At 53.4% G+C, this 137,655-nt stretch overlaps 6 protein-coding genes and 1 long non-coding RNA gene across 11 annotated transcripts in view; 3 read left to right on the forward strand and 4 right to left on the reverse strand.

The window, feature by feature from the left end:
- Positions 1 to 884: 884 nt before the first annotated feature.
- On the reverse strand, positions 885 to 34,360 carry LOC149862436 (myosin-6). Of its 3 annotated transcripts, none has more exons than XM_090051652.1 (40): positions 34,338 to 34,360; positions 34,139 to 34,159; positions 33,427 to 33,629; positions 32,802 to 32,945; positions 30,071 to 30,227; positions 27,611 to 27,638; positions 27,385 to 27,493; positions 26,776 to 26,868; positions 26,522 to 26,585; positions 25,936 to 26,034; positions 25,568 to 25,671; positions 24,863 to 25,001; positions 24,519 to 24,637; positions 22,983 to 23,132; positions 22,591 to 22,761; positions 20,912 to 21,221; positions 20,526 to 20,599; positions 20,233 to 20,320; positions 19,589 to 19,706; positions 19,366 to 19,489; positions 18,616 to 18,752; positions 18,078 to 18,333; positions 17,387 to 17,629; positions 16,948 to 17,124; positions 16,297 to 16,442; positions 15,058 to 15,148; positions 13,024 to 13,413; positions 10,019 to 10,145; positions 9,828 to 9,946; positions 9,404 to 9,600; positions 7,528 to 7,711; positions 7,276 to 7,441; positions 6,969 to 7,093; positions 5,419 to 5,727; positions 5,111 to 5,314; positions 3,921 to 4,046; positions 3,446 to 3,721; positions 2,427 to 2,522; positions 1,409 to 1,543; positions 885 to 1,026 (listed from the first exon to the last, which is right to left on the reverse strand). In XM_090051652.1, exons 3-40 carry the CDS (start codon positions 33,625 to 33,627, stop codon positions 1,009 to 1,011), a joined length of 5,814 nt encoding a protein of 1,937 aa, XP_089907778.1. In that variant the 5' UTR covers positions 33,628 to 33,629; positions 34,139 to 34,159; positions 34,338 to 34,360; the 3' UTR covers positions 885 to 1,008. The 3 variants fall into 3 exon arrangements, with proteins under 3 accessions (XP_089907778.1, XP_089907776.1, XP_089907777.1); XM_090051650.1 differs by having other exon boundaries at positions 885 to 1,029; XM_090051651.1 differs by lacking the exon at positions 34,139 to 34,159 and having other exon boundaries at positions 885 to 1,029.
- Positions 34,361 to 45,084: 10,724 nt separating this feature from the next.
- LOC149862437 (myosin-7) lies at positions 45,085 to 73,745 on the reverse strand. Its single transcript, XM_090050588.1, has 40 exons — positions 73,665 to 73,745; positions 72,450 to 72,516; positions 72,095 to 72,302; positions 71,351 to 71,494; positions 70,215 to 70,371; positions 69,849 to 69,876; positions 69,389 to 69,500; positions 68,881 to 68,973; positions 68,634 to 68,697; positions 68,411 to 68,509; positions 67,740 to 67,843; positions 67,478 to 67,616; positions 67,255 to 67,373; positions 66,587 to 66,736; positions 66,197 to 66,367; positions 65,053 to 65,362; positions 64,317 to 64,390; positions 62,674 to 62,761; positions 61,193 to 61,310; positions 60,970 to 61,093; positions 60,608 to 60,744; positions 60,209 to 60,464; positions 58,502 to 58,744; positions 57,758 to 57,934; positions 57,343 to 57,488; positions 56,914 to 57,004; positions 56,064 to 56,453; positions 55,089 to 55,215; positions 54,668 to 54,786; positions 54,302 to 54,498; positions 53,201 to 53,384; positions 52,953 to 53,118; positions 52,499 to 52,623; positions 51,394 to 51,702; positions 48,520 to 48,723; positions 47,859 to 47,984; positions 47,392 to 47,667; positions 46,508 to 46,603; positions 45,303 to 45,437; positions 45,085 to 45,210 (listed from the first exon to the last, which is right to left on the reverse strand). The coding sequence occupies exons 3-40, from the start codon at positions 72,293 to 72,295 to the stop codon at positions 45,190 to 45,192; spliced, it is 5,820 nt and encodes a 1,939-aa protein (XP_089906714.1). The 5' UTR covers positions 72,296 to 72,302; positions 72,450 to 72,516; positions 73,665 to 73,745; the 3' UTR covers positions 45,085 to 45,189.
- A 4,423-nt stretch (positions 73,746 to 78,168) lies between these two features.
- NGDN (neuroguidin) lies at positions 78,169 to 97,073 on the forward strand. Of its 3 annotated transcripts, none has more exons than XM_090056030.1 (11): positions 78,169 to 78,270; positions 78,361 to 78,420; positions 78,613 to 78,684; positions 79,320 to 79,406; positions 80,236 to 80,320; positions 80,414 to 80,466; positions 80,901 to 81,009; positions 82,071 to 82,239; positions 82,537 to 82,693; positions 82,951 to 83,011; positions 94,824 to 97,073. In XM_090056030.1, exons 1-11 carry the CDS (start codon positions 78,241 to 78,243, stop codon positions 94,877 to 94,879), a joined length of 939 nt encoding a protein of 312 aa, XP_089912156.1. In that variant the 5' UTR covers positions 78,169 to 78,240; the 3' UTR covers positions 94,880 to 97,073. The 3 variants fall into 3 exon arrangements, with proteins under 3 accessions (XP_089912156.1, XP_089912154.1, XP_089912155.1); XM_090056028.1 differs by having other exon boundaries at positions 78,172 to 78,270; positions 79,269 to 79,406; XM_090056029.1 differs by lacking the exon at positions 94,824 to 97,073 and adding an exon at positions 83,254 to 89,974 and having other exon boundaries at positions 78,173 to 78,270; positions 79,269 to 79,406.
- A 2,877-nt stretch (positions 97,074 to 99,950) lies between these two features.
- ZFHX2 (zinc finger homeobox 2) lies at positions 99,951 to 118,383 on the reverse strand. The gene is given in 11 exon segments (XM_090056027.1): positions 99,951 to 102,128; positions 102,546 to 103,353; positions 103,355 to 105,582; positions 105,899 to 106,004; positions 106,137 to 106,337; positions 106,677 to 106,729; positions 106,923 to 106,988; positions 107,355 to 107,562; positions 108,384 to 108,877; positions 111,200 to 113,445; positions 118,170 to 118,383. Coding segments are annotated over 10 exon segments (7,281 nt in total). The 5' UTR covers positions 113,391 to 113,445; positions 118,170 to 118,383; the 3' UTR covers positions 99,951 to 101,202.
- Positions 118,384 to 120,157: 1,774 nt separating this feature from the next.
- THTPA (thiamine triphosphatase) lies at positions 120,158 to 121,509 on the forward strand. The gene is made up of 3 exons (XM_090052912.1): positions 120,158 to 120,249; positions 120,559 to 121,185; positions 121,267 to 121,509. Exons 1-3 carry the CDS (start codon positions 120,240 to 120,242, stop codon positions 121,398 to 121,400), a joined length of 771 nt encoding a protein of 256 aa, XP_089909038.1. The 5' UTR covers positions 120,158 to 120,239; the 3' UTR covers positions 121,401 to 121,509.
- A 7,964-nt stretch (positions 121,510 to 129,473) lies between these two features.
- Positions 129,474 to 132,197, forward strand: LOC149862441 (uncharacterized). Its single transcript, XR_016442925.1, has 2 exons — positions 129,474 to 129,975; positions 132,057 to 132,197. It is a non-coding gene; the product is annotated as an uncharacterized LOC149862441 (long non-coding RNA).
- Positions 132,176 to 137,655, reverse strand: part of JPH4 (junctophilin 4) — a 9,688-nt gene continuing 4,208 nt past the window's right edge. Inside the window, exons 3-6 of the mRNA XM_090051350.1 lie at positions 137,257 to 137,655; positions 135,557 to 135,675; positions 134,628 to 135,154; positions 132,176 to 133,794 (exon numbers count right to left, since the gene is read on the reverse strand). The exon at positions 137,257 to 137,655 is cut by the window's right edge and continues 397 nt beyond it. Of these exons, the coding sequence (XP_089907476.1) occupies positions 133,714 to 133,794; positions 134,628 to 135,154; positions 135,557 to 135,675; positions 137,257 to 137,655 (1,126 nt within the window). The 3' untranslated portion in view covers positions 132,176 to 133,713. The remainder of the gene's footprint in view (positions 133,795 to 134,627; positions 135,155 to 135,556; positions 135,676 to 137,256) is intronic.

Consider the following 137,655-nt stretch of genomic DNA (forward strand, 5'->3'; position numbering starts at 1 on the left):
CAATGATGTTGGGGTTCATGTTGATCATGCCATCTTTGTAGCCCTGATTGGTTCCCTTGTTCCAGGGAGGAGCCTGGACCAATCAGCGTCTCTGTGTTGATGCCCAGAACCCCCAAGTATGTGTATGGTTCCCCCCACCTTTGCAAAGGACCCCATCATTCATTTCCCTGTGCAGTCAAATGATCCCAATATGCTGTATATAGGCTCCGCATAGTTATTGATAGAGGCTACTGTGTAGAGCTGGGAGCAGCCTGTAGCTTCTGGATGCCTGGGTTCTCCAACAGAGATAGCAAGATGCTAGGATACTGGGGAAGGGGAGGAGAGACCTCACAGCCTGGGTTCCCCAGTTTTCCAGTAGGGTGGATGGATGACATGCTGGTTAAGGGAGGGATTCCATCATTACCAGATGGAGTACTCAGTAGGGGGGATTCATAGATTTATAGGTTCATAGAAATTGAGTCAGAAGGGAACTTGTAGATCATCAAGTCTGACCCCTTGCCCTGGGCAGGAGAGTAAGAACAGGCTCAAATGACCACAGCCAGGTAGATGTCAAGCCTCCTCTTAAAGACCCCCAGGGTAGGAGCCAGCACCACTTCCCTTGGAAGTTGGTTCCAGATCCTAGCCGCCCTGACTGTGAAGTAGTGCCTTCAGATGTCTAGTCTAAACCTACTCTCTGACAACTTGTGGCCACTATTCCTTGTTACCCCAGGGAGTGCTAGGGGGAGCATGGTCTCTCCCAAACCTTGCTGGTCCCCTCTAGTGAGTTTATAGATGGGATGTGTATGATACACTGGATGAAGGAGGGACCTTGCCACTGCCTGGACACCTGGGTTCCCCTAGTGAGGGGACCCTAGAGTAAGAAACACAGTGCCAGGGGAGGATCTGCTGTTCGGCTTTATTCGCAATGCTCTATCCATCCTACATCGCTAAGCCCCAGCCTGGTGGCCCCAGCTCTGAACAGGGCTCCCACGGTGGGGGTTGTGGCCACGATCCTGACAACTGGGCCCCTCATTCCTCATCATGGAGCTTCTGGAAAAAAACAGTGGGGGAGGGCAGGGGGGAGCAGAGAGATGGAGCAATATGCCATGGGGAAGGGAGGAAGGAAGGAAAGAAGGTGGAGGGGTAGAGAAAGAAGGGAGAGAGAGAGAATTGGTGTAACAGGGAAAATGGATAGAATGGAGTGATGGAAGTGAAAAAAAGAAGAAAAGATTGTTAGAAAAAGAAATGAAGATGGAGAGTGAAAGGAAGAAGGGAAGATGGAGGGATAGAAAGGAAGAAAGAAGGCTATCAAGAGAGAACAGAGAAGTGTGGCCCCTGGAAGAGGAGACCTGAGCTCTCCCAAGTGGGATCTCCCATGGTGGGGGCGCGCCCCTGGGTTGGGTGTAAAGTGCCCTTCCTCCACTCTTACCTTGGCCCCAATGTCACGGCTCTTGGCCCGGAGCTTGTTGACCTGGGACTCGGCGATGTCGGCCCGCTCTTCAGCCTCATCCAGCTCATGTTGAACCTTCCTGAACTTGGCCAGGTTGGTGTTGGCTTGTTCCTCCTGCAGGCGGTGCCGGGGAGCAGGGAGAAGATTGGGGCGTTATCCCGTGGGACTCCCTGCCACTGGATTGCAGGCAGTTAAGGGGCAGGGGGGCAGTAGTTCCCTCCCAAATGCTTCGTTACTACCTGTTCAATCCATCCACTCACTCAACCGTCCATCAGAATCACAGAAAATGAGGGTCAGAAAGGATCTCAGGAGGTCACATCTAGTCCAGTCTCCTACTCAAAGCAGGACCAACCCCAACTACATCATCCCAGCTAGGGCTCTGTTGAGCCAGGTCTTAAAAGTCTCCAAGGATGGAGTTTCTGGGTAACCTGTGCCAGTGCTTTACTACCCTCTTCATGAGAAAGTTTTTCTTATCTAACTGCAACTTCTCTTGCTGCAGCTTGAGCCCATTGCTCCTTGTTCTGTCATCTGCCACCACTGATGACAGTCCAACTCCATCCTTTTGGAACCACTTGATAGCACTTGATACACTTGATAGCAGCTGCCAGCTAGACACTGAGCCATTGATTACTACCCTTTAAGCCCAGTGATCTAGCCAGTTTTCTATCCACCATACACTCCATTCATCCAAACTTGCTTCATCTGTCTGTCCATCTGTCTATCCATTCACTCATCTATCCATTTACCCAACCATTCATCTTTCTATGCCCTTACCCCTTGCACCTTCCTGTGCCTTACAAGTGGGGGTCTGTCCCCCTTACATAAAGTCCATACAACTGTAAGACTCAAATGAAACATTGCGTTAACCTGAGGAGCATATTGCTACTGGACATGCTGTGAACCCCAGCAGGGCTGGATGGGGAGGGGGCCAGGCCTAGTAGAGTGAATTCAAGAGGTGGGAAAGAGGGACGCTGGGCCCAGGGTGGGGGGTACTCACCGCCTCCTCAGCCTGTCGCTTGTAAGCTTTGACCTTGAGCTGGAGCTTGTCCACCAAGTCCTGGAGCCTCATCAGGTTCTTCTTGTCTTCCTCTGTCTGAAGTGGGGTGGGGGAATATAGAGAGAGGTGGGAAGTGAGGATAAGGCTTTGCCATCACCCCTGGGGTAAGGCTTTGCTTCTAGACTGAAGGGTTCTTGATCTAGCTCAGGAAGGTTTCTGGGAAGCTCAGTCTGATTGTGATTTTGGGCTGGGGGAAAGGCTGGTTCTAGATCTGACTGAAAGGGGACCAGGGAAGCTGGCCACATTTTGGAGGCTCTGAAGGTCTAGAACATGCCTTCAGACTAATTTTCTTCTTTCTCCTCCTGAAAGAGGACTCCAGAAAAAGGAAAAATCATCAGGAGAAGCTACTGATTCATGTCCAGAAGCAGGACTGGGCTCTAGAGTTGGGTTTGAGAACCAAAACCCCAGACTGAGGTCATTCTCCAGCCCACTGGAGTAGGGTTAGGGGGGTGCTTGGGGAACACAGCAGGCATATGATTGGCCATTCAGATCTAGAACCAAGGTCAAGAGTTTGGCTTTAAAGGAAGACAAAAGAACATAGACCCAACACCTTTCTAGACCATATCTCTCAACTGGACAAAGGAAGATGGTCTTAGAGCAAGAGATAAGCGCTCTGGGCTGGTACCAGTGGTATGCTAAGAACAATAGGTGTGTCCTACTTTCCAGCATGTTTTCAAGTGAGTGCCATGTTCTAGAGCCAGAGCTACTGTTTTAGGCAGGATGGGAATGTTTCACCAATGCCAGCAGCCTGAGCATGAAGGCAGAGAACAAATCTGCTCCAGGGAACAATGCTTGGATTCTGTGGGCCCTTCCAGTGAAATCACTTCTTCAAAACACAGTGGAATGAGCTGGAACCAACCACCAATATTCTCTATGATCCATGTCTAATGTGGATCTAGAAAATTGGCTGGATCTATAGATTAGGAATGGGACCCAGAGCCATATCTGGGGCTGGGCACCTGGTAGGTGAGCTCCTTAATGCGCCGCTCCGACTTGCGTAGGCCCTTGACGCTCTCCACATTGCGCTTCTGCTCAGCCTCCAGCTCATTCTCCAGCTCCCGCACCCGAGCCTCCAGCTTCTGGAGCTGCTTCTTGCCACCCTTGAGGGCCAGCTGCTCAGCCTCGTCCAGCCGCAGCTGTAGGTCCTTGATGGTCTGCTCCATGTTCTTCTTCATCCGCTCCAAGTGGGCACTTGTGTCCTGCTCCTTTTTCAGCTCCTCTGCCATCATGGCTGCCTGCCCACAGGGGTGAAAGAGAGTCAGGCTTGCCCCATTTTCTGACCCACCCCATCCTCCTTAGCCTGGGGCCAGGTCCAGGATGATGGCCCCCACTACACAGAAAAGGTCTCAGGCCTGTTCCCCATCCACTGAGCCAGCTGCAGAATCAAGGCTGTTGTCTTCTGGGGTGGAAATGCCCCTTCCCTCTGCCACTCACATCAGTGATGGCTTTCTTGGCCTTCTCCTCAGCATTCCGGCACTCCTGGATGGCATCCTCCACCTCCGTCTGCAGCTGGGCCAAGTCCACCTCCATCTTTTTCTTCTGATTGATCAGGCTGGTGTTCTGGAGGAGCAAGACACATGTTAGGTTGGCCACAAAAGCAAAAGCCATATGTTCACCCATTCCTTCCCTATTCTAGACCTCCAGTGTTAACGAACATCCAGAATAAGGATCTGGACACTTGCAGCAAGCCAGGTTGTAGATCACTGAGCACAGTTGTGAACTAGGATCTTGACCTCAGCTACTCCTCCAGTATTGCAGTGGGTTAGGTTCTAGATAGCTCTGTGGCCCAGTTCAGAGCCAGAAGCCTTATTCTGGACTCTAGGTTATTATAGAGGTCAATGCATGTCCAAAGGCTGGGTTACAGATCTTGTCATGTCCCTACACTTAATAATGAACCCTCTTCTAGATCTACAAGCATCTAATTGCAGGTCCACTCTTCTGGTTCCAGACTCTAGAAGGGCACCGAAAATATTGGTGAATGAAGTTCTAGATTCTCTCAGAAGCTCATATCTGGAGAGCTGCCTGGTTCAAGACCAACTTGCTAGGCTGCAAACATAAAGAGATGAAAACTCTGCAAAATACTGTCTAGGTGAGTTTTCAACTGAGAATGTGCTCAAACAGAGGTGGACACTGATATTGATGGGATATTTTCTACACCAGAACAAGGGATTGATTTTCTGGACTGTTGTGATGACACAAGGAGGGAAATGTTGCAGTTCTAGATTGCTGCATATGCATAAACAAATCCTGTCACATTGCCCTAGATGTTTCAGATCATGAACTGACATAGCTCTAGGGATTAGAACTCTGGACTGATGACCAAACTAGTACCCGTATTCTAGGTCACCCTTTTAGATGATTGTTCTGGAGAAGAGAGCAAGAAGGCTTACATTCTAGGCCATCACTCAAAAGATCAGCTCAGGAGGTCCATAGTTCAGCACCCAGCACCATGAGGAAGATCTTGTCTGGGTGACCCAAAAACGTGGGTGATTCTGGATTCCCCCAGCTCGTTTCTAGACCCTCTCACCCTGACAAGGCTTGTTCCAGGTTGGAGATGGATCCCCTTGGGTTGGAGACTGGGGATTGTTGCCCTGTTGCCCTGGGAGGTCCCCTGTGGGTCTTACCTGGGAGTGCAGGAGCTGGACCCTTTCACTAGCCTCAATGAGCTCCTGCTCAGCCAGTTTGCGAGCCCGCTCCGTCTGCTCAACCACAGCCCGCAGCTCCTCCAGCTCTGACTGCATCAGGTTATTGCGCCGCTCCACGATGGCAATGTTCTCCTTCAGGTCCTCATTGGCTCGCATCACATCATCCAGCTGCAGCTGGGTGTCCTGGGTGAGGACCCAGCATGCACTGAGCCAGCCAGTTCTACCACCGCCTACCAGGGGCAGGACCCAGGCTCCCCACCACCCTGAGCCAGCCAGGGTACCATTACCTTGAGGTAGCCCTGAAGCACCTTGACTTGCTTCTGTGCTTCAGTGGCTATGCGGTTGGCATGGCTGAGCTGGATCTCCATCTCATTGAGGTCACCCTCCATCTTCTTCTTCAGCCGTAGTGCCTCATTGCGGCTCCGTGTCTCAGCATCCAGTGAGGCCTGGAGTGAGTCCACCACCCGCAGGTGGTTGCGCTTGGCCTGCTCCATCTCCTCATCTTTCTCGGCCAGCTTGCGCTCAAAGTCTGCCTTGAACTGGCTGAACTCCAGCTGAGCCCGCAGGATCTTCCCCTCCTCATGCTCCAGGGAGGCCTGGTGGGAGAAAGAGAGATGGTAGAGAGAAGGAGAAATAAAGGGGAAGGTAGAGAGAAAGAAGGCATATAGAGAGGTTGTGTAGTGAGATGGGTGGGTGGATGGATTATATATAGATGATATGCATGGAGACAGGTAGGTAGGTAGACAGAGGGATGGAGACGGATGAGTGGAGAGTTGAGGTAAATGGACAGACAGATAGACAGATGGATAAATGGGTGGAGGGGTGGGGATGGAGCGATAGAGGAGTGGAGATAGATGGATGGATGGAGATAGAAGGGTGGATTTATGTAGACAGACGGACAAAGTGAAGGTGTGCAAACAATGGTGACATGTACAGGATGCACACGCACCCCTTGAGCATGGAGGTGCACCCCCTACGAAAAGACACTGCCAACACTGTTGGCGGCACTGGTGAGTGGTCGCCGCTTGCCACTCCTGCTATTGACACTGCCAGCGGTGTCTGCAGTTGATCAGTGATTGCCACTGGCCACCACCGATGCTGCTGGCAGCTTCTGCGGGTGGTCACCACCCCTCCCCCCGCCAACAGCATCTGTGGGAGCTCTCTGCTTACCACCTCCATGCTCCTGCTGTTGCCATGCACCCCCAGCCATCATGGGCACGTATTGTTCATGTGTGCAAAGCAAGTAAAAGTGACAGATACAAACAAATGAGATGCAAAAAGGGAGCAAAAGAATGAGACGAGATGAAGAAAAAATGGAGAGCCCCAAAGAACAACTGAAACCAGAAGCAAAGGGAAGAATACATGAATCAAGGAGAAGAAGCATAGAAATGGGACCCCCAGGAAAAAAAGGATGGGTAAGAAAAAAGTGGGGAGGAACAGAATGACGTAAAGAGGATGAAAACTGGAAGTAGGAATGAAGGAGGGAATGAAGCAAAGTGGGCATGAATGGATATAAGTAATGAGGGGGAGAGAAGGAAGGAAGAAATAAAAAGAATAGAGAAAGTTGGAGATTAGGAGGAACTTCATGACTATGCAGGTGGTCAAGGACTGGAGCAGGCACCTAGAGAAGCTGTAGTATCTCCCCTGGAAATGTTCAAGAGCAAGTTGGACAGACACATTACAGCAGTGCCTTGGTTGGCCACATAAAGTCCCTTCCAGCTCCCTTTTCTTATGATCTTATGACCCTTTGGATCAATGGAGCATATGATGATATGGGTCCTATGATCTGTCTGATCTTGGAATACCAACAGTCAGGTCAGGGGGTTGGATTTCTCACCTCAGCTTCCTCCAAAGCCGCCTGTAGCTCCAGCTTTTCGGCTTCCAGCTGTTTCCGTGCCTTTTCCAGCTCCTGCCGGCTCTTTCCACCCTCACCAAGCTGCTCTGTCAGGTCTGAGATTTCCTCTGTAGGGAAAGTGGGGGGGGAGGGGGTGGGGGGGAGGTTGACATGGTGCCAAGTGGGCCTTGGAGGCCCTGGTCAAGGGCCCTGTTACAAAGAGTAGGGCTATAAGCTCAATAGAGGGGAGCTGGGGAGAGGTGAGTTCCATGAAGGGCTTGCTCAGAGCATGAGATGTATTTATCCTCACCCTGGAGGTTCTTGTTCTCCCTCTTGAAGGTCTCCAGGTGCTCCAGAGACTCCTCATAGGCATTCTTGAGCTTGAAGAGCTCGGTGCTGAGTGACCGGGCTTCCTTCTGTGAGGCCTCTAGCTCCGTCTGTGACTCCTCAAACTTCTGTTTCCACTCAGCCAGGATCTGGGGGTGAGCAGGACATGGTCAGGCCCCCCCAGTGGTCACTCAGTCCTTGCCTGCTTCCCCATCCTCCTTCCACCCTTCCCCACCTTGTCGAAGTTGCGCTGCTTCTTGTCCAGGGCAGCAGCAGCAGCATTCGAGCGTTCCACATCCACCATCAGGTCCTCAATCTCATTCTGCAGGCGGTGCTTGGTCTTCTCCAGTGAAGAGCACTTGGCATTGACGGCTTCTACCGCTTCCTCTGCCTCCTGCAGCCGCTGTGCCAGCTTCTTCCTGCAACCAGGGGGCATGACAGGCAATGCCGGTCACCCCGAGGAGCCAATTGGCCCCCTTCCCCAGCTGGGGGAAACTTCCTTAAGCTTAGAAATGGGAAGGGTGGGGTTCCCAGTAGAAGACCATTGGCTTTAGCACAATTCATGAGCCTCTCAGGTTTTCTAGACCGTACTAGATCAGAGGGCCTCCAGTTCTTCACCTAATGAAACCCAGGATGGTTGACTGCTAGGTAGCCATGGCTTTTATTTGTTCTAGAGTGTTGTAGGACACTCATCATATCAGGGCATCGGGGAATTACTTGATGGTTCTAGAGCTAGCCATTCTAGAACAAGTGGATTTTGATGTGAGAAAGCTGCAAGCTTGTCTTGTGTCCCCTTTCCCTCTGTCTCCGGGCTTCCAAGGATAATCTAGACAGATCTAGAATTGATTTAGACATCTGGGGCCTCCCCTGGGCACTGAGTACCATCAAAGGTACTCAACTGAGACCATGAGGTTTAGGTCATGCCCCAACACAGCTTTTGTAGTAGCCCCCAGCTCCAGAAAATGGCAAGTTCTAGATCAAGCTTTTGATGGTCCCTCTTAGCACAAATTGATCAGAGAGGCAGCTGGTGTCACACCCACTCCTCCTCTTTGATGTTCTTGGTGAGTCTAGGCCTGGTTTCTAGACTTCTCACCAGGCTTTGTGGTATTGCTCTGGAACAGAAGACTCGGTTCCATGGCCAGATGGAGGAAGCCACGCTGCTTCTTCAGCATCTTCTGGTGTGCTGGGGGAGAGGTGGTGGTTCTAAATAGCTAAGGTTCCATCAGTTCTAGATCACTAGGGTCCAGAAAGCTCTCAGATATCTGCTGTTGGGGCTCCAAGCTTCCTGCCTGCCTTGAAAACTGGTGGGGGAAGTCATGATTCTCCAGAAAGTTTTAGACTGGTCCAGACACTAGTTCTCAGAAGAGATGAGAAGCATTTACAGTTTCAGATCTCGTTAACCTAGTATCCCCTCCTGAATGTTGCTCCAGAACACCTATGAAATTCCTGGGTGATCCTGGCTGTTCTAGATTGGTATACAATACTTCTATAAAGCAATCTCTATATGGCACCCTCTGTTCCTAGAACATAGGGCCAGGCAACTTCCATGGCAGCTTTCTGGAGCAGGGAGGGATCCAGAGTTGCCCCTTGGGTGCTCTAGGTTTCTCTAGATCCTTCTAGAACACCTGCCTTTCTGTCCAGTCCACCTACCTCGGCAAAGATCCCGAACATGGAGAGCAGAAGGGGCATCTCTCTTCCAACCAAGAAGCTTTTCGCTCGTCTTATACACTGCGAGTGACAATATAACCCAAGCCAAAAGCTTCCCCGTTGGAGGAAGCAGCTGAGAACCCTGGCATCTTGGACAAAGCAGGTATGACCATCAGGGGAATGGGTGGAAGGACTGGAGAAAGGAAAGGATGGGAAACAAGAACATGGAGTCTACTGAGAACCCTGGCATCCAGGGCTGTGGGAGTAGCAGGGAGGAGATAGAGGCAGCTGAGAACCCGGGGTAGAGTTGATGGACCTGACAGGGGAAGGGGTGGAAGGCAAGGGGTATGGGGAGAGGAGGTCCTTGGAATCTAGAGTGGAGTTGAAGGGCCAGTTAGAGGAAGGGAGTTGGGGACAACTCCAGTATCCAGGTCTGTGGGCAGTGGAGGGTGGGTGGCACTCACTTGGCCTCCTCCAGCTCCTCAGTGCGTTGGATGGCATCAGTCTCATACTTGGTCCGCCACTGGGCCACCTCAGAGTTGGCCTTGGAAAGTGAACGCTGCAGCTCAGCTTTGGCCTCCATCTCCTCCTCGTACTGCTCCCGCAGCAGGTCGCAGTCATGCCGAGCCGACTGCAGGGCATGCGCCAGTGCGTTCTTGGCCTGGTAGGATGAGGGGAGGGGAGAGAGCACAGATGGTGCCCCACATTCCTGACCCACAGCCTCTTGTCCCTTCCCAAGCCATGCTGGTGCCCCTCACTCCTGACTCATATCTCCCTGCTCCCTCAGCCTTGCCTATGCCCCTTACTCTTGACCCACAGCCCTTGACTCCCCACAGCCCTGCTGATGCTGCTCACTTCCATCATGCAGCCTATGTGTTCTCAGGGTACCTTGACGTCTTCCTCCATCTGCCTCTTCACATCCTCCATCTGCTGGGTGTAGGACTGCTTGCCTCGGGTCAACTGGGAGATCAATGCCTCCTTCTCCTCTAGCTGGCGGGAGAGCTCCGCTGCGGGGAAAGTGGAGGACAGGGTTAGAGTGATGAATAGGGTCAAAGATCAGGGTGGAGGCAGGGCCCTACCATTCTCTGTCTGTAGCTTGGCCTTCTGGGTGCTGGTGTCATTCAGCACCCGCTGTGTCTCTTCCAGCTTGGACCGGTACTCAGCTGCCTGGTCCTCCAGTGTTCGGGACAGCTTCTCTGTTCCCACCTGGGAGTGGAGAGGTAGAGAGAGATAGGGCACTTGTACATGTTATCAGGTTTCTCTAGCTAAAGATATAGAGAAGGGGAGAAGACATGGGCAAGGGCCAGAAAGAGAGAACTAAAGAGCACTGGGGTCAAAAGGAGGAGTGCTATCAACTCCCCACCCTGGATGAATCCAAGACTGAATGAAAGAGGAAGCAAACAATAAGTAAAGGGAAGAATGAATGTGGGCGCATAAGTGTAGTGATCACCAGGTTCAACAAACGCAAGCCTACATGATGAGAACTACTAATGATGGATTTAATTGTGGAGTAGCTGGCAACCTCTTCAGACACTTTGTCTGTCTCTGACTAATGAACATCTGCTTCACTGGGGGACTGTCTCCCAGTTACTGACTTCCTCAGGCTGCTTAGTTAGGAAGCATATTTAGAGTCCAACTTCTACCACTACAATAGGTATAAAGAAGTTGAACAAAAACTGAAGGCAGGGTAAAGAGAATGAAAGAAACAGGAAATACAGGCTAGGAAGAGGTGAGAGAGGAAAGGGTGGCATGCAGAAAGGATGAAAGGAAGGAAAGAAGAAAAACCCAAGTGAGAAAGAAAAAGGGAGGAAAGATGCCTGAGAGAACACATGAATGGAATAAAACAAGAAAGCAGAGAAAGAATGAAGGGGAAAGAGAACCTTGAAAAAAGGAAGAAACACCCAAGCCAAACCAATGGAAGATGGAAAAAGCAAAAGTGTGAGAATAGAAAAAAGCTCCTCCCACACCTGGCCCCACCCATTTTGGTTCTGGCTCCACCCCTGGATTGTGATCAACTCCCTTTTTTTGCACCTAACTGCTCCTTCCCTTCTGACCTTGACCTTGGTTGCTCTGGCCCATCACACTCGCCTTGTCTCTTTTCATTTAGCTTTGGCCCCTCCCCTTGCAGGCTTGGCTCCACCCACTACCCCAGGCCCTTCCCTTTCAACCTTCTCTCAGTGCATTGTGGCTTTGAGCAGGTGACCCATACCAGAAGCCAGTGGCCTCTTTTCTTTGACATCACCCATGCTTATGCCATCCCACCCCCATGGTCCTGCTCCTAAGCTGTGGCAATGCCTCCTTGTCTACCTAAGACTGGAAACTATTGGTCCCTCTCCCTTGGCCATGCCCCATTAATGACTTATCCTATTCCATCCCTTGTTCCACCCACCAGCCTTGGCCATGCTCTTCCATCCACAGCTCATCTTCCTCTTCCAGTCCGGGCTTCTTCCATGAGCTCTCACCTCTGAGCCCTGCTCCAACTCATCATGCTCCACCTCCCAGACTTTCATAGTTTCATAGTTTCTAGGGTTGGAAGGGACCTGAGCAGATCATCTAGTCCGACCCCCTGCCATGGCAGGAAAGAATACTGGGGTCAAATGACCCCAGCAAGATGTTCATCTAACCTCCTCTTAAACACCCCCAGGGTAGGAGCCTGCACCACTTCTCTTGGAAGCTGGTTCCAGACCCTAGCCGCTCTGACCGTGAAGTAGCGCCTCCTGATATCTAACCTAAACCTACCCTCTGCCAGCTTGTGACCGTTACTCCTGGTCACTCCTGGCAGTGCTCGGGGAAACAGTGACTGCTCCAATGCCTGCTGATCCCCCCTGACTAGTTTATAACAGGCCACAAGATCCCCCCTCAGCCTTCTCTTTTGGAGGCTGAACAGGTTCAGGTCCCGCAGCCTGTCCTCATAGGGCCTGCCCTGCTGTCCCCTGATCATACGAGTGGCCCTCCTCTGGACCCTCTCCATGCTGTCGACATCCCTCTTGAAGTGTGGTGCCCAGAACTGGATGTGATACTCCAGCTGCGGCCTGCCAGTGCCGGATAGAGGGGGAGGATCACCTCCGTGGACCTGCTCGAGATGCATCTGTAGCTGCGTGCCAAGGTGCGGTTGGCCTTCCTGACTGCATCCCCACACTGCCGGCCCATGTTCATCTTGGAGTCAATGATGACCCCCAGATCTCTTTCCGCCTCCATGCTGACAAGAGAGGAGTTCCCTAACCTGTAGGTATGGTGCCGGTTGTTCCTCCTGAGGTGCATCACCTTGCACTTGTCTGTGTTGAAGCCCATCCTATTCTCGTCCGCCCACCCTTGTAACCTGTCTAGGTCTGATTGTAGCCTGTTGCATCCTTCCAATGTGCCCACGTCCCCCCACATCTTAGTGTCATCAGCAAATTTGAACAGGGTGCTTTTTACCCCCTCATCCAAATCGCTGATGAAGATGTTGAACAGCGCGGGCCCGAGGACCGAGCCCTGGGGGACCCCACTGCCCACGTCCTTCCAGGTTGAGAAGGACCCATCCACTACCACCCTCTGGGTGCGGCCCACCAGCCAGCTGGCGACCCTTTTGACTGTGTGGGTGTCTACACCACAGCCCCCCAGTTCCTTAATGAGAATGAGGTGAGAGACAGTGTCAAAAGCCTTCCGGAAGTCCAGGAAGACTATATCCACTGCTACCCCTGCATCTAATGATTTGGTGATCTGATCGTAAAAGGCCACCAGGTTGGTCTGACAGGACCTGCCACTGATGAACCCATGTTGGTTGCCCCTAAGCATGCAGTCCCCTGCTGGCCCCTCCTGGATGTGTGCCAGCATAATTTTCTCGAACAGCTTGCCTAGGATCAAGGTGAGACTAACCGGCCTATAGTTTCCCGGGTCCTCCTTCCTGCCTTTTTTGAAGATGGGGACCACGTTGGCCCTCTTCCAGTCCTCCGGTACCTCACCAGAGCACCATGAGTGCTCATAAAGTTGTGCCAGGGGACTTGCAATGACCTCGGCCAGTTCCTTTAAAACTCTAGGGTGGAGATCATCCGGGCTGGCTGACTTAGCCCTGGCCACCTCACTCTGGCCTTGAGGAGCTTACCTTGGCCTTGAGGAGCTGCTCCATGTTGGAGCTGACATCGTCCAGCTCCAGCTTGAGCTCGCTCTTCTCCTTCTCCAGCTTCTGCTTGACGCGCTGCAGGTTGTCGATTTGCTCACTCAGCTCGGCCACTGAGTCAGCGTGCTTCTTGCGCAGTGTGGCGGCCGTGGCCTCGTGATGCAGTGTCGCCTCCTCCAGGTCTCGCCGCATCTTCTGGAACTCCACCTCCCTTTTCTTGTTCAGCTCAATCTGCACTGAGGTGGCCCCACCTGCCTCCTCCAGCCGCTCACTGATCTCCTCCAGTTCCCGTGACAGCTCTGAGCGTAACTTCTCCACCTTGGCCCGGGCTGTGCGCTCTGCCTCTAGCTCCTCCTCCAGCTCCTCAATGCGTGCCTGCAGTCCAGAGAGAGTGACCTACAACATCAAACCTTCCAAATCAAGTTCCAGAGGGATCCGTGGTACAGATTGGGAAGGAGGAATTCAGCTCCAGCAGCCAAAGGGTATTTGGGGGGTATTGTGCTATCTGGAGAAATCCAAGGGGGTCTTACCCCAGGTCTTGAACACACATCATTTTGGAACAGAGTGGAAAAACGATCTTGGTTCTAGAAAGACATGAGGTTCAGCCCTGAAGCAATGAAGGAGACAATGTCCCTCATGTACTTCAAGGATATCCATTACTAACAAATTCACATGGCTTTAAGAAAGGAAGAGCAGAATACAGAGAGAAGGAAGAGAGAGACTGATCAGTTATTGGGTTCTAGAAGGTGAGGGCAGACAAGAGAAAAGAACTTCCCATGGGGCAAAACTTTTCCCTTTCTGGAGAACTAATATTTCTAGACCAAGTGTTGGAATACATACTGTAGACAAGGATACTAGGCAGGATAAATTGAGCCAGGTCCAGGGTGTTTTGGAGCACGAGAAGCTGAGAATTTAGTATGGGAAAGAGACAAGAGAGAGGTGTATACCACATTTACCATATTTCTTCACACGCCACAGATCTGTACTTTGTTTTGAGAAGGCAGCATGAAATAAAAAAGGTTTTTCCCACAGCCATGGCTGAGTACCAGCTGCATGAATCAGGACATGATTGTTTTCTCTCTCCTTAGTCTGCAGCTTACAGGAGCTGCCAAACTGGAGAACTGGACTCCATCACTCCTTCCTGGGCCTGGAAAGGCAGCAGAGGCCTTGGTAGGCACTGCCAAGGCATTTCCACACCTCCATTCAGGTGTAGAAATCTGCTTCCCAGCTTAAAAAATTCAATCCAGTTTTGAAGGAATAATTTTGGGGAAATGGTGCATTTGCTATATGAATAAATACGGTAACCTTGTTATTAAAAAAAGGCAGGATGGAGGGATATGGACTTTTTCTATTGAGAAACAGAGGGCATGGGAGGAAAATCGGGGAAAGAGATGTCCCCTAGAGGTAGCATTCTGGGATCCTTGTGCTGTACCTAATCTAACATGGCATAAACCCCACCTCCTCTGTGCGGGCGGAGCTATCCGCTGGATCTAGAGTGGAAGAGGGGAGGCAAAATGCTAGGAGCAAGACAAAGAATATTGTTCTAAATCAGTGGTGCTCAACCTTTTGGCCCCACGGGCTGAATGAGTGGTATGGGGCTTGTCTGCAAGCCACATATAGCCCTGGAGCCTGGCACTGCCCCTCATGCCCTCTAAATACCAGCATTGGACTCTCGGGTCTGGATCTGTGTCCTTTGTGCTGGGATTGGGTCCTAGTGGCACCATCCCCTCCTGTCCCCTGTGTGCTAGGACTGGGCTCTGGGAAGCTGGCACTGGCCCCTCCCATCCCCCTTGTGCTGGAATTGGGCCCTGGGACCCAGCACCACACGCATTTCTGGCCTTGACATTGGAATTGATTGCTGGATCCAATACGTTTTCCTGCTGTCAAATTTCTGTCATCGTGTGGGCTGGGTGACAGAGCTTCATGGGCTGGTTCTGGTCCATGGGCCAGAGATTGAGCACCCCTATTCTAGACCATCGCATGGGCACATGGCTGATATTTCTTCTTTGTTTCTCTCACCTGATGTTCCTTCAGCTTCTTCTGGAGCTGCAGGGCCAGTGCTTGCTCATCTTCAATCTTGCTGTTCAGCTGGTTGATGTCAAACTCCTTCCTGCAAAGAGACAGGGTGTGATGAATCCCCTCGGTCACTGATCCCCAGCATGGGAAAAACACCCCTGTTAGAAGAGTGAGGTGGTGGAATAGACAGCCTAGGGGAGTTGTGTACTCTCCATCACTGGAGGCATTCAGGAAAAATTGGACAGCCACTGATTGAGGATAAACTAGATTTAGCAATGCCTGTGTCATACTATGGGTATTTCCTAGGCTTCTGGGCTTTGCTGGTTGCGCCCCTCCCCCTTTTTCTGCTACGTGTGTCAGAGTGTTTTTAAGTCTTTCTCCAAGGTACTGGGCCTTGGCTGCAGCCAAGGCTGAGAATTGTGCCTGGGTTGTGCCAATGAAGGCTGAGAGGGGACTTGGTAGCGGCTTATTGCTACATCAGGGGAGTATATCAAGAACTCAGTGAACAGCTGTTCACCAGGGCACCCCTGGGGAAGACCATAGGCAATGGATATGAACTCCTGGAAGGCCGCTTTAGGCTCAGTTCCAGGAAAAACTTCTTTCCAGTCAGGGTGTCCAAACTCTGGAATAAACTCCCTCCAGTGTTGGTGCAGTCATCTACCCCGGAAATTTTCAAAAGAAAACTGGACAGTCACCTTGCCTGGGATCACTTGACCCCAGTTGTCTTTTTCTATTGCGTTCAGGGGGACTAGACCCGATGATTTACAAGGTCCCTTCCAGCCCCTAACAATCTCTGAATTTATGAATGCTCCTGCTAGACCTGGAGGTTCCTGGCCAGAGGTCTTACCCCTCCAGTCAGGGTCAGACTGATGTCACATGTGAGGTCAGGATGGAATTTTTGCCCCCGGTTAAATTGGTACAGGCTTGGGGTTTTTTGCCTTTCTCTGTAAAGGGGAGGTATGGCCCTCTACCTGGAATCTCTTGAGTGTATATTAACAACCTTCCATAGAAGCAGGATGTTGGCAGCTATGGTCCTCCTGCTTTACTTGTGGTAGCCTTGGGTGTGTTGTCTTGTTTTGTGTCAGAGTTGATGGTAGTTTTATGAAGAGGTTAGATTATGGATTTGAATGGGATTGTTTGGATAGGGATGGGACTGGATGGCCTCTGGAGGTCCCTTCCAGGCCCACTTCTCTATGATTCTATGACCGGTGTGTGGGTAGGGAGGAAAAAGGCCAGCCCTACTTTTTGAGTTTCTCCTCCAACTGCTGCTTGTCATTCTCCAGGTCCATGATGTTCTCCTGGGAAAGCTTCAAATCCCCTTCCAATTTCCTCTTGGCCCGTTCCAGGTCCATCCGCATCTTCTTCTCTTGCTCCAGGGAACCTTCCAGCTGTGGTTGCCAGAGAGAAAGTCCTTAGGCCTGTGGTGCCCAACCTTTCTGGGCTTCAGGCCAGATAAGTGGTGTGGGGTTAGCCTGTGGGCCAGATCTAATGTGTGGGATTAGTTCTTGGGCCTGAGACAGTACCACACTGGGCTCAGGCCCTGCCCCACACTGCCCCAGCTCCATGTGCCAGCCCGATCTGGTGGATGGGACCATGTCATCTGGCCATGGGGCTTGGACGTCAGGTTATCTGGCCTTAGGGCATTAATTGCCACTGCTCTCCTGCCACCAAATTTCCAGACCTGTGGGAAGCTGGATGACATGGCTCCATGGTTCAGATCAGGCCCAAGTGTTGGAGGTTGAGCATTGCTGCCTCAGGCTATTCAGTGAATACAGGAATTCATGGATGTGTTCAAGTAGAAATCCCTGCCCACCACCACTACCTGCAGCATGGCATCTTTCGCATCCTGTTCCCTGCAACATGGCACCCAGGAGAGATCCAGAAGATACTTACATCATCCACCTGTTGCTCCAGCTTCACTTTGGCCTTGCTCAAGGTGCTGACTTTGTCTTCCTCCACTTGCAGGTCATCCAGAGCTTGCTGGTGGGCCTCCTGCAGGGCCTTCTTCTCTTTAGTCAGCTTGGCAATGGTCTCATCCAACCCAGCCATCTCCTCTGTGAGGTTCTTGACCTGAAATCGAAGACATGGGTTCATGGCAATGAAGAGACTTGTGAGTTTCAGGGGAGGTAAAGCTCTTCTTGTCTTCAAATCAGCTGGTTTGCACCCAGCCAATTGGCCTGGAGCTCAGCACCACCCACCCTAATGAGATTTGAACCAATTACAATCAACTCAATCTAATGAACCTCAAGGCTGTTTATCCAAACCCACCCAACCCAAACGAATGCACCCTGAAAGGACTCAGCTGCAGTCAAGTTCCCTTCCTCATCCGCACCTTGTTCTCCGTTGCATGCTTCTCCTTCTCCACCTTGGCCAGGGACAGCTCCAGGTCATCAATATCCTTCTTGAGCTCTGAGCACTCATCTTCCAGCTTCCTCTTCTTGGCTGTCAGCTCAGCATTCATCTCCTCCTCATCCTCTAGCCGCTCTGTCAGCTCCTTTGCCTTGGCCTCCAGCTGGATCTTGTTCTTGATCAGCTGGTCACAGCGCTCCTCAGCATCATTCAGGTTGTCCTGCTCCTGTGGGCAGAAGTGGGGGAAGGAAAGAAAAGTAAGTGGTATAGGTGAAGGGTGTCAGCCCTTTTGCTCTGGTGGTTGGTGGCTCCTTTAGGAGTCCTGTGGGGAGTCCTGATACTCGCATCTATCTGTGGGTGGCAGAATTGATGGTTGGCTTGAGGACTGTAGGACTCAGAAAGTGGTTGTGGAGGAATGATATCAGTTGCAGACTGAGGGTGGGTCTCAGTGGGCATTTGTAGACCTGTGTCATGGAGGCCTGGAATCACACCTCTGGCTGGGGAGAAGATTTTCTATCATTGATGGCTTGGGGAGGTGCAGCTATGGTCTCTCACCTAAGTTCAAGGGGATTTTGGGTGGGAGGTTCTCTACCAGTCTCAGTGAATAGGAGTTAGGATGGGGCTAGGCCATGGGGCTCAAAGAGTTCTTGGGGCCAGGCCTTCCCACCACTTACTGCCTGGACTTGCAGCTGGAGGTCATTCTTCTCCTGGAGCAGAGAGACCATCTTCTCCTCCAGCTCCTTTCGCCGCTGCTCCGACTTCTCCAGTGCCTCCTTCAGGCGCCCAAATTCCTCCTTCATAGTCTGCATCTCCTTTTCTGTCTCTGCACTCTTCAGCAGTGGCTTGATTTTGAAGTACAGCTTCATCCAGGGCCAGTTCTTCACCCCCATGAAGGCCCGGATGTTCCACTGAATCACCAGCAGGGCATCCCTGCATTTGGGACAGAAATGACCCAGGGGATCAGATAGGCCAATGGGTCCAGCATCCCCCCCAGCTATAAGCTTGGAGGGCAGAGGGAGTGTCTTCTGAGACCCAACCAACTCAATCCACCCAATCTGAAGCCCTGATTTCAGTGCTCTGTGAGGGTCCCAGCTGGTGTGAGCATGGACAAGTTCAATGCCACCCACCACTACTCTCCCTACAGGCTCCTCATACAGGCCTCTCACTTCCAGTCCCTATTCTTGGGGAGGCGGAGGTGGGGCCTCTTCTCACCGGCGTTCCAGGATCTTCTTGAACTCAATGCGCATGAGCTGGCCCCGGGCCTGGGCCTGCAGCCGAGTAATAATCCGGGCCAAGCGCTCGTCCCGCATCTCCTCCAGGTGCCCCAGCAGCCCAGCCTTGAAGAATACCTGGGGGGAGACAGACAGACAAACACAAATACTGAAGCATGTGGGCCATATGGGGATAGACTGATGGATGGACAGATGGATGAAAGGATGAGGCCCACGGGAATGGATTGATGGACTGGTAGCTAACTAGCCAGCTAGAGAGATGAATGGATAGAGCATCTAGGTATGGATAGATTGACGGACAGATGGATGGATGGACAAAGAGATGCAGGATATGAGGATGGATGGATAGATGGATGGATGCATGCATGCAACATGGGAATGGATGGATAAGGGCATAGAGATAGTTCCCTTTACATTTGCTTTTTTCCCCTCCCTCCCTCCCTCCCTCCCCCCCACTTATTCCTATATTTTTCCATCCACTCTTTCTTTCATTTTTCCCATCATATCCACACAACCCCCTTCCCCACCATCCTGCCCTCCCCCTCACAGGGCAGGAATTCAGAAGAGAGAAGTCCTCTTGCTCAGAGGGCAGTATCAACCTCTCCTTGCCACATAGATGATTTGAAACTTCCCTTAAGGAAAACAGTGAGTCTTGGAATCCAAGTGCTCCCTGCTCCCTGGGGGTGTGGGTAGAAGTGGCCCCATCCCCAGGCAAGCTCTTCTCCCTCACCTTGGTGTGCCCAAACTTGTACTGGTTGTGGTCAATATCAAGGGAACCCAGCAGCTTTTCGGCCCCTTTGCGGCTGTCAATGAATTGCCCCTCGGGGATGGCCATGGGGTTCAGGATACGGTACCTGGAGGGGGCAGGGGAAGGGCAATTTAGGGACCAGGGGCAACACAAAATCCCTGGAAGCTGTGAGCTTCCCTCCCAGTGGTGCCCCTGCCTGACCTACCTCTGCCTGAAGTCCCCATAGAGGATGCGGTTGGGGAAGCCCTTGCGGCAGATACGGATGCCCTCCAGCACACCGTTGCAGCGCAGCTGGTGCATCACCAGTGGGTTGTCCATCACCCCTGGGGGCAGGGAAAGATAGTGACTGGGGGAGGGGTTACTCAGGGGCCAGTCAAGCCCTGCCCTGAAACACTGGCCCTGCCCCTTCCCACTAAGCCCAGCCTACATACCATATCTCCCATAGCTCTACTTGGACCTAACCCTCACCCTGCCCCTAACCCTAACCCTAACCCCTTTGTCCCACTTTTCCTCTTTCTGCTATCCACCCCTGTCCCTCTAGGCACTTCTCCACACTCTGGCCACTCCCTGTCATCCTTTAGCTCCATCCAGCTTCTTTATCCCTCCCACAGCAGCTCAGTCCCACCCAATCATCTTACCCCCTTGCCTATTAGTCCTGACACTCTTCCCATAACCCCATCTGTTAGCTCTGTCCTGACCCAGGATGGATCATAACCTCACCCGCCCTCCCCTCTACCCATCCCCTAACCACTTAGCTCCTCCCATTATACCTGTGGTCCTACCCATTCTTGTAGCCCTGCCACAGTGCTCTGGCCCCACCCTGATGCCCGAAGAGCCCTGCCTTCTCACCAGGTGCCTTCCGCTCATTGGGGATAATGCAGCGCACAAAGTGGGGATGGGTTGTCTTCAGATTGGCCATCAGCTTGTTCAGGTTCTCCTGGGGAGGGGCAGAAAGTAGGAAAGGGTGGAGTTAGAGTCAGGGGGATGGGGTCAGTGCATCAAGGGGAAGATCAGATCCCAGGGGGTGGGCTCAGTGCCCAGCTAGACCCATCCTTCAACAAGGCATGCCTCTGTCCTTTCCACTTACTGCTCCCCATGGATCCCAGCTTCCTCCCTGAAGGAAGGGGTCCAATGACTCATACCCGATGCAGTGCTGAGACTGTCTGGAAAGAGGATCCTTTCTTCTTGGAGCTTTTTCCCTTCCCTCCTTCGCTGACTGTGGGAGAGAGAGCAGGATATGGAGGTAAGACAGTGATGGAGGGCACTGTAGGTGACAAAGCGCTTAGGATGGGGGGCAAGTTAGGGCTGTTCATCACTTGCTTGGGTCTCCAATCCCATTACTTCCCTACCCCTCCCACCCTCTCCATGGCCCCTATTGTCCGTTCATCCATCCGTCCATCCATCCATCCATCCATCCATCCATCCATCCATCTCTTCTATCCTCCATTTAATCCATCCATCCTGCTCCCCACCTCTCCTCCCACCCCCTTGCCCCTGCTCCCTCACCCTCCACCCCCTGTCAGCTTACCAGCATCTGCGCTGGCATAGTTGGAGAAGAGGGTAGCAAGGAGCTTGAGGGCAGATTTCTGGTACAGCCCCACCACAGTCTCATTGAGGGGGTCCTTGTTCTTCTGCAGCCAGCCAATGATGTTGTAGTCGACAGTGCCGGCATAATGGATGAGGGAGAAGTGCGCCTCTGGCTTCCCCTTGACATTGCGTGGCTTCCCAAAGTTGGCCGATTTGCCCAAGTGGTTGTCAAACAGCTTGGCCTTGAAGGTCATGTCAGTGGCCTTCGGGAACATGCACTCCTCTTCCAGGATGGACATGATGCCCATGGGCTGGGGGAGGTTGGATAGGGAGGAGAGGAATGAGAAAGGAACAATGGAGAGAGAAGAGAAAAGAGAGAAAGAGAGAAAGGGATGAATGAGAAAGGGACGGAACACAGGGAGTGAATGAGAAGAGAAGGAAAGGTGTTCCTGTAAGCATAAAAAAACTAGTCTCCACTCCTCAGAGGTTTTGTATAGCAACTGAACTGGTAGGGAGGTCACTATCTAGTTAAACCTGAGCAAGCAGCTACACATTTTGTCAAAGCACTGGCACTGTTGATAATAGTGGGGAGAAGAATGGACAGAGAGGGAAGGTGTGTGATGAGAAGGGAACATGATAAGAAAAATAAGCAGGTATGGGTATGTTTATGCATATAAGGTTTTGAGAATACTCAATGGTAAGAAATTAGTTACATAAGTAGTCTGTAAGTAGCCAGTGGTAGTCAGAGGAGTAGTAAAAATAATGAATATGCAGGAAACCAATGCACATGCAGGAAACCAAAGGTATACTCCCTACTGGATTACTGCCTTACTGAACTACTGGAATATGCCCCTGAATGTCCCAGCAAGACCGTGGACTATCTGGTCAATGGGATAGGGAACAAAATTCACTTGCAAGATAACCAGTGCATTTCTTAGTGATGCCAACTCCAGTGGCACTCCAAAGTGGCGATGCGTAGGGGGTGCACCCCCTGAGAGTGCTGGTGCACCCCCTGACAGGCCACACTCCTTGCTTAGGTGGTGGGCGGGGTGGGCAGGTGGGAGCGCTGGTGCCCCTCCTGCAAGCACCTGCCAGGGAGTGGGAGCACCGCAGCCATTTCTGGGAGTGCTGTGGTTGCTTCCCAACCAGTGCGATCGACTGTGGGGGGACCCCCCCAGTTGGTGAAATTGGCCATGAAGGGACCCCCCACCAGTCAGTGACTGGTTGTTGGGGGGGGCATGTGTCCCCCCTAACTAAGGTGGCACCAGTCACCCATGTGGGAGCCCATTTTGAGGTAAAGTGTCTTGCACTTGTGGCAGAGAAGAGAGAGTGGAGGAAGGAAAGGGAGAAGAATCCCAGCCTGCAGCCTGCTCTCCCCTGTGAAAAGACCTGCTTCTGCAGTGGATGCATCTGTGGCTCAAGGATTGGACCCTTAAATCATCTTAAGACCCATCAATGAGCTGTGATAGCAATTATCCTTGAATTGAGGGATTGCCACCACCACTGGCATTTCATAGTATAATGGTACGTGCTGTCTTTTAATTAAACCTACATGGGGCAAAGGGGAAACTCCTGTTTCCCAAGCATTCTTTCTCTCCATGAGCAACTGGTTTTCCAATTTAAGGGTTTGGGGTAACACACAGGCATGTGGGGTTGTGGCTGGCTCAGGACAGGACCTACCTTCTCAATGAGGTCAATGCAGGCCTGAAGGTCCATGCCAAAGTCAATGAACTCCCACTCAATGCCCTCCTTCTTGTATTCCTCCTGCTCCAGCACGAACATGTGGTGGTTGAAGAACTGCTGCAGCTTCTCATTGGTGAAGTTGATGCAAAGCTGCTCAAAGCTGTTGAACTGAGGAGGGGGAAGTGAGGACCAGTGTGAATATAGCATCTCTTACTGGAGGGAGTTTGGGACTGGAATAATGGAGAAATCCAATCCCAGGGCCAACACTTCTGCACCCCACGGCTCCCAGACTGTCGTCTCCTGGGGCTGGAGTAACCAGAAGTTTCTCCTCCCCTCATGGCCAGTGCTCCACAGGCCCCAGAGTGCCTCCTGTTGGCAGGCCCACTTACATCAAAGATCTCAAAGCCAGCGATGTCCAGCACGCCAATGAAGTACTGACGCGGCTGCTTGGTTTCCAGGGAGTTGTTTATCCTCATGACCATCCAGCTGAACATCTTCTCATAGACAGATTTGGCCAGGGCCCCAATAGAGTAGTACACCTGGGTGAAAGGGTGGAGGGTGGGGGAGAAAGATCTGAGTGATACACAACATGAGCTCTGAGGAAGGAGGGAGAATGAAAGAGCGAGGGAAAGAATTAAGTTAAATGAATGAATGTAAAGCCAAACAAAAGAAAGAGTGAAAGGTCAAGTCAACAGAAGCATGAAAAACCAAATGAGAATGGATGAAAGAACAAATGAGGAAAAAAAGAACAAACAAAAAATGAAATGGAAGACCAAACAAAAGAATGAATGGAAAGGTTATTGATGCCAAAATGAACATGGGCCGACAGTGTGGGGACGTGGTCAGGAAGGCCAACCATACCCTGTCATGCATCCACAGATGCATCTCAAGCAGGTCCAAGGAGGTGATCCTCCCCCTGTATGCAGCACTGGTCAGGCTGCAGCTGGAGTACTGCGTCCAGTTCTGGGTGCTGCACTTCAGGAGGGATGTGGACAACATGGAGAGGGTCCAGAGGAGGGCCACTCGCATGATCGGGGGCAGCAGGGCAGGCCCTACGAGGAGAGGCTGCGGGACCTGAACCTGTTCAGCCTCCACAAGAGAAGGCTGAGGGGGGATCTAGTGGCCTGTTACAAACTAGTCAGAGGGGACCAGCAGGCATTGGGGGGAGTCCCTGTTCCCCTGAGCACTACCAGGAGTGACTAGAAATAACGGTCACAAGCTGGCAGAGGGTAGATTCAGATTAGACATCAGGAGGCACGACTTCATTGTCAGGGTGGCTAGGATCTGGAACCAACTTCCAAGCGAAGTGGTGCTGGCTCCTACCCTGGGGGTCTTTAAGAGGAGGCTGGATGAGCACCTTGCCAGGGTCTTTTGACCCCAGTACTCTTTCCTGCCCATGGCAGGGGGTTGGACTTGATGATCTGCTGAGGTCCCTTCCGACCCTATCAACTATGGAACTATGAGAGTAGAAGAACAAGCAAATGAAATAATGAAGAGAATAAACAGAAAGAAAGAAAGAAAGACTTTTGAAAGCAAGAAAGACTGGATGAACAAAACAGTGGGTTAGACACCAAATGATGAGTCAAAGAAAGGAGGAGGGAGAGAAAAATGCAACAGGAAGGAAGGAAGGAAAAGAGTGAAAGTAGCAGTGAAAAAGATGGGAAGAGACAAAGGAAAGAGTAATGAATGGATGAAGCAATAAAAAGAAAGTGTGAAAGAAAGAAGAAAGGAAGGAAGGAGAAGGAAAGGAAAGAGCAGAAGAAGAGGGGCAAAAAGGAGAAGAAGCTGTAAGAGGAACACATGGCGAGGACAATGGAGTGGGATAAAGATGGAGATAAAAACACTGAGGAAGAAAGGAAGGAAGAAGAGCTCACAGAGGGATGGACAGACCAACAGACAGATGGCCGGCCACTTTGGTGTCTCACCTGCTGGACATTCTGTCCCTTGGTGACGTACTCGTTGCCCACTTTGACCCGGGGGTGGCACAGCCCTTTGAGCAGGTCAGCTGAGTTGAGCCCCATGAGATAGGCTGACTTGTCCGCATCTGGAGAGTGGGGAGGAGGGGCCTGGTCAGGTACCAGCTTCCTGGGAAGGTCTCCCACTCCTCTCCATGCCCCTCCCAGCTGATCCCACCCCTGGACATTCCTCTCCCCAACTCTGCATACCCTGCTCCCTCCTTTGTCTCCCCACCTTCCTCAAGCACCCACTTCCCTCTCTTGGTGCCCTCAAGCCCTTTTGCCTTCCCCAGTGGCCCCTTTGCCAGACCCACCCTCAGTGCCATCAGGCTCAGCCTGTTCTTCCCGCTGCTTCTGCTTGAATTTCATGTTGCCATAGTGCATGATGGCACCTGTCAGCTTGTAGACACCAACCTTCTCCTCAGCCAGGAAGCCCAGCACGTCGAAGGCACTCTGGGGGAGGGGCAAGAGTGGTGGAGGGTGGGTGTTGGGCAGGGCTTTTTACCCCAGGCAGCCCTGCCTCCCCCAGGGTGGGGGCTGATCCAACCCCTAGAACTCCTCAGAGATGAAGACAGTAATGTGGAGACCCCTTACACCATGCTAACTGTACCCTAGCATCTGTGTCCATCAACCCCATGCACAGCCCCTCCTATCCCTCCATTCAACTCTCCACTGATCCTCTCCTCCATCCATCTCTTGGTCCCTTTGTCCCTCTCTCCATCCCTCCCTCGCTCCAGCCATAGTGGGTTCCATACCTACCTATATCTATCCACCCACTACATTAATCATCCATCTATCTAATCATTCATCCACCCATACAAATGACCGACCGACCATCCATTCATCCACAGATTATCTTCCTCACCATCCATCTGTCCATTCATCCCTCTGTTCTGTTCATCCTGGTACTTCCTCCCCTGTCCCTTCTCTCCCTAAGAACTAGTCTGAGCAGTTCCAACTTCCCCAAGCTGGGGTGGGGGGGAGGCTGGTTCTCCCTCCCTGCCTCCCCCGCCTCTCACGTCAGTGGCCATCAGCTCATCAGCATCATCGATGGAGGCAACAGTCACTTCCCCCTGGGACACATAGTTGTAGTCATAGGGGTTGTTGGTGATCAGCATCATCTCTGCTCCAGGGGATGGGAGGGGAAGAGAGAGAAACAATGAAATGGCTATCAGCTCATCTCCCAGGCCCTCACATGGGCCCTGACCCTGCATGGTTTCAGTTGCACCTTCAAGGGACCTGAGATCATTAGAGCTGTCTGAAGCCCCCCAACTTCTTGATTATCCCTCCAACCTGAAGGGCTACAGATCCCCCTGCCCAGATGCAAACCTCCCCTGGTTTCTAGCCAGGATCCTTGCTCTTCCCTTTCCCAACTGCATTGACTCACCCAGTAGCTCTGGCTTCTTGTTGGACAGGATCTGGTAGAAGATGTGGTAATTCCTCTCAGCCTTGAGCTGGAAAATGACCCGGGATTTCTCCAGGAGGTCTGGAAAGTTAGAGAGAGAGACAGACAGACAGACAGACAGCTAAAGGGTGTGTGGGGATGGATGGATGGATGGATGAGGGTGTATATGGGGGTGGAGAGATGAATTGATAGAGATAGAGGGTGTAGGTAAGGATGGATGTATGGATGAGTACAGATAGAAGGTGTGCATGGGAATGGATGGAGAGATGATAGATTTTGTGGGGAGGGACAGATGGATGTACTGATCAATACACAGAGCATGTATCTGGTGCTGGATAGAGAGATAGACAGGTCTCTATGGAGACCTCATAGATATGGGCTGTGTATGGAGAAGACATGAAGTGCATGTGGAAACAGGCAGCTGAACAAATGGACAGACAAATCTAGGGGGATGGATGGATGGGTGGGTGGGTGGGTGGGGGCACACAGGGACAGGCAGGAAGTTGGGGTGGGGTAGGGGCATCATCAGACCAATGGAGCTGAAACTGCCACCACTTGTCACACTCACAGGTCTCAATATCTGCAGAGGCCAGCTTCCCTGTTGCCCCAAAATGGATCCGGATGAATTTGCCCTGGGGAAAGCAAGGACAGGGAGGAGCTATACAGGCAAGATGGCCCATCCCCCAGCCCAGATGCCCCCATCCCCATTCCACCCTCACCCACTCCTGGATGCATCTTCCCCCTTTACCCCACAGTGATCCCTGTGCCCCTCACAGAGCTCCTCTGCCCACCTACTGCCCCCTCCATTGATGAGACACTTACAAATCGGGACGAGTTGTCATTCCTCAAGGTCTTGGCATTACCAAAGGCCTCCAAGGCAGGGTTGGCCTGGATGATTTGATCCTCCAGTGTCCCCTGGGGTGGGGGGAGCCAGGGGATGCATTAGACCTGTCAGCAAAGAGCCCCCAGGACCTCCTTATCCCCACCTCTGGGGAGCCCCCATTGTCTGGGAGAAGATCTCAGCACTCATGGGGGTACCCATTGGAGAAGAAGCTTATGGCATAGTGGGCACTGTTGGGGGAAGCTTGCAGACTCAGGGGGTCACTGACATCACAAAATCAGGGGGCACTGCTGGGGAGAAGCTTGCAGCATGGAGGGCAGTCTGGAGGGGAGCAGATAGCAGGAGAAGGGCACTGTTGGGGAAACTCACAGCAGCTAAGCACACTGTTGAGGGAAAGCCTTGGAGTATTGGGGTATTGTCATGGGGAAGACCTCCATCACTGGGGGCACAGTTGTGGGGGAAGCTCACAGCAGCAGGAGACTGCTGGGGTGGGGGAAGCTCACAGAACCAGGACACTGTTGTAGGGGAAGCTCACAGCACTGGGGACACTGGTGCGGGGGAAGCTTGCAGCACCGATGGCTGGACCTCACTTTGTTGGCACTGGCAGCCTCTTTCTTGCGGTCACCAATGGCGGCAATGCTGGCAAAGTACTGAATGACCCGCTTCGTGTTCACCGTCTTCCCCGCTCCGGATTCTCCGCTGGGTGGGAAGAAAGTACAGACACTGGTGAACTGAGGTGTACAGAGGTAGCCCTGGAGGTATTTGGGCCTGTTGGGGGGTGGTCTCGGGTGGGGGAAGGCACGGAGGCTGACTCACGTAATGAGGATGGACTGGTTTTCTCGGTCTGGAAGAGAGTAAAGTATGATTAGGATTAGGGTTACAGTTAAGGGTATAGTTAGGGATAGAGTGATGATTCGGGGTTTAGTCATAGAATCATAGAAGTGGGGTGGGAAGGGACCTTGTAGATCTTCAAGTCCGACCCCCTGCCTGGGCAGGAGAAAAACTCGGCTCAGATGACTCCAGCCAGGTCGGCATCAAGTCTCATCTTAAAGAGCCCCAGGGTAGGAGCCAGCACCACTTCCCTTGGAAGTTGGTTCCAGGCCCTAGCCACCCTGACTGTGAAGTAGTTCTTACGGAAGTCTAATCTAAACCTACTCTCCAACAACTTGTGGCCGTTATTCCTTGTCATGCCAGGGGGCGCTAGGGGAAACAAGGTCTCTCCCAAACCCTTCTGGTCCCCCCTAGTGAGTTTATAGATGGTCACCAGGTCCCCCCTCAGCCTTCTCAAAGTAGGGTTTGGGTTATGGCTAAAGGTATAGTTAGGGTTAGAGGGATGGGTTAGGGTTATGGTTAGGGGTATAATTAGGGTTAGAGTCTTAATTCAGCATTTAATTATGGTAGGTCTAACAGAAAGCCTGGCAGCTATTACTTTAAGAGAGAAGCAGCTCAGACAGCACTGCAGGCCAAACAGCCCAGCTGCAATTAGGGTTGCTATAGTAACAAACAATGAACTCAATTAGCAGGCACCTGCAGGCAGCCCAGGGTAGACTCCTGACCTGAAGGGTGCAGGGCCCTGGGAGGGATATAAGCCCAGGGCCCCAGCTATCAATGGGTCTAGCCCTGCAAGTTGCAGGGGTAGGGACTCCTGGCTAGAAGAGCTGTCAGAGAATGCTAGCACTGCCTTGCTGCCTTGGGTCTCCACTGAGGCTCTGGGACCTCCCAGGGATATAACCCAGAGCTGGTTTTCCTGGTACCAGAGGTGAGGGAAAGTTTTCCCTTTTAAAGGGGTAGTGCACTGCTTCCCACTTCTGTTGATGGTGGTGGGCCTCAAAGGAAGTCTAGCCCAGGGGGCTTAGCGTTTGGTTACAGTTTGTACTAGCAGTTGGGGTTGGGACTATGAGGGGTAGTATTTAGAGGTCTCATTAAGGCCCTAGGGGCGTGAACACCTTGAGCCCGGCCAGGGACAGGCTTAAGGTCAAGTAAGCACTGAGCCCAGAGCAGGGCAGTGTGTGGGGCTGCAGAGCCCAGAGTAGGGCTAAGATGGGGCTGAGATGGGCGGCCCGAGAGGAGCCGAGACAGGGGCCTGGCAGACAGGGGCCTGGTGCCCAGGAGGGCAAGACTAGAGCTGGTACCTCAAGCCAGGACCAATACGGTGGGCCTGGGCTAGAAGGCCCAGCCAGAGAAAGAGGGTAGAGGCTGAGAAGACAAAAGCCCTAACAGTGTGATGGTGCAGTAACACCTGTGAGGCATGGCATGTAGTGTAGGATATGTAGGTGGACAGAGCCACATAATTAGCCCCTAAGACTTATAGCTGCCCTGGGGCTTGGACAAGCAGGGTGCCCACACAGCTCAGGAGCTGGATCTGGGCCAGCAGTGCAGGAGGGACCTGCTGCCTAGTGGAGAGAGTAAGGCTTGCTCTAGGACTCTTGAGACAGCCTCCCTTTCTATACAAGGTGCTGCGGGTAAGAAGGAGGTGAGTGGTGCATGGGCTGTGGAGCCACCCCTGGGACCTCAGTGTGTACAGTAGGGTTAGGGTTATGGTTATCGTTAAAATTATGGTAAGGAGGATAATTATGGTTAATGGCATAATTCAAGTTAAAGTTATAGTTTTTCTTGGGGTTATGACAAGAGGCACAGTTAAGATTATGAGTAAGGCCATATCTGGGGGTAGAGCTATGATCAAGGGTATGGTGATGGTTAGGGTATATTATGCTAATCAATTTCACACTATGATTAGGATTATAAGTATGGTTATGGTTAGGACTCTGATGAAAGGTATAGTTAGGGTTACGATTAAGGTGAAGATTAGGAGTATAATTAGGGTTAGGGCTATAGCTGTGGTCATACACATCATCATACTAATGATGGTTCTAATAGGGCTATGATAATTGGAGAAGTTAGCGTTAGGATTAAGACAGAGGATATACTTCAGGTGAATATTATTGTAAAAGATAGAATTAGAGTTATGGGAGGAGTTAGTGAGGGTTATCACTGAGGAAATAATTAGGGTTGAGACTATAGCTATGATTGTCATCAAAACTCATGATTATGATTAAGGTTAGGTTTTTGATCAGGGGTATAGTTAAGTTTAGATTTATAGCTAGGATAAGGGGTAGGATTAGAGTTATAGTAAAGAGCATAGTTAGGTTTAGATTTATGATTGAAGTTATAGCTCCAGTCATGGCTAGGACTACGATTAAAGATCTGCTTAGGGTTGAGGGTCTGATTATGGTGCGGCTGGGGGTTATTGTGCAGCTATGGGTCAGGGCCCCCTACCCGTCAGCATGTACTGGTAGGCATTGTCAGAGATGGAGAAGATGTGGGGCGGGGCTTCACTCCTCTTCTTGCCCCGATAGGCAGCCACCACCTCTGCATTGTAGACCGGCAGCCACTTGTAGGGGTTGATGGTCACACAGAACAGCCCCGAGTAGGTCTGGAGAGGGGGAGGGTGGGAGAAAGGAAAAGAAGGGTCATATTGCCAAAGGTCCCCAGTTCTGTGGGAGAGACTGGGAACCGCTCCTAGAGGTGGTAGGGGAATGGGTAGGGCCATGTGGTGGGATGAGAGGTGACCCCTGCCCTGGTCTAGAGGATGCCTCTATCCCTGATCTAGACTGAGAGATTTCCTCTGTCCCCCACGCACTCAGAATGGGAGAAAACCTTGGTTCTCCATCTACAACCCGTGGGGAAGGCACCTTCTGCCTTGGTCAAGAACCTGGCACCATGCTGGCTCCCTGGTCTAGAATGTCATGTACAGAGAAAAAGACCAAGGCCCCTTCTTGCCAATGAGGACAGAAGAAGCCACCAGCCAATCTAGAGCACATTTGCCTGCCCACCTCACCCACTCTAGAGCTAGATTTCATAGATGTTTAGGGTTGGAAGGGACCTTAATAGATCATCGAGTCCAACCTGCCCTGGGCAGGAAAGAGCCAGGTGCTTGTCCAGTCTCCTCTTAAAGACCTTCAAGGTAGGGGAGAGCAGTACCTCTCTTGGAAGCGCATTCCAGATTTTGGTAACTCTTACCATAAAGTTTTTCCTGATGTGTAATGTAAATCTGCTCTCTGTCAGTTTATGGCCATTGTTTCCAGTAACTCCAAGGGGTGCCCCAGTAAACAGAGCCTCTCCTATTCCTTGCCGCACCCCTCCCCCTCCCTTGATGAATTTGTAGATGGCCACAAGATCCCTGCTTAGCTTTTTCTTGTGGAGGCTGAAGAGATCCAGGTCCCTCAATCTCTCCTCATAGGACCTTACCTGCAGGCCCCTAACCATCTGAGTAGCCCTCCTCTGGACCCTCTCAAGGTTTTCCACATCCCTCTTGAAGTGCAGCACCCAATACTGAACACAGTACTTCAGCTGCAACCTTACCAATGCCACATAGAGGGGAAGTGTCACCTCCCTAGACCTGTTCGTGATGCATCTGCTAATGCATTACACAGTACAGTTAGCTTTACTGATCACTTTGTTGCACTGATGACTCTCATTCATTTTAGAGTCAGCTATGACTCCGAGATGCCTTTCTCCTGTTGTGCTGCTTAGATGGAAAGTCCCTCCTGGTCTGTGCCTAGAACAGGAGGGAATGCCTTTGTAGTCTGTCACTGGATAGATTCCCCCCCTCCCCCTCATGATCTAGAACTGGACATACTGCCCTGTCTTGAGACCTAGACTCGGAGAGAAAGTCCACTCCATCCTGTGACCTAGAACCAGGTTGAAAACTTGCCCCCTTCTGTTATTTAACAGCAGACAGAAAGTCCACCCCTCCTGTGATCTAGAACCCAAAGCCTGCCCTGTCCTGTAATGTAGAACCAGACAGACAGCCCACCCTGTCCTGTGCTCTACAACAGGGGTGTTCAACCTCAGGTTTGTGGGCCAGATCCAGCCCCTGGCACAGTGTCGTCTCACCCATGGGGCTCTCTGGGTCCATAAATTTAGTGGCTGGGGAGTGGTGGGACTGTTCCCTTACTGTGTAATCTCTGGATCAATGGGGAGCCCTGAGCCCTGCACACTGTGTGCCCAATCTCAGCATGGTGCTGAGCCCCTAGGACCCAATCCTGGTATGTAGGGGGTGGGAGGGGGAAGTGCTGGCCCCCAGGACCTAATCCCAGAGTGTGGGGGTGAGAGGGAGTGAGTGGTGCTAGGGCCCTGGGACCCAATCGTAGTGCATGGGGGATGGGTGAGTGGTGCTAGGCCAATCATGGTAAGCAGGGCAGGGCCCCCAGGGCTCAATCCAGCCTGCAGAGAGGCCCCACGCCACTCATTCAGCTGGTGGGGCCTAAAGGTTGATCACCACTGACATAGAACAGGACAGGAAGTTGTCCCTTTCTCCGATTTACACCCAGATGAAGTGCCCTTCTCCCATGCTGTAGAACAGGATGTAGCTGTGCTTCCTCCTGGAGAAAAAACCTCCTGGTCAACCTCCTCCTGGCCCTGGCCAAGTGGGCCCTATACTTGACCAGGAAGGAGGCTCTGGCCGGAAAGCTGCCCGGAAACTGCAGGGCTGCTTTCCTTTCACTTGTTCATGCATGTTTCTGGGCAGAGCACCAGTGGGTGGCATCTACCGGCTCCTTGGATACCTTTGAGGACTGGTGGGTGCGACCTGAGGGGCGCTGCTCGGTGTCCCCCTCAGGTGCACTCATTTTCAAGTTTTGACCCTTTGACCCTCACGTCACTCCTGTCCTGTTTTTTGCCTTTGTTGTCCCAAGAATTCTGTTGTATCTTTCACCCATTGGCCCCATACAGTAGGGGCTGTTAGTTAGCCAGGTGGACTTTAGGACCCATGGTACTTGAAGGATACAAATAGACAGGCAGGAAAGCAGGGAGGCCCAACATCTAATCCAGAATGAGAGCCAAAGGGCATAATCTCTACCTAGACCAGGAGGCATTGTCCCTCTGCTCCCCAGTCCAACAGTTGGAGACTCTAAAAGAAGGGAGATAATGTCCTGAGGAGACCCCAGGAGGATCAGAGAAGGGCTTCCAGGGGGATTGCACCACTGCTACCCCCTCATGCACTCACGTAGATCATCCAGGCGGCATAGCGCTCCTTGAGGTTGTAGAGGACGGCCGGCTCATGGAGGAAGGTCAGCATGGCCATGTCCTCAATCTTGTCAAACTTGGGTGGGTTTTGCTGCATGATCTGGTCCTCCTTCACTGTCACTGTCTGCCAGGGGTGGGAGGTGGGGAGAGGGTTAGCCCCTGAGCACCCTGGGTCACCCCCTTCCTAGCCAAGGGCCACCCTGTCTCCCTAAGTCCAACACCAGCTGGAAGGGGGAGGGTGGGTGGATGGATGGATTGATTGACCCCACCCCCTGGGAAAATGCCACACTCACCCCAACCCACCCCCCAGGGGCCACCCCAACCCATGCCCAAGCCAGGGCTCTGATGACCCCAACCCCTCACCACGGGTCACACCAACCTCAACCCCATGGCACCCTACCCCCATCTCAGGGTCAAACCAATCCCAAACCAGGCATCCTGTGCCCTTGCACTGACCCCTTCGCCAGGCAGTGGGGGGGGTCAAGCCACCCCCCCACTCATCTCTGACATTACTTCCTCCCTCCCCTCCTCCATACTCCTTTCTATCACCTCCCTCATTCCTTCCTCCCATCTTGACCCCCCCACTGCATCCCCGCTGAGATCACCTTGCCATTTTCAGTCTGCACAGTGACCTTGCCAGCCTCCCGGGCAGTGATCTTGGCCTTGATGAACTCTTCTTTGTCGTCAGGCACAAAGCACTCGACCCGCAGGTCAAATGGGCGGGTTTGGGCCTCCAGCCGCTCCTTGTCTGACTTGCGCAGGTAAGGGGCAGCAGCCCCAAACTCGGCCATGTGGGAGTCCGTCATGACTGTGGAGGGGGCAGGGGGGCAGGGAGCAGGGCGGTGAGGGCGCCCCCTTGCTTGAGATACCCATCCCATCCCCCTGACAATGCACCCCTGTCCCCACGGTGCCTCCCTCTTCCCCAGATGGAGCATCCCCGGCTGGGTATTTTGCCATGCTTTGCCACCCAGAGGCAGCACCTCCTGCTGGGCCCCCCACACTGTACCCCTCAGCCCAGGGAGCCCCTGCTGGGCCCCTGCTGCACACTTCAGCCCAGAGTGTCCCCACTGCCTTGGGCAGAGCTTCCCTGCTGGGCTCACCCCCCTCCCCACCCAGAGGCAGTGGGAAACCCAGACAGAGCCCTCCCATCCCTACTAGGACCCCCCTGTATCATCCCATGCTGAACCCTGACAGTGCAAAGATGGGTGGGCTGGTTCTTCCCTAGGGCAGGTGACCCTGATGGGGGTCCCCTCCTCCCCATGGACTTCTTCTGGGGAATGAAGTCCCCATGAGTCAGGAAGGGGGGTCTTGTCTCACCTGTGGGGTCTCGCGGAATTGCTGCAGAGGGGAGGAGGGGAGTCAGAGCCGGAATGAGCCCTGCATCCCTCCCCCACACCCTTTCCTTTCCTCTCCCCGGTGCTCCCAACTCCCCGCCAAGTGCCCTCTTTTTGTCCCAGCCCCCCCCCTCCCCACTTCCACACCATGCAGCTCCCCCCCACATTAATCCCACTCCCACCTGGGTGAGATGCTGCAGAGGGATGCCCTGACTCCAGGATGTGCCAGCCCCAGGCCCTCGGCCCCCCCTTTTATCCTCCCGCCCCCACCCTCCAGTGTGACGGACCCAGGCATCTGGGCCCTGCTTAGCACTGCCCATGAATGGAGTGGCCGGCCTGGGGAGCGGATTCCAGAGGGGTCTGGGGACTGATAACAGGGGTGGGCTGTCAGCGCGGGGGAGGGGGGGAAGGAAGGGATGCCAAGAGAAAGACAGATGGACTGACAGACAGGCGCTGAGAAGGACAGGGAGGGCAAAAGACAAAGGGAGATGGTTTTCCTCCATCCTCCCCTTCTCCCCCCTTCTCTATCTTCCAGCTGGTTCCCTCCTTCTGGATCTGCTGGGATCCCTGATATGGGAACCCCATTTTGCACCCACCCCCCAAAATAAAACTTCTCTGTAGTTTTCATGAGATCCCACTTCCTTCTGAAAGGTAAGAGGATACCCAGAGGGTGCAAGCTCCCAGTCCCATCTGCTTGAATCCCCATTCCCTAAGCCCCGACTGCCCTGTCATAGTGGGGAGAGAACCCAGGTGTCCAGACTTCCAATTTCCCCCTAGCCCCTACTTCCCTCCTAGAGTGTTGCGAGAACCCAGGCATCTGAGCTCCTAGTCCCCTCCCTGCTCTAACCTTTCCCATTCCCCCCTGCCCTCTCTGGGTGGAGAGAGAACCCAGGCATCCAGGCTCCGAGGATTTGTGAAAATGATCCTGGGGGTGTTATAAGAATCACCCCCTACTCAGGGCACACAGGGTCACTTTAGGACACCTCAGCCATTCAGATGGCCCCGTCTGTACAAATGGACAGACCATCTCCTCGTGCAGTCCTCCCTCCATCTGTCCTTTCTCCAAATCCCTTTTTCTATCCCCACACACCCATCTCTTTCTCTTCCTCTATCTATCCATCCTTTCGTACATATACCTCTCCCCTCTCTCTCACTCTTCCTATGCATCTGTCTATCTATTGCTTTACACTCGCCCCAGCCATCCATCTTTTCCTCCACAAACATTATTTCTCCATCCATCCATCCATCCCATTCATCTAGCCCCATTACCCCCTCCATCCCTTCCTCCCTCTATACACCCCTCTCTCTCCATCCATCCACCCACCCATCCATCCTTTCCTTCACACCCCTTTATCCATCCATCCATCCCTATAGCTCACTTCCATCCATCTTTCCTTCCCCATATACACCCTTTTCCATCCATCCATCCATCCATCCATCCATCCATCCATCTGTACTTTCCTTCACACTCCTTTATTTCCCTTTTTTCCACCCTCCCTCCATTTATCCTTTCCTATATACACCGAGTTCCTCCTTTCGCTCTCCAATGATCCAATCCATCCATTCATTCCCATAGCTCCCATGCATCCATCCATACCCCTGACCCCAACCCTTCTCTTCCTCTGTCCCTCTTTCCCCATTCACCCCTGTCCTCCATCAACTCTGCCCCTTTCCTCTCTGTCATCTGGGATCCCCTGCATTTTTCAGTTTCCCAGTGAATCCCTTGCCTAGTGACTGGTTTCCTGACCAGTTTGGAGACCAATGTATTCATCTCTCATTTTCACTCCAACATTTGCTGTTTCCCTGGTGATTTTGCCTTTTGGCCATTTTCCTGGGGGTTTCATGAGTCATTTGGCCATGTGATGTCCATTTTTTTGCTTTGTGAGTGGTTTTATTCTGGGAGTTCTTTGCTATTCAGCTTATTGTAGGTTGCATGTTGTAGGCCTCCCAGGGATTGTTCCTCCACTGGATGGTTGGTGCATTGAGTTGTAGGATCAGTTGTTGAGGCATTCAGGTGTAGGCCACCCATGGCTTGAGTTGTTGGCTGTGTAGCAATAGAAATTGTAATTTAAAGATGCTCCCTAACTAACAAGACTACCAAGGTTGGGAATTGGGAGATGATCCCTGACTTAGGGCAGTTAGTTAGAGAGAGACCAAAGGTCTGTAGAGGTTGCTCGCTGCTCCACATTTAAAGTCCATTGGTTAGTTCTTCTCATTCATTCACATAGGCTAGTTTTTATTGGACCCAATGATCACAACAGGTGAGTCCCGCTTTCCTGGTGTCTCACTGCTCTGTGACGAGTTTGGTTTTGGTATCCTGTGGTGTGGATTTGTTCATGGACTCATTCAGCTCTCAGTTGTTTGTGGTGTTATTAGAATCATGGAAAAGACAGGCAGAAAGGGACCTCCAGAGGTCACATCTAGTCCAACTCCCTGCCTAAGGCAGGACCAGCCCCATCTAAACCATCCCCTTACACTCCCTCTCTCCCTCCCTCCCTCCATCCGTCCAGTTGCTTGTTGGGCAGGTTGTTCACTGCACTGTTGTCATGAGGCTCACAGTTTGTATGTTGCCTTCTCTGCCTGTTTCCTTACTCTCTCAGCTCCCAGCAATGTCCACTTTTGTTTGCTGTAGCTCTCCAGCGGTTGTGAGTGGCCCGTGGGCTGAGTTGTCCGTTTGCTGGATCCTCCAGAGGTGGGAAGCTGTCACATGGCTGTATTGTGTTTCCAGCTGTTGGCCAGCCCCCCAGAGGTGGGTAGCGGTCATGAAGCACCCTGGTGCCATGCAGGGTTACCCAGTTGTTGGCCCCTCCATTGGTGGGTGACTCCAACATGGCTGCATTGCGTTTTCTGGCTGTTGGCTGGCCCCAGTCACGGGTAGTTGTAATGTAACAAGTTGGTGGTATACTGGGTTGTCCAGCTGTCAGCGCCCTCAGCAGTGGGTGGCATTGTCTGGCTGTTGACTTGCCCCATGGGCTGTTGCCCAGGTCAGCTGAAGCTTTGGGGTTCCTACATGGCCCAGGGGGGCTTGAACTGTGTGTCTGTCCCCTCTCTCCTAGACCCCAGGCACTGCCCCTTTCCTCTGAGATCTGTACCCCAGATATGGAGGCCCCTGATCCCCCTCCCCAGGTCCCCCTCCACCAATGACCCCAGAGGGAAGAATCATCTCAGTATAGCCCAGAGACTACCACCACCCTAGGTCATCTTGGGAGAAGGGTAGGGTGGGGGTGGGAGGGGGCTCAGGGCTGGGAGCTGACACCTCTGACCTCTTCCAACCTCAGCTGCTGCCTTTGCTTCACGCGCCAGGGCTGGGGGGGGGCAGGAGACAGGTGCAAGGGTTAGGGATGGGCCCCGGGCCCAGGATTGAGGGGAATCAGGGTCTTGTCGAGCCTGGGGATTAGCGCCTTTGCCTTTGTGTCCCTGGGCAGCTTTAGGCTAATTTCCTGACATGCTTGTTGTTATAATACCCAAGGCTGGTGTGGGGGCAGGGGTCTGCAGGTTGGGAGTGAGGGGCACCAGCAGGGCTGGGAGGGGCTGGGGGCTGTGGATCAGGAGGGAGGGGCACGAGCAGGGCCAAGGGGTGCAGGGGGCTATTGGTTGGGAGCAAGGGGGGCTGGGGGGTGGGCAGGGGGCTGTGGGTGAGGAGTGAGAGGCACTGGCGGGTGTCGTGTTCGAGGCCATGGATAATCTCCAGTTGATGCCTCAGGCTGTTGACAACTCCTGGCCCTGGCCCGGGGTGGTGGCATCCTCTGCGCTATATTGAGACAAAAGGAGCTTCTAGGAGGAAGCCGGAGGTTCCTAATCTTGTCACCCACAGACCCCCTCCTCCGGCAGTGCTGACAATGAGGGAGGGAGGGCAGGGAGGGGGGGCTGGCTCTGTTCCCTGGACATCGTGTCCACTTAGTCACAATGAAGTGCATGAACAGCAGGAGCACAGGGGCGAGGTGAGAGATTCTTGTGGGGGGGTGGATATCTAGCCAGTGCCTCTCACTCCCAGCCTGCAGCCCCCTGCCAGCTCTTCCAAGCCCTCTTCCTGGGGTTTCTGGATTGTGGGGGGAGGTGGCTGTGAGTTAAGGTGTGTAGGTACATTTGGGGTTGGGGGTGCTGACCAGGGGGATCCATCAAGTTTCACCTGCTGGACCTGGAGCCACTACTGACGTCAATCAAATACTTCCCCTGGTGAGGGAGGTGACAGCTGAGGGGGGCGGGGAGAGTGGGGGAAGGGGTCTTATAGTGGTGGAGGAGGGGTGTAGAGAGCAGGGAGGGGCTGAGGCCTTGGAGGCTGTGTGGTGAATGGGGGCCTGCCAGGATAGGGTTGGTAGGTAGATAGCTGGACAGAGAGGTAGGTAGGTAGGCATCCTTCCAGCCCTTGCTCCCACACAGTTGTCCCCCCCCACTTTGCCCAGGGGTCTTTGTGCTGATGTAAGGCCCCCAGGACACAGCCCACCGGGGCAGCTGGACCAGGACGGCCAGAAACAGGTAGGGCCTGGAGATGCCACCCCTCCCAGTGCTGAGACCTGCGCCTCGCATGGCCCCCATGCCCTGCCCACCCCTGGGAAGAGGTTGTTGGATCCCTGTGGATGGATCTGCCCTGCTTGTCATGAGGGTACCAGCAGGCCCTCCATCTTTTATACCTCCCTCCCCACTCCCATCTACCCTTTATTCCTCCATCCATCCAGACACTCATCCCTTCATCTACCCACTGACCCATTTATTCATCCCCATAGCTTCTATCCATCCGCTCACCCATTCTATTCTTTCCATCCATCTGTTCCCCCCATGCATCCATCCACCCACCCATCCATTTATCCTTCCATCCATCCCCACAGGACCCCATCCATCTATCCACCCATCCACGCCCTTGGAATGCAATCCCTGCCCTCAATCCATCCATCCTTCTCCCCAGTGCTGCTCTCTTCCTCCCCACCTTGGCCATGGCCCCATCTCCAGCCAGCCCAGCTGCTGGGTTTGTTACATAGCAGCCTCCTCAAACCCAGTGTAATCCCTCGCCTTCAGTCTCCCTGTGGCTGTCTCGATAATCTAATCTTATTGAGTCCCTGCTGTTTTGGTTAATCCCAGCTAATCCCCCACTCTGATCGCTCAGATCTCTCCTCTATTCTCACTCTCTTTCATTCTCCCCTTTTGGTCTCTTCCTGTAATCCCATTCTATCCCTCCCTTCTCACTTTACAGCCTCCGTCGTTTTATATTTGGCCTCTTTTAATCTCTGTAAGCACCTGTGTTTGCTACAGCAGCCTGCTCTCAGACATTAGTGTGGTGAAGTTCAGTGCAAATCTAGCATGATCTGTCTAATTTGTGTGCCCTAATTTGTTAGATAATCAGAATCCTTCTAATTACATTGTAGCGGCTGTATAGATTTCTGGCCTATCATGAAAAGCAGTTGACAACAATGACTTCCTACCTGTATTATTATGATATATATTAATATTTTGATGCAGACAGCATAATTTCTATACCAGAAAGCATTTTAATAAACAGCCCCTAACTGTGCTGCTATTGCAGTCCTGTACCAAAATGCAGTTGGTGATAATTACTTTCTAACCATAGTATCAGGCTAGATCTTAGTGCAATGTATTGGCATCTTCCAGCCAACCGAAATGGGTCAGGATTACTTTGTCAACTGTGTTATAATGATGTATTTTAGGCTAGCACACCTTTTCATCCCACGGTTTGGATGGGCAGTGCCAGGTCCCTATGTGGATTGGATCTGGCCAGTGGGCTTGATCTAGTGCCACAGCAAGGGCCTGATCCAGCCATGGTGGGGAGGCAGGGGTGCGTAACCCTACCACGATCTATACAAACAAGTTGGGGGGGAGAAGCCGGGGAGTATCCCAGCCCTGATCCTGGTGTATGAAGTATGGGGGGAATGGGGAGAAGCCTGGCCCAATCCAGACATTTGGTGGGAGGGGAGGCAGGAGGGGAGGGCAGGTCCAGCCCTGATCCCACTGCATGGCACTAGTCCAGGTAGGGCTGGATCCGGCCATATGGAGCTTTCACCAAACTGTCAAATTTCCCTACCTGTTGGGATCCCTGCACCCTGGATGCCACAGCTTCATGGCCCAGATTTGGTCTCTGAGCCAGGGGTTGACCCTACCCCCCCGCCAGCCTGTTGTGATCCAGTTTATATTCCACAATACATTTGAGAATCAAAAACTTGCTCAGTGAATCAGCAATATATTTTTTGCACCATCAACCATGATCTAATTTACCATATTTCTTCATCTACCATGCTCCCCAAACAAGGAACATGCCTCTTTTGGGAAGAATGAAGAAAATAAGGGATTTGTTTTTTCTTTTATCCCCAGCTGTTCACAATCAGTTCTCTTGCTTAAGATGTATACCACTATGTTTAAGCACTACATTTAGGCCAAAAGGTGTGAGTGAATAAATAAGGTGTATACCATGGGGAATTGAATACCCATCTAATAATTTCATGAGGCTGGGAGGGAATCCTGCACCCCTGCTATGTGTCAAGTGCTGTGTTGCTTTTGTTTAGGCCTCCCTCAGAGGCACTGAGTTGTGCCAATGCTTCTGCTGGGACCAAAGCCAGAGGTTCTTGGCTAGAGGGTCTTGCCCCTCTGCTCAGGGTCAAACCAATGTCATATTTGGGGTCAGGAAAGAATTTTACTTCATGTTCAGATTAGTATGGACTTGGGGGGTTTTGCCTTCATCCTTAGCAGGGGCACAGCCTCTACCTGGGGTCTCCTGAGTGTACACAAACAACCTTGGCTAACACTGGCCAACATGGTCCTCCTGCATTACCTGTGGGAGGTTTGGGTATGATGACTTGTGTCGTGTCAGTTGATGGTAGTTTTCCTAAATTATGGATGTGCATGGGATGGTTTAGATAGGCATAACCCTGTCTCTAGCAGTAGGGGTGGACTAGATGACCTCTGCAGGTCCCTTCCCTCTACACCACTCCTCCACCCCTACTTCTCTATGATTTCTATTATTATGGAGATAGTGTAGTGCAGTCTGTGGTAAATAGCTGATGAGGAACTGTCTAACTGTATTATAATGATCTAGTTTTGCCAAATCTGCTGTGGTCTGCCCAGTTTACATACCTGGATGCATTTGCTAACAAATGTCTTTCTAATCATGAAGCTGTGATCTGTTGGGGACCTGCTGAAGTTTAGTTGGTCTCATCCAAATTCTGGCTCATTCTGAGTATATGTATTATCTACTATGTGCTACCACCGTATTTCTTGATTATAATACGCACTTTTCCCTTGAAAAATCAGCCCTGTCAAATTGCGGCAGATTTATTCATAGAATCATAGCAGCCAGGAAAGCACAGCACCTCCATTCTTCTGTTCCAGAAGGGAAAAAAATCAGCTTCCCTGCTTAAGACATGTATCGCATTTTTTGAAGAGCTGATTTTGCGGGGGGGTGGGGGAAGGTACATGTATGTTGTGAGGAAATACAATAGTTCTGGAGGATGAGATGTCTATGTCTTTTATATTCTGTCCAATGCACTGTACCTAAAACTGTGCCATTTTAATTGCTTTAACTCTATCTACCATATTTTCCTTTTTCCAAGGCCTTTCATCTCATATACCATGACTAAAAAAAAATCTATCTATCATTGTCTTAACTTCATTTGCCTATATTTAAAACTATTTCAGTCCATAATACCTGTCTCTTAGTTCATCTAATTAACAATTCAACATGGTCTGATCAAATTCAATCTGTCTAATCTATTCCAATTCACCTAGTTGTTTTTTTTCATAGATTTCATAGATCTCATGGACATTAGGGCTGGAAGGGACCTCGGGAGATCATCGAGTCCAGCCCCCTGCCCAAAGGGCAGGAAGTCAGCTGGGGTCATAGGATCCCAGCAAGATAAGCATCCAATCTACTCTTGAAGGTGTTCAATGTAGGTGCTTGAACCACCTCCGCTGGCAGACTGTTCCAGACCTTGGGGGCTCGGACAGTAAAGAAATTCTTCCTTATGTCCAGCCTGAAACGGTCTTGCAGGAGTTTGTGACCGTTCGACCTCGTCATTCCTTGGGGCGCTCTGGTGAACAAACATTCCCCCAGATCCTGGTGGTCACCCCTGATAAACTTATAGGTGGCCATCAGATCACCCCTGAGCCTGCGCTTTTCCAGGCTAAAGAGTCCCGTGGCTCTCAGCCTGTCATCGTAAGATCTGTTTTCCTGACCTCTGATCATGCGCGTGATTTAACCTAAATCTAGTCTAATCTGTTGTAAAATATCTATTATATGTGTTATTATCTTCATACTTATTTAATCTACTAAATATAGTTCAGTCTTAACTATATGTTTGTTGGGTATTTTTAGCCAACTTATTTCTATGAAGTTGAATGTACCACATATTTGTTTGCTATTTTTATCTAATTCATCTACATGCATAACCTAGTGAATGAATGTGTTTTCTATTCTTATCAGATTTATTTCTTTGTACTTTAATCTACTTTATGGATTTGCTATTATCTAATTTATTTTTTTATCTATTTAGTTTAATTTATGCGTTTTGTTCCCTAGTTTACCCCATTTATATCTATGTATTTCAGTCTCATTTATCTATACATTTTTGCTTGAACTGCTTCATCTAATTTGTATTATATTATCCCATTCTAGTAAATTTTATTTATTGCCCATTTTAACCTAGTTCATTGTATATACTCATGAATAATGTAGTCTAGTTGGTGTATATATACCCACATAATGTATATTCATATACACATAAAACTCTCTCATAAATTTTAACCCAATGTGTAATCTACTTTAGTCTCCTTTGGTTACAAAAATCCCATAGGCATTGATTTAAATCAAAGTCACGCATATATTACACCAATTTTAATCTATTTCAGTCTAAGGTATGCATATCTAAATATTTTCCTATTCAGTCTTAATCAAATTTATGATCTGATTTAATCTACTTCATATATACATGTCCTGTTCACATAGATTCTAATTGCTTTTAATCTAATTTGTAATGAGTTTAATCTATTTTATATATAAATGCCCTCTTTATTGAATTTAAATCTAATTTGCAATCTATTTTAGTCTGATTCACATATAAATGTCTCATTCTGGTTGCTTTTACTTTAATTCATGATACTTTTTTATCTAATTTTATGATAATTTTTCATCTTGATTATATTACAATTTCCCATGCAAATAAATTTTAATCTAAATTATTATCTGTTGCATTTGAGAGAGAATTTGAATGTCCCATTCTACCTGTCTTTAGTATGACTTGATCACCAATTTTTATCTACAATGTCCTCAGAGATGTTTGTGTAATTGTGAACTTAATCTGCTTTTTACATAAAGGACCTACTGTAAATTGGTTGTAATCTAAGGCATAATCAAACTTCATCCATCATATAAATCAGTGGCCTAATAATTCTTAATCTACTTGACAATCAACTCTTAAATGCATGTGTATAAAAATATCCAATTACTTTTGATTCCTGTCTAATTTAGAACAATTTCCATTCTATTCTTACCTAAGTAGACATCTCCTTCTAGCTTTGCGTCTCCTTCTCACACTTTCCAGTCTAGCCTGGAATATATTTCAATCCCTTTTGTACTCAATGTCCCACTCTCTGTTAAAATCCTTTACAACCCCCTTCAAACAAATGTGTCCCCTTCTAATGGATGCTAATTGCTTTTTATCACAACTTCCATGCAGAATTTCTATTTTAAAATAACAATTCACATCGTGTATGTATTCTATATTTTTCTCCATTGGCTCATGGGAGGTCACACCTGACCATTGTATGTGAGGGTGGTTCCCACAGTGGGAGCAGGCTGGACAAACTCTCATCCAGGCGGGTTCGGGCAGGAATGATTCTGCCTTGAACAGGAGGTTGGACTAGGTACCTCCGGAGGGCCTAACAAGCCTGACTTCCCCATGATCTTGTGCTTTATAGTCCCGGGACCTGAGTTTGTGACCATGTGCTCAATAGCATCCCTTCATTTGTCCATGACACATTGCATTCCCCCACCACAGTCTAGAGCCCCAGGGAGCATCTAAGGGAGCTGTAAGCTAGGCCCTGAAGACTTGGGGTTGAGGGATAAAGTCCTAAGAGGGCCAATTATAGAATTTTCTCCCCTCCTTGGAGCTCTCAGTGAGTCTTGCTCTAGTCCCTCCCTCAGGGGCTCTATTGGCTTCTCTTTGTGGGACATGGGAGTCCTGGAAGCCCATCTCCCACCCTGAGGGACACTTAACCAGAGACTCATCACCTCTTCTCAATAGATAGAGCATCACTGTCTGACCTTCTACCCCCGTTGCTCCATATTCCCTACTTAAGCCCTTTTGGTGGCCCATCCGGGGGCATTGAGAGGTGTAAGGAGGGTGCCAGGGTCAGAGGCAATGTGGGTATACACCATGGTGATGTCATCATGGGTGACATCATAATACCCCCGTCTCTTGGGAGGATTCAACAGTAGGCACTCCCATGGCTGTCATCCCCATTTGCTCTCTAGACACACCTGTGCCTCTGGGACCTACCCCAGCTCCCGAATCACCCCACTCTACTCTTGGTGATGTCCCTACTATCGTCCTCTCCAGATGCCCTCCTCCAGCATCCACTTTGCACTATCAGAGCACTGTGAACTCCCACTGGCCTATTGCAGTCCTGCTAATGCGTTTGTCTAGTCTGAGCTCCTTAGCTTCAATCCATATCCGTTAATTCAAAATTTTGTCTCAATATGGTTGCATCTATTCATTCTGCTTCAGTATGTGGCTAGTTGGATGTCCAGTCATCCATCCTTCCTTCCCTCCTGTCCATCCATCTGTCTGTCTCCATAGCCTTCTTCCCTCCATACCCATAGCATCCATTCATCCATCCCATTCTTTCTCTGTCCCTCTGAGCAGCTCTCTCTGCTGTGTTGGGGGTTACAGTGTGGGGTGTTGGTGTATGTGACATCATAGGCACACAGACAGTGTATTGCTGATTTATTTTCTAGACTGCAGGGAATGGGATGTTTGGTGCTAATATACAGAGGGGGAGGTCGGCAGTGGCCTCTGGGGGGTGTCATGGGAGTTACTCCTCATTTAGTCCCTTCTGGAAGAAAAGAGAGAGAGAGAGTGAGAGAGAGGGGAGAAAGGAAGGGTGGGGAAAGGGAATGGGGAAGGGGTGTCCCCTCCATGGCTCACCTTGGCTCCAATGTCGCGGCTCTTGGCCCGAAGCTTGTTGACCTGGGACTCGGCAATGTCAGCCCGCTCTTCAGCCTCATCCAGCTCATGTTGAATCTTCCGGAACTTGGCCAGGTTGGTGTTGGCTTGTTCCTCCTACAGGCAGCACCAAGGAGAGAGTGGTAATGCATCTGTTATCCCGTGGGGCTCTGAGTCTTCTGTGGGGCCAGGCCATGGCAGGGTCAGCTTTGTCCCATTGCTGCCTGGCTGCTATCCAGGGGGAGGTTTCTGTCCCACAGGCTGCTCAGGGAGGGCAATCACCTATGGAACTGTCCAGTGCTGGACTTCCAGCAGATGAGGAGTCCTGAAGGGGGTAGACCCTTCCAAGAATGCTCTCTGTCTGTCCATCCATGGATGCATCTCTCCCTCCCTCCCTATTCCTATGGGTTGCATCCATCCATCTATCCTTCTGTTCATCCTCATCCATCTGTCCATCCATCCATCCAACCACCTGTCTGTCCATCCATACATGAATTCAGCTGGCCATTTTTCTGTCTTTCCACCACCCATTCAACCAAACAGTTTCTAGGCCACTTGTCCATCCATCCAACCATCTACTCACTCACCATCCACCCACTCATCCATTAGTCCATTATTCTATCCATCTGTCCATCCATCCACTCACCTGTCCTCCATCCATCCATCCATCCATCCATCCATCCATCCATCCAACTGTCCAGCAAACCAGCATTCCCCTTGGCAGCCTCTGCACTGGACTGGCTACTGCCCCAGAAAGGAGTGTCCCGGTGAACTTCCCAAATTCATCTCCCATCAAAAAACCCACAGTCCCCAGTGACTGCCCTCACCCCCTCTTGCCCTCCCAGTGGGGACTGTGGCTACCCCAGTCCAAGATACTGGGATACGTGACTCATGGCTAGCATGGGTTTTGGTTTTGCAATGCATGCTGCAAAGCAGGAGGTGCAAGGATACACCAATTGGTGCCTCTTTCCAGTATGCATTGCAAGCCCCAAACCAATCATGCTTTGTGGATAAGACCCCCAGAATTCCCAGAGAAGAAAGATCTCTTGCAAAGTATTTGTCCTTGGCCCCTGGAATATCTCAAGGCCTTCAGCTGGGTTCCGGCATGGGGGGGTTGAGGGGCTTCAGGATCTAGAACGTGTCATAGAGAAGATCTAGACTCTCATCCCTACCCCCTGGACACTCACCGCCTCCTCTGCCTGCCTCTTGTAGGCTTTAACTTTGAGCTGGAGCTTATCCACTAGGTCTTGGAGACGGATCAGGTTCTTCCTGTCCTCCTCGGTCTGGAGAGAGAGCACAGAGGTGAGATCACTGCTCTGGAACCCAACTGATTTTGACCCCCATGGATCTGGATCCATCCCTGCCCCCCTGCTCACAGCCATGAAGTTATGACTCCATGAGTGCTGTACATCTCCAAGTCGGGTGGGAACTGAGCTCCCAGCCACCCATGACCCAAAGTGATCAGGTAGGTAGATACATGGAAATGCACTGTATTCTACATCATGCCTTCTGGTCTAGAGCTGGAAGCACCTAGTTTGTGGATGCCTGCTTTGCCTGGATTAAGATGTACTCTTCAGGAGAGAACTGTCTGGGGTTGGGAATATCCCAAGTGATAATTCTGCATTGGAACAGCCACTTATTTCAGTCACATGCATTGTGTTTTATCTCACTCTACTCATGTTCTAGGTTACACATCTAACAATGCAGGGTGGGAGACTTCCAGATCATTCTAGGCCAGGCGTGCTCAACCCCGGCCTATGGGTCAGAATCAGCCTACAGCACTGATCTCCTGATGCCAAATCTCTGGAACAAGCCCCTGCAGACTAGATCCTGGTGCCCAATCACAGCATGCAGGGCCTGATCCACCCTGCAGATGGGCCCCACACCATTCACTTGGCCTGGGGACCAAAAGGTGAATCACCCCAGCTCTAGGCCATATTCCTCGTTTCCTGCATCACCCCACTAGCATCCTAGCCTGATCACCACATGTCCTGGGTCAAACCTCTTGTGTGTTATAGCTCCAGGAGGGTGGGAGCCTTGGGTCCCAGGTCAGGGTTCTAGAGCACGATACCTGGTAGGTGAGCTCCTTGATGCGCCGCTCCGACTTCCGCAGGCCCTTGACACTCTCTGCATTTCGCTTTTGCTCAGCCTCCAGCTCGCTCTCCAGCTCCCGCACCCGGGCCTCCAGCTTCTGCAGCTGCTTCTTACCGCCCTTGAGGGCCAGCTGCTCAGCTTCATCCAGCCGCAGCTGCAGGTCCTTGATGGTCTGCTCCATGTTCTTCTTCATCCGCTCCAGGTGGGCGCTCGTGTCTTGCTCCTTCTTCAGCTCCTCTGCCATCATGGCTGCCTGCTCAGGGATGATAGAGTCAGGCTTGCCTCATTCCCTGAAACAGTCTGTCCTCCTCACCCTGGACATGAAAAACCCTTGGGTCCCATTTACTGTCCCCTGAACCACATGGTGGCCCTGCCCTGGGACAGGGTGAGGGCCATTATCCGCTGGTGTGGAAAGGCTCTGTGCCCAGTCCCCTTAGCACTCACATCAGTGATGGCTTTCTTGGCCTTCTCCTCTGCGTTCCGGCACTCCTGAACAGCCTCCTCCACCTCTGTCTGCAGCTGGGCTATGTCAGTCTCCATCTTCTTCTTCTGGTTGATCAGGCTGGTGTTCTAGGTGGGGAGGGGAAAGAGCTATGGCTTGGTAACCACTGGTACTGATAGGATATTCTCTACACCAGAGCCAGGGATTGGTACTCTGGACTGTTGTGGTGACACAGGGAGGAAATCTCATTCTAGATCATTGCACAAACAATCCAGTTGCCTGTATCTAGATGCTCCAGATCTGGACCTACATAGAAGTCCCAAGGATTCGTACTCCAGTCTGATGACCAAACTGGTGCCTACATTCTAGGTTACCCTTCTAGAGTGAGAGGATGATTGCTCTGGACAGGAGACTGAGGAGGCTCATGTTCTTGGCCATCAGTCAACAGATCAAATCAGGGGTTCATCATCCACAAGACAGGACCAGGAGGAAGATCTCGACTGGGTCGCTCAAGAACATGGATGATTCTGCATTCCCTAAACTCATTTCTAAACCCCCTCAGCTCAACATCGGGGTTGGAGATGGATCCCTCTTGGGTTGGAGGTTAGAGGTTGCTGCCCTGCTGCCCTGGAGAGGGGTTGGGGGTCCCCCCGTGGGCCTTACCTGGGAGTGCAGGAGTTGGACCCTCTCACTAGCCTCTATGAGCTCCTGTTCAGCCAGCTTGCGGGCCCGCTCTGTCTGTTCGACCACAGCTCGCAGCTCCTCCAGCTCTGACTGCAGCAGGTTGTTGCGCCGTTCCACAATGGCGATGTTCTCCTTCAGGTCCTCATTGGCTCGCACCACATCATCCAGCTGCAGCTGGGTGTCCTGGAAAGGGTGGGATCCAACATTTCCTGAGACAGAAAGTCCTGCCACCCCCTACTGTAACAGGGTCCCAAAACTACTGTGTCTTCATGTTAGGACCACTGGGATTCAAACCCACAGCGGAGAAGCGAAATCTGCCATGCCACCAGGCAACTGGGCAGACACCAGTCCCAGCCCTGCCTGGTCCCTCCCATGATGGGGAGGCAGGTGGCCAGAAGGAGCCTATGGGAACCATGAGTTCCTGACTGGGGCGGGGGTGGGAGAGGGCGCTATAAACCCACTTCTGCTTCTTGTGGGCTTGTCCAGCAACAGCAGTCCTGGGCATTCTTCTGGATCTCTGCCTTGTTCCCACTGGCTCCTGCCTGATCCCAGTCTCTTCACAGTCCCTGCCTCTGCCCTGTTTGGACCTCCTGGCTCTGATCTACCATCCACCCTGAACACAATACCACCTCAACCCTTGGCCTGATGACTTGGACTGCAACAGATTCCTGGTGACCCCAGCCTGTGTACGGTGACTTGCTAAGTGACTGCCCAGAGCTTGGTCCATCCTGACACTTCAGTGGCCCAGAGGGAGACGGCGGGTAGCAGGAGCCTTGCCACTTGCCAGTGACAGTGTTTAGCAAAGACTAGCAGTGCAAGCTAGCGATTAAGCTAATTAGCAGCACCTAGCCCCTGAAGGCAGAGAGCTGAATCAGAGGACAGAAAAGGAGAGGGGCCGGGGCTGTATATGCCTGGCTTGGGACTAGCAAAGACAATCTGGCCCTGATCTTTGGAGAGGAGGGAAGCTCTGCAGAAAGGCCCATGGGGAGCTGAGTGGTTCTGTGTTATAGTTGGTTGAAGTGTGTGACTGGAGGTTTGGGTTGTGATTGTGGAGCTGGATTGGATGCCATGGGGGTGGCTGGAAGACACTCTGGCAATGAGCATTGCAAGGGTCAGAGCCCTAGTAGGCCAAGACTACAGAGAGGGCAGCGTTATAAGGGTCAGGGACCTGGTAGGCTGAAATCAGGGCAGAGGACCCAACAAATGGGATCAGAGTAAGACCCATGAGGCATGGGCATGGCCATAACTGGTGCCCCTAAGGCACTTAGTGCCAGGAGGTCATGATTAGAGCCATAATCAGTGCTAGAAGAGCAGAGCCAGGGCCCAGTACAACAGATGCAGGGTCATGGGCCCAGTGCAGACAGAAGGGAGTGCTGGGTCTCCAGGGCCCTATCCTGATGTGCAAGGGGCAGGAGGGGTAGTGATGGGACCCCAGGCCTAGTCCTGACTTGCAGGGGACAGAGGGGCTGGAGCCCAGAGAGTGAAAGAAGGGATTTTGTCCAGACCAAGAGATGAAGAGGTGCCATGCTTGAGTGGGAAGCTGAGAGCTTGATGAGAAATGAAGCCAAGAAAAGCACATAGGGCCCTGCCACACATTCAGATTAAAGCTGGACAGAAACCTGCTGTAACCTTATTATTCATTTTCAAGCAATATGTTTGTAGCTGGCTGGCTCTTCTTATGGCTGGATGGCCATTTTTGTGGTATGATATTTATTGTGCACATGTGACTGGTCTAAATTTATTGCGTGACTAACCACTTAAATGTGTGATAATTACTTTGTACATGTGGCCAGTCTTACTTTGCATGGGCAGCCACTGTAAATGTATTGTGTGATTCACCAGTGAATTGCATAATACATGTAATGTGTGACAGGAGCCTTAGAAAGCTCCTGCTAATTTCTGAGGGCAATCTCTCTGGCTGGATCATCATTTCACCATCAAGGCATGGCAGGAGGAACCATTGGGGTGACCGGAGAGGGAAGATCAGGTTTTGCTATAGGACAAAGGACAGTCCTGAATCGAATCACCACCTGAAGCTTTGCCCACACCCCCACCCACCCTGGTCCAGGCAGGACATGTAGGCTGAAAAGCTGCAGTTGGCATCTGATGACATTTTCCATCTGTCTGCCCCCTTCCATTGCAACAACTGGCAAAGGCTGAGCTCCTCACTAAATCATAGGACCCTCTCAAGGCCCTACTGAATTAGAAACGTGGAGCTTAGCATCTATTTGCTCTCCTCTCCAGGCCCAGTTACAACTTGGTGAAGACGGAAGTTAAACTAAAATCGGTTATTCTGTTTTGGGGGAGAAAGAAATGCAAGAGACCTCACCTACTATGGCCATGAGCAAAGTGTCGTTGGGAGGGCAAAGGTAGAGTCTTAAGCCAATATTATCATACAGCCTGTTTATGTATTAGATTAGGGTTGCTCAACCTCTGGCCTGTGAACCAGATCTGGCCCACAGCCCAGTTATCCAGCTCATGAGCATCCCCACAGGTCCAGAAATTTGGTGGCGGGAGACCTGGGCCACCACATTCCTACTACCAAGTCTCTGGACCCATGGGGAGCCAATGGTAACTGATCACAGCATGCAGGGGTAAACAGGGGTAGTGCTGGGCCTATGGGACTCAATCCCAACATATGGGGCAGGAAGAGGGTGGTGCTGGGCCCCAAGGCCCTCTGGGATAGGACACCCTCGCAATGTGGTCACTAATTCACTGCCTGTTAATGGTTTGCTTTTATCCCTTCATAAATGGGCTTTGTAGAGTGGAACTGTGGGCTCTCTTTGTATGTTTCAGCCCTCACCATCCCTTAAGCACAACTGTTTAGGTAGTGCCTAGCTACAGCCCCGTTACCTTGAGGTAGCTCTGTAGTGTCTTGACTTGCTTCTGGGCCTCAGCGGCCATGCGGTTGGCGTGGCTGAGCTGGATCTCCATCTCATTGAGGTCACCTTCCATTTTCTTCTTGAGGCGCAGAGCCTCATTGCGGCTGCGGGTCTCAGCATCCAGCGAGGCCTGAAGTGAGTCCACCATCCGTATGTGGTTGCGCTTGGCCTGCTCCATTTCCTCATCCTTCTCAGCCAGCTTGCGCTCAAAGTCCGCCTTGAACTGGTTGAACTCCAGCTGGGCCCGCAGGATCTTCCCCTCCTCATGCTCCAGGGAGGCCTGATGGGGGCAGAGGGTAGGGAGAGAAAGGAAGGAAGAAAGAAGAGTTCATATAAAAAGTAGAGACAGAGAAAGTTGGTGTGGAGACAGAGAACAGAGATATATTAGGAAGATGGATAGATAGGCAGGTAGGTAGGTAAATAGGGGGAGGGATGGATGGATGGATGGATGGACAGTCAGATGAATGACTGGCTGGCTGGCTAGATGGATGAATAGATAAATAGCTATATGGATACCCTGTCACACAACTACAACCCCCATTGCCCCAAGATGCTGAAACTACCCTAATAGAGTGTGTTGGGGGAAAACAAAAGAAAAGACATTTGGATTCAAAGAAGGAATGACCAAAAGAAAGAAATGCATTGGTTATGGAGCAAAGACTGGAAAAAGAAATGGAGTGAAAGAGAGAAGAGAGGAAAAGAGAAAGAAAGAGAATGCACAAGTGAGGAAAGAAATGTAAAGGCAAACACAATGGAGGTGTGAAGAGAAAAAAGGGGAGATGGAGGGAGGGATGAATGGAAAGAGGAGGCAACAGTAAAGAAGAAACAGTGAAAAGAGAAAGAATGGAGAGGGGCCAAAACAGAGAATAGTGAGGTTGAGGAAGGGGAAAGAAGGAAGGAAAGAAGACAGGAAAGAGAAGAAATGAGGATGGAAGATGGGATGGGAATGGAAGACATGAATGGTGAACAGAGAGACAAGAAGTAGAAAGAGAAGAAGAGGTGAAGAAGGGGAGAACAGGGGACTGGGAGAAGGAGAGATAGCTGGTCAGGCCTGGCTGGGGAGATGGGGCCCTCACCTCAGCCTCCTCCAGAGCTGCCTGCAGCTCCAGCTTCTCAGCATCCAGCTGCTTCCGTGCCTTCTCCAGCTCGTGGATGGTCTTCCCGCTGCTGGCCAGCTGCTCTGTCAGGTCCGAGATCTCCTCTGCAGGGAAGGGGGGATAAGACCTGGCCGTGAGCAGGCATGGCAGACTGCAGCACACCCGAAGGGTGCTGGGGGGTGCCAGGCTGCAGGGAGGGGACCCTGGGCTTGGTTGGGTGAGGGACAGGGCAGAGCTGTGGGGGTAGGGCTCAATGAGGGTGGGGCATGAGCTGGTGATGCTGTGAAAAGCAGGCTCAGTAGGGGGCACCAGGTCCTAGAGCAGGGGCCACACTGCAGGAGGTGGGGAAAGGGATGGGATTGGTTCCCAGGGCTCGGGGGGTGTGGGGCAGGGCCTGTGGTGCTACTGGGGTCCTGGTGGCAGCTGCCCTCACCCTGGAGGTTCTTGTTCTCCCTCTTGAAGGTCTCCAGGTGCTCCAGAGACTCCTCATAGGCGTTCTTGAGCTTGAAGAGCTCAGTGCTGAGTGAACGGGCCTCTTTCTGTGAGGCCTCCAGCTCTGTCTGTGACTCCTCAAACTTCTGCTTCCACTCAGCCAGGATCTGGGGGTAGGCGGGATGTGGTCAGGCCCCCCTGCCAGCCACTCAGTCCCTGCCTGCCTCCCCATCTTCTACCCTTCCCCACCTTGTCAAAGTTGCGTTGCTTCTTGTCCATGGCAGCAGCGGCAGCGTTGGAGCGCTCCACATCCACCATCAGGTCCTCAATCTCATTCTGCAGCCGGTGCTTGGTTTTTTCCAGTGAGGAGCACTTGGCATTGACGGCCTCTACTGCCTCCTCCGCCTCCTGCAGCCGCTGTGCCAGCTTCTTCCTGCAACCAGGAGGCACCATGGGCAATGTTGGTCATCATGGAGGGCAAGGGAGAGGAGAGACATCCCCATTCCTATCCCCATTCCCAACTGAGATGAAGGGGAACTGGTTATGGAAGGAACAAGGCCCAGGCAACATCCAGGAAGGGAAGGAGGGAGGGAGAGAGGGAAGTCCCATGGAAGATGAAAGGAAGGGAGGATGGAGAGAAGGAAGAATGGAAGGAAGGTCCCATGGAAGATGGGAGGGAGGACAGAATGGCATGATAAGGACAGCAAGAGAGAAGACCAAATGAAATAAGCAAAAGAGGAGAAGCTGAAGGAGCCAAGAGAAGGTGGAAAGAGAAAGAACAGGATGAACAAGGAAATGAAGAAGAACAAAGAAGCCAGAGGATGATTAAAAAAAGGAAAGGGCAACAGAAAGAAAGAAAGAAAAGACAAATGAAATAATGAGCCAGAGGAGGGGAAAAAAGCAAGGAAAGGGCAGGGATGGAAAATATTCAGGAAAAAGAAAGGAAGGGAAAAGAGAATGAAGGAAATGAGTGGAAGAGATGAGAAAGCAAAAGAACAAATGAAGAAAGAGGACCAAAAGAAGAAAGAAACAATGGAGAAAAGCAGCAGGGGAAATGGGGGAGAGGAGAAGTGGAAGACATAAGAATGAAGGAGGAGGGAGGGAAGGAATGAGGAGGTGTAAGGAAGTGGGGAGTGAAGGGGCCCCCAGGACAGGACAGATGAGATGCAGGACAACTGAGAATGTCTCTGGGGAAGTAGTGGGAGATGGTAGATTCAGCTGAGAACCCCCTAGTCCAGGACAGTGTTGGCTGGTGGCCAGCATGGGAGGTGAGCTGGGGAGAGTTGGGGTGCAGGCCTGGGGGGTTTTCAGGAGAGGACCCTGGTGCCCAGGGCCATGGGCAGCACTCACTTGGCCTCCTCCAGTTCCTCGGTGCGCTGGATGGCATCAGTCTCATACTTGGTCCGCCACTGGGCCACTTCAGAGTTGGCCTTGGAGAGCGAGCGCTGCAGCTCAGCCTTGGCCTCTGTCTCCTCCTCATACTGCTCCCGCAGCAGGTCACAATCATGCTGGGCCGACTGCAAGGCATGTGCCAGCGCGTTCTTGGCCTGGGGGGACAGTGGGAGGGGAAAAAGCTCAGACGATGCCCCTCACTCCCAACCCATAGCTCCCTGCCCCACTCCAGCCCTTACAGTGCCCCTCCATCCCAACCTGCAGCTCCCTGCCCTACCCAAACCCTGCCAGTGGCTCTCACTCCTGCCCCCAACAGGTCCTTGCCTTCACTTCCTCCTCCAGCTGCCTCTTGAGGTCCTCCAGCTGCTGAGTGTATGTGAGCTTGCCCCGAGTCAGCTGGTTGACCAGTGCCTCTTTCTCATCCAGCTGCCTGGCCAGTTCACCTGGGGGTGGCCAAAGAGGTGGGTGAGGGGTCAACCCCTGGGGAAACCTCAGACCCTTCTCACTATCTCCAGATGTAGATGTGGGCCAGGAGGGAGGGCTTTTAGGGAGCTGGTTGAGAGGGGACAGGTTCCCAGGGGTACATCACCCTCCACATGAGCAGTAGGAGAAGGAGACAAGGCTCCCAAAGGTGCCATGAAGAAGACAGAGGTGTCTTCGAAATCCAGGGTGGGAGAAGGGGTTGTTGTGGTCCAACAGAGAGGTTAGGGTGACCTGGGGGGGACAGGCAGGGGTCCCCGCTCACCATTCTCTGTCTGCAGTTTGGCGCGTTGGGTAGTGAGGTCAATGACCATGCGTTGCGACTCTTCTGACTTGGATCGATGCTCGTTCATCTGGTCCTCCACCATCCGGCACATCTTCTCCAGGTTGGCCTGGCAGGCGGGGAAGGTCATAGTGTCATAGAACAGTACAGCTGAAAGGGACCTCCAGAGGTCATTTAGTCCAACCCCTGTCATCCCTATTCAAACCATCCTATACAAATCCATTGCCTTACCTCTTTGCCTAACCATGCAGGCAAGCCTGACACAATACAAGACATAACACCCTAACCTGGCATAGGTAAAGCAGGGGGACAATGGTGACCAAAGTACTGCTGCTGGAAAGGTTGAGAGATTCAGGAAGAGGGCCACACCCTGTGCTACAGAGGAAAACAGCCCACCCCGCCCCATACATACTAATCTGACCATGGGGTAAAATCCCTTCCTGACCTTAAATATGACAACTGGTCTAAGAATATGACAAAAGCAGGAACACATGGGGAGGAGTGAGACAATGAAGGAATGAGACCAGGGAGGTGGGCGGGGGTGGGAATGGAGAGGGAAGAAAACCAAGAAGGAGGCAGGAAAATACCCAGCTCCCTCCATGACCCCTTCCCCTACAGGGACCTTTTGGGCTCTACAGGCACTAGTGCCTCTCCCCAAGCCATGGCATCTCCTGACACCCATGGCCCCATTCCCAAGCTGTGACAATGCCTCCTTGTCTGTCTAAAACTGGAAACTATTGGCCCCTCTCCCTTGGCCATGCCCCATTAATGACTTATCCTATTCCATCCTTTGTTCCACCCACTAGTCTTAGCCATGCTCTTCCAGCCACAGCTCATTTTCCTCTTCCAGTCCGGGCTTCTTCCATGAGCTCTCACCTCTGAGCCTTGCTCCAACTCATCATGCTCCACCTGCCAGACTTAGCCCTGGCCACCTCACTCTGGCCTTGAGGAGCTTACCTTGGCCTTGAGGAGCTGCTCCATGTTGGAGGCAACATCATCCAGCTCCAGCTTGAGCTCGCTCTTCTCCTTCTCCAGCTTCTGCTTGACGCGCTGCAGGTTGTCAATCTGCTCACTCAGCTCGGCCACTGAGTCAGCGTGCTTCTTGCGCAGTGTGGCGGCTGTGGCCTCGTGTTGCAGCGTCGCCTCCTCCAGGTCTCGTCGCATCTTCTGGAACTCCACCTCCCTTTTCTTGTTCAGCTCAATCTGCACTGAGGTGGCCCCACCTGCCTCCTCCAGCCGCTCACTGATCTCTTCCAGCTCCCGTGATAGTTCTGAGCGCAGCTTCTCCACCTTGGCCCGGGCTGTGCGCTCTGCCTCTAGCTCCTCCTCCAGCTCCTCAATGCGTGCCTGCAACCCACGGAGAAAGAGTGCCTCTTCCTTAGAACACCCCATGTTCTAGATCATGGAAGAACAGTCTAGATTCTTGGCTGGATCTGTGCCAACTCAGTTCCAATGCAGCCTGTTGGTGTTCTAAATCAAGCTGAGACCTATCTGGGTGCTCATAATAGCCCACAACCCTCACATTCAGATTTACTAGGACAGATGTTCTAGATTATGTGGGTGATCAAACACAACTTGTTGATGTCCTAAATCAAACCGGGAAAAGGGGAACAAGCCATACACATAACCCGGCGGGATACTAGGTTTTTCCAGGAGAGGAAACTAGAAAACAGGAAGAAATGATGCCAGAATCCAGGCAGGAAGCTGTGGGGTCTGGTGGAGCTGTCCCAGGCTGATGGGTTCAACAAGGCATGGTGCTCCTCTCCACAGCCCACCTCATAGGAGGAAGGGGCTTCTCCCAGCTTACCTGGAGTTCTTTGAGCTTCTTCTGGAGTTGGACAGCAATGGCTTGTTCATCCTCAATCCGTGCATTCAGGGCATTCAACTCAAAGTCTTTCCTGCAAGAGAGAATGATCAAGTTCTGTTTCTAGGTCTGAGGCAATGGGTTGGATATACTGGACTAGAGCAAGGAGGCTGGGAGCCAAGATGCCCAGGTTCAGTCCCAAATCTGGAAGTATGGTGTGATGAGTTAGAACATGGGGGTCTGGAAGCCCTGGGTTCTATCCCAGATCTGGGAGGAGAGTGGGGTTTGATGTATTTGAACACTGGGGCTAGGAGCCAGGACACCTGGATTCTATCCCATATCTGGGGGAGAGGGAGCCTGGAAGGTGAAAGTGGAAGCTGGCAGGGACCTGGGAGAAAAGACTCTTGGCCAAGGACCCAGGTAGCTCCTTACTTCTTGAGCTTCTCATCCAGCTGCTGCTTGTCATTCTCCAGGTCCATTATGCTTTCTTGGGCCAGCTTCAAGTCCCCTTCCAGCTTCCTTTTGGCCCGTTCCAGGTCCATCCGGATCTTCTTCTCCTGCTCCAGGGAACTTTCCAGCTGGTGTGAGAGAGACAACATCAACCCACTGATTGTTGATGAACCTGGCAACCATCCCCCAGGACCTTCTGGGAGGAGAAAACTTGTTGTGGCTACAGTGTCATGGATTTCCATCATCTAAACATATCGTGACAGTTCTCCCACCCACTTAGAATTCCCCCCTCAGAATTCCCCCCTGCAGATGCAAACTCCTACAGACTCCGAGGAGACACCAAGCAAAAATAATCAAGAGGTGGCAACAGCCTTGCCCCAAGTCTGGCAGTACTCACGTCGTCCACCTGTTGCTCCAACTTTACTTTGGCCTTGGTCAGGGTGTTGACCTTGTCCTCTTCAGCCTGCAGGTCATCCAGAGCTTGTTGGTGGGCCTCCTGCAGGGCCTTCTTCTCCTTGGTCAGCTTGGCAATGATCTCATCCAACCCCGCCATCTCTTCTGTGAGGTTCTTGACCTGGGTGGGAGAAAAAAGTGGTGTGTGATGTTTCTGGAACTACAGAGCCAAGAGCAGAGTCCTACATGTGAATGTTTGTGTGCATTTGTGTTGGGGAAGGAGGTGGGAGTGGAGTTTACATTGTTCTCAACCTCACTGGGCTAATGTGCATTCAGCTCTGCAAGCATTAGTGCTAGTGAGCTCAACTTAACCCAATCTGACTAGTTAGGAGGACTGAATTGAGTTGCATTGGCTGAGTTGAACTTGCTCAACTCAACTCAGTTCAACCACCCTTGAAGCCGCTCAACTGAATTCCATCGACCAATCCACCTTGAATCTGTTCGACTCCACCTAACCCAGACCAACCAATCTTGAAGGTACTTGGGTGAACCCCACTGAAACAAGCAGCTCTCAACTAACCACTCAATTGAACCAAACAGTTCAACACAAATACCTGCACCCAACCTAACTCTCCAGCTTTGAACCTGTTCAACTCAATCCATCCTGAGGCCACCCAACCCAACCCAACCCAACCCAATGCGCCTTGAGAGGACTCAACTGCAGTCCATCTCACTTCCTCATCCTCACCTTGTTCTCTGTTGCATGCTTTTCCTTCTCCACCTTGGCCAGGGACAACTCCAGATCGTCAATGTCCTTCTTGAGCTCTGAGCACTCATCTTCCAGTTTCCTCTTCTTGGCTGTCAGCTCAGCGTTCATCTCCTCCTCATCCTCTAGCCTCTCCGTCAGCTCCTTTGCCTTGGCCTCTAGCTGGATCTTGTTCTTGATCAGCTGGTCACAGCGTTCCTCAGAGTCTGCAAGATTGTCTTGCTCCTGGAAGCGAAGGGGAGGATATATGAAAAGCAAGAAAGGAAGAGCATGGGAAGTGGGTCTTGAGTGGGAACACAGGATCATAGAAAAGTTGGGCTGAAAGAGACCTCATGAGGTCATCTAGTGCAGCCCCCTGCTCAAGGCAGGATTGTCCCCAACTAAACCATCCCAGCCAAGTGTCCATCCAACCTGCTATTGAACATGCAGGGACGGAGATTCCACAACTTGTCTTGGTAACCTGTTCCAATGCTTGACCATGCTCACAGTTAGAAAGTTACTTCACATCTCCAACTTCAATTTCCTCTGCTGTAGCTTGAAGCCATTGCATTGCCTAGAAACTTGCTAACCATGCACTCCAACCCATCGTCCAAAGCAACAGTGATCAGCCTTTTCACCCTATGGCTAGATGAGTGGTGCAGGGCCTGTCTGCAAGCCAGACTGAGCCCTGAAGCCTGGCACCACCCCAGTTTGCCCTGTGTGCTGGGCTTGAGTCCTAGGGGCCTGGTACCACCCCTTCTGGTACCCCACATGCTGGAATTGGGCCCTGCCTGGCACTGTCCCCTCCTACCTCCCACATGCCAGGATTGGGTCCTGAGGGATCAGCACAGCCCCATCCATGCCCCCCCCCCTTGCCAGGATTGGATACTGGAGGAACCATACCACCCCCTCCCACTTCCCATACACTGGGATTGGGTCCTGGAGCTAAGCATGAGCCCCTCCTGCCCCCCATGCACCAGAATTGGGTCCCAGGGGCCCAGCACTGCCCTCACCTGGCCCTTTGTGTTGTGATTGGACACCAGATCCAACATGCAGGGCCTAGGGCTCCCTGTGGGTCCGGAGATTTGGCAGCAGGGGACTGGTACCACTGCTTTCCCACCACCAAATCTCTAGACATATGGGGAGCCCTGCAGACTGGATGACATTGTGCTATGGGCTGGATCTGGACAGCCTATAACCCACATTAATGTTCTAGAGCACAGGGGTGATCAAATGCAGCCTGTTGGCATTCTAGATCAAACTGAGAACAGTTTGGGCTCTCCTCGGAGCCTAGAACCCCCATGTTCAAATATAGCGGCATGGATGTTCTGGGTCACATGGGAATGGCCTGGAGGCTGACCTCAACCCTCTGCTGACCCGCAGGACATCCTTGAGAATCAAACTCAGGAAGGTTGAGGTGCAGGGGAATCTAGATTTAGTCTCCAACCAGCTGGCTGAAGATGGATGGAAAGAGGCAAAGGAGGGGACATGATATAAAATAATTCACCATGTTGCAGGAAAGGGAGAAGGACCCATCCACATAACCCAGTGTGGAAGTATAGTTTTCAGGAGAGGGCCAGAGGTTGAGCACCCCTGATGCAAAGCATTCATGAAGGTACTGAACAGAGGATTTCCACAGATCTTGGGCTCCCCTGCCATGAGACAAGGCTCCTGAAGGAGACTGAGGGCTGGGGCCTCCTCATCACTCACCGCCTGGACTTGCAGCTGGAGGTCATTCTTCTCCTGGAGCAGAGAGACCATCTTCTCCTCCAGCTCCTTGCGCCGCTGCTCCGACTTTTCCAGTGCCTCCTTCAGGCGCCCAAATTCCTCTTTCATCATCTGCATTTCCTTCTCCGTCTCTGCACTCTTCAGCAGTGGCTTGATCTTGAAGTACAGCTTCATCCAGGGCCAGTTCTTCACCCCCATGAAGGCCCGGATGTTCCACTGGATCACCAGCAGGGAGTCCCTGCAAAGGGGCGGGGGGTTGGTGGCCATGTGAGCTGGGGCTGCAAGCTTCTCCAATAGTAGTGCTCCCAGCACAGAGGCCAGCTCTGGGGCTGTGAGTTTCCCCCAGCAGTGCCCTAGACCACATCTCTACACCTCACCTACCTGCGCTCCAAGATCTTCTTGAATTCTTGCCGAGACAGGTAGCCACGGACCTGGGCCTGGAGCCGGGTCATGATCCGAGCCAGACGCTCGTCCCGCATCTCCTCCAATAACCCCAGCAGCCCAGCCTTGAAGAACACCTTTGGACGGGGAAAAGAAGTAGAGGGGTATAGACCCCATTGAGCAGCATGGGACCCCCAAGTGCCAGGCTGGGGGACAGGGCAGGGAAGGGCCCAGACTTCTACGTCTCAGTACCTTCTAATGCCAACCAAACTATCACTCTCCTTACTTCCCAGACGTGTGGCTAGTGGTGGTCCTGCCCCTAAAAGGCCCCTCCCTCCCCCAGGAAGGTCTCTCCCCCTCACCTTGGTGTGCCCAAACTTGTACTGGTTGTGGTCTATGTCAAGGGAGCTCAGCAGCTTCTCTGCCCCCTTGCGGCTGTCAATGAATTGCCCCTCAGGGATGGCCGCAGGGTTCAGGATGCGGTACCTGGAGGGGGCAAGGGAAGGTGGTGTTAAGGAGCCTGGACTACATAAAACCCCCAGAGTCTGTGAACTTCTGTCCCAGTGGTGTCCCTGCCCGACCTACCTCTGCCTGAAGTCCCCGTAGAGGATGCGGTTGGGGAAGCCCTTGCGGCAGATACGGATGCCCTCCAGCACGCCGTTGCAGCGCAGCTGGTGCATCACTAGTGGGTTGTCCATCACCCCTGGGGGTGGGGCAAGAGGTGGGTGTTTAGACACAGGAAGGGGAAAGGATAGGTAGCTATGGGTCCCATTCCTCAACCTTTGTGTTATGTCTCCACTCCCATACTGAATGAGGGACTGAATGCATACAAAGCCAGGCCCTGCGTCCTTCTCGTCCCCAAAGCCCCCCTCTCCATCCTTTAGCCTTGCCTTGGTGCCTCTAAGGAGGATGCATGGAAATTAGGCCCTGCACACTTCCTCTAGCCTGCTCCTTTAAGAGGGCAAACAACCAGACAGGTAGTTTGCAGATGGGGAGACAGGGATAATCGGAGAGTCATGTGACCAGCAGGGGCAGGGCTACAGCTATATAAGCCCAAAGCTTCAGCTGGCAGGGCAGTTTAGCCCTGGGACCCAGGGAAAGAGGAGCTCCTGGTAATGCAGCATCAGGGCTCCAGAGGTCACGGTGAACTCTGGGGGTCTGGGAGCAGTAGACTGCAGCCCGGGGCAGAGAGAAAGGCCAGTGTGTGCAAGCAGGGGTTTGGGTATCTGCCGGAGGGGGTAAGTATTCTCGTTTAAGTTTACACTGGTGGTTTAGCTGGGGCAGGCTCAAGCCGTACTCAAAGAGCCAGTAGCCCAAGCAGGGCTTTAGACAGAGGTTGCCAGAGCTGGGGAAGCTGAGTGGTCCCAACTGGCCCAAGATTGGGGTCAGGGCCCAGGAGGAGCCAAAGGTCCAAGAGGGACCACCACCAGGGATGGAGAGGGTCAGGGCCCCGCAGGGAAGGAGAATGGAGCCTAGAAGCCAGGTCCTGTACCATGGGCTTGGCCTAAAGGACCCAACGAGAGCATAGAGGGAGAAGGCTGATAAAACCAAGACCCCTACAAAGTGGATAATGGTACAGTAATACCCACAAGGCTTGGGGCATGGTGTTGGCAAGGATCAGAGCCACGCAATCTGCTCTTGAGGCTACAGATGCCCTGCAACAGCACAGGTGAGCCAAGAAGAGCCTATTAGACTTGAGAGCCAAGCTGAGGTGGAAATCCAGAGGAGGGACTTTTATGGATTCAGGCTCTAACAGCTCACAGACAGCCTCCCTTACACTGTTTCCAGTAAGAACAAAGCACGGTAGGTGAGTGAACAAGGTGTGTGTATGGGGGGCGGCGGGGAAGGGGCTGTATTACAGCCTGAGCCAGGCAGGGAACACACAGCTACCAGGGGGCATCATGGCTGCCCCAATGGCCATGAACCTGCTACAGGCAGGGATGGAGGGCTCCATGTGTAGGCCACACCAGCGCTGCCTCCTTTTGCCTCATCCCTGCCCTTCAGCTGAAGGAGATGCAATGGGCACTGAAGGAAAGCTAATCTGTGCCAACTGTGACCCCACTAACCTGGAGACTTGGTCTCGTTGGGAATGATACACCGGACAAAGTGTGGGTGGGTGGAGCGGAGGTTGGTCATTAGCTTGTTCAGGTTCTCCTGGGGACGGGGATGGAGGGAATGAGGCAGAGAAAGAGAGATGGAGAGAATGAGATGAAAGAAGGATACAGAGAGGGACTATACCATTTTTTCTAGCATACATCAAACATCCTTTCCCCACAAAACCAGCTGTGGGTAACTAGATTGTATGTTACATGCAAGAAATACAGCAAGCACTGTTTATTGGATGTAAAATCTGCAGACATCCACAGGGAGCAAAACAGTGAGTAGGCCAAGCTCCCTCATTGCTGCTATTCAGTGACTTACTAAAAGGAGAGATCCTTTCTTCTTCACTGTCTTTCAAAAATAAGGTGCATATTATATTCCAGGGCATACTGCATGTGAGAAAATATGGTAGATGTGAAGTTAGATGTACAAAGATAGGCAGCATGGAGAAGGAAAGAGACAGAGGGGAGAGAGGGAAGGAAGAATGGATATATGAAATAAAAGGGAAATCAGCAGAAAGAGAGTGCAATGAGAGACCCCAGCGGTCCTTTCTGCCCAAGAGCCTGGTGGGCTGGACCCAATAATCTGTAAGGTCCCTTCCAGTCCCAAACATCTATGAAACTATGAAATTAATAAACCAGTAGCCTAGGGCTATATCATTCAGAGCAAAATCAAATATAAATTTATTAGAATGTGCATTCATTTGCTATATCATATATGATGTATAATAAATGCAACAAACCAGGGGAAAATAACCAAAGGTGTTTCATTGGTCCTGTAATCATAGTATGACATGGATACCTCTTTTCAGACTCATAAAATGCAATAAAGCCGCCTTGAGCATCATGGCAATCCACCCAATGCTTCGGTAAAAGTTATTTCAACACCCGAGTTCATGTTTTTAGCTAGAGTCAAAAATAGTCAGCTGGGTGGTGAAATAGGAGTTACATAACCAGGAGCAGCTAGCAGCAGAATCGCAAAATAAAGGACAGTTGGATTAGTGGAACTCTGAGACCATTAAAAAGGAGAGAGGGGTGTTAACACCTGGGAATGAAGTGATCAGAAGGAATCAGATAGGTGATCATGGGCCATCAAGTCAAGTAACTCCCTCATTGCTGCCATTGCCAGGCAGTTGTTTTTAAACTTTGGGCAGAGCAGAAATCAAAGGTGAGGCACTGGAACTCCACCACTGCACCCTGCCTGAATCTGCCCCTGGATACAACCAGTCAGAGAAATCCAGAGAAAGAGGAGGGGGGAAAAAAGACAAACAAGGAAAATGGAAAGAAGCAATGGAAAAAGAAGAAAGAAACACGAAAGAAGAAAGGAGGGAAGGGAGACAGAGAGAAAGAGAAATGACTGGAGGGGAATATAAGGAGAAGAAAAACAGGTAGAAGAAGAAAGGGAGTGAGAGATGTGCACAGACAGATGGAAAGAGTGAGATGGGTTGGGGGGAGGGGGTGGTGGAACTGGCATAAGAAGCCAAGAATATGAGATGCAAGAGGAGGTGGATCATGGATCCCATAGGATTTGTAAGCCAGACACCCCTCCCCAGGCCATGTTTTACCCACACCCCCTAAAGTCTTCAGCTTGCCCGGGGCCATGTCCTCACCCGATGCAGAGCTGACACTGTCTGGAAGGATGAGCCCTTCTTCTTTGACCCTTTGCCTTTCCCAGTTTCAGAAGCTGTAGGGAGAAACCAGGACATGTCATAATAGGGAGTTGGGTCTGGCGAAGTAAAACAAGGGAGCTTGGAGCCCAGATGCCTGGGGTCTATTTCCACTGGGGCTGGGAGTGGGGTTAGAGCAGGGGAAGTGGGACCCAGGACCCTTGTCTTCCACCCCAACTCTGAAAGGGAAGTTGGCATGTAATGAGCTAGAACAAAGGAAGGTGCTGGGAGCCTGGCCATCCCAGCTCTGGGGTGGAAATAGGGTGTGGGGAATTAAAGCAGGGGGGACTGGGAGCCAGGCTGTCTGGGTTCCATCCCAGTTCTGGGAAGGGAGTGGGGTCTCAGGGGATAGAGGGGCTAGGAATCAGGACACCTGGGTTCTCCCCAGCTCTGGGAAGGAAGTGGGATCTAATGGGTTAGAGCAGCAGAAGTGGGAGCCAGAAAACCTAGGCTTCATCCTCACCCTGGGAAGGGAATGGAGTCTGTAGGGTAGGGAAAGTTTGAGCAGAGGGCTGGAAACTAGGATGCCTGGGTTTTATCTCTGCTATGGAAGGGATGTGAGAGCTGGTGGATTAAAGTGGGGTTAGGAGCCCGGGCTCTTAGGCTCCTGGACTTTTGGAACATGTCCACTCTGGGATGGTAACTGGGCTTGGTGGCTTAGAGTAGGGGGGTTCCTTACGTGAATCGGCCCCAGCATAGTTGGCAAAGAGGAGAGCAAGGAGCTTGAGGGCAGATTTCTGGTACAGCCCCACTACAGTTTCATTGAGGGGGTCCTTGTTCTTCTGCAGCCACCCAATTATGTTGTAGTCAACAGTGCCAGCATAGTGCATGAGGGAGAAGTGCGCCTCTGGCTTCCCCTTGATGTTCCGTGGTTTCCCGAAGTTGGCTGACTTTCCCAAGTGATTATCAAAAAGTTTGGCCTTGAAGGTAATGTCAGTGGCCTTCGGGAACATGCACTCCTCTTCCAGGATGGACATGATGCCCATGGGCTGCAAGAGAACCAGGGGAGGGCAGGGGCATTAACCATGAAGGCAGGTTTGCTAACCCAAGAACACTTTTTCTACTGATAATCTGCAAGTTTCTTTACTGACAGCCAAACTTTTTTACTGGCACATGTTGTTACTGGCACATGTTGTTGCTGACATGCATTTTAGATAATGTACATGTAACTCTTCTTCCAGACTCTAGACATAATGATTGGGTTCAAATTTAGGGGTTTAATATCAAACATCATAAAACAGTAAAAACAAATTCAGCTGTCAGAGAAAAAAGGTTTGCAGGAAAAAAAGGAGTGTTCGAACCTTGTTTTACTGCAGCGATAGTTTCATACTGTGCTGCTCTCCTTTCCTTCCAGGACCCCCCTACTCACTCCAGCACCCTTATGCCCCCAACTACCCCCTGCTGCCCCCTCCAGCCTAACCCCTGCTAGATCTACTTTCCCCCTTCTAGCATGGACCCCCAAAGAAGCCTATCTGTGACCCAGCAGTGCATCCAAACAGCCTAGGATACAGCAACAGCAGATGGCTGAGAGAATGCCCTCTGCAGTGTGCTGCACTTTCACTCAGATGCCAGGTGGCACAGCTATACTCTGTCTGCCAGAGATTCAGTCAAGCTTCAGCTGCTTAGCATTTTTACTGGAGGCTAAAGTTTTTCATATGGACTTTCTTGACAGCTTTTAGACTTTTTTTTTTTTACTGATAATTGGCAACCCTGGCTGGAGGGCTCTGGTGTTTCCCAATGGTGGGCCTAGCCTCCCCTCCAGCGATGGGAGGAACACTCAATAGTAGGCCCACAGTGAAGGGAGGAACCCAAGCCAGACGTACCTTCTCAATGAGGTCAATGCAGGCCTGCAAGTCCATGCCAAAGTCAATGAACTCCCACTCAATGCCCTCCTTCTTGTACTCCTCCTGCTCCAGCACGAACATGTGGTGGTTGAAGAACTGCTGCAGCTTCTCATTGGTGAAGTTAATGCAAAGCTGCTCAAAGCTGTTGAACTGGGTAGGGGAAAATGGAGGCCAGTATGAATCCAGTGGTTCTTGCTGAGGGAAGCTTGGGGCTGGAGCAATGGAGAAATCCAACCCAGAACCAATGCTCTTGCTCCACAGCTCCCAGCGTGCTCCCTGCTGGGGCTGGAGTAGCCAGGAGTTCCCCACTATGGCCACCACTCTGGCCCCACAACCCCCATATCACCTCCTGTTGGTAGGCACACTTACATCGAAGATCTCAAAGCCAGCAATGTCAAGTACACCAATGAAGTACTGACGTGGCTGCTTGGTCTCCAGTGTGTTGTTAATTCTGGTGACCATCCAGCTGAACATCTTCTCATAGACTGCCTTGGCCAGGGCTCCGGTAGCATAGTACACCTGGGTGAACACAGAGTGTCATGACCTGACCCCTCCTAGGAACTGGGATGGTGAATCCCAGCTCCCGTATCCTGACTGGCCCCAGGCCTGGGCTAATGGATCCCCCTCTACTCACTGAACCCCTTGGTGGAATGAAACAGCAGAAGGAAGGAGTCCAAAAATGATAGAGAGAGGAGAAACTGGCTCCCAGAAAGACAGAAAGCATCAAGGGAAGAAGAAAAAGAGAGAAAAGGAGAAGCAGTAAACGAGCATGGATGGAAGGAAGGAAAATAACAGTGGGAAAGATGGGAAGAGCCAAAGAAAAGAGTGAAGAATGGATGAAGCAATAAAAAGAATAAAGGAACAAAGAAAGGAAGTAAAAAAGAGCAAATGAAGGAGAAACAGGAGACAGAGCAGTGAGAGGAACATAAGGAGAAGGCAAGGGAGAGAGATGAAAGCAGAAAAAAAGGAAGGAAGAAAGGAGGGATGGACAGACCAATGGATGGATGGCCAGCCCAGTCACCATCTTGGAATCTTACCTGCTGGACATTCTGCCCCTTGGTGACATACTCGTTGCCCACTTTGACCCGGGGGTGGCACAGCCCCTTGAGCAGGTCAGCCGAGTTGAGCCCCATGAGGTAAGCTGACTTGTCCGCCTCTGGAAAAACAGAGGAGACAAAGTGAGTCCCCTCGACCCTAGCTGCAACCCATGTGAGTCCCTCTCCACTGGCCTTGTGCTCCCAGGACCCAGTCAGCACCCACCCTCGGTGCCATCAGGCTCAGCCTGCTCCTCCCGTTGCTTCTGCTTGAACTTCATGTTGCCGAAGTGCATGATGGCACCCGTCAGCTTGTATATGGAGTTCTTCTCCTCCTGGGTGAAGCCCAGCACATCAAAGGCACTCTGTGTTAGGAGAGGGAAAGAACCTTGGTGTCATCCAAAAGTGTCCCTCCAATGGGTCCCCCACTAATGTCTGGAGGAGTCTTCTAGCCAGTGTTGCCTCGGCAGTCTTCAGGCACTACTCACGTCAGTGGCCAACAACTCTTCTCCGTCATCAATGGATGGCACTGTAGTCTCTCCTTGGGAGATGAAGGCGTAGTCATAGGGGTTGTTGGTTACCAGCATCATGTCTATGGAGGGAGACAAGGGGGCAAGTGAGGCAGTGTTGCCCAATGGGAGAAAACCCTTATGTAGATGATGTCTCTGTTCCTACTTCTGGTTGGGTGCTGACAGAAATCAATGCAACGTAAATCAGCAATGCAACCCAACTCAAGGGAAGGTCACATATGGGCCCCACAATTTGGAGTCAGAGTTGGAGCCATGTGATGTGAGGCTTGTGGAATCATTGATATGTGAGGCTACTCAACTGGATAGGAAACCACATGATGGGTCTCAATCAGCTTGATCCCAGCCAGCATTGAATCCAGGAAGGGAAGGCTTAGAGCTCCCCACACTCTCTACTTGACTCAATTCCCAGGGAGTCATTTGAGGACTCTGGGCCTACTGGGCCTTCCCTTCAACTCAGGATGAACCACAGTCCTTCCACTCAAAGACTGGAGACTCTTCAACTCAACTCATACAGACCTGAGGCTGAGGAGCTTAGTGAGACCTGAGCTTACCCACTTACTTGGAGGCCTCTCAACCCAACATAGAAAGGTGACCCACCAGTCCAAGCACCATCAGCTAGTGAGGCTTACCCAACAGCTCTGGCTTCTTATTGGACAGGATCTGGTAGTAGATATGGTAGTTCCTCTCAGACTTGAGCTGGAAGATAACCCGGGATTTCTCCAGGAGATCTGAGGGTGGGAAGAAAAAGGTGGGTGAGAGAGATGGTCTTGGGAGAGATGGAGAAGGTGCATGAAGAATGAGACTCAAGGGGTGGAGAACAACACTGAGAACAATGGTGTCCATCGCACTTACAGGTCTCAATGTCAGCAGAGGCCAGCTTTCCTGTTGCCCCAAAATGAATTCGGATGAATTTACCCTGGAGAGGAACGAGAGTCATCAAATGCCCATTGTAAGGACTTGTATAACAGGGATGGCTCCAAAGATTCTTTCCCAGCCAGACACCAGCCTCCAGACCGATTCATCCCACATGTAGAGCCCTCCTGTAGGCTCCCATTTGAAAGAGCTGTTCCCCAACCAGCCCTAATCATGGGACACTCACAAATCGGGACGAGTTGTCATTCCTCACAGTCTTGGCATTACCAAAGGCCTCCAGGGCAGGGTTAGCTTGGATGACTTGATCTTCCAGTGTCCCCTGAGGTGGTAGGTGACATCAGATAGGCATGGAGGAAGTGGGAGGAAGAAAAGGATATTGTTAGAAGCCAGGAAAGACAGTGTAAGGCAGAGAACGGGTGACAGGGATGGATGGATGGGCATAGGCACAGATAAACACATTAAGGATGGACATGGGAACGGATGAAGAGTCATACTGGGATGAGTGTATGGATACTGAGATAGATACAGGGATGGGTGGAAGATATGAAAAACAGACGGAAAGATATGAAGATGGAAGGATGGAGAGAAAGATACAGGAACAGAAAGGAAGAGGGATATAGAGATAGGCAGATGGCTCCATGCATCCCCAGCACTGAAGGACTGCAGGGATAGATAGTCAGCTTGGACAGATGTGCATACTCATGGAGGGGTGTGAGCGGGGGCGGGGTGCTCACCTTGCCTGTGGCAACCGGTTCCTTCTTGCTGCGGTCGCCAATGGCTGCGATGACCGCAAAGTACTGGATGACCCGCTTGGTGTTCACAGTCTTCCCTGCCCCGGATTCTCCACTGTGGGGGGAGGCAGTAGAGATAGTAAGATATGGGCGGTGGGGCAGAGCAAAGAAGTACAAGGGGTGGCAGGTCAGAACTTGAGCAAGGGTGGGGTAAAACGTCAGGGGGTGGAGCTAAGCCTCAAGGGGGTGGGGCTACACCTTCAGTGCTAACCCTCCAATAGGCAGGGCTAGGGGTTCAGTCGGTGACAGGGAGGTACAGCCTCTAGGGCAGGCCTACACCAGGAAGGGGTGTAGCTATGACATAAGAGAGGCAACAGTATTGGAAGGCAAGGGTACAAATGCTTCTGGGATTCCCTGGCTTCCTGGGAAGGGGCCCTGGGGTGACTGCAAGGGGAAGACTCACGTGATGAGGATGGACTGGTTCTCCCGATCTGAGGCCAAAGAAGGGGAAAAGAAGAAAGAAAATGAGATGGCTAAGATCTAACTGCCCTGTCCCGCTGCCCCTAGCACTGCCTTCTCCAGAATAGCAGCGGGGTCTGCAAATCCACCAGCATGTAGGGTAGTATGGGACAGAGAAGATGAATGGGTAGAGCTAGGATTATGGTTAAGGGTATAATTAGGTTTAGGGATAAGGTTATGGCCAAGGGTATAATTAGGAGTAAGGTCATGGTCAGGAGTATAATTAAGGTTAGGGGTAAAGTTATGGCTAAGGGTATTATTAGAGTTAGGGGCTAGGAGTTATGGTGTGGGCTACATGACTGCTTCTTACCCGTCAACATGTATTGGTAGGCATTGTCAGAGATAGAGAAGATGTGGGGCGGGGCTTCACTCCTCTTCTTGCCCCGATAGGCAGCCACCACTTCTGCATTGTAGACTGGCAGCCACTTGTAGGGGTTGATGGTCACGCAGAACAGCCCTGAGTAGGTCTGGAGAGAAGGGAGAAAGGACAGGATTAGGACCAGAGAGAGGGAGGATAAGAATGGCAAGACCCTCTCCTGCCCACCAGGGGTCAAGCAGTGGTGCTGCCCAGCTCCAGCTTGGAGGGGATGGGATGCCCCAAGCAAATGAAGGACCTGCCCCCACCCACATGTCTTTGGACTGGTTGACCAGATGGAAGGCCAGGGAATCAGCTGCCTGGTCCAGAACAGCCTGGCAACCTTGATCTAAAGTGTCTGACACAGGGTGGCTGTGAGGCCCTTGGGTCTAGAGTGTCACCCTCTGAAAATGGCTCAAAGGCCCATGCGTGAGGGCTCCAGAAGGGTCCCCACACTGTGCACCCTGGGTATCTGGCTCCAAAGGGATGCTGGTTCCCCATAGTCTAGAATGCCCGGGTCTATAACAAGCTGAGCATCTCTTGGTCTAGAGTACCTACCCCAGAGCATCTCTGATGGCCCAGATCTAGAACACCTGACTTCAGGACATCTCGCATGACCCCGATCTCCAATACCCAACTACGGGGCATCTCTCATTACTCAGGGTTGGGACAACCAACCACAGGGTGTCTCTTGTTACCCAGATCCATACACTACCTCAGGGTACATCTAATCTAGAACACACAACCATAGGACATATCTTGGTAGTCCTGTATAGACAACTCAGTCCCAGGGCATTTCTCATGGCCCTGATCTAGAGCAGTGACCCTGATTGAGAACCCCCAGTCCTAGGGCATCTCCAATGACATCGCTCTAGATGCCCCCCCACCAACCCCAAAAGGCCGCAATCTCTCCAGCTGGGTTGTCCAGGCCCAAGGTGATTGTGCTTCTCCTGATCTCATAGACTTGCAGAGAAGTCAGGCTGGAAGGGACCTCCAGAAGTCATCTTATCCAACCCCCTCCATCAGGGATGCCTGGGGGTGGTTCTAAGGCTTCAGGCCCCCTGGGCAAGGGGAGGATGCAGGGGACTCACGTAGATCATCCATGAGGCGTAGCGTTCCTTGAGGTTGTAGAGGACGGCCGGCTCATGGAGGAAGGTCAGCATGGCCATGTCCTCTATCTTGTCGAACTTGGGTGGGTTCTGTTGCATAAGCTGATCCTCCTTTACCGTCACCGTCTGCCAGGGTTGCCCTCAGGTTAGCTGGGACCCAGCACCCCAGGGCAGGGGCAGGGAATGGGTCCTGGCCCAATTGGGTGGAGGAAGGGACCAAGTGGGGGGACCCCACGGAGCTGGGAGACCCCTGAGACCCCCCAGAGGGATGGAAGGGGCTGGAGGGGTCAGGATTGAGGCTAAAGGGAAGATCCTGGGAGGAATGGACGCAGTAGGGGGGTGGGGATTGGAGGGATCCCAAGGGGGTGGGGGGGCAAGATGGGGCAGCTCCAGGGGGCACCGTGGTCAGGACAAGGACCCCAGGAGGGGCTGGAGCAAGGCAGAGCAGCCCCAGGGGCCACGGTGGGAAGTGGGCACGATGGGGGAATCCTAGGGGTCAAGCTAAGCTTACTCCAAAGGGCACTGGAGGGGTGGGGGCTGGGGCATCTCCAGGGGGTGCTGTGAGGTGCCTGGGGTAGGATGGGGAACTCCAGGGCGAGCTATGGAGGACTGGGGTGAGATCTGGCAGATCCAGGGATGCCATGGGGGCCCAGGGCAACCCCAGTGGGCGTCATCAGGGGCTGGGGCAAATCCATGCGATTCCACAGGGGGCGGAGGGGGCCTCACCTTGCCATTCTCAGTCTCTGCCGTGACCTTGCCACCCTCGCGGGAGGTGATCTTGGCCTTGACAAACTCCTCCTTGTCATCAGGCACGAAGACATCACGCTTGAGGTCAAAGGGGCGGGTCTGGGCCTCCACCCGCTCCTTGTCCGACTTGCGCAAGTAGGGGGCAGCCTCCCCAAATTCTGCCATCTCTGCATCTCCCATGGTGCCTCTTGGGGAGCAAGGGAGGGCTTGTGAACCAGGCATGGCTCAGCCAGGGCCTCAAACCCCTGGCCTGGGGCCTGGGAGACAGCTGCCTATAGGAACATGCATTTCCTGCTGCAATCCCACCCCAGAAGGAGTCACATCTCGGCCCTACCTTGTGTGTCCTGGCGGGTCCTGAAAAGAGGAAGGTGGTGGCTGGGTCTGTCCCTCGGGCTGGAGTCCTGGCGGGGGAAGGGGTCAGCAGGGAGCGGTAGAGACCTCCCCCACATGGGTGCAGCCCCTCTGACCAGGCCCGGACACATTGTACATGCAGGGAGGTGCACACAGATCACACACACATATAAACGCTGGCTGTGCACACGGTCCACACGCCCCCACAGATGGCACATGCAAGTCCACACACACGCAAACACTGATTGGATGCTCACCGTGCACACACACAGACATACACATTGCACACATGGATTGCACACATACACATCTGCACATGGATGACACTCCACTTGCACAGCTGAGTGCCCCACACACTTATACAGGGCACACACATGTGCAAGGACACATGCATAGCACACACATTGCACAAGTGCCTACATGGACTGCACATGCTAGTTCACACACAAACACAGATCGCACACACATTGCCCACATACACATTCATACAGATTACATGCACACGTACATACAAACTGCACGCACACACAATCGCGCACATGCGTAGACACACAGATTGCACACACAAGTACACACATGCAAACGTAGGCCCCACACATGCAAGAACAGATGCCAATTCCACATGCAGGCAGTGCACTTACACAAGTACACACCTAACCACAGATCTCACACACACACTGCACATGCACCTACACTCTCAGGCACACACCCCAGTACCCACATGCGTGTCCGCACAGATTGTACATGTGTGTGCTTGTAGACAGCACAAGCGAGGGCATCACAGATGTATGTGGCTTGCACACACAGATGGCACCCCTGCACGTTCACATACCTGAGCACGTGCGCATGCACACACACACACCAGTAAACCTGTACATGCACACATGCATGGACACACACAACACCCCCCCAGACAAGGTACCCAGGCCCCTGCCCCCCTTCATACCCCATCACCCCATGGCCCCTCCAGGGACACCACAACCTCCCCCCTGCCCTGGCTGCCTGCCCCCTCCTCAGCCCCCCACCCCGGGACCCACTGACCCCTGACAGCCTCCCCTGCCCCACCCCAAACCAAGGGGCCCTTCTATGCTCCCACCCAGCCCCAGACACCCTCCTCCAGGACTCATGGACCTCCTAACACCCCTTATAGACCCCCCTGGTATTCCCCCATAGCCCCAAACCCCCCCAGCCCACACACCTCACGCCAAAGCTGAGGGGCCTGTGAGGGTGGCTGTTGAGGGGGCCCCTATATACCCCCCGCCCCCCACCCCTGTGGCAGGGCAGAGCCAGGCCCCCGCCCCCCCAGCCCCACTTCTGTCCTTCCCCCACCAGGGAACAATTGGAAGCTCTCGTCATTGTCCAGGAACGATGAAGAATAGGAACAGGTTTGGGGAAGGGAGGGCGGGGGGGCATCCCAGGCATCCACGGGGCTGGGATTCCAGGGCAGATGGACTCACGGACGCCAGGCTGCAGCCCCTGCCCCACCCCCCAGCCTGTGGATGCCCTTCACTCCTGACGCATAGCCCCTGCGCCCCCCCAGCCTGTCTGGTGCCCCTCACTCCCGACCCACAGCTCCCTGCCACCCCCACCCCACCCTGCAATACCCCTCACTCTCGACCTGCAGCCCCCAGCCCCACAGGCTGTGTCAGCCTGGGAAACATTATGGGATAGGAAATTAAATTGCCATAGAAACATGCGAGCAAAAGGACCTGGTCCCTCCAGTGAATGGGACCCAGGATACCTTGGTTCTCTCCCAGCCCTGGGTGGGGGCAGCAAGGCCAGAACAAAGGGGTCCTGGGAGCCCAGATGCCTGGGGTTATTCCCCAGCTCTGGTACAGGGGTGGGGTCTTGGGAGGGTCAGAGCTGGAGGAGTGGGGGGCTGCTGGCAGCCAGGATGCCTGGGTTCTCACCCAGCTCTGAAGGGCAGTGGGGACTTAAAGGAGTGGGGGGAGGGCATTGGGAGCCTAGATGCCTGGGTCCTTTGTGTCTGCTCAGCTCCCTTCCCCCCAGGGCCAGGCCAAACTGACAAAGGACAGGTGTGTGTGTGGGGGGGCTTTGTTTGGTCTTTGAACAGGTGTCAGGCCCTAATCCCAAGTGTGTGGCTGGTGGGGATGGGGCACTGTGCCAGTCTTCTTAACGCCTTGTGTGCCAGAGGCCCCCCAGCCTCCCCACTGCCCAGTTGGCAGAGGGAACACAGGCGACCGGACCCCCAGAAGCCCCCACACCCCAAGAACCCAGGCCTCCAGGCTCTCCCTCTCCTGGAGAACCCAGGTTCAGGGCTCCCAGACCTGTCTCTCTTTCTCTTCCCCTTATCCTTTTTTCCCCTCCCCCCACAAGGGTAATTTTAGCTGCCACTTCCCCACACCCCCTCCCAGCATTCCCTGCCCCCCTGACACTCAATCCCCCCTTCCCAATGACGTGAACAAAGGGGCCCAGGACAATAGGAAGGACCTTGAGAAGGACCTGGCCTTATATAGCCCTGCCTGAAAGGCTGGCCTGTATTAATAGCCCCTGGCCAAGAATAGAACCCAGGCGTCCAGGGAGGGGGGTCTCCCCCCCCCCCAGCTCACCGGACCCTATTGTCATCCCCAAAGCAGGAGAGAACCCAGGCATGTGCAGCGTGGGGACGGGCCTGGAGGCAGCCCCCTCCAGCCCAAAGTCCCACTCGTCTTCCAGAGACCGGAGGGAACCCAGACATCCAGGGGGGACCTCGGATCCAACCCCCCTCACCCCTCTAAAGCCCACTGGACCCCACTGGTGTCCCAGAGCCCAGAGAGAGCCCAGGGGTCTGGGGGGCTCCCACCCCTGAGACTTCCACTTCCCTCCCAGAGCTGGACAGAACCCAGGCATCCGGGCTCCTAGCCCCTTGTTCTACTCCCAGTCCCCCCAGCCCAGCCCAGGGCTTGGGGCTGTGGGGAGATAGGGCCCGGATGCCCGGGTGGGGGAGAGTGGTTGGACACCTGGTTTTTCTCTCATGTCTGGGAGGGGAGTGGGGTCGGGTCCCCGGGCACCTAGGGTCTATCCAGCTCTGGAGTCCAGTGGGTTAGAGTAGGAAGTGCTACAAGCCCAGTGGGTTCTTCTCTGGGAGGGGAGTGGGGGCTGGAATGTTAGAACAGGGGCAGGGGGAGCCCTGATGCCTGGGTTCCCTCCCAGCACCAGGAGGCTTTGTGGGGCCTGGCAGGTTGGGTGAGGGGGAGCAGGGAGCCTGGTTTCCACTCCATTGAGAGCCTGGATACCTGGGTTCCCACTCAGGCCTAGGAGGGCAGCAGGGCCTGGGCGCATGGACACCTGGGTCCTATTAAACCGGGGCTTCCCCTGGCAGGGTCCCAGGAAATTCCCCTCCCCGCCCCATGCAGCTGGGCAGGGTCCAGGCACCTGCCATTGCCCCCCAGACAATACCACCCCCCTTGGTCCCAGTAGCTTGGGTCTCGTGCCGGTATTCACATGCCAGGGGGGTGTTAAAACCCAGGCGTCTGGGCTCCCAGCCCCTGTCCCCACACCCAGCAAGCAGAGTACCCAGGTGTCCTCCATGCCTGGCCTGGCTGGGACAATAGCCTGGTGCATTCTTTGGGGAGGGGCATTTCCTATTGTCTTGGCTCCAGCTGCTGTCATCTGGGCCAGGAGCACCGCAGGGGATGGACCCAGCACTCCAGGCTCCCCAGCCTGCTACCTTCCCTAGCCGGAGAGAACCCAGATGCCTGGGACCCCGTCCTCCACCCCAGACATATGGGTCCTCTCCTGGCTCTGGGAGGACACTGGGGTCCAGTGGGCTGCAAGGTGGGGTGGGGCACAGCTCCCCTGGATACTTGGGTTTTGTCCCAGCTCTGGAAGGAGGGAGCAGGCCACTGGGAGCCCTGACACTGGTGTTCTTTGGGAGGAGAATGGGGACTGGGGGGTTACAGCAGTGGGGTGGGGGCCCAGACACTTGGGTTCTCTACCTGATCTGGGGGGGAGTGGGGGCCAGGGGGTCAGAGCTCTGGGAGGGGAGTGGGGTCAGGTTCTTGATTCCATCCAGCTCTAGGGTCCTGTGGGTAGAGCAGTCAGGGTTGGGAGCCCAGATGCCGGGTTCTCTGGGAAGGGAGTTGGGGCTGGTAGGTTGGGGCAGGGGGAACCCACATGCCTGGGTTCTCCATCTGCTCTGGAAGGGGAGTGAGGTCTGGGGGGGTGGGAGGGTTGGGAGCCTAGACGCCTGGGTTCTCTCCCAGCTCCAGGAGTCTTTGCAGGCCTGGCAGGTTTGGGGAGGCGGGACTGGGAGCCTTGTTTCTGCTCTGAGGGCAACAGAGGTTGAGAGCTCTGACGCCTGGGTTTACTTTCCGCTCAGGGCTGGGCACCCAGACACCTGGGTCCTATGTAACTGGGGCTGCCCTTGGCGGGGTCCCAGGGAATCCCCCCCGCCCCCGGCTGGGTGGGGTCCAGGCACCTGCCATTGTCCCCTAGACAATGCTCCCAGCCATGGTCCCAGCAGGCCGGGCCATGGGCCAAGGGCGTGTGAGAACCTAGGCGTCCAGGCTCCCAGCCCCTGTCCCCCCCGCAGGCAGGCAGAGAACCCAGGTGTCCTGGCACCCGGCCCGGCCAGGCTGGGACAATAGCCCGGTGCATTCCAGGGGGTGGGGGTGTTTCCTATTGTCTTGGCCCTGGCCATTGTCATCTGGGCCAGGAGCAGGGCAGGGGAAACCAGCAGCATTCAGGCTCCCTGCTCCCACCTGGCCCTGCTGCTCTCCCCAACCCAGGCGTCCAAGCTTCCAGCCTTGACCCCATCCCCCCATTCAGGGCAGCTGGGTGCTCTGCCAGCTCTGGGGTCCAGTGGGCTGCAAGGGTGGGGGGCACAGTTCCCCTGGATGCCTGGGCTCTCTCCCAGCCCTGGTCGGAGTGGTGGCACCAGGAGCCCAGAGGCTTGTTTTTTTTTGGGAGAGGCACAGGGACTGGGGGGGTCACAGTAGTGAGGTGGGGGCTGGACACCTGGGTTTTCCACCTGATCTGGGGGGACCCGGGGGTCAAAGTAGTGGGGGGTCCTAGACTTTTTTTTTTTAGTGACATTTGCCGTGTTCCAAGCCAAATCAGCCAAATCAAGTCCAAATCCAAAATCAGTCCAGAACTATATGTGGCCCTACAACCGGCCAACATCTTCCACCCGGACCACGGGCTTCAGGCATTTCCAGCATCTTTGGAGGACATCCTTCGTGCAGGCTTCGGATACCCTCAAGTTTCACCTGCCCTCAGCCAGATGGCTGCAGAAGCAAGGTAGGGAGGAGCCTCCCATTTCCATAAAGTGGGCTTTAAGCCCCAGCACCTCGGCGGGAACCGAACCGCGCCAGAAGAGCAGCCATCCCCCCACACTTAAAGAAAACGGCCTTCGTGGAGCCAGATACCCGGCGTTTCTCCTGCCCGGTAAGTAGGTGCGGCCCCCCGAGTTCTCTGGAAGCCCAATGGGCCCTGGGCTGCCCCCAACCTCAGACGCCCCGCCAATCACTGTCACTCCCCACCCCAGTCACGGGCCAAACCCTTTCTTCCCCCTCAGCCAATCCCGTCGTGCCTCTGCTCTTCGCTCCCGCCCCCTCTCCGCGCCCATTTGTCCGCATCTTCCCCAAAACTGTTCCCCCCACCTTCATTTCTCCCGCGCCGTGATTGGCCCGGGCTGCTGAGGAGGCGGCTGCTGCTGTGGTGTGTCCCTTCCCACTCGCCGTCAGCGTGGCGCACGCGCTGATTGGCTGAGTCGCCCTAGCGAGGCGGAAGCGGGTAGCTGGTAGTGGGGCGCACGTGGGCGCGGGAGCGGGATGGAGCCGGGCGGTGGCACTGGCCTGCGGGTGAGTGGGACTCGGAATCCTGGGTCCCTGGGCTCAGACTCCTGCGTCTGCTCTCTATCCTTGTGCTAACCCCCCGCCGCCTCCCCCCAGGAGCAGGTGGTGACTGATCTCCCCCAGGCCATGGCCCTGCTGGCTGCGCTCCCAGAGCAGGTGAGATCTCCCCCACCGCTCTGCGGGTGCCCCTCTCTTGACCGGCTCCTCTCCCTGCCTCCTGCAGCCGAAGCGGGTTGGAGTCCGGACGTCTGGTTCCCCCCGGCTCCGGGAGGGGGGCAGAACTGTGTCCTAGATACTTGGGTTGTGTTTCCACTGCCCTGGGTTTGGATCTGAGCTGTATCTCTGCAGGTGGCCGCGGTGACAGCACACATCCAGGGGCTGCTACAGAGAATCCAGGCTGGTGCCTTCCCCACTGCCAAGGTAGGACCTGGGGAGACACCTGCCCCCAGCCCGTGTCGCCCCCTCACCCAAGCCAACCTCTCAGACCAAGGAGGGAGCCCAGGCACCTGGACTCACAGGTCCCTTGTAGCCAATAAAATCCTGCTCCTCTCCAGGAGCCTCTAGGGGACCCAAGTGTCGGGGCTCCCAGCTCCACCTCCACTTAAGCTCACCTGATTTTGCTCTCCTTCTATGAGATTTTAGGTGTTTGAGCCCCCAACCTTGTCTTCACCCAGCACAGGCCATGACCCCTCTCAGAGCTGGGGAGAACCCAGGAGTTGAGTCCTAGTAGAAACTTTGTTTCTTAGCCTATCAGAACCTGCACTATCCTAGAGCAGAGAGAGAACCCAGGCACCTGGGCATCCCTTTCAGATCCCACTGCCATGCAGGAGCTGGGAGAACCCAGGCATCTGGGCATCCAATCCCCTCTGCTCTAACCCCCAGTTCCTGCTTTGCTCCTGGAGGACCCAGGTTCCCCCCTCCCTTTTCTCTAACCCCCTAGACCCCACTTGCTTCCCAGAGAACCCAGGCATCTGGGCTCCCCCCATGTCCATCTGTTGCTGCAGGGCCTGAGCTTCCTGGCGCTGCGGCCGCAGCTGTTGCTCTTCTACCTGCAGGACCTGGCGGCCGTGCTGGCAGCCAAGGCCACGGGGCACCCGCTGGCGGGCACCGCCCCACCCCTGCGCCTGGCAGAACTGCGCACGGTGAGGGGGTGGGGCTAGAAGGGAGGGGCTGGTCTCAAGGTTTGGGGTTGGGGTGTAGATGGGTACTGGGGGTAGAGCTAGAGGGATGAGGGTCTGGGGGTATTGGGGGTGGAGCTAGGGCGCAAAATATGGCTCACAGGCCAGATGCAGCCCACCAGGCTATTCTTTCCAGCCTGTGGGGCCCCTAAAAAATTTAGAAAATTAATATTTATCTGCCCCTGGCTGCCTGTTATGTGGCCCTTGATGGCTTGCCAAAACTCAGTAAGCAGCCCTTCACCCGAAATAATTGCCCACCCCTGGGTTAGGGGGTGTTGTGGCATCTTTGGGATGGTGTGAGGTTAGAGGGGAGACAAGTGGAGCTAAGGGATGTAGAGGTGTGGGGTGGAGCTAGAGGAGAGGAGGGTGGAGCTAAAGGACTTGGGGTGGAGCTAAGCAAGGTTGGAGGAAATATGGGTGGGGTTAGGGGTGTTTTTATAAGAGGAGCTAGCAGGAAGGGTTGAAGCTAAGGGGCTGGGGGTGGAACTAGAGGAGAGGCACAGGGTCTCAAGTTGCAGAGTTGAGACTTGTGGTGTGGCCTGGGGGGATAGGGGGCAGCTAGAGGGCATGGGTGGTGGGGTGGGGTCAAGGAGGTGTTGGGGAGTAGAGAGGGTGTTGGGGGTCTTGGGGCAGGAATACAAGAGGTTGGTGGGAGCATGTCTCAGGGCGGAGCTAAAAAAGGGGGTGGAGCCAAGGCAGGTGATATGGGGCCAACCCAAGCAGCAGGGCTGGAGCTTGAGGGGGTAGGGGGGGCACCTTCTAGGGGCATGGCTCAGCCTAGCCCCACCCCCAGGTGCTGGAGAAGATGCGGCCCATCGACCACAAGCTCCGGTACCAGGTGGACAAGCTGGTGCGGGCAGCAGCCACCGGGGCCCTGGGTGAGTTGGGGGACGTGGCTGGGCATGGGGGGGGGGCCAGGCACAGGGAGGCTCACCACCCTTCCCCCTCCCTGGGGGGCACTCTGCTTGCAGGCAGAGATGACCCACTGCGCTTCCGGCCAGACCCCAGCAACATGGCCAGCAAGGTAAAGGGGGGCGGTGGGGACAGCCCAGATGCCTGGGACCTCTGTGGGGAGAGGGAGCTGGACTCTTGGGTTCGCTAGTGGGAAGGTGGCCAGACACCTGGGTACTCTGGGTACCACAGGGGCAAGGGCTCATGGGTTCTGTAGGATGGGTGGGTGGGAGCCCAGACATCTGGGTTCTCTTCCGCCTCTAGAGCTGTCATTGAGGTTCCAATTTGGGGAAGGGAGAGGGGGGGAGTGAAAAAGTCAGAGCAGGGGGAGGTTCTTGGACTCCTGGGTTCATGGGGAGGGGGAGTGTTAGATCACTGGGGGCTCTGAGCCTAGACACCTGGGTTTTCCCCACTCTGCAGGGGGGGTGGGGACAAGTTACAACAGGGGATTGTCTGGGTCCTGTCCTGCTCCCGGGGTTTCATTTCCACCTCCCATGCCCTCCACAGCTGAGTGAGGAAGAAGAGGAGGCCAATGGCCAAGACCCCAGGAAGAAACCCACAAGTGCAGGAGGGATCCGGAAATACATCCCACCCCGTCTGGTGCCGGTTCACTATGGTACGTGTAGGCAGAGTGGGGCACCCAGATGTCTGGGTTCCTTTAACACATCAGGGGCTGGCTAACAAGCCCCCGGTGCCCCCCACACCCTGGAGGTCTGTGTTGGCTTGAGGAGGGGTTCTGTATAACCAGCCCTTTGGCCCCACTTCAGAGTCAGCCGCATCTGGGTGCCCCTATTACACATGGCCACCCCACCCCAGTCATGGGCATCTCAATACTGTATGCCTAGCACATCCCACCCCAGAATCAGATGCACCGTGGTATTGGACAGGGGCTTCCCCTTGCATCCAGCAATCCTACCCCAGACCCAACTGCATCTTGACAACTGATAATGGCTTCCTGTTATATGTGGGCCATTGCACCCCAAACCCAACTGCATCTCAGAGCTGAGTTCTTGTATGCCCAGCATGGCTCACCCCAGAATTAGCTGTGTCCTGGCACCAGGTGAGAGCTCGTCCATTTATGCAGCTGCCGCACCCAAGTCAGCTCCATTTTGGTGCTGATTCTGTGTATACCAGCATCTGCCATTCCAGAATCAGCTGCATCTCTGCACCAATGATGGCTCCCTGTTTTATATGCAACCACCCCAACCATCCTCCAACAGAATCAGCCTGGTTTGAATCAGGTTGGTTTCCTGTATACTTCCCTGCCCACCCCCCAGTATGATCCACCCCGGATCCAGCTGTATCTTGATGCCAGATAAGGGCTCTCCCTTATGCAGTTGTTTTGCCCCAGAATCAGCCACACCTAGGTGCCAGATAAGGCTCCCTGTTTATGTGGTTGCCCCACACCAGAACCAGCTGCATCTCAGTGCTGGTTCCCTGTACACCTGGCATGCCCCAACCCAGAGTCAGCTGCATTGTGGTTCCAGATGAGAATTCCCTGTTATATGCAGCTGCTGTACCCCAGAATCGGCTACATTTCGGCCCTAATTTCCTTGTGAGGGTTTGCTGTTACATGTGGCTGTTCCACCTCCAGAATCGGCTGCATCCCAGTACCAGATGAGGGTGCCTTAGATGCAGTGACCCCATGGGTTCCCTGCTCCCATTTCCTTCTTGTAGATGAGGGTGCAGCTGCCCGGGCCCAGCGGCGCCAGGAGCAGGCCACGCGCCGGGCACTGAGCAGCTCCGTCATCCGGGAGCTGCGGGACCAGTTTTCGGAGGCCCCTGAGGAGATTCGGGAGGGTACAGCCCCCCATGCTACCCGCCACAGCTGCGAGGAGGCACGCCGGTACTGGCATCTGAACACTGGGGCTCCCAGCTGGCTTGGGGATGGGGGGCGGGGTTCTATCCTGGCCATGCCAGGGGACCCTGGCCAGATGCCTGGGCTCTTTTGGGAGGGGAGTGGGGGGCTGGGAGCCAGGACTCCCGGGTCCTAACCTGGCTTTGGGAGGGCAGTGGGATCCTGGGGTCAGGATGGAGTGCCTGGACACCCTGGGAAGGCATTGGTGGGTCATGCGGGGTTGGTCCTAGGAACCTGGTTGCTTGGGTCCCATCCCTGAGGCGCTCCCCCCTCCTCCACTGTCAGGACCCAGTATGAGGAGAGCATGCTGGTGCGGCTGGGCCGGAGCCGGCAGGAGCAGGCACGGCGGCGCCAGGAGTCTGCCCCAGCTGCCCAGCTTGGCACCCTTACCCGCTTCGGGGACATCAGCGCACTCACAGGCCCTGTGGGGATGGCTGGAGAGGTGAGGGGCCTGAGGGGTTTGAGGGTGTTGGGAAGGGGCTGGGGTCTATCCAGAGGCACTAGCATGACTCAGCTGGCACCCCCCCTCTCCCTCGCACCAGTTTTTATAGGCACCCAGCCAGGGGAGGGGGGGGCAGGGCCTGGGGAGTGCAAGGTCTTTGTGCAAGCATGAGTTCATGAAGGCGAGATCCCTGGGGTGGCGGGGGCGGGGGTAGAGCAGCCTTGCCAGGCTGTAACCCCCAATACCCCTTCCCCCAGACACAGGAGCTGAGTCCCCCAAGGAAGAGGAAGAAGATCAGTGTGAAGAAGGGGAAGAAAAGTGAGTTGCCTCCCAAGTTCTCCGCTATCCCAGCAGCCCCTGCTCCTAGAGACGCTTGGGCAGCCCCTCAAGGCTTAGAATGAGAGCTCAGACACCTGGATGCTCTCCTCTGTTCTGGGAAGGGTAGTGGGGGCTGGGAGGCCAGACACCTGGGTTCTCTTCCCCACTCCTACCAATCCTTCCCCACTCCCACCAATCTTATACTTGTGCCCTAACTCTCTCTCTCTTTTTTCCCCCCCCAGCTTTCCGCCGGCAACGCTAGCCCCCTCCTTGCTTGGGCCAGGAGTGTTGCCCCCTCTGGGGCAAAAAAGCATTGGTGGCAATAAAAAGGACTCCCCACCCCAAAATGTTTCTCCTAGATCCTCAGGGGGGCTTTAGTACTCCTCCCTCCCCCACTTGATATGGGGACTACAGGTACCAGCCAGTTCCCAGAATCCTCTGCAGAATGGGACAAAGGCTTATGGGTATTCATGGTTGAAGCTGAGAGCTGCGGTTCTGTTAGGTGCAGGGTTTGCTGGGAGCTGTGGTGGGGGTAGGGCATGCTCGAAAGTGGTTCCATGAGAGGGCCAGGCATGCTGGGAACTGTGGTTCTAGGGGACAGCAGGGTGTGCTGGGAATTGTGGTTCTAGAAGCCAGGGTATGCTGGAAGTTGTGGTTCTAGGGGGAGCAGGGCATGCTGGGGGCTGTGGTTCTAGAAGACGGCATGCTGGGAGCTGGGGGGGGTGCTGGTAGAGCAGGTGTCTGGCTTCCACTTCTCTGATTGGTTGCCCATTGCCATGGGGACTGAGAAGCTGTAATTAACTGCAGCAGTGGGGAACCTCATTAGGGAGGGAGGGATGGCATTAACCCCTCAAATGCCAGGAGCCTGGATGCCTGTATTTTCTCCCTACCTCTGCCAGGGGCTATAGCAACTATGGTTGGTCTAAGCAGGTGGGGATGGGAACCCAGACACCTGGGTTCTTGGGGAGGGCACTGGGGTCTGATGGGTCCAACATGGAGGCAGGAAGGCTGGATCACCTGGGTTGTCTCTCCAGTTCTGTGGGAGTGGGGGGTGGGTTAGAGCAGGTGAGGATGGGGAGCCAAGACCCCTGGGTTCTCTACCCATTGGCCAGTTCTGGTAGAAGGTGGTGGGAGCTGGTACCTTAGAGAACATCACCTCCCACCCCTAACTAGCCCAGTGCTCATTTAACACACCTGTTAACTAACATCCTCATTTTCAGGGGTGCTTCCAGCCAGTGATTTGGGATATATTGGAATAGGACTAGGCCCCACAGGTTACCAAATTAGCGCTGATGACTAACAAGTATAGCTAATTAACCCAGAACAGTGGCTGCAAATGAATCAGCTGATCAATGAAAGTAGCATCAGCAAGTTGTAGCTCCAGCCATGTGGCTGAGAATCAGTAATTAGCAGGGTGTTAATGAGCTTTTCCAGCTAATTGGCACCTCTTCTTTAATAGACCACTTAGTGCTAATAATGGCAGATAATGCAGTAATAATTATGAATAGTTCTATCAATTAGGACATAGGGAAACTCATTAATATGCTATTAGAATTGAGCTAATTCTATTAATTGGAAAGCCAAGGTGCATCAATGGCAACTAATTAGTAAGTGCACTAATTAGCACCAGCTAATAAATACCTGCTCTCAGTGGCCAGAACAGCCACCATTCAAACACCATCAGCCTAGGAGCTATTAATAGCAATAGCTTCTAAAGTAATTAATAGGAGCTATTAATAGCAATACCTGTTAGCCTTCTGCTAATGTAATTTGAGCCACTGAGAGCAATGTATTAACTGGTAGTTTTGATGCAAATTGGTAAAAACTATTGATAATACTATTGGTTATCAAAAACACCAGCTAAACTAAAAGGTGTTGTTTTAGGTCTTGTTTAGTGACTTGGTTTAATTTAGTTTGTTAATTAACAATAGTTTCATAGTTGGAGACTGCTAGTTTCTACTGTTTTGCTACTTGGTATAAACTAATTAGACATTATACTGTCAACTATCCATTATTTAATTAAACATATTGATTTTTCCATAACAAGGTAGGTAATAATATATATCAAAATCATATAAAAATATATCCTATAACAAGGTAGATAATACTTTTATATATAGAATATATAAAAATATTATACAAGTTTTTTTTTTTCCTATTGCTTTATGCAGTATGTGCAGTTTTTTGGGTTTTTTTTTTTTTTAGGAATGCCTCTAACTCAGATTTGCATAACGGGTACCTGCCTTACAGGGTAACAAATAGGGATACAGTCCAAGACCTTCACAGCCCCAGCAGACTTACCTTTTGCTGATGCAAGGGTACCACAGGGCTCTTCCTGGCAGGGAATGATGTTGGGAGGGAGGTTTATAGGGTATGGGGCTGTAGCCACCCCAAAATTGGCCATAGCCCCTCTAGCCACCCTTCCTGCAGTGCCACAGCCTGCCCTGAGTACAGTGCAACCCAAACCCCCCTGCCAGGAAGAGCCCGATCCCAGGGGCTGGGGTGAGTGGGGCCTCAATCTGCCCCTCTGCTGGTGGTGAGGGGGGAGTGGGGCTGGTGCTGGAGTTGGGTCTGGAGCTGAGGCAGCTGCTGCACAACTGGGGTGGGGTATGGGACAGGGCACAGCTTCTGTTGCTAGGGGCTGCCACTGTGGGCTGGGGCCAGGGGCCACACTGGGCTCTTCCCAGTAGGGGAGTTGGGCCATGCTGTGTGCAGGGGGTGGCAGCGCTGGGAGGGGGCTATATCAAATTTTGGGGTGACTTCTGGGCCCCCCCTTCCCAACACCATTGCCATCTGCCCCAAGTGCAGCCTGATAGCCTCCATTGGGAAGAGCCTGGTGCGGCCCCTGGCCCCAGCCCACAGTGGCAGCCTGTAGTAGCAAGAGCTGCCTCCCCACCACACCCCCCAATCCTGCACCCTGCTCTGGGTGTGCAGCACCTGCTTCTGCCTCTCTCCCCACTGGTGGGGGCTGCAAACTGAGGCCCCACTCACCCCAGCCTATGCTCCCACCTGTACCCTGCTCCTTCCCTCACTGCTGGGGCCTCAATCTGTGCCCTTCCCCACTCCCCTTTCTCCCCACCCCCACAGACTTCTATACCTGCTGCGAATTGCAGGAGAGTGAATTTACCTTGTATATAATGAATTTTGGATGTAAAAAGGGTCATCGCATAAGAGTGAATTTGACTATACAGAGCCCACAAAATGCAAGGGGAAACCTGTGTAAAGTAATATAAAAATATATAATATAACAAGCTAGGTAATAATTTAATTAATCAGCTATCTAGTTATATGTGAGCTAGATCTGTCAACTCTAGCAGTTTCTCATTAGCAACTTGAGTTTGGACACAACTTACTGATAGAAACTAGTAATAGCTACATCTATGAGGATCTGGAATGGTTAATAAATAAGTTACTAATTAACACTTATTAATATTTGTAGACTTTTTCACATTAAGTAGCACTGCCATTGTTACTGTGTTTGTTTGTTCAGTGTTGTATTAATAAGTATAATAGTAATTAATACCTCAACAGGTTGGTGTTTTTGTTTTGTTTTTTTTAAGGATGATTTGATCAGTATAAATTATCATAGCAACTAGCAATGCCAATTGAGTTGGAGGAAGAAATTAATACCTATTAATTGCAAAGGCCACTTGCATTCAGACCAGCTAGGATGAAAACAATGGGGATTTTTCCTGAAGAGCCAATTAATGGATAGCAATAGAAATTATCACTTGGCAGCTAATGAAATGACCTTGCAAATACAAATAACAATGTGAGGGTTAATATGATGAAGGTGGATGAGCATGCATATATTCATGTTATATTTTAAGTTAAACATTGATATTCAATAGTAGCCCCTTCTATAATGAGTTAATATTAATATAGAATATTAATATGTACAGGAATATTAATATAATAACAGTAGCCTCATCCTGTAATTGTGCTATACGCAGATACAAACAATCAAGAAGAGTTGAAACATTCATAGCACCAGCTAATTTAATATGGCTGAGATCAATCTATATGGCCATCCCTTCTAATTGACAAACAAGTTGCAATCTCAATAGCTGCCCCTGCACTGATTAGTTTTACTAATGACTCCCAGTGATCAACAGGGATCTTCATTAGTGTTGAATATTGGCAAAAAACAATAGCAGGATCAATTGGCATTAAAGGCAGGTAGTGAATTGAAATTAAGCTCTGCTAATTAGCTTTGCGAGAACTAACTGATGAATGACCTTCATTAGAAAAAATATAAACATAAGAACAGCACTCTTAACAATCTTTAGTATGTATATACCTAAATAAGACAGTAGGTTTATTAATTATATTTAAAAACAACAAGGGTTACCCTCTAAGCATAGGTCTTATTGCAGTATTAATATTTTAGCAATTGGTCTAAACAATTAATACTGTCTTTATCAAATAGTGTTAATGCTAGGAATCATTTGTATTAGTAAATTATCTAAACAGTATTAATAATAAAAGTATGTATTTACATTTTTACTATATTACTATTGTTATTAATGCTGCTTCTAGTACTTTCACTATTAATTTAAGGTAATTTATCAAATAATGTAACAAGATGATGATAGTGAATGATATAAATAATACTTTTAAAAATAAATCCAGTCCCCTAAAGTATACGTAGTCAGGTAAAATTGGCTACAACTGAAAGTTGTTGTTGTTAGCAGTTTTATTCATAATCCTCCACCATAAATGCAGTGCTGACTAGAATTTGATTAATACTGGTAATCGATAAGATATTGGTCATTAATTTGCTTTCTTTTTTTATGCAGTAATATGTAATTTCATATAGTTTAGATAGCTTATTAGCTAATTACAGATTAATTAAAAGCAATACAACTGGTTACAAGTGACCTTACAGCCATGACAATTATTCCACAATGACAGCAAATTAAAGACTAAAATGTGGAATAATTGTCATGGCTGTAAGGTCACCTGTAACCAGTTGTATTGTTTTTATTGTAATTTTAATCCTGTGTCACCATTGTAGAGTCATCTGTCACTAGCTGTAGATTAAAAACAATACACCTAGTGACAGGAGACTCTACAACAATGCTGGTTAACCTGCAAATAGTTACTAATTTGCTGTCATTGTTGCAGACTCACCTGTATTTAAGCTGTAGAACTAGTTAAATGGGTGACTAATACAATTATACAGTTAGCCATTCATCTCTTAAACCATACAACTCCTAACATAACAGGTGACTCTAATAATGATTATATACAATTTGTCATTGTATTGTGCTTGCTTAGATGATAACCATTAATTATTTGTATTGTTTTAATAAAAGGTGACTATATAACAATGTGAATTTAAATATACTATTAATCACTAATATTGTCATGTAGTCACCTGTTGCTATTTGTATTGTTTTAGATTATTTACAATTGGCCATTCATTTGCCTAAACAGTACAAATAGATGCTTAGTATAGTGATAGATGTTTATATGGCCACAACAATTAATCCACTATTAATTTGTTCATTTTATTGTCAACATTAGATACTTAGCTCTAAATACTATTTGTATCATTCTAGATCAGAAGCAAGAACTCAATTGCTCATTACTTACAGCTGTTAATAATTTCTATCAGGACTGGCCAAATGGTCTCTGGGTTAGGAAGTTCAACCATAGTGGGAAATACATTTCATGATTGCTTGTTCTGCCTCCATATTTAGGGCCTCTTGTATGCCCCTGAACATAGTACCCACCTTTCCTCCCTTTGTTCTGCCTTTCAAAATCAAGATTTTCCAGCTGCCCTAAACCATCTCTTCAACTGACTCACCTGCCCTTTCTTGCTCAACTATAGCTGAAACTCTAGGTGCTGTTTCAGACTGGGGGGCCCCTGCCTGAAGTCCGGGGGTTCATGGGGTTGTGGTTCCTAGGGTTTTTGGGAATCATATCTGAGGTCCCATGAGAACCTAGGCTGGTATTTTGTGGGAGTGGTCGAGACTTCCAGAGGGATGTGTTGATCCTCCAGGCATGGTGGGAAATGGGGGGTGGCATATCCAGGTTCAACTTCAGAGGTTCACCTCCCTTTTTTTTTTTTTTTCACATACTGATGTTTCCCCACCACTCATCCTACCTATGCATAGGGCTTATGGTGGGGCATTGTGGGATATCTGGATTTGGTCAAGGCTTGTGCCCAAAGCTGGTGGGTGAGGGTACTGAAAGGTGAAAGGAAGTCCTGGAATCTCAGGACCTTCAGATTTTCCCCCATGCCTGTCTCTATCCTGTCTGCTCTGGGACTCTCTAGCACTTGAAACCTACACCAGACCTCCAGTTCAAATCCACCACCAGAAACAGATGCATGGAACCACAGATTTGGATCTTTGCCAGCTTTTCCTTTCACAAAAAAACAGCACCAAACTGGTAGTCAGCCATGAAAGCACCTTTCTGAGGAGGGTGAAGTTTGATGCTGTTCAGCTTCAGGACTTACCTAGGGTTTCTATGGTTTTAATAATTTTTTGCCTGTTGGTTATGCCATACAAGTGAATATTTCATCTTCATATTTCTTCTCTTCTCTTGCCCCCGTCATGTTTTATGGCCAGCTACATTCGGAAAGAAGCTGGAACTTGAATATATTGCACAGGGGGGTGGGATTTTCAGAAGAAGAAAAGTTGCATTTTGGTCTTTTTTTAAACAGACCAAATACAATTGGTCCAATTAAAAACTATCATTGTAAGAAATCCTTGTCCTTCTTTTAAAACATGATTTATGTCTTTTGGGGTCACTTTTTAAATTTCAGCAATGCCTTTTGATTGGATTATTTCATCCAAATGAGGCAACAGGCTTAAACCTGGAGCCATGAGCCACAGGTGCCCCTGGAGATAGCTCTTGGTCTCTCTCTCTGTTTCAAAGTTAAATTTTTGAGGGGGATTTAGTGTTTCAGAATGAGACTGGAAGGGGAATAATAAAAGTATTTCTTTCATAACCCATTTCCCTTGTTCATATGACTCTTTCCCCCCCCCCCCCGGTTCTTTCTCCCTCTAGGCCTACCAAACTGTTGGTCAACACAGATTAGGATTTGACTCTTGGCTTGTTCTAGGCCAAGTGCACATATATGCAAGGGGATAAACCTGGGGAAAAATAACCTTGACTCTGCCTACCCAAGGCTGGGTTATGAGCTAGTTACAACTCAGGAAAGAGACCTTGGAGCTGTGTGGAGCTCCACTGTGATGCGGGGGGGAGGGGTTCAGAGGTTACCTTGACCCCCCCCTGCAGCCCTCCAACTTGGCTCTGAGGAGCACTTGGCTGGGGGTGGGAGGTTGTGGCTGCAATTGGAAGGGGGAGGCAAGGCCTTGTTGGGCCTGTTTGGGGGTGGGGGATGTAGGAGGGGCCTGAACAGTCATAGGTGGCCTTGGCTGGAGGGATAGGGGTCCCCAGCTGTGGGGTGCTGTGGTGTGAGGCTGAAGGGGGAGTAGGGGTTCAGCAGGGGGTGGGGGATGATTAGGCAGAGGGAACCCCACTGTATACCCCAGCGCTGGAGTGGGAGGTGGGGGTGGGAGGGCTGCAGGGTGGCCAGTGGCCACCAGGTGGCCCTCAGGCCTCTCCCCTTCCCTGCGTCAGGCCCTGCTCATTCATATTCGAGCCACGAGTCCCTTCGCTTTCACCCGCAAATTAATTTGCTGCCGAATGAAGCGCTTGCTGCAGAGATTTCCCCCCCACCCAACCAGCTACCATGGGGGAGGGGAGTGACAGGTGTTTACACAGCCCTGCTGGTGCCCCTCACTCCCAACCCTCAGCCTCCTGTGCTGCACCCAGCTCTGCCCATGCCCCTCACTCCTGAGCCACAGCCTCCTGCCCCCCTGCCCTGCTGGTGCCCCTCACTCTTGACTCACAGCCCCCTAATCTTACTGATGCTGTGGCTTCCCCACTCCCAGCCTTTGCCCCACCACAACCAGGCGTGTTTAGGGGCAAGCAAGGCCACAGTGAACACAGCCATTGTAGGGGAGGGAAAAGGAGCTGCAGGAGCTGAAAGCAGGGTCCAGGGCAGGGGCCTGCAGCTTGGGAGCGAGGGGCAGAGCCAGGGCCTATGGGTCAGCAGTGAGGGTGACTAGAAGGGCTGAGGATGTGGGTCTTGAAAAGAAAAAGGTGACTGAAGGTGAACAGAGACAGGGCTGAATCTCCACAGGGGCAGTGACCCCCTTGGCCCCGATGCTTAACCCCCCCCACCCCCCCAGCGCTGGTGGAGGGAGAATCCAGGCTCCTAAACCCTCCCCTTCTTTGTCACCCTAGAACCTGCTCTGTTCTGAGAGCTGAGGAGAGAACTGAGGTGTCTGAGATCCCAGCTCCCACTGCTTGGATAAGAACCCAGGTGCCCTGCCTGCCAGCTCCTCTGTTAGACATCCCCGCTTAAGCTGGGAGTCAGCCCAGGTGTCCAGGCTCCTAGCCCTTGCCTGAAGCCACTAGGCCTGGTACCCTTCTCACAGCTGGGATTGAATTCAGGCATCCTAGCTTCTGTCCCCTCTCATCCCACCCTGTCTCCCCTGCTATCCTCTCCTCCCTGCCCAGGGAACCCAGGCCTCCTGCCTGTGCCAGCCTGGGCTTATTCCTCTTTGCCCTTCATTTTTTCATTCTTTCTTCCTCTGTGCGTTTCTCCCTTGCCATCCCCCCCATTCTGGATTGGCAGGTATGTTAATTAGCATCTGGGAGTTAATTAATTCAGCTGCTAATTGGCAATGGGGCGGGGGTGGCCCAGACGGACAGATGGTTCGGGGTATCCTGGCATGGCGCCACGCCCTGCCCGCCTGGAGGGGGGTGGATGGACAGATGGGAGAAGGCCTGAGGGAGGAGTGTGGGGGCGGGGGTTGCCTGGCTGTCTGCTTCTGGAGTGGGGGGGGTCCTCCTGCATCCCGGCTGGCACCCAGGAGCGGGCACACCCCCCCACGCCAGGCCTGGGAGAGGGGGAGGGATGGAGTGATAGTGAGAGAGGAGGAGGAGGAGGGGGAGGGCCTGGTGGAGCGACAGAGCGGAGCAGAGCGGCGCCAGCTGCCAGGGCGATGCCCCCCGCCCCTCCCCCGGTGCTGCGGCAGCCCCCTCTCCCCCACCCCACCCATCCCCACTGGCTGTGCCAACCGGCAAGGGTCGGGGGGGGCGCAGTGCCCACAGGGAAATGGCCCCCCCTTCCCCGCCATGCCAGCCCCATGCCTGGCACCGCCTCAGCCCGAGGGCCCAGCCGGCAGCGCCCCCCCACCCTTTCCCCCAGCCAGACACACACATACACACACGTACCCACCCAGCACGCAGCGGCTGGCACTGAGTACTGGCATTGTCAGCCAGAGCGGCACAGGGACAGACGGATGGACGGACGGAGGGAGAGAGCATGGTGGGGTAAGGTATGGGTGGGGAAACATGAGCTGGGATGGGTGGAGGGACACAGTATACCTGTGGGGATGGAGGATGGGTGTGGTTGGGTGGATGAACAGTGCAGGGGCATGGATAGAGGGTGTGTGGGATGGGTGGATGGAGAAAATGGAGGATTGAAGAGTACGTGGGGAAGGATGGTGGGTGTGGTTGGATGGATGAATAGTGGGGGGAAATGGGTGAAGGGATGAGTGGATGGATGGACAGAGTGTGTAGGGGCTGAGATGACTGGATGGATGGAATATTGGAGGGAAGAAGGGTATGGTGCGGATGGATGGATGTGGGTGTGGTTGGATGGATAGAAGAGTGCAAGTGAATGGATAGTTGGCTACAGAATGTGTTTGGGGATGAAAAGGTGGATGGGAGCTATGGGATTTGGATGGATGTCAAAAATGGATGGAGGATTGAAGGGAAGCAGGGTACATGTGAGGGATAGTGTGTGTGGTTGGATAGATAAAGGGGGAGATGGATGGAGGGATTAGTGGATAGATGGACAGAGTGCATAGGAGATGGGTGGATGGTGAAAAAGGATGGAAGACTGGAAAGAAAAGTACTGTGGGGATGGATGGTTGGTGTGGTTGGGCGAATGAATGGTATGGGGAAACGGATGGAGGGGTTAGTGAATAGATGGACAAGGTGTGTAGGGGCAGGGATGGATGGATGGAAGATGGGTTCCATGGGGATGGATGGATGGTGGTGTGGTTGGATGGATAGTGTGTGCCAGTGAATGGTTAGTTAGCTAGAGGACATGTTTGGGGATGGTGGCATGGGTGAATGGATGGAGCTATGGAGAGGGAGGTAGATGGATAGATGAAGGATGCATGTGGGGATGGATAGATGGGCAGGTGGAAGGATGGTGGGGTGAAGGGGTACACAAGGGATGGATGGGTGCGTGGATGATGTGCAATGGGACGGCTGAGAATAATGGACAGGTGGAGGTGTGTGCATGGGGCTGGAGAGAGTTGGGGATGTGTGGACAACAAAGGGGTGTTTGGGTGGCTGGACAGGAAGAGCTTTGGATAGATGCAGGGATGAAGGAAGTGAGTGTGTCTGGAGAAGGAGGGAGCTGTGTATGGAAGTTGTGTGAGGAGGTGGGAGATAGGGACTTGTCTAAAAGGGTGGGTGAGTGGATGGATGGGGGCTGATGGAAATGGATGGACGCGGGCTATAGGAGTGGATAGGAGACTGGGACGAAGACTTGCTCCAGCTGTGGAGGGTCTGGCTGAGGAAGAGGTGCCTGCCAATGTCCTGTCTGGCTGGTGATGGGGTGAGTTCTGTGGGATATCTTCTCAGCAGTGCCTTCTGATTGGCTGTGGGGTGAAAGTTGTCCCCTGCTCCGAGCCAACACTGCAGTTGGATTGGCCAAGCCAGTGAGGGTCACAGGTCAGGTCCAGAGGGGCTGCTGGTGAGAAGCCCAAACACCGAGTTTGGGCAATGTCCATAACAGCAGGCTGCTGCCTTCCTGGGAAGGGCTGCATGGCACCAGGAGCCTGCTCCTCACATAGATCCATCCCACCTGCTTTTCCTGATTCAGAGGAAGAAGGCAAAATCTAACCATGGCCTAAGGAAAGACCAGTCCATTTGTTCCTCCCACCCCGCAAAACCCAAACCATTTCCACCAAGGGGCCAATAGGACTCTTCAGTCAATGTTTTGTGGCAACTGAGCCAAAACATTGAGTTGCCATAACCCCAACCCTTTTGGCTTTGGTGTTCCCATTTAAAGTTGGGCCACCAGCCATTGTGGGGCATTGCACCCCTCAGGGAGGGACCCAGTCACACCCAATGGTCTGCTCTGTTCTGTTTTGTCCTATTAATAACAGATCAGCTAATCTAGCTATGGCATTGACTTGGGATACAGTTGGACTTTGCCCCGTGAACAATCAGAAGGCTGCTGGGAATTTCTATTCTATTCTGTCCAGGCTGTTAGATGATATGATCTGATAGTCTTCCCTATTGAACATATTCCCTTTCATAATACAAACCATGTTATATTCTCCACTCTGCCAGAAGACAGAGTATATGGACATGACCTGAGGTGACCTTCTATACCAATGATGCTCACTCTGGATGCTGCAGTACCCTGGGGTGCTGAGATACCCTTTGAAGGGTGCCCCAGGGTGCTGTGCACTGTTGGCACCAAGAGGCATGGATACACCATCACACAGTTCACATGAGAAACCCAGATATGTCTCTTCACAACCTGGTGTCCATACTGTTTGGACTTGTTGGGACATTCTGAATTCTTGGCAACAGAAGAATCATTCTCCAATTTTTTTTTGTCTGTAGTAAAGAAATTCATGAAAATAAAGATCTGGTATTTTTTAAAGGAAGCCTGGAGGCTAATGAGGGTAACTTGAGTCTTCCATGGTTGAGAGCCACTGGTCTACATGGAAGCATGTTTTCCTTATGTTTCCAACAGGCACCAACAATTTTTTTCATGGAGATGCCGTGTGTTGGGCTCTTTGGTCTTCCTGAGTGGATTGGGCCCATAAGAATGTGACATCAACTTATTAGTCGCTCCTAGGGCAGTTGTCTCAAACTTGGAGAGACCCTTGGCCAAATGTCTCCACCTCTTCTTACATGGAGAGCCCTGAAGGTTGATGATCAGGATGGGTTCAAGAGAGACAACTTCTACAGAGGACAGAGTTTCGATGGAGCTTGGAGGTACGTGGGAGATAGGTTTCAGGCCAGCTGTGCCAGGGGCAGGGGGATGGGCCATGGCTTGGTTGAAGCAGGTCTCTAGGGGCCAGGATATAGTGGAGAGATGCGGCCATGTCTCGGTGAGGAGTCCTCAAGGAGGGAGGAATGGGACTGTTCGAGGGATTTCAGGGGTCTGGGACATAGCAGGCAGGGTTGGAGGGTCTCCGGGGGTGGGGGGAAACATGTCTCAATGCTGGGAGCCTTCAGGATCTGGGATATAGCAGAGGGATGGGGCCACATTCTGTTGGACCCTAAACCCATGTACACCTCCTCCTTGCATGCTTCCCCCCAATCTACTCTCTCCTCTCTCTTTACTCCTTTCCCTCCCTCCCTTCCATTTGTTCTTCATGTCCCCCAGCCTGGACATATCCCTTGTTTCCCACCACCTGTGCCATCCCAATTATCTGTTGGGTGGTGGGAGAAACAGTGCTTTCCCTGTCACCCATGAACTTCAACCCCATTCCCCCCAAGTCCACTTCCCAGCCTCACTTCCCACTCGGGCATTTCTCCCTTGATGTCAATGGATCAATGCTTTCAGAGATCCCCAAGGCATTTGCTTTCAGAGATCCCCAAGGCACCAGCCTCATCCAGGTTGGGGAACTCATCCCTACCAGGGCCTCTCTACCCATCGAAGACCATCACAGATGGGAACAGTTGTAGACAAGGTAGCTTGGATGGATGGAGTGTATGAGGACCTATGAAGATGAGTGAATGGATTAGTGGGTAGGTTGGTGGGCAGATGGATGGATGCATGGTTGGTTTAGTTTTAGGCATTAGTGGATGGGTAGATAGGATTCATGGGGACGAAGGAATGCTGTGAAATGCCATGAGATTAGGTGAAGATCCATGAACTCCCACCGGGGCCCCATGGGTCCCCAGCTGGCTTCAGAATGGGGCAGAAAAACATGTCGATAACTTTTGTGGCAAAAATGTCCATTTTTGTCAAAATCAATGTTTCTTCCTCTCTTGAAACATCTCAGTGACATTTTGGAAGGGGATTAAAAAGCTATCCTGCTTACACCTGTTTTATTGTTGGGCTTCGTTTTGACATTAATCTGTTATCCAAATGAGGAGGGTTCGCAATTAGGTGATGGGTCGTTAAAGTGGAAAATGAATGCTATTTTGGCCCAGTGTCAATACAACAGAATGGATCAAAATGAATCTGAAGGGGGGAAATCCCTAAAGTTGTGCATTCAATATAGTGTAGTGTAACGTAGTATAATACTAGAGTGTGTAGAGAGAGCTTAATATGAACAATATTTTTGATCCATGATCAATTTAAATTGTTACCCTTTCTGAAATGGAACAAAAATAATTGGGGCGGGGGGGAGCAAGTCCATCTCAGAAATGTAGAAACTTAAATAAAAAAAGTTCATAGAAAATCAGTGACAGCGCTTTTTGTCAAAAGCCTTAATTTTTTTTTGTCAGAAACAATCCATCCAGCCACGTCTACATTCATATGTATTCTTATTATCAATATAATACATAACTTGCTATATTCTCCATGATGAGTGTATTTATGCATATTCGTACATTGTTAAATATATGTATTATATATATATTTAATGTGTGTATGTGTGTGTGTGTATGTGTATGTATGTGTATATATATATAATACACATAATTTATATACATGTTATACATATAATACAGAGTATTTAATTTATACATATATATTTACCACAAGGTGTGTAAAATTCATCATCATGACTATAGCAAGTTATATAGAATACATATAAAGCGTTAGAGAGTATAACAAGTTATTTAGACCATATATATTCTATTTAACACTATATAGATACTGTATAGGTTATTCATTGGTGTATATATTTTCATTATATATATTGTTATAATTAAAATTATGTTATTCTAACACTCATTATATATGTTATATAGACTACACAAATTTAAGATACCAGACATGAAATCTTTCCTATATGCTATAAAGGTCAAAATAAAAATGAATGTAATCATGGAAAGGGAATGTTTTTATTGGGTTGAAATGAGAACATTTGCCTGTGTCAAAACCAACTCTTTTTGTCTTCAAATCTAATTTTGCTGTCATTGTTTGGGTGTTTAGGTTTTTTTCACCACCAATTTTGCTGGAAATTTCAGGTTTTGTTTCAATTCAGAATTAAAAATTCATGAAATAAGAGGAACAGGACTGGGTGGAGTGGAATTGTTAGCTGGAATATCCCATTTCTGGACCAGGAATATATAGTTGTGAGCGCTCTCAGAATAGGTAGAGTTGACAATATTTGATCTAAAACCTTCTGATTTTGGTCAAAACTTTTTTGTTGTTGTGGGAAATGGCATTGATTTTGACAAAATCCCATTTTGGAAATGAACAACAAAAGAGGTAAAAAAAAAAGGTGTTAAAAGGCTGAATGGATATTTGGAGGTGACAGATTGGGTTGATCCCAACATGAATTCCTTTTGACTGAATTTTACAGCAATGGTTTCAAACACGTCAGAAAAAATTGGCGTGCCCCCCCTGCCCCCCAACTCAAAACAAGTTGTTTTTTTTTTGTTTTGAAGCTGACAAATGTAATTTTGTGGAAACCATATTGGAATTTTCACCCCAATTTGGCACAAAACATCCTCCCTGTTGGAGGGGTTTTTGAGGGATGGAGGATCCACATTTGTAATTTTCCCTTGGTTCTGAGTTTTGCTCAAGAGTTTTGGTAAACTCAAAGTGGGGTTGGGTGTGGTCTTGTGGAGGTTCAGATGTTGGGAGGTGGGGTAACATCCATTTGGGAACCAGGAGAGGAGCTCATCTCCATCTTTCACTCCTCCTTTACGCCTTCCTTCTTCTTTTGTTCTTGGCTTAGGCACCACCATGCCATGCCTTGCTGCTGATTAGGTTAACAGGGGGAGTGGGTGGGGGAGAGGACAGGTGTACTGGTGTGGAAACTGTGTGGCTAGGGTAGTGTGGGGAACACAAGAAAGGTTGGGACATGGGTCAGGAAGTTGTGGGAAGAGGTTGATTGGGAAGGTGGGTTCATTTTTCATGAGTCACACCAAAATGGTGTCCATCTGGCCTTCCAGTGCTACCTCCTCCTTCTGCCCTTTACCCACCCCTTCCCCCACCAATTCCACCTGCTTAATTCCTGCTGGACCTTACAGGGCCTGGCCCACCTCCTTGGCCCCACCTCACCCCTTACCACCCGCTCTCATCACCCCCACTCCACCCACTCTCCTATCATCCCTCCACCTCCTATTCCATTGAGCCCTCCTAGCATCCTATCCCCACCCCATCCCACCCTTTTGCTAACTGGGCCCATCCACCTGCCTCACTTTCCCTTTTTCTCCTTTTCCTCCCTTCAACTGTCCTTCCCAGCAAGAGGGAAGGAACGGATGAGCAATGGAGCCTGCAATTCCCCCCACTATGGGACAGAGAATGTGGACAGACACCACAAAAAAGGGGAGGAGCTCATGATGGTGGGGAGGACCAGAACTGGGAGGAGCCAAGAAGTAGGTGGTATGGCATGGAACAGGAATGAGGTCAGTGGTGTAAGAAGTGATGTTAATGATATGGGAAGAACGAGTGATGAAAAGCGAGGCGTTGAGGGGATGGGAGGGGCCAAGGGTCAGGAGATGGGGCCAATAAGGTCAACGAGGCAGGGGTGGACCCAATGGAACAAGGGGCAGGTCTACAGCTGTAGGGTCAGAGCCAAGTTGGAAAGGTGTCAGAACTTCAAAAAAGGAAGGTGACTTACCTTGAAGAAGGTGGGGCCTACTCCAAAAGGGTGGGTCCAATGTGGGGGGAGGCGGGGGCAGGAAGCAGAACACAGACCACACCAAGGAACTCCTCATGACCTTCATGTCTTCTGCACATTGCCAGGGACCTTTTCTGTTCCCCTCGATTTATCCCACAACCCCACTGTCCCCTCCCGGTCCTGTCCCCAGAGACCCACGGTTCATGTCAATCTTTATTCTTATTCTCCTTATAATTATTATCATTTTTTAAATACCATTTTATTTCCTTTTTTTGGAACTTTTTTCTTTCCCCCCCCTCTTTTTTGTGTTTTACTTTCTCTTTCTTTAAATACACAACAAACAAAAGTCTGTCAGTCCCGGGGGGGTTTCAAAGGATGTGGGGGTTTTGGGAAGGTGGGGCTGAAACCTGGGCAGGGGGAAGGAAATCCCAAGTTTTATTGAGTTCCCCAGCCCAGTTCATAGTTTGTTTGGTTATTTCTGCATTTCCTCCCCTGCCCCAGCAGTGTCAAGGGTGGGGAGAGGGGTCAGATCCACTTTCCATCATATAAATTAATCCTTTTTCCTGTCTTTGGGGAGGTAGGGGGAGAACATTGGGAGACATCATCAGTGATGATGAGAGGATCCCCAAAAATAATGTCATTAAAAACCAACGAGAAAAGGGAAATAAAAATGTCAGTGGGAGCGGGTAGGAAAAGAATCCCCCTTGTTTGACATTTTTCACAGTCCTTCAAGTTTTTGTTTTCTTTTTCTTTTTTTTTTACTTTTTCTAGTTCTTCCAGTTCATGGTTAGTTTCTTTTGTGGGGCTTTTTAGTTGTTTTTTGTTTTTTTTTGTCAGGTTTTTTTCCGTTGGTGTTTCTGTTGGTTTTTCTGTTGCAGTGGGGGGGTGTCTGTTGGGTTTCCTGTTGAGTTCTGTTGCATTTCCTGTGGGCTCTCTGTTGGGTTCAGTTGGCATTTTGTTGGGTTTCCTGTTGGATTCTCTTGGTTTTCCTGTTGCTTTATGTTGGGTTTTGGTGGATTTTCTGTTGGGTTCTATTGATTCCCTGTTGGGCTTTCTGTTGGTTTTCATTGCTTTTTTGTTGGTTTATGCTGTTTCTTTGTTGGTTTTTTAGTCATCTCTTGTGAGTGTTCATGTTGCCTTTTTTTTTTTTTTTGTTCTTTTTCTTTTTTCTCTTTCCTTCTGTGTTGCTTTTTTTTTTTTTTTTTTTGGTTGCAGTTGGGTTTATTTCAAAGAGCTTTGGATTTCAGAGACAGTTTTATTAGCTTTCCTTTCTGTGGTCTTCTTCTGGTTCAGTTTTGGCGGGCATGAGGAATGGGTGGCTGCCACATGGGCTGTGGGGTGAGGGAGGAGGACGAGGAGATACTCGGGGGGGTGTTTAGTTAAAGCCATTGAAGAGAAGTCTCAGTTGTCCCATTCCTCCCCTCGGCACCATGGCAGGAGGTCAACGGGGGTATAAAGCGAGGTGGTTGTTGGTTATTTTTTGTTGGTTTTCGAAGGAGCCACTGGCAATGAGGAAAGAGATGGGTGGGGGGAGGGGCTGGGGAAGGAGGCTGGGGCACAGCAGACACTCCTATGCCTTCCCCTGTTTGGTTGTTCTCTGAACCACTGTCCATCCATGGGTCTGTCTGTCCATCCAACAACCCCATGAGTTCTATACAGGGTGGCACAGGGGCTGGCAAAGCATGCTGGGGTTGGGAGGGGAAAGGTGAGGGGAAGGCTCCTCTCCCTTGTTTGTGGTTCTTTCCTTGTGTTCTGTTTCTTTTTTTGGCCTTGCTCAGTTGGTAGCACAGTACAGGGCGTGGGTGAGAGGGCAGGCAATAACAGGGGTGGGGGAGGTAGATTGGTGGGGTGCACTGGGCACAGGAGGAGGGACACAGGCTAGGGCTGAGGTGTGACCACGAGAGGGTAGGTGAGTGGGGTGGAGTGGAGTGGAGGCTGGCCAGGGCCATGGGAAGGTTAGTGTGGGAGGGGATATCCATGACCCAGAAGGCCATGTGGACAGTGACAGAGAGCCCAGGGGATGCAGCTGCAGCTGGATTAAACATGGAAGGGGCGGAAGACTCCAGGGTGGGGGTGGGCATGTGTCACGGGCATGTGAGGAAGCCACATACAAGTCAAGCGAGCCAACGCAGAGCCCTTCCCTGGCGTGGTTGGTATGGGGTGGGGTAAGGGGGCCAGGATACAGAGGAAAGGTGTCGCCCACCCCCATGTCTGGGAGCCTCACCTGTGGGTGCCTTTGGGTGCTCTGGGAAAGGGGAAGAGTTGGGGGAGCTGGCAGTGAGCATTATCCCAGGGCAAGGGGGGGCAGGGAGTTCCCAGTTGCCCCCCTCCCCTCTCCAGTGCAGGGGGGAGGAAGGGGGAGGGGGTCCATCATCCTGTTCATAAAGCTAGAAGTGTGGTCGAGGTAGAGTTCCTTTTCGGGCTGGGGTCCGAGTGAGGTAATTTTGCTTCCTCTTTGGCAAATACCGAGGTGGGCGGTGGCGGGGGGCCAGGGGGACTTCCCCCAGCCATGCCCGCCTTGCGGCGGTGCGCGCTGGAGCGCAGGTGGGCACCCAGCGCCTCGCGCCCACTTACCAGCACCTCGCACGCCAGACAGTGGTAGGTGCACACCGAGAGGCGGAGCGGGGCAGGGGCCGGGCGACCCAGGAAGCAGAAGGCCGCCTGGTGGGCGGCGGCCGCCTCCTCACCGTCGAAAGCTGCCTTGCACTGGTGGCAAAGGTACCGGTGGGCCACATCCACCGTAGAGACACCAGGGGGCTCAGGAGCTGAGAGGAGGCTGGGGGGCAGGAGGCCGATGAGAGTCTGAGGTACGACTGGGTTCACTGGGAAGAGCCCCTTCTTCATGCCGTAAAGCTGCTGGAAGTAGGCGCCAGGCAGCTGGCCACCAAAGAGTGAGGCCGGGGTTGTCCCACCTGCTGGCACTGGGAATGGGAGGAACTGGGCTCCCAGGAGTGCTGGGACCGCTGGCTTCAGCCCCTTGAGGGCTTTGAGAGCCACAGCCGGTGAGGCAGGGTCAGGCGCAGCAGCACCAGAGACTCCCAGCAGTGGCACCATGGCCACAGGTGCTCCAGGAGTAGGGGCATCTGGGCCAGTCCCGTCGGGTACAATGTTGGGGTGAGTTCCTTCAGCAAGTCCTGCCTTGACTTTGACGTTGGCCTCCCCGGAGGCTGCTGGAGCTGTGTCTGCGGCAGGGCTGAGCTGGGGCTCTTCAGGTGTTAGGTGCTGAGGTAAGGACCGTCCTGGCAGCGTGGAGCCCGGGGGGGCAGCAGAAGAGGACGAGAGGGCAGCCGTAGCTGTGGGGGACCCTGCTTGGGGGTGGGGAGAAAAGATGGAGTCAACTCAATGGGGCCATGAGCCTCCCAGCCACCCCACCATGAGACCCCCCCCTCCCCCGCCAGCAGAGTGGTGGGGGCACGCAAAGGCAGGTGTGAACTGGGTAGTCTGAGAGGGAGGGACATGGGAGACAGGAAGTGACAGGTTGGAGGGGGTCAGGAAGCAGGAAGTGTGTGGAGATGCCTGGGAAATGCTGGGAGGGAAGGGAAAAGCAGGATGGGGAGGACACTGTGTGGTGGGGTGCAGGAGACAGAGGCATGGGGGAGGGATAGGGGTGGGGTGAGAAGACCAGGGAAGCAGGGCCCTGAACCTGTCCCCCGTGGGCAGTGATGCTCCCTCTAGATTCCTTATGGGCACTGCCACTTACCAGTCCTTGTTTGGCCACTCACCTGGGGTGAAGGGTGCTGGCGTGGGGGCAGGGGGTGCGGGCCCCTCAAAGCCCTTGCTCTCACTCTTCAGCTGGGCTGCCACAGCCTCCTTGAGCTGGGCCAAGTGCCCCCGCGAGAAGAGGTGTCCCCGGCAAGACACGTAGAAGTCATACTTGACGTCGCAGACGGTGCAGGCTGCCCGCGGCTCAGCCAGCCCATCAGTGCTGCCCCCCACCTCCCCGGTAGCCGCTTTGGCCTTCTTTTCCTTAGCTCGGGCATTCTGGAACCAAACCTGGACAACCCTCCTGGGCAAGCCAATCTCATCCCCCAAGATCTCACACTCCTGCATGGTGGGTGTGCGGTAGGCCTCATAGCAGGCCTTCATGATCTTCAGCTGCAAACTAGACATCTGGGTCCGGTACCGGCGTTGGCCCAGAGCCTCGGGCCCAGCCCCAGTGCCTCCATCCAGTGCCCGCCCCCGTCCACCTGGTGACTCTGGGTCACCCAAGGATGACAAGGAGGAGGAGGAGGAGTCACTCAGCTCCCCACCGGATGGGCTGCAGGCTTCGGGCTCCTCTGGCTCCCCCTTCAATGGTGGTGGAGGAAGCTGGGCTGTGGGGAGGGCCCCCAAGCCAAGACCAGGGGTCCCAGCACTGGGGGTGGGGCTGAACTTCACCGGCGTGGGTTTGATGGCTGGGCTGGTGGCAACTGGGCTACAGCGGAACTGGCCTTTGCGCTCCCGGGCCCGGGTGTTCTGGAACCAGACCTGGACAACACGTTTCTTGAGCCCCACCTCCTCAGAGATGCAGTCCAGCATCTTGCGGGTGGGGGTTGGAGTCCTGCAGGTACCAGCGGTAAAGGATCTCTAGCTGCTCGGGCAGGATGGTGGTGCGGAGACGCTTGTCCCGGGGGGACTCCCCTTCCCCGCTGCTCCCTGTGCCCGGTGACAGGCTTCCGTCTTCATGCTTCCTCTTGAGGGGCCCGCCGGGGCCACGGGAACCATCCCCAAAAGGCAGCGGTGTTGGTGGCTTGGGGAGGGTGGAGCCATGGGTGCTGGGAAGTGCTGGGGAATCTTCAACTGCCGGCTCGGGGGCATCGTTCCCAGCTGGCCCATCTTCCTTAGCATTTCCGGTGCCCGCTGGCAGATCCCGCTCTTCCTCTTCCTCCTCCTCCTCCTCCTCCTCCCCGAGTGGTGGCTCAGGCTCTTCTTCTGCTTCAGGTTCATCTTGCTCTTCCTCACCAGCATCTTCCTCATCTTCATTGGTGCCCACTGGGGGCTGGTTGTCATAGCACTTCTTGAGGTGCTTCACCAGCTCAAAGATGCACCGGAAGGCAGCCCCACATTTCTTGCAGCTGGGTTGGCCCCCAGCTCCTGCTCCGGCTCCCACCCCAGCCTCGGCTGCACTCTTGCGAGCCTTCTGCCGGGCGTTCTGGAACCACACCACGATAACCCGGTTGGCCAAGCCCAAGAGGGCTGAGAGACGCTCCACCTCGCCATCCTTGGGGTAGGCGCTCGACTCAAAGAAGCTCTGCAGGGCCTGGGACTGGAACTCAGTGAATTTAGTGCGGGAGAAACGGCGGCTGGAGGCAGTTCCACGGGCCCCATCTGCCCCTGCCATGGCCTCTTCTTCTTCTCCCCGCACCCACCGCCCCTCAGCCAGGCCCCATGTTGGAGCCACCTCGGGGCTGGGCCCAGCTGGTGGCACCACCATGGGCTGCATCAGGAAAGGCGGGCAGAGTGGCGGGAAGTCCAAGGGGGTGGCAGTGGCAGGGGGCGGAGCCTCGGTGGGTGCTGGGCCCTCAGCAGGTGAGTACAGGCTGTCGTAGCTCTTGCGGAACTGGGCAGCATACCGGCTCAGGGCCTCAAAAGGCAGGAAGCGCCGGTGGACATGCTCCTCATGGGTCTTGAGGATGAGCATGTTGGAGAAGAGCTTCCCACAGGTCCCACACCGCAGCCTCTCAGCTGGTGGCTGCGGTGCTGGGGCTGTCACTGGGGGTGCCACTGCTGCTGCTGGTGGCCCTGCCCCTCCTGGCCCCACCCCTGTGCCATGCTTGCCCTCGTTGTATTGGATGACCAGCTCAAAGCCAAAGTTCTCTAGCAAGGCCTTGGCAGCCCCATTGGCATCTTCTCCATTGGCATCCTCATCAGCCGCTGCTTCCTGCTTGACTGGACCGGGCACTGGGGGCAGATCTTCCTTGGGGGTGGGGCCCAGCAGCAGGGGCGGGGCTGGAGCTGGCAGGGTGAGGGCGGGAGTGGCAGCCAAGGCTAGCTTGGGTGCTCCCTTAAGGTCGTGAAGGTAGAAGGGCAGAAGGAGCTGCTGTTGCTGCAATTTAAGGAGGGACTCCGGCACCACAGGGAAAGGTGGCAGCAGCGGGGGTGAGAAGAGGGGCGCCGCAAAGGGCACTGGCACTGCCTCTGCCACCTTGGGGGCTTCTGCCTCGGCTGGCGGCTCCAGGGGCCCCTCGGACTCTCCCACCTCGGCCCTCCCAGCCGCCTCGGCTTTGGCCACACGGGAGCGGGTCTGGTGCAGCACGGAGCGCATGTGGATCTCCAGGGTGGAGCTCTGGTTGTAGGACACCCGGCAGGTGGCACACTTGTAGGGCTTATCCGATGCTGGCTGGGGGGCACCAGGCGGGCCGGGCTCACCTCTAGGCCCCCCAGGAGTGCCAGGCTCCACTGAGGCTTTCTTCATCTTGTGCAGGTGGGACACGGAGTTATAGTGGACCAAGAGGATGTTCTTTTGGGTGAAGGACTCCTTGCACACAGTGCACTTGAAGGGCCGGGCTGGGTCCAGGAACTTGTCCAGTGCGAAGTTGGTGGCTTTGCGGTAGGACAGAGGGTGACGTGGGTCCGAGGTGGCCTCAGGGGCCCGTGGCAGCACCACTGGTGCCTCCTCAGTGGGGATGGGCACCCCAGCCGCTTCCTCCTCACTGTCATCAGGCCTTGGGGGGCTGGGAGAAGCTGGGCGGGGCTGGGAGGGCAAGTCGGCAGCAGGAGACGGTGGGGATGGGGCGGACAGTGGAGGAGCCGTGAGGGTAGGGTCTCCAGTGGGTGGCACTGCCGGGAGAGAGGATGGCATCAGGACAGGGATGTGGGGGAGTGCTGGGATGGTAGGGGTCCCCTAGGCTGGTGCTAGGGGGCACTGTACTGTGAGGAATCCCAGCTGTGCTCTACCCCACAGCTGGCTCTGGGTGATGGTGGAGGTCCCAGTCTCTCTCCATCCCCCAGGTAAACACTAGGGGGTGCTGTGCTATGAGGAATCCCAGCTATGCCTGACCCCTCTAGTGCGGGATTTGGGAGTGATGGGATGCAGGGGATCCCAGCCACACCCCTACCCCACATCCCTGTGCCATCCCCCAATGGGGTAACTCACCTCCAGGGCTGGGTTCTCCTTCAGGGGCAGGGGCAGCTTGCGGCTCAGGGACAGGCGCTGGGGCAGGCAGGACCTTGGTGGCAAAGGTCGGCTCAACTGTGACAGCCTGTGGGGGAGGAAGAAGAGGCCGTGGGGTAGGGTCGTGACACCCTCCTAGGCCCGTGCCAGGAGGTGCTGTGATGGGCCTCATGGCCCTGCCGGGCACTGCAGTGCAGGGCACCAAGCTGGGAGCTCTCACCACCAGTAGGAGTCGCTCCATGCACTCGGGCACGACGCTGTGGGTGTGGCCAAGGTGGAGGCGCAGCCCTGGGCGCCCAGGCAGCTGCTCTTGACACAGTGGGCAGCGGTAGGTGGGCTGCAGCCCATGCTGCTCAGTGGCATGGACCCGCACTACCTCACCTGCTGCGCTCACGAAGCTGCAGAAGGGGCAGCAAAACACCTGGGCAGCAAGGGGGGAGGGGGGTCAGACCAGCAGGGAGAAACCCAGACATCCAGGGAGATGGCAGGAACCCAGGTGGTGGAGGGCAGGGAGGGGAAGGGGACTTTGGTATCTGAGGTGGGGAATGGGACCCAGGAGTCTGAGGCAGGATATGGGGGAGGAAACCAGGGGTCCAGTGTGTGGTAGAGAAAGTGAACCCAGGCGTCTGTGGTGGGACCCAGCCCCCTTGGCTCCTGGAAGTGCCAGGCCAACCCACTCCCCATTTCCCATTGGGGTGGGATCACCTCAGGTCAGCCCCACCCCTTCCCACCCTTGCCCCACCCCCAACCGGGCGCTCACCGTACTGGAGGTCTCCCCGCCCGCCAGACGCTGGGGCTCCGCCTCCTCCACTCCTGGGGGAGGGGGGAGGGGTAATTAGGATCTGAGCCCGGTGCCAGGGCAGCAGGGCTCTGATATAGGGGGCAGGGGAACCTAGGCATCCGGGGGGAGAGGGCATGAGGGCCCCCTCCCTGATTGTGACAGGAGAAACAGCCAGGTGGTGGCACCCTGGTGTCCTGGATGGGGGATGGAGGCAGAGTCACTCACCAGGGGGCAGGGCCTTGCCAGGCACCTCCTTCTCGGTGGGTGGTGGCTCTGAGGTTGGGTCCTTCCCTGCAGACATGAAGGAGGGAGCTGGGGGGGTGGGGAAGAGACCCCTACCCCCTGCCCCACTGATGTTCCTCACTCCTGACCCACAGCCTCCAGGCCAGGGTTGGAGAGGGTCCCAGGACTCCCCCATCTGCAGGCACTCAGAGAGGCGGAAAGGAGGAGGGATAATCTCTCTTTTCCCCTGCATTTTTTCACTCCCTTGTTCTCCATGCTGGTTGCCAGGCAACAGGCCCCAGCGCCTGTCATAATCTATTATTTCCCACTGCCGCTTTGCGCTTGAATGTGTCTCACGGCAATGGTGGGAGGGGGTGGGGAACAGTGCCCCTCACTCCTGACCCACAGCCCCCTGCCCTCTCCTGAAGCCCATACCGGTGGGGTGCAGTGGGGCTGGGGCTAGGTGCACATGGGCCTGGAGGCCATCGTCGGGGGGCCGGCGCTGGGCCAAGGCCTGGCGGTGCCGGGGGGAGCGGAGGTGGCGCAGGAGGGCAAGGCGGGAGGGTGCGGAAGCCTCACAGAGCCCGCAGTGGAAGCGCGGGGGGTCAGGGCCTGGTGCTGCGGCCTCCAGCTCTAGCAGGAACTGGCGGGGGGGAAAGAAGGAGGGGGGAGAGATGCTGGCATTAGGGCTTGCCCCCTTCTCCCACCCCCTGGTACCTTGCACCCGTGCTTTCCCGCCCCAGACTCCCTCCCACCTACCCTTGATTTCTCCTTCCGCCTTCTCCTTGGCTCCACCCCCTCTGGGTAGCCCCACCCCCTGGCACCCTGTCTTTATGCCTTCCCTGCCAGCCACACCCCCACCTCCATCTCCACTGCTGCCCTTGCCTCCATCTTTTCCCCTTGTGCCCACGGTTACCCAGCACTTAGCTCCATGCTCTTGGGCATTACCCCTTTGGCATGACCATGTCCAGGGCACCTTGTTCCTGTACAGTCCTGCCCCAGACCCCTTGTACCTGGGCTCTCCTGCTGGGTAGCTCCACCCCCTCCCCTTCACGTGGCCAGCTGCACTCCTGCCTTGTGTCCCGCTCCCTGCCTGGTGACTCTGCCTCTCCCCTGGCTTCTCCCCCTCCTCCTCATCTAGGCCCTACCTACCCACTCCCCCTGGCCCTGACCTGTTTCTGCCACCTCCCCTTTTTGGCTTCACCCCTGCCCCTGGCGCCTCCCTCTGGCCCTGTTCCTGGGTACCTAGTATCCATCCCTCAATCTCCTCCCACCACCCTCCACTGTGGGTCCATCCCTCCCCTTATCCCTTACCCTGTCCCTGGTCCCACACCTGGGCACCTGGTGCCCCCTGTCCCCACCTCCAAGGCACCTGCTCCTCCTGCCTTACCCTATTCCCTTGTGGCTCCCCCCCCTCCCCTGGCTCTTCCCCTTCTCCAGGACCCTGGCCCCACCCCCGGGCACCTGGTACCCGCGCTCGGCCTCCTGGTGCCCGGCCCCGCGCACGTGCAGCCGCATCTTGTCCTTGCCGTTGGTCTCATAGTCGCAGAGGTTGCAGCGCAGGTGCAGTGGCGGTGGGGCTGGGGGCGTGGGGCCGGGTCCAGGGGTCGGGCTGGGGGGGGGCTCCACCCCGGCCCCACCCCCTTCACGTAGGTGGGCGGCCAGCTGGTACTTGTGGGCATGCTTGTCAGTTTTGAGGTGCAGCTGGAAGTTGGCCTTGAGCTGGGTGCCATAGGCGCAGAGGCGGCAGCGGTGGAGGTCTCCAGCCACCTCCTTCCACTCGGCCTCGGGCAGGCGGCGAGGGGCCGTGGCGTGGCCCAGCAGCTCCTCCACGCTGTCTGCCCCAAAGCGCCCACACACCAGGCACCCGAAGCGCCGGGCCCAGGCCCCTGAGGAGGGGGCTGGGGCCGGGCCTGGTGTGGGGGTGGGGGCAGAGGTCGGGGTGGGAGGCACTGGGCCTGAAGGGTCAGGGAAAGGGAGATCCCAGAATGGAGCAGAGAGAGAATGAGGGAGAAGAGGGGGAAAGTGATGGAACAGAACAGAGAGACAGAAGAAAAGGAATAGGAATGATGAGGGAGAAAATGCGAAGAGAAGAAATAAGAAACAGGAGGAGAGAGAGAGAGAGTGAGGAAGAGAAAGTAGGGAAGGAATAAAAAGAAATGAGAGAATGAGGAGGGAAGGAACAAGGAGAAAACATGGTGAAAATGAGAAAAGGGAGAAAGACAAGGAATGAGAGAAGGAGAGGAGGAGAGACAAAAGAGGGGACAAGGAAGAAAAAAAGGAGTGAGAGACAAAAGAGGATGGAATGAAAAAGAAAGGAAAGGGAAAGAAAATGGGAAAAGAAGAGAAAGAAAGAAGAAAAGGAACAAGAAGGAAGGATGAGGGAGATAATTGGAAGGGAAGAGAAGACAATCAGAGGAAGAAAAGAAAAGGTAATGAGAAAGGAGGAGAACAAGAGAAAGAGGGAAAAAGCAAGAAAAGAAAACAAAAGGAGTGAAAAAGACGAGAGAGGAAGAAAGAAGGAGGAAATAGGAAAGGAAAGAGAAAATAGTGAGAAAAAGGGACCAAGAAAGAAACAGGAGAGAAAAGACAGAAGAAAATGAATAAGAAAAAAGAAGTTAAGAGGGAATGGGAAAGAGTAGGAACAAGAAGGAAGAATGAGAGGAAATGGAAAGAAGAGAGATTGATAAACAAGGAAGGAGATGGAGGGAATAACAAAGAAAGGATTGAAAATGGAAAAATATTAGAGAAAGGCAGGAATTGAAAACAAAGGAGGAGAGGATGAGAAAGTGAAGGGACAAGAAAGAAGACCATAAGAAAAGAAAGAAGAGATACAAATAGAGGGAATCGGGAGAAAATAAGAGAGAAAGATAGAGGGGAAATAAGATGAAGGAAAAAAAGAGGAAGAAGACCCAAGGAGAATGACAGGAGGGAGAAATAGAGGCAATGAGAGAAGGAAAGAAAAGAGCAAAAGGGAAAAAGGAGGAGAGGAGGAGAAAGTGAAGATACAAGAAAAAAGATGAAATAATATGGATGAATAGAGGGAATGAAGAGGAAAGGAGAAAAAGAAAGACAGACCAAGATGAACGAAAAAAGCACAAGAAGAAGAAGGGGAGAGAGAATGAGGGGAAGAAGGAATGTAAAGGAAAGAAAAGGGAGAAGAGAAGGAAAAAGAAAAGGAAACGAGAAGACAGAAAAAGAGGAAGAAAGAGGGAATGAGAAGACAGGAATAGAGAAAGATGGAATAAAACAAAGAAGAGAAAAAAGACAAAGGGGCAAGTCAAGAGGAGGAAAGAGAGGGAATCAGAAAATTGGGCACAAGGAGAGAGAGAAGGAATATAGCAAAGAAGAGAGGGAAAGCAGAAAGAGAAGGAAAAGGAAGAAATAGAGGGAATGAGAGGAGAGTTGGGGAGAGGTGGAATAAAGAAGAGGGCAGAGACCAAGAATGAAAGAAGGAATGTAAGAGGAGAGCAGAGCCAGCAGGAGTCAGGACAGGCAGAGAGATGGGGTATAAGAAAGAAATGGGAAACAAGACAGAAAAAGATGGAGTGATAGAGAAAGAAAAGCAGAAGAGAAGAATGGGAGAATGATGGCAGGAAAAAGGGAAAGAAAGGAGGAAGAGAAGAGAGGAAACAGAAAAGGGATGAGGCCAAATAAAATTAGAGAAGTGGCAGTAGAAGGTGGAAAAAAGGAAGGAGAAAGGGGCAAAGGAGAAGAACAAAAAACAGATGGAGGAAGGAAGGGAAGGTAGAAAATTGGGGCAGGGAAGTAACAGAGAGAAGGAAAGATGCTTGTTCCACTTGGTGCAATAAAAACTGTCCCATTTCCAGTCCCCCCACAGCCTGGGATCCAATTCCCCCTCCCCGCCTCATTCCCAGTCCCCCCATAGCATGGGGTCCAGCCTCTCTAGTGTCCCCCATCCCTTTGGTGTCATCACCCTCCAATCTCAGCCTCTCAAATCTCTGGGATTCAGCCACCCTGGAATGGGAAGCAGATGGGGGAATCCTGGGATACAGTGGAGGGTGGGGAAGAGGAGGAGCTGTGGGGAAGGGAAGGGCATTGTGGGGCATCAGATGGGAGGGAGAAGGGGTGGAACCAGGAGGGAGCCAGTGAAGAACCCTACAGTTGGCCAGCCCAACATTGGGATTCCTCTGTTGACCAATCCAAGGTTGACCTTCCTCCATTGGCCAACCCAATGTTGACCAGCAGCCAGGAAAGCCAGGGGCTGATGGGGAAGGAGGGAAAGAGAAGGAAAAACTGGGCATGAGGCAGCCCCTTACCCGGTGCTGACACAGGCCCCTTCCTCCCGGCTGGGCCAAGCGTCTGGAAGCCATTCAGTAGCAGGTGAGAGGCCTCCAGTGGTGGGTCACCGCGCAGTCCTGAGGCAGCGCCAGGGGCTCCTTGGTGGAGGTGGCCATGATGAGGATGGGGCTGGCCCAGTGCCTGGGTCCCATAGAACTGGAAGAGCTCATTCTGTTTGCTCCCCCCCCCACCCCCCCCGGGCTGCCCCAAAAGCCCAGGCAGAGCCAGGGGCAGCCCTTGGTGGAGCAGCAGGACGTTCTGCATATGCTTCTCCGAGGTCATGTGGATGCGCAAGTTGCGGGAGATGCTGGTCTCATAGCTACAGACTTTGCACTGCCAGGAGCTCTTGCCCTTGGCCTCCTTCTCATCCAGGGTGGGTGGGACAGGGGCAGGCGGGGTGGGCGGGGGCCCCACCTGGGCCCCACCCCCAACGTTGGCCTGGTAGCCCTGGAGGTTGGCGAGGTGCTTGTCAGACTGCATGTGGATGCTGAGGTTTCCCTTGGTGGTGGTGGAATAATTGCAGGCCTCGCAACGGTAGGGCTTGTAGCCACAGTTGTAGCTCTCGCCTCGGGCAAGCCGTGGGTGGGGGCCACCAGCGCTGCAATAGGCGCAGTGGCTGTTGCTCTCTGGGTGTTTCTCCTTCATGTGAACATCCAAGGTCTGCTGATACTTGTAATGCCAGTTGCACTTGGGACACTTGAGGGTCTTGCAAGAGTTGCGAGAATGGAGCAATGACATCTGACTGGACAGGGCCAGGCCGGGGTAGGCCAGGGCAGTGTAATCATCCCCAAAGCCAATGGCAACTGTGCCAGCATTGGGGTTGGCCCTATCACTGCCTAACCCGACACTGGTGTCTTCATTGGCCAGCCCAATGCTGGCATCTTCATTGGCCAGCCCAATGTTGGTGCCTTCATTGGCCAAACCTTCGTTGGCCAACCCAGCGCTGGCAATGCCACTGAACTCATCATTTACCTCACTGTTGGCCAACCCAACGTTGACCTTGTTGGCTGTCCCCAGCGGTGGCTCTTTGAGGACGTCCGTGTACCTGGCTGGGCTTTGGCCATAGGAACTTTGGTCTAGGAGAGGCCTCAGTCCATCCTTATCTTCCTTCTGACCTTCAGCCTCCTCCTCCTCCTCCTCCTCTTCATGGGTCTCCTCTTCCTCCCCCCCAACAGCCCAGGCTGCGCCTCCAGCCCTCGAATCTTTGGCATGGGGTGGCTTGTGTCCTCCAGGGGGCCCGCTTTCTTCCTCCTCCTCCTCCTCCTTTACATTCACCCATCCAGAAAACATTCCTGCGCTGAGGTCCGCACCGCCGGTGGTGATATTTGGTTCAAGGAAGCCGAGGGTGGTGCCCTGGAATGCAGCAGGGGCCCCTCGCGACAGGGCCCGGCGCTCCCAGGGGCTCAGCTGTGCCCCATGGGCTGAGCGGGCATGGATCGCCAATGAACAGCCCCGGCGGAACGAGAGGCGGCAAACCAGGCACAGCCACATGGAAGGCCGTGTTGGTTCTCCATCAGGCCCAGCTTTGGATTCCCCCTCCACATCGGCAGCGGCATCTTTGGGTTCGGTGGGAAAGTTTTTGGCAGGGGTGGTGGGAGCAGAGGCCCCGGCTAGTCGGTAGCTGCGGAAGGCGCCGGGTGGGAGCTGCTCGCCCGGCGCTGAGGTATTCTGGGACATTTGGTCAAGAGACATAAAGCCTTGGTTGGAGCCGCCATGTTGGACGTGGAGAGTGGTCACCGGCAGGGTTGCCGTGGCGCCGGGGTAGCCCTTTGGTAAGAGAATGTGGCTGTCTGCAAAGACGTAGGCCGAGCCGTCAGGGGAGAAGAGCAGATAGGCCGTTCTGCCTCTGTCTTCCTCATCTTCCTCCTCATCAGCATCAGCATCTCTCCCCTCTTCGGCAGCATCTCCAAGGGGTGTTGCAAGGGAGGGGCTTGGCACCGCTGTGCCGAAGCCTGTTGGGAGTAGTGGGGCAGACAAAATGGCTGCTGGGAGGCCAGCAGGACTAGGCCTCAGGGGCTCGGCGGGGAGAGGCGGGGAGGTGGGGGCATCTGGGAGGGGGGGTTCTTTGGTGGTGGGGTCCTGAGGGGGCCGGGCATCCTGCCCGTGGCCGGGTGGGCCAATGCCGGGGGTAGAGGAAGAGGAGGAGGCCGAGTTAGAGGGGGTGTCCATGGCAATGGAGGCGGGAGGAGCACGGAGGGATCATCTCAGCGTGGGAGCCGAGACCCTGTGGAGGGTGAGGAGTGGGGAGAGTTAATGGCAGGGGGGAGACCGGGGGCCTACCCAGGGCCACCCCAGATCCAGCCCCTGGCTGACAGGGGCCTTGGGGGAGGAAGCAGAGTCTCCCCTGCCTCTCAGGAAGCAGAGGCTGCTGGGAGCTGAGAGTCTCCCCTGCCTCTCAGGAAGCACAGGCTGCTGGGAGCTGACAAGGCCTGGGCTCATTTACATTGCAGATCACCCTCCACCCCCCCAACACATGGGAAAATTTGCATTGCAAATAAGGCTGGGCCTCTGAGCCAGCCCAGCTGGGGGGAGGGGGGCTCCCACCAGGATAGGGAGTGGGGAGGGGCTGCCCCTCCCCCACCCCCTCTGCAGAGCAGCCCGGAGATGCAAATGGCCTCATTAAGCAGCAGGCGGCATAATTAGCTTGAGCTGCATATTTATTAGGAGACTCACACAGGCTCAAGTGGAGGAGGGGAGCTGGGGGAAGGGGCTATGGGGGGGGTTGTGACTACTTCTACCCCAGTAGGGGGCACTAGGGGGGCCCTGCAGTGACTCCTTTCCCATAATGCACAAGGGTCCTCATTTGCATATCATTTGCATCTGCCAGTGCACCCTGAATTTCTGGGCCATGACAGGGTAGAGAGGGAGGAGGGGCTTGTGGGGAGGTCCACCCATTCGTTTGCATATGCACATGAGGATTCACCACAGGACCAGGGCAAATCCAAGGGTACTGTCAGGAGGGAGGGGTGTTAGTGTCAGAGTGGATGTGTGTTGCTACAGGAAGTGTGTAGTGTTGGTTGGGGGTGTTGTGTGTTGGTAGTGGGGCATGCTGGGGGCATAGTTGAGTGTTGGGAATATGGGGTAGTGTGTGTGTATTGCTTCTCAGCCTTTTGAAGGCTCAGATCAAGTGTAGTTGTGTGTGTGATGGGGGGTATAGTGTTGCTGTGTATGCATTGTGTTGGTGGATGTGATTGTGCTAGTGTGTGTGGGGGGGGGTAGTAGTGGTGGGTGTACATGAATGTTGGTGAGTGTATGTAGTGTTGGATGTGATTGTGTCAGTATGTGTAGTAGTTAGGTGTACACGAGCATTGAGTGTATGTAGTATTGGTGGGTGTGATTGTCAAGTGTGTAGTGGTGGTGGGTGTTCATGAGTATTGGTGAGTGCTTGTAGTGTTGGGTGTGATTGTGTCAGTATGCATAATAATGAGTGTACATGAGCGTTGAGTGTGTAGTGTTGGTGGGTGTGATTTGTGTCTGTGGTGACAGTGGGTGTACGAGCTTTGGTGTGTGTGTATGTAGTATTGGGTGTGACTGTGTGGTGGTGAGGGTGGTGGGCGTACATGAGTGTTGGTGGCTGTGTAGTGTTGGGGTGATTGTGTCAGCATGTGTAGTGTTGGTGGGTGTGGGTCAGTGTTGGTGTGTGTTTGTAAAGTTGATGAGTGAGGGGGTGTTTGTGCAGTGTTGATGGTGAGTGTGTTGCTGGCTTTGCGTAATGCTTATGGGGTGTTGGGGTGTGTCTGTGTGTAGTGTTGGGGGTGTCCTTGTATGTCAGAATGTGCTAGTGTGTGAGTCTGTGTATACAGTGGCTGTGTGTTAGGAATGTGTAGCTGTGTGGTTGTGTAGCAGTTTAGCTCATCAAGGAGTGTGTACAACCCCCAGAAAGATGTGCAGTCAATTCTGCATCCTCTCTCCATAGGTTGGGGCACACATACATCCCAGGGTGTGTGTTGTTGACCGCAGAGTGTTGTGCAGACTGTGTTGTCTTTGTGTGTATACATGGGAGCCTGTATACATACAACTAAGAGGTTGTGTATGGCTGTGTGGCCATGTGGTGTGTGTAGCTGTGTGAACCATGTGTGACTATGGTTGTGTAGACACAAGGTGTGTTTGGACTGTTTGCAGTTGTGCATGGAGATAAGTTGTGTGTGGCTGTGTTTGAAAGTGTGACCATAAATTTTGTGCTGTTGTATAGCCATGACTTATGCGATTATGTGAAGCATGTGTGATCATGAATTGGGTGTGGTTGTGCAGGCATAACTTGTATGTTTGCAGTTGTGTGTAGTTATAAGTTGTGCAGGAAGATATGATCATGGATGGTGTGTGCCCATGAGTTGTGTGGTTATATGAAGTGTGTGTGTCTGACTGTATATTGCGTGTAGCCATACCTTTTGTGTGGTTCTGTATAGCCGCATGGTGTGTGGTTGTGTGAAGTGTGTGACTGTGAATTGCACGTGGTTGTGTAGCCATAAGGTGTGTGTGAACTGTTTGCAACTGTTGTGTGTCAAGGTGTGATCATGAATTGCATGTGGTTGTATGGCCATGACTAGGGTATATGATTGTGCATGGCCATGACTTGTTAGTTCCATGTGGTTATATGGCCATGAGTGGAGGTGTGTGGCTGTGTGAAGTGTGTAAGACAATGACTTGTGTGTGGTTGTGTGGCCATGTGGTGTGTGCAGTTGTGTGAAATGTGTATGACTGTGAATTGCGTGTAGTTGTGTTAGCCATGAGTTATGTGTAAACAGTGCAATTATGCAGGACTATAAGTTAGGTGTGGCCGTGTGGCCAGACTAGCATGTGGTTGTGCTTGGCCAGGAGTTCTTGATTGTTTGGTTGTGTGAAGGGCATGTAACCATGATTGCCTGTGGTTGCATGGCCATGATTAGTGTGTCGTTGTGTGTAGCCATAAAGTGTGTGACTGTAACCATGATGTGTGTAGTTGTATGACCATGAGTTGCATTCTAGGACTTGCATGCGGTTGAATGTAGCCATGAGGTGTGTATGGCTGTGTGTCACCATGACCGGTGTGTGGTTGTGTGGCCATGACTTGCATACAATTGTGTTCCTTGTTTGGTGTCAAGACAGGTGTGTTGTGTCACAGGGGGGTACTGCATGGTTGCATAGGCCTTGCGCAGCACAATGAGTGTGAAGCTGGCGGGGTGCAGCGTGCATGTGTGTCCCCTCCTCCACCCGCCTCTCTTACATCACAAACACACTGTGGCTCTTACACAACCCGACAGGTCAAACCACAATGCACAGAATCACACAACACTGCTTGCAGCCTGGCACTCCCTTCTGGACAGACAGAGAAATGCCCTGGGACCCAGGTGTCTGGGCTCCTGGACCCCCTCCTACCTCGCCCCCCTCCTGGAGGGGGATGGGATCCAGGTGTCCAGGCTCCTGGCCCCTGTTCTCTGCCTGGAAGTGAGGAAATGAGTGCTGGAGGTGACAGAGAGGTAGCACTGGTGGGCCTCTACCTCCATCCCTCCTTCCCCACCTGCCTTGTTCTCTCCATCCTTCTATCTGGTCCCTGCCCAGAGGAGGGGCACACATCCCTTTGCCCTCCTCCCATGTCAGCTCCCCCCCCCCCCGCTGAGCTGCAGCCCCCACGGCTGGAGAGGAGGCCAGCACAGAGACACCCCAGGCACCCAGTTTGGCCCTTCCACACACCCACCCGCTATGGTGACTGTCAGATGGTATCTATCAGCTCCAACCTCATCACCCACTCAGCCATCCCTGTAGGACCCATGCATCCATCCAGCTGGACATCCTCATTGCTCTCATCCATCCATTTCAATAGCTTTATTCATCTGTCCTCAGAGCTTCATCCATCCAGCCATCCCCACAGCCCACATCCCTCCCTCCATCCACCCATTATCCATCCCTTATAACCTCCCTCCCTCCTTCCATCCATTCATCCTTCCATCTATCCATCCATTCCCATAGCTCCATCCAGCCATAATCAACCACCCACCCTCACAGCCCCCGTCCATCCCCTCCCTTCATCATCCCCTCCCTCCATCCCAGCACTACTTGCTCATCCCCAATCCCCCTCTCTCCCCGCCCCCTCCCTCCCTCCCTCCTCCTCTGCTCCTGCACTGCTGCTGCTGCTGCTACCTCTTCTCCGGCTCCTTCTCCCTCTGTCTCCCCCTCTGCCGCGCTCCCCCGCTCAGCTGCCCCTCGCCTGCATCCCCACTGCCTTGCTCCCTCTCTCCACCTCCCCCTGCTGCGCCTCCTTGTCTCCATCCCTATCCCTCTGTCTTCCCCATCCCCGGTCCCTCTCCCCTCCATTTGCTATTCCTCTGTCTCCATCGCTCCATCAACCCTAGTCTCCATCCCTGCACCTCCCTGTCTCCCCCTTCCCCATTCCTCCAGCTGTCTCCATCCCTTCATCTCCCCTCTGCCCCCTGCCATCCTCTCCTCCCTCCCCAGCGCTCCCTTCGCCCTGTCTCCATCCCTCTATCTTCCCTGCCAGCCCCGGTTCTGCCTGCTGCCTCCATCCCTCCCTCCCCTCTTCTCCTATCCCCGCTGTCTCCATCCCTCCATCTCCCCTCTCCTTCCATCTCCCCCGCTCTCCTCCTTCACGCTGCCTCCATCCCCCCTCTCTCCATTTCCCCTTGTTTCTCTCCCTGGCATTCTCTCCCTTTGCGCTGCCTCCATCTCCCCTCCTGTTTCTCTCCCCCTCTCCTTTTGAGCTGTCTTCACCCCTTCATCTCCCCTCTCCCTCTTCATCCCCCTGCTGTCTCCATTCCTCCATCATCCCCGTCTCCCGCTCTCTCCCTCTCTCCACCCCTGCATCCCGATCCCTCCATCCCCCTGTCTCGATCTCCCCCCGCTCGCTCGCTCCCCGCGCCCTGTCTCCAACCCTCCATCCCCTCCTCCCTGGCCCCGTCCCTTCCCCCGCCCGCCGCCCGCCCGCCGCGGCGATAGGAAATCGATGGCACTTACGCGGCGGGGGAACGGCGGGGCCGGGCCGGGCTGGGCCGGGCGGGGCCGCCCGGGGGCTCCCAGCTCAGGCCGCCCCGGATCGATGCGGCCGCCGGGGCTTCCCCATTGATTTACACGCGGCCGCGCCCGCTCCGCTCCGCTCCGCACCCGCGGCGGCTGCCAGCACAATGGCACCGGCTCCCTCCCCCGCGGGGGAGCGCGGGGCGGGGCGCGGGGCACGATGGGAAACGTAGTCCCCCCCCCCCGCGCCGCGGCCGCGGGCAGGACAAAGGGGACCCCCCGGCACCCACCCCCCGCTCCACCCCCTTTTTGGGGACCCCTCTCCCGAACATGGGGCCACGCCCCCTTATGTGGGGTGTGCCCCCTCCCCTCAGCTTCGGGGTCCCTGGCCCCGCCCCTTTTGGGGGGCCCCTCCCCTCCCACACGAGGTCTCCGCCTCCATATATGGGGTCCCCACCCCCAGTTTCGGGGTCCATATAGGGGGTTCCCAGTCCTCCTCCACATGGGGGGAATCCCTGGTCCCACCCCTGTCCCATATATGGGTATCTCTGTCCCCGCCCCTCCCCCATAGATGGGGGTCCAGGCCAAGCCCCCAGTTTTGGGTTCCCCCATGTAGGGGATATCGCCCCTGCTCCCTTCATATGTATAGGGTGCCCTCAGTTCTGGGGGGGTCCCTTCCCCATATATGGGGATTCTTGTTCTGCTGGAAGACGGAGGGGTATGGAAAGGTCTCCACCCCATATATGGGACCTCCGCCCATATATGGGGATTCCCCCAGCTTCGCCCCCAGCTTTGGGGTCCGGGCTTGTCAGCCCTACTCATATATGGCGTCCCTGCTCCTTTTTGGGCCCCGTCCGCTCCCCATAATTGGGTCCCTGCATCCCTTTCCTTCCATATATGACAGTTTCCACTAGATCCGGGAAGGGGGTTCCCACTCCTGCCCCATATATGGGGATCTCCTTCCCCGACCCCCTCCAATATCTGGGGGTTCACACCCCTTCTATGGGGAAGTTGCCTTCCCTTCCCATAAAAGTGGGTCAGCGCCCCCTCCTCTCTTTTAGGGCCCCGCCCCTTCCCTACATAGGGGGGTCCCTGCCCCTTTTTTGGGGTGCTCAGCGCCATCTTCCATATATGGATGACCAGTCCCCCCTCCCCATATATGGGTCATCTGCCCCGCCCCCAGATTAGCGGGGGTCCCCTCCCATAAATGGGGGATCCCCACCCCCCTTGTGGGCCCCTGCACTTCCCCCACCATTGGGGGCCCTGGCCTTCTGCCACAGCTGGGGGAGAGTCCCACCCCACTTTGGGGTCCCCCTCCTCTGCTCAAGGGCTGGGGAAACTGAGGCACGGGGCTGGCTCTGCCCTCACCCCTCTGATGTGAGGCCCCCCACGGACCCCACCCCACAAGAAGGAACCCAGGAGTCCGCGCTCCCCTCCCCCTTTTTCTCCAGGCCACATAACCCCGCCCCCAAGGTGAATAGGACCCTGGCGTCCGACCCCCCCACGGGGCTCCCCAATCCTGGGGGAGACCCAGGTGCTCTAGCTCCCCCCACCTTGATCCACAGGGCTCCCAATTCCCCACCCCCTCCCACAGAGCTGGGAAGGGAAACCCAGGCGTCGGGGCTGTCAAGCCCCCTCTCCTGCCCGGCACACAAGGGGTTAAGCCCATCTCCTCTCTAATGAGAGCCCCCCCCCCTTAATTGCAGCTTGCAGGTTGCCATGGCAACTCCGGGGCCAGTGTGATGGGGGGGAGAGAGAGAGAGAGCAGCTTCTCCCCCCAACGCCCAATCCCGCCACCCGGGAAACCACAGTTCCCAGCATGCCGTGCACCGCCCCAGAACCACAGCTCCCAGCATGTCCTGCTCCAACCTAGAACCAGCACCCAGCATGCCCCGCTCCTCCCTAGAACTACAGCTCCCCACATGCCCTGCCCCATTGAACCGCAACTCCCAGCATGCGCTGCTCCCCTAGAACCACAATTCCCAGCATGTCCTGATCCCTCTCCTCCCGCCCAGTCACTGCAAAGCATGCTGGGAGCACAGCCTTCACTTTAATTCTGCATTAGGTGACATGCAGGCGGGTGGGTGCTGCTCCTCGCTCCTGGATGACCGGCGTGGGGTGCTGTGCTGCAGGGGGAGGGTCTAGCTGGGGGAATGGTGGGGTCTAGTACGGGTGCTGTGGGGGGCAGGCTGGCAGGGCATCAGAGGGCACTGTGCTCTGGGGGGGTGTCCAGCAAGGGGTGCAGTACTGTGAGAGAGGGGTGGACGGGTTGTCAGGTACTGTGCCCTAGGAGGGTCCTGGTGGTGCAGGGAGCAGTGGGGTGTCCAGCAGTGGATGCTGGCATGGGGCTCAGGCCACGCCTGCCTGATGCCCCTTAGTGTCTCCCCAGATGTCGCAGAGCCCATGGGCTCCATCGAGGTGGAGGCCAAGTTCATGATGGGGCCGGACACAGAGTCTCGTCTGGTGGCGCTGGGGGCTGTCCTGGCTGGGGCCGTGTCCTTCCAGGACCGGTATTATGACACCCCAGATGGGCGGCTCACGCTGGCTGACCACTGGCTGCGGCACCGTGAAGGTGCTGGCTGGGAGCTCAAGTGCCCCCCATGGCCAGTGGGGGGTGCCAAGGACCCTGGTTATGGCCCTGGTGGTACCTCCCAGGACGGGAGCTCCAGAGATGCCACCAGCCTGAACCCCGGTGCTCTAGCCCAGCCCCCAGGCAGCACCACAGCCTACCAGGAGCTGATGAGCCCAGTGGCCATTGTGGCCCGGCTCTGCACTATCCTGGCCGTGGCCCCTGATCCAGGCTGGGCTTGTATCCCTGCTGCTGTGGCTGGGCTGGGCCTGGAGGAGTTTGCTGCCTTCAGGACACAGCGCCGGAGCTACCGCCTGGGGGGTCTCCGTGTGGACCTTGACGAGGCTGACTTCGGCTATGCTGTGGGTGAGGTGGAGACAGTTGTGACCCACCCCTGCAAGGTGCCAGCTGCCCAGGAGGAAGTGACCCGCATTGGGCGGGAGCTGGGTGAGCAGCTTCGGGGGGTGGAAATCAAGGGCGCACCAGAGACCTCCCGCCACTTGCTAACCATTTCCACCAACCCCTCAGGTGTGGAGGTGACTGGTTCAGTCAGTGGCAAGATGAGCATCTACCTCCAGCGGTACCAACGCCAGCGCTATGAGGAGCTGGTCCAGGCTAGGAGGCTTGTGAGAGCCAAAACGCCCATGGGGGACAGAGACTGAGACACCATTTCCCTCCCCCAGGTTGGCCTGCCCCCCATGGGACTCCCTTGTGGTGTAAAGTCCAGGTAGAGAGCAAATGTAGGGGACCAATAAAGGCTGCTGAATGCTGTGGGGGGAGTTGCCTATTTTTTTTTGCAGGGAGGGTAGAGCAGGATGCCTGGGGTCCACCCCAGCTCTGGGAAGGGAGTGGGGTCAGGTGGATCAGACACCTGGACATCTGGGTCCTATCTGAGCTCTGGGAGGGCCTTGCAGTGCTGGGAGCCCCAGATGCCTGGGTCCCACACCAGTGCTGGGGGCAGAGTGGGACTTGGTGGGTTGGAGGTAGAACCCCAGATGCCTGGGTGCTACCTCTGCTCCAGTAAGGGTTTGGTAGGGCCGAGCAAGGGAGCCAGGGTGCCTGGGCTCCCTTCCCAGAGCTGGGATAGGAAGTGGGACTCGGTGGGTTGGACATGGGACCTCAGGTGCCTGGGTTCTGCCTCTGCCCTGGGAAGGGAGTGGGGTCTGGGAGGGCAGAGCAGGGGGCCTGGAAGCCAGGATGCCTGGGTTCTAGCCCAGTTCTGGGAAGGGGAAGTGGGGCCTGGTGGTTTGGAGCCGAGAGCCTGGGCACTTGGGTTCTCGCCCTGCTTTGGGAGGGGCTTGGTGTCCTTTGAGACAATGGAGGGCGCGATCGAGAAGGCGCTTCGGTGGGGATGGCGGCAGGGCAGATTTTTTGTAAGACTTTGGATTCTGATTGGATGTCTCCAGGCTTCTGTGAATTGTATACTTCTCAAACCTATCCAGGGGTCCCCCAGAGTCCCATGGTTCTCCTCGCTGTCCCATCACTCATTCTGAGGAACATCCCAGGGCACCGCCTGGTCTGATGTTATATCCCAGCCCACGTCTGATCCACTGCCCTTCTGAACCTCATTGCTGTGAGGGGTAAATCAGGACAAATGGCGCTCTGGAACAAAGAGGCACACCTGTCTCTTCTCAAGAGCATCACTTCATTGGAAAGCTAGACATAAGTTCAGCTAGCATTTGGTCTGGCAATGAAAATACAAAAATATCCTCACTGCTGGGAAGATGGGAGTAGGCTAGACCTTAGGAGCTCTTCACTCTTCTTTGCATCTTCTGATAGCTCGGGTCCATGATTCCCTACTTGCCCCCAGGTTTTCAGTCATAGATATGCCATTAATGACATGCATCCACCTGCAACATGATTGGGTTGATGATGAAGACCCCCCCTTCCCCAGAAGGATTTATGGTAGATGCTTAACCACTGTTGAGCTAGGATGGCCTAGGAGGTGATCAGTTGGGTTGGACTTTTGACAATGAGCGCTGTTCTTTTGGGGATGGGATTCAGTTGCTCTTTTTAGGTGGCTATAATCAAATGTTCAGGTGTGTTCCTGTTGATATTTGCAAAAATGGAATCTGGCCTTGCAAGAAGGTTACCCATTGATCACTCCAACCTTGATATAATGGAGGATGTATACAAGATGGAGGCACTTATGGGACGGTATCTAATGCATTCCTTAGACTGCAGCAGGGAAATCAGTAGAAGCGGGACATGGGAGATGATGGTGCCTCTCTACCTGGCACTGGTTAGGCCTCATCTGGATACTGTATGTACCTGAGCTCCACCAAGATATGGAGAAGTTAGAGGGTCCAGAAGTAGACAACAAAGATGATCAAGGGCTTGAAAGACAAGTGGTAGGAGAGGCTAAAGGAGCTGGCAGGCTCAGCTTGTGGAAAAGACACTTAAGACAGGACATGAAAGCAGTTTTCAAATACTTGAAGGACTGCCATCAAGAAGGACGAAAAGACCTTTTCTCTTGTTGCAGAGAGGGATGTGGGTGGACCAATAGCTGGAAGTCGCAGCAAAGTGGGTTTAGATTAGATATCTGGAAAAACATCTTCACTGTTAGAATGAATGGATACCTGGGGAAGCTGCAGACTCTGTCACTGGAGGTGTTCAGGAGGAGGTTGGACAGCTACTGGTCAGGGATGGTCTAGGTGTAGCAATGCCTATATTCTACCACGGGTATTTCCCATGCTTCTGAGCCTTGCTGGTGGCTTCCATTCTCCCACCCCTTTTCTGCTATATGTGTCAGGGTATTTTTAAGACTTCCTCAGTGGCAATGGGCATTGGCAACAGCCTAGATGGGGGACTTTGACTGGGCAGTGCCAATGCTCCTGCAAGGACCAAGGCTGAAGGTTTCTGGCTAGAAGGTGTTGCCTCGCCACTTGAGGTTAAACTGACACCCTATTTAGGGTTAGGAAGGAATTTTACCCCTATGCATTGTGGGGGTTTCATCTGCCTCTGTAGTGGGGGTGCGTGGCCTTCTACCTGGGATCTCTCGAGCATATGTTGATAACATTTCATAGAAACAGGACATTGGCTGCCGTGGTTCACCTGCTTTCCCTGTGGCAGGCTAGGGTGTTCAGTTTGTGTTATGTCAGGGTTGAAGGTGGTTTTAAAAAGAATTTAGGTTACAGATTTGTATGGGAGGGTTTGGATAGCGCTGACCTTGCTTCAGGCCGAGGGTTGGACTAGGTGATCTCTGGAAGTCCCTTCCAGCCTGACTTCTGTTGGACTCTATTGACTTTCTCTTCACCATTTAATATTTTGTAAACCCTTCTCACATCCCCCCTCAAGTGTCTCTTTTCTAAACTGAACAGGTCTGGCTTCTTTAGTCTCTCCTCATATAGAAGCACCCCCATAACACTCATTTTGGAGGGTGGGGACCAGAATTGGGCACAGCATTCAAGGTGTGGATGCAATGGAGATTTATAAAGGGGCATCATGATACTTTCATAATGATACTCTTCACCATAGGCAATCAGGAAGGAGTCAAACAAAACAAAAGGACTTGCCATATTCTCTCATGTGCAATATATACCTCTTCCCTGAAAATCAGTCCCCCTGCCAAATTGAGAGGTGTGTATGAAGCCAGGAAGCTGATTTTCTGCCTGAGATAGAAGCCCCCCATTGCACAGTGTGGCACTGGTGTTGCTCTTCAAGAAAATGAGGGACTTTGGGGCCTGTTAATGAGGCATTGGGTTAATGGCCCATTGTTTTTCACTTCACAGGTGTTAATGCCCCTCACTGCTTTTTAATGCTCTTGATGTTCCACTAATCAAGCTACCATTTCTTAGGGGAATGTTACTGTTTGCTGGGGCTTCTGGTCTCATCTGTTTCATACGTTTTAGCTCTTTTCAAGATTAGAGGTGTATCTTTGGAGAAGCGATACTCCAGAAAATATGGTGTTATGTAGAAGAAGAGTCATGTGAAGACAGAAAAAACAGGGTAAGTCTGGCGTCCAACCCTCCCATCTGGCTGCACCCTCCTGAGAAACCGGCCAGTACTTTTAGAGATCAATCTTTTTCCTGGTTTGACTAACCCTGGCTGCTGAGGACTTTGACCCTCCAAACCCTGGGATCCAAAGACACCAGAAGTAACCACAAAAACTGCCAGCATCTGCTTCTGCAAGGCACTGTATATTACCCAAGCTTGCTAAAAAGCCACTAGCTATAGTTAAAGCTGAGAGAGGCACCCACAAGTTTTGTCCATGTAGAAACTCTGCCAAGGATGGTGGGAAGATGTTTAGAAAGAGAGCAAGTGTGATGAACGTCTGCCAGGCTGGGGGTGTCTATGCAGACAGGATTGTAGAGAAAAATGCATTGGGAAAACTCGGTGATACAAATAACTTCTAAATGGCCAGGAGCAGTAGCAACTGGTAACAATAATGAATTTGTAAATAGCAAAAGACATTGAAGTTTGGGAACAAAGGGTCATTGGCCCACTAGACTGCTGGACCCCTAGAGTATATCCATGAATGTCCCAGCGAGACCTTGAACTGTCTGATCAATAGGACGAAGGATCATGACTCACTTGCAAGGTAACTAGTGCATTTCTACTCCCTCCCCTTGCCCCAAATAAAACAATTGGACACATATGAAGCCAGATGATACTGTTTTTTGCCCAAGATCGAAGACCCCCAGCTCCAGGGTAGGAATGTGGCTATCTGCTGAATAAACACAGTAGTAGAGCAATTATTCAGAAACTCCTGTTTCTTGGGAATTCTTTCTCAGTGCCATCCATTGGTTCCCTGATCCAAGATTATCAAATAAAACAGCCACCTCCAGAGAGAGCCCTTAAAGTACCTCCAAATCAGCCCTGCTCCAACGTCATCAGCTTTATCACAATTCCCATGAGTCTCCAGAAGTGTTCTTCCCTGGGTGTCAGGCTGCAGCCCCAAATCCAGTCTGACCAGTATGGTCACTCATCCCAGCCTGCCACCCTCCAGCTGATCAGCCAGCCTAAGCAAGGCTAGCCTGAAGGCCGCAGCTGGGTACAGTCCTCTGCCCACTCCCTGTCACCAGAGTGACTGGTGGGGTCAACTGACCCTCTGCTTTGCCACATATAAACTTCTCACCTGGAAGAGAAAGTGCCTGGGCAACGGGTTTTCAACTTGATCCCAGCCTTGCTGTTCCTTCTGCCTTATGCTCTGACTCTGTTCTCCACCTGATCTCTTGGCTTGCTCCTCCTAACCTCCCTCAGCAACTCGATCCCTGATTGGTGCCAGGCCTAGCCACCTAAAACCCAGTATGCAACTGGGACACTCTGGATGAGAGGTCAGTCCACCAGGATGCCTTTGCTACTGGGGAGTTGATTTTTCCCCGTGACAGGCAGATGATGCCTTAGGTGCCAAACCCAATAATGTCTCCTTCTGCCCATATATGGGAGTGGTGAATCATCAAGGTAGGTATAGACAGTGTAACATAGCCCAGACAGTGATAGAAGTGACATAAATAGAGCATCACATTGGGTTTCCAATGAGATCTCACATGCCATATCAGTGAAAGTGCCTTCAAAGTTGCCTGTCTTTGGCGAGGGGGATGTCCTGGGAGGGCAGGTCATAGAGATCATAGTGCACCACCAGGTCCTCCAAGCCCTACTTGGTCACTTTAGCACCCCAATCTGTGGCTCTGGAGAAGGTCCCACTCTAGGCAGCATGTTGATGGTTCTGGGGGATCTTTGGGTGGAAGTGGTGCCAAAGGAGGAATGGAGCTAGAGGGAATGAGCCAAAGATGGCTATTAGCACAATGTAGTGAAATGTTCTAAATATTCTGAAAGGATGCAAACAGCCTCTCAGAGATGGGCCGTGGAGTTCACGATGAGATGTTTGCACACTTAACCATGCTATCATGTGGCACCTGGTGGCACCCTTAAAGGGGACTTCTGGTACTCTGGTCCTGCTAGGAGCATACAGTTGGACTAGATGATCTCCTGAGGGCCCTTCCAACCCTCATTTTCTATGATACTCCCTGCTTGAGATTCACTGCATTAGACAGATTTAACTGACCTGATTCAGTCGGGGATGATCCTGTCTTGAGTAGGAAGTTGGACTATATGTGATTTCCTGAGGTCTGTCCCAGCCCTACTGTGACCTCCAAAGGCTAGAAGCTGGGAGGTATCATGATCCCTATGACTAGGGACCTGCTGAATTCATGGCAGATGTGGGCTCCTTTAATTTTGGAGGTTCCCCATCACCCCCACCCCTCCAGTTGCTGATTGGCTGAGGGGCCCCAGTGGCCTTGCTTCTTGCTGCCTACTAGCTGGCAGGCAAATATGGTGCCATATTTTAAAACATGGTTTTTGCCTCCCTGCCAATCAGGAGCAAGCAGCAGGGCTTCTCCCTCAATCAGCCAGAGGGCGTGGAAACTGCAAGTTTAAAGGAGCTGCCGTGCAGCCCACTTCCATCATGAATTCAGTAGGTCGTTACCTATGCTGTAGAATTGACTTAGTTCTTAACTAATTTGAAGGGTAGGATCAGGGAGATAAATGTAGACACAGGGTAAAATTGGAGAAGGCCATGCCTTCAATAAATAAAACCTTGAGTCTCCTTCCAGAGTCTTCCCCCACTCACCTCCGAGAGACTATTTGCATACTATCAGATTCTTTAGGAAAGCCTTTCCCTACATCATACTCACCCCCGTGTTTGACTCATTTTCTCCAGCTCAGTAACCCAGCTCCACCGCTCCCACCCAAAGGCCCTCCACGACCATTGATGTGATGCCTGGAGTGGGCCCTTTTCCAGGACTATGGGGTGGGGAGCTAGGGTGTCTGAGTGGGGCTCTCACAGGGCTTTGGAGGAACTATTTCTTCACTCTCTATGATCTGTGCTCCAGAGCACACCTTTTGTCCATACAGAGGAAACTTTGAAGGCACATCTTGGCTTCCCCTATGACCGTAAAGCAAAGGTAGAGTGGTAACAGGGGAACAACCTATCTACAAGATGTCTGGATACTGCGAGTAGTGTCAGGATCTCTGATCAGCAGGAATCTAGATTTTCTGTTCACCCTGGAAAAATTCAATAAATGTGGATTTCCTCATTTTAAGGAAAATGGGAAATGGGAAATGGTGGGTTTCCCCTTGCAGGCTGGCACACTTCCAGTCTGCAAGGGGCAGTGGATGCCACATGCACATGCACACATACGCATGTATGTGGCCACCAGGCAGCCTGGAGAGCAGCTCCCATAGGCCAGTCGGGGTGTGGGGGGGATGGGATTGAGGACCCCATTGTGAGGGATGGAGGGAGTTGGGCAGGGCTGTAGATGGGGCTGTGGCTGCTGCCCAGCCTGTACTATGCTTGAGGCCTAGGACTGGAATGCATGAGGAGTGGGATGGAGCTAGGAGCAGGTTGGCTGGTGGAAAGGCTCCCCACCACTGCATGCACTCCCAGGGAAGGGGTCATATCCCCCCCAGATTTGTGTGTGGGGTGGGTGCGGGCTCCCCATCCTGCTGCCTTCCCTCTCAGGTCTCCATGGCCCAGCACTGCAGGGCAGAGCAGGGCTGGGTGGGGAAGCTCGATGCAGCCACCATGAGCCCTGTGCCATCATGTCAAGGTGCCTTGTGCCCACCTGACAGCAGTGGGAGGCACAAGTCTGCACCACCACTCCTGCTGCTGCCAAGTGGGCAGGGGGTGCCTTGCCACAGCAGTGCTTGGCTTATGATGGCACCAAACTTCTCCGCCCTGCTCTGCCCTGCCACACTAGGTCTTGCCCATTGGGTCATGGAGGCCTCAGGGCAGCAGGGTGGGGAGCCCACACCTGCACCAGGCAGCCCACACCTTCCTCCCGCATGGGGTCTGCTCTGACCGTGCTGCCTGTGAAGGAGGGGGAGCTGGGCTCTGCGTTCTGCTTTGCCACAACAGCCACTGCCTCCCATGGGTGGCAGCCAGGGCTCAGGTACTGCTGGGGGTGGGGGGCAGAGGACTGTGGACCTGGGTCCCTGGCCCTGTAGCCCTGGTAGATGGGGGTCCCCTCTGGGAGGGTTGGGGGGCTGTGGGTGTGGAGTGAGGGGCACCAGCAGGGCCAGGGGGCTGCAGGTGGGGAGTGACATATTTTTTGGGTTTTTAATGAGAGAATTTGTGGTTTTATCAAAGAATCTGTGATTTTTAAATAGAGAAAGCCAGGATCCCTGTCAATGAGGCAGGCCAGCCTAGGCCATCTATTGTAATCAGGCCTCTAATCAGGTAGGTCAGCCTGGACCAAGTACCGCAGTAGCCACACCTGTTTAAACCTCGGCCAATGAACCCTGCCCCAGTTGAAGAGGATCCAGCATCCTGATTGGCTGCTGGAGCACTGCCAAGGATTTTGAAAAGGTTGGGGTGGGGTGTGGATGCTGTGGTGCAACATCCCATATATCACAACACACAATTTTTCTAGAAGCCTTCTACACATGCCAGGGGTCTAGAGCTATAGCATTCAGTTTAAGATGGAAGCAACTCACTCCCCTCACCCAAACAAAACAAAAAACCCTTTATTGGAAATGGTATTAATTTGCTATATCATATGTGATGTCTAAACACACAACTAACTAGGCAAAAATAATCCAAAGCTGTTACTTCATTAGTTCTGTAGCCACTAGAATTAAATGTTCATCTCTTGCAGATTCATAAATTGATCCTCTTGCCAGTGCACCCAATGCTTCACTGAACATTAGTTCCACCCCTGAGTTAATGTTCACCTGAGTTAACATTTCCACACTTGAGCTGATGTAGCTAGAGTTAAAAACAAACTGCGGGGCTGGGAAATAGGAGCTGTGTTGAGGAGCAGCTAAGGGGCAGCAGAATGGCAGCAAGGCTGGGTTGATTAGTGGAATCATCAAAAAGGAGAGACGGCCTGTAGCAGACTGGCTGGCAGAGGCTTGCCCCAGGCCATACACCCCTGGCTGTAGCCCACTGTAGGCTGGCAGGGACAATAGCCCAGTTGCAGGATGTTGGGAGTGATTACAGGCTGTATGGGAGGACTGGGCAGATGCAGATAATTGGTTGGCCACAGGAAATTAAGAGGTTCCCAGGGAAAGGAGTCACAAACTGAGAACCAGAGATGGGGGGTGGGGGTTGGCAACTGCAACACTGAACCAAGGACTCTCCCAGGATCTGGCATAAGACTCAGGGCTACAAGGCTGGAAGCAGCACCCTGAAGACCAGGAGGGGGAGCTCACGCGAGAGGAAGAAAGAAGACAGGCTGAGGAAGCAGCACAAAGCTGGCAGCACTTTCTTGGGATACAGGAAAGGACTCCAGGACTGTGAGTCACCTCTTTATGAACTGTGTTTAAAGACTGTTGAGCTAAGCAAAAATCCCTGAACCAGGGCTGGACACAGGCATGGGTAAACTGGGTGGCCACTCGGGGCCTGGGCAGAAAGGGGACCTGAAAGTGGTTAAAATAGTAATTATCATTATCTCTGGCAAACAGGGGGCCCAATACTAAAACTTTGTCCAGGGCCACCAGGAGTGTAGGTTCCCTGAACCCACTACAGGGGTGGTCATGAAGAGTTTGGAAGAGATTGGGTAGAGTATAATGAACCATGAAGTCAGACTCAGAACCTTCCACTATAGCTGGACCAGATGGCTGCCCCCCTGCTTGCCCCTCTTTGCTCCAGCCCCGAAGGATTCTGGGAAGGGTCCCTATGGAATGCTGGGAAGAGGGGCCTGATTATCCCTCACCCCACAGGTCTGTGGACATCAAGGAAGCTCAAGGTACAATCCTCTTGAGCTCATGCGCAAAGGTCTTTCCATCTCCCGGATGCCAGGATTCCCGGGGTCAGCCCTCATGTCTTCCTCAGCTCACAGGCCTTGGGTACTGTCACCATGGCACCTGCAGAGCTTGGGGAGATGCTGCAGTGACCCCCAAACTGGGCCTTGCTGCAGAGAAATGGGGGAAGGGAGGAGAAAGACTGAAGGAAAGCAGAGTGGGATACCAGCTGAAACTACCCCATGGCCTGAACCCCCAGTACTGCAGTCTCTGACCCTCTACAACCCCAGCCTATGAGGTCTGAAGGCAGGGAGGGTGCCAACTCCAAGGGAAACTCCATACAGCAGTACCCACAACATCTCTTTCCTTGCCCAGCACCTGAGAGAACCCAGGGGTCCTGACTCCCACCCTCACCTGTTCCAACCCACCCAGCCACACTGCACCTAAGATGGAATAGACCCTAGGTGTCCTGGCTTCCAGCCATCCCTGCTCTAACCTCTTAGATCCGGCTTCCAGAGCAGGGCAAGAACCCAGGTGTCCAGGCTCCTAGCCCCTCGCGTCACCCAGCCAGACCTTCCCAGAGTTGGGATAGGCCCTAGGTCTCCAAGTTCCCAGCCATCCTGCCTCTAATTGGCTGGACACAGCTCTCCTCCATGAGCTGGGGAGAGAACCCAGGTGTCCTGGCTCCCAGAAGCCCCTGCTGTAACTCCAATCACTTCCAAGAGCAAAGAGAGAACCCAGGTGTCCTGTCCCCAACCTTTACCTGCTCCAACCCACCCAGCCACATTCCCCACCCTCAGCTAGGATAGGCCTTGAGCATCCTGGCTTCCAACCATCCCTGCTCTAACCCACTCTATTCCCCTCCCCTCTCCTCTCCTCCCACCTGACCTGGGGGTAGAACTCAGGTGTTCTGGCTCTTAAAGTCCAAGGGCTGAGTCTTGAGGCTGAGTCTCAAGCCCATCCTTGCCATGTGTTCCCAATGGTATGGAGCAGAGGGGGCATGGAGCCTGGACATCTGGGAGGTCTATGGGCTGACACTGGAGGGCCCCATGGCTGGTAGGTTTCACTCCTATGAGAGTGGAGCCCTTTGTCATGTCGGGTACCACCTGTCCGCCCACCAACTGGAGGGTCCCATGGCTGGTAGGTCTCACTTCTATGTCATGGTGGGCACCACCCAGCTGCCCACCACCACCACAGCTAATCACGGGGCCTTGTAATCCTAGTGTTCTCCAAGGCTCTGCCCTACCAAAGGAGACCTGGTCCATTTATCTCCACTCCTTCAGACCCCTCACCCTCCACTCCACTCCCAGAGCCAGGTCTTTCTGGATCAGGCACTGGTAGTGGCTGGGTGACTGCTAGCAGCCACCCTGTAGATCCTACCTAGTTCAGGGGCCCTGCTAGTGGAAAGAGAATCCAGGAGTCCTGCAGCTGCTGCTCATCCTAGAAGCAGCAGTGTGTGGGCCAAGAAGTCCAGCTCCAAAATAAGGGCTATTTCCCATCCCTGTTCAGCTGGATAGACTGGGTGAGGAAAGAACCCAGGTGTCCAGGCTGAACTGTATTGGGGTACAACACTATTTCCCTGTCCCTGTACTGGGATACAATGAGGGATCCAGGACATCTGTGTTCTTTCCCAGCTGCAGGAGGTCAACTGGGCTGGACCTGAGCTTCCGGAGACCTGGGAGTTACGCTGAAATAAAGCCATTTCAGTCCTTTTTCTCCTTTTTTTTTATTAATATATTCTTTATTTTTTATTAAATTTCTCTTTTTTTCTGCAAGACGGTTTCTTTTTTCAATCCCAAAGACACAATATAAGAAATAGACATTGGAAAAGGCTTTTCAGGGGAGGGAGGGGAACAAGGCCTTGGAGCAAGGTATGGGGGAAGGTAGAAAATATTGGGGTTGGGGGGAATGGAGCAGATTATACACATTCCCAAGATACAGAGCACGCAGCGAGCGAAGTCGGATTTCTCATGCATTTTCCTGGGGAACTGAGAGGGAGCATCCTGCCAGGGGGAGGGTCCCCATGAAGGTGGAGTCTGCCCCCCCCCGACTTCCTAACCCCGCCTTCACCCTTCCTCCCCCACCAATGAATATCGATTCTACCTCGGTATGGTCTCACCTGCCCCTACACCATCAGACAGCGCTACCCCCACGCCCCAGGCTGGTCTACATCCTTTCTCCTTGCCTCCCCAAAGGCAGGACTTCCTGTTTCAGCCTATGGGGAGAGTTTACTCACCCTCCATGGGGTGGGACTTCCTGTATTGCACCATCCAGTCCCTGTGAAAGGCAGAACCCTATTGTGCCCCAACCCCTGCAAGGACAGTTTAGTCACCATCCACAGGGTGGGACTTCCTGTATTGTACCATGTGGTCCCTGCAAAAGGTGGGACTTCCTGTCTCACCCCCTACAGGGAGAGCTCTACTCCACAGAAGTCAAAGCTTCCTCTATTGCACACTCGCTTCCTATTTTCCATCCTCCCAAAGGATGGATTTCCTATTTCAGGCTCCAGGAGGCCCTCTCCCAAGTTCTGGGAGGTGGGACTTCTTGTCCTGCACCTCCAGGCCCTTCCCAGCCCCACAAGAAGGCCAAACTTCCTGTTTTGTGCCCTCTCCAAAATGGCCTCCCAAAGGTGGGACTTCCTGCTTTGCCCCAATGAGCATGTCATTCCCTACCATGCTGGGGGCTGGGCCCCTCTTTCCCCCATGGTGGCAGGACCCTCCTCTTCACCCCTCATTAACTGGAACATAACTCATTAGTTTTTCCGACAAGGCGAGGGAGAAATCATCATTTTCCATTAAAAAGCAGAAATTAAAAGGGGGGGGCAGGGAAATTCACCCACTTTTGGGGGTGCGGTGGGCAGGGCCAAGGTTGAGAGGCCTTCCCCCTTGGCTGGGATACCCCTGCTCACCTTATGATCTCTCCTGCCCCCATGGTACATTCCCACCTTCAGGGTTGCCCCAACACCCAGGGTAGAGTGTGGCACCCCCTGCGGATCCCGGGCCATGAAACACCTCAATCCTGACCCAAGCAGGGTGCCCCCCACTCTGATCCTCCTGCCCCAGCTACTGATCCCCCCCAAAGGCAGGACGGGGGGGATGGGGGGAAGAGAAGGGGATAGTGGAGATTTTGCCGTGGTCTCAGAGGCAGAGAGGGAGAAATCTCTGCTAGAAAGAGCCCTTTGTATGTAAACCATTGCGACGAGGAGGGAGGCTGGGGCCAGGGCAAGGGGGCCTGAGACCCCTGGGAGAGGGGGCATCTGTGGGGAGATCCAGGTCTTCCCACTCTCCGGCCTCAGGTGAGTAAGAGAGAGAAGAGATGAGCCAAGCACACGTCCAAGAGCACCACCGCTGCCACCACCAGGGGGCTTGCACCCTGCAAAGCAACGTGTGTAGGTGGATGGGGGGAGGGTCTAGGCATGCCCCCTGCTCCCACAGTCCTGGTGAGGCAAAGCCCCTGCCCAATGGACTCCTGCTTCACAGTCCCCACCATGCCAGTGGCTTCCCAGAGAACCCAGGTGTCTGGGCTCCCCAAGCTTCCTGAATCCCAGTCTCTGCACTCCTGACACACCAGACCCCCATCCCCCGCCTCCACCTGCAGATAAGGGAGGGAGCCCAGGCCTTAGGGCTTGCAGCCCCCCACCCCTATTCTAACCCACCAGGCTGCAGTCCACCCCCAGGTAAGGGAGAGAACCCAGGTGTCTAGGCTCCCAGCAGCCCCCGCTGCTCTAACCCACCAGGCTGCAGTCCCCAACCTTGCCTCAGATAAGGGAGAGAACCCAGGTGTCCAATCTCCCAACACCTCCCTGTTCTAACCTACTAGACCCCTCCCCATCGGCTCCTCCCATCATCCCTGACTGCGGCTGGATGCTGCAGTGTGTGTGTGTGGGGGGGGGGGGGGGGGGGCGGGAAGAGAAGTGTGATCAAGGATGCAGTTGCTATGAGATGGGAGCCAGGATGCCAGCCAATCCTGGGCTGCCACCTCAGATGGGCGTGCCTCATCCCTCCCTCCCAGACCAGATAGGGGAGTAGGGGCTGGAGGGAATGGCCTGAGGGCCTGGATGCCTAGCTTTTCCTCCTGCTCAGGGAGAGGACTGAGTCTGGTGGGGGAGAACAGTGGGTGCTGGGAGCTCAGATGCCTGGGTTCTTTCCCCTCCCCACCTCTGGGAGCACCCCCTAACTTTGGGGTGCCCCTGCCCTTCCTCTTACCTGTCTCCTGGCTGCTCCTGTCTCCTCCACGTCTTGGGGTGCAGGCCCCGTGCCAGCTGTAGACTCCAAAGCCTCTTGTGGGGGACCCCCCAGAGCCCCCTGTACATCTTGGGGTCCCCCCATGTCCTGCGGCAGAGGGTCTTCCTCTTCTTCCTCCTCCTCTTCTTCTTCGCGGAGACTCCCAGAGCTGCCACTGGGCGGGGTGCCCTCCAGGGGGTGCCCTGGTGCCTCCTCCTCTTCATCTCCCTCCCACAGCCCATCAGGTGCGAACCCCAGCGTCCGGGAGGGGAACCCCCGGCAGCCCCACTCCTCCTCAGGCTCTCGCAAGGGACCCCCGTTCTGCAGGGGGGGCCAAGTCCGCCGGAGGTCACCCCGCCAGGGCTGAAGGGGGGTAGGGGGGTAAGTGGGGGGCAGGCTGGGCTCAGGGCTGGCATCGGACGGGGTGACACCATTCTCGTACACCCCAGGGCTGTCGTAGTCCAGTGGATCTGTGTCACTGCCCTCCGAGTCCAGGCAGGGGCGTGGCTCTGGGAAGGGGGTGAGGCCACAGACAAAGGGGCAAGGTCAGAATGGTGGGGGCCAAGGGGGGAGCAGGGCTGTGCCCCCTGCCCCCCATCCCTCTGATACAGCAGTGCCAGCTCTGGGTGATGTTGGCGTTGGCAGGAGCTGAAGGTCACGTTCAAAACAGCCCCCCAAATTTGAGGCCCCACTTGGGAGAGGAAGAGGGGTGCTGGGGGGGGAAAGGAGAAATCTTGGGGCACAGGGGTGGGAGGCAGGGCAGGGGCCCAGCCGACCCGTATTCCAGCCCTGGGGATACCAGTATAGATGTGGGATGGGTCGTGTGGGGAAAGAACCCAGGTGTCTGGGCTCCCCCAGAGGTAACTCAGAGGGACTGGGGACACCCCATGGGCCCCCCCCTCCACACTCACCAGGGTCATGCAGGGTGGGCTGCAAGTCTTCGGCCAGGATCTTGGCCAGGTGGGCAGCCTCCAGTGCCTTCTCAGCTGCTGCCAGTGCCCCTGCCGCCTTCAGCCGGGCATCTGCCGTCCTGGAGGAAGCGCAGGGGTGAGGGGGCTTCCCAGCACCTGACACCCACCTTGCTCCCAGTGCCCCCCTCCTCTACAGCTGGCACTCACCCAGCTCTTAGCCCCCACCCAGGAACCCAGTGCCTGGCACTATTCCTCACTCCCGTGTCTGCCACACATTTCCCTCCTCCCCCAGTGCCCACTTCTCATAGGGATATCACCTCCCCACTCCCCTTCCCCAGCTTTTCTGGGAGCCCCCTGCCCCTCCCCCAGGTCTGGGCCACATCCCTTCCCCCAGCATCTCTGGTCCAGGCCCAGCAGATGCTGCTGCTCTGTTGTTTCCCTGGCAACCACCAGCCAATTACCATGGCTGCTGCCCAGTTGCCAAGGAGACCAGGCAGCCTCTGCCAGGCTCTTACACACACACACACACACACACACACACACACACACACACACACAGGATGGAATCTGCCCCCCAACTTTGCTGGGGCTGAAGGAGTGGGGGATGGGGAGGGAAAGGGGAAACCAGAAAGAAGGAGAAAAGAAGAGGGAGCAATAAAGAAGAGAAAGAGGAGAAGGAACAGGGATGAGGGAGACTATGGAGATAGCTTGAGAATGAGAGAAGGGAAGGAGCAAAGATGGCTGGGGGAGAAATAGCTGAAAGGGAAGCGAGCCAGAGGGAGCAGGATGGAGCACAGCATACACCAGGCAGGCAGACAAGAGCTGACGTGGCCTGTTGGCACAGCCAGCATTTTGCCCCACCCATGGGCTGACATAGCCACCCTTGCCCCTCACCTGTGCCAGCTGGCAAGGCCACAGCCTTGCGGGATGGACTGCCGTCCCAGCCTACACTGCTTCATGAACCCAGGCCACTTGCTATGCAGTCTACTGGGCCCATTTTCCCACTTTCAAGATGGCCACCCCAAGGGGAAGGGGACATCTTGAGCTATTGCTCAAGATGGCCACCCCAAGAGACAGTGTGTGTGTGTGTGTGTGTGTTGGGGGGCCGGTGTGGCTGGATTCAGTTTTCAAGATGGCATCCCTGCCAAGCTGAAAAATGGCTGACCCATGCAGGGCTGGCTTGGCCAATGTTCAATATGGCTGCCATCAAGCCCTCCTCATTCTCCCTACGTGGGTTGGTTGGAGGGTCTTCATCCAAGGTGGGGAAGGCACCCAATGGCACCTGAGGAAGAGAGGGGGTGGGCAGAGCCTTACTGTTTCCTTCCCCCGCTGTATGGGGGAGAGTGTCAACTTCTGGCCTCCTGAGGCCTTCAAAGCCTAGATGAAGCCTGGGCCTTGCCTAAGCTCATAGCCAGAAACAGAAGCCATTTTTGCGGGGTTATTGAGCAGGCAAATCCCACTGTCTTGAAGCTGCAGGATGGGGCGGGGCGGGGGTCAGTTCGCATGCCTACTTCTCCTGTTTTGCTCATTCCCTTGTCCCCACCCACAGGCCCCTGATGCCCCTTTCCAGTGCCACATCACACTTCCCCCTACTCGATACCCCCCCTCCCTGGCCCCTACCCCCCATCCTCATCTAAACTACCCCTGTATCCCCATTCTATTCCTACCCCCATGCCTTTGAGCCCCTAGCCCCGCCTGACCTGGCCACTGCTAGCTCCTGCTTTTGCCGGGCCAGGCTGACAGCTCTCCGGGCCACCTCCACAGCCCGGTCCACCTTCTCCTTGACCTTGCTGCGCCGCAGTGGGATGAAGTTCTTCACCTTCCCGTTGACCAGGCGGTTGAGCTTGTACTTGCCCTCCTCCTTGGTGCCGTCGGGGTAGGTGGTGCGCCCATAGCCATGGCGACGGTTGCCCAACCACTCACCCTCATACCGGAGCCCGTTGGAGCGCCGGCTGACCCCGTAGCCACTGCGCCGGTCGGCTCGCCACTCCCCAGCATAAACCTCAGTGGAAGATCCTTCAATGGCCAAGCGTGAAGGCATCTCAGGGGGCTCTGTCTCAGCATAGCTGAGTGTGGTGGCCTCGCTGCCTGTTGAGCTG

Source organism: Crocodylus siamensis, chromosome 6 (assembly GCF_052110815.1).
Source record: "Crocodylus siamensis isolate JL-2025a chromosome 6, ASM5211081v1, whole genome shotgun sequence".
In the NCBI taxonomy this organism is placed as follows: domain Eukaryota; kingdom Metazoa; phylum Chordata; order Crocodylia; family Crocodylidae; genus Crocodylus; species Crocodylus siamensis.

What these genes read in the sequence shown, in the direction of transcription:
- THTPA (XM_090052912.1), top strand. An exon ending in CCGCATTGGGCGGGAGCTGG is followed by an intron (nt 121,186 to 121,266) that starts GTGAGCAGCTTC and finishes CCAACCCCTCAG; the next exon opens with GTGTGGAGGTGACTGGTTCA.
- LOC149862436 (XM_090051651.1), bottom strand. Translation starts at nt 33,627, where the DNA reads ATGACGGACTCCCACATGGCCGAGTTTGGGGCTGCTGCCCCTTACCTG. An exon ending in ATGACAACTCGTCCCGATTT is followed by an intron (nt 26,586 to 26,775) that starts GTAAGTGTCTCA and finishes TGCTTTCCCCAG; the next exon opens with GGCAAATTCATCCGGATCCA. An exon ending in AGATGGAGGAAGACGTCAAG is followed by an intron (nt 9,601 to 9,827) that starts GTACCCTGAGAA and finishes TCATCCTACCAG; the next exon opens with GCCAAGAACGCACTGGCGCA.
- NGDN (XM_090056028.1), top strand. Translation starts at nt 78,241, where the DNA reads ATGGAGCCGGGCGGTGGCACTGGCCTGCGG. An exon ending in GCGGTGGCACTGGCCTGCGG is followed by an intron (nt 78,271 to 78,360) that starts GTGAGTGGGACT and finishes GCCTCCCCCCAG; the next exon opens with GAGCAGGTGGTGACTGATCT. An exon ending in AGCTGCGAGGAGGCACGCCG is followed by an intron (nt 82,240 to 82,536) that starts GTACTGGCATCT and finishes CTCCACTGTCAG; the next exon opens with GACCCAGTATGAGGAGAGCA.
- LOC149862437 (XM_090050588.1), bottom strand. Translation starts at nt 72,295, where the DNA reads ATGGGAGATGCAGAGATGGCAGAATTTGGGGAGGCTGCCCCCTACTTG. An exon ending in AGAGGCAGGCAGAGGAGGCG is followed by an intron (nt 45,438 to 46,507) that starts GTGAGTGTCCAG and finishes TGCTGCCTGTAG; the next exon opens with GAGGAACAAGCCAACACCAA. An exon ending in GCCGCGACATTGGAGCCAAG is followed by an intron (nt 45,211 to 45,302) that starts GTGAGCCATGGA and finishes CTTTTCTTCCAG; the next exon opens with AAGGGACTAAATGAGGAGTA.